The sequence below is a fragment of the Lissotriton vulgaris genome, chromosome 10, assembly GCF_964263255.1.
Source record: "Lissotriton vulgaris chromosome 10, aLisVul1.2, whole genome shotgun sequence".
In the NCBI taxonomy this organism is placed as follows: Eukaryota; Metazoa; Chordata; class Amphibia; order Caudata; family Salamandridae; genus Lissotriton; species Lissotriton vulgaris.
The window spans coordinates 11,587,532-11,731,710 of NC_141698.1; the positions used below are offsets into that span (position 1 = coordinate 11,587,532).

Here is a 144,179-nt window from a genome sequence, read left to right on the forward strand (position 1 = left end):
CAGCCCCCCCCTGGTCTCTTTATCTGGAAAATGTCCCTCCTGTGGACGGCCTCGCCCCCCCCCCCCATTAACCCTGGAACCAGACCCCTCGTTACCTCTTCCTTAGCTGCCTAAATTACTGCCCCCCGCCCCACCGCCTCCGTCTAAACCCTAATCAAGATTTATTTTATTTATTTATGCGATTTTATATAGCGCAGACTTTACCCGAAGGTGTCAGAGCGCTCCCCTATCCTGACCTCCCCTCGGATAAAATAGCGGATCTCCCCCCGTGTGCCCCCCCCCCCCCCACCCCACCCCCTGTGCGTCGCACCCTCCGCACTCCTGGCTCCAGCAACATACCCCGCCGGCTGCCCCGCGCATCTCCCCTAACTTCTCTCTCCTTTAAGCAAGGCACTGCAGCCCCCCCCTCCGAGCCCCCTCACCTCACACTCTGCAGCCCCGGCACCTCCTCTGGCCAGGTCTTGAGTTGTTTCCTGAAGGCGAGATGGTCCTGGGTCAGCCGGAGGTGGGTGGGGAGGGAGTTCCATGTCTTGGCTGCCAGATAGGAGAAGGATCTTCCTCCGGCGGCAGCTTTGAGAATTCGTGGGACGGTGGCGAGGGCGAGGCTGGCGGTGCGGAGCTGGCGGGTTGGTGTGTAGAATGCGAGGCGGTTGTTAAGGTACATGGGGCCCACGTCATGGAGAGCCTTGTGTGCATGGGTGAGGAGTCGGAATGTGATTCTCTTGCTGACGGGGAGCCAGTGCAGATCTTTCAGATGGACAGAGATGTGGCTGTGGATGTCCAGGATGAGTCTTGCCGAGGCGTTCTGTATGCGCTGTAGTCTTTTCTGGAGCTTGGCTATGGTTCCGGCATGGAGGGTGTTTCCGTAGTCCAGGCGGCTGGTGACAAGGGCCTGGGTGACCGTCTTCCTGGTTGCGGTGGGGATCGATCGGAAGATTTTCCGGAGCATGCCCAGGGTGTTGAAGCAGGATGACGAGACGGCGTTGACTTGCTTGGACATTGTGAGGGAGGAGTCCAGGATGAAGCCCAGGTTGCGTGCGTGGTCTGTGGGTTTGGGGGCGGTGCCCAGGGCAGGTGGCCACCAGGAGTCGTCCCAGGCAGAGGGGGATGGTCCCAGGATGAGGACTTCCGTCTTGTCTGAGTTCAGTTTCAGACGGCTGAGCTTCATCCATTCCGCAACGTCCTTCATTCCTTCCTGGAGGCTGGCTTTGGCGGTGTCCGGGTCGTTGGTGAGGGAGAGGATCAGCTGGGTGTAGTCGGCGTAGGAGATGATGTTGAGGCTGTGTTTGCGTGCGATGGCTGCGAGGGGGCTCATGTAGACGTTGAAGAGGGTGGGGCTGAGCGAGGATCCTTGTGGGACGCCGCAGATGACTTTGGTAGCTGCCGACCGGAACGGGGGGAGGCGGACTCTGTGTTCTTCCGGCGAGGAACGAGATGATCCACTCCAAGGCCGCGCCTTGGATTCCGGTGTCGCTGAGGCGTTGTATCAGGGTGTGGTGGCATACCGTGTCGAAGGCTGCTGAGAGATCCAGGAGGATGAGGGCGGTGGTTTCCCCGTTGTCGAGCATAGACCGGATGTCGTCGGTGGCTGCGATGAGGGCGGTCTCGGTGCTGTGGTTTGCTCGGAAACCAGACTGAGACTGGTCGAGGGATCCGTTTGTCTCGAGGAAGGCGGAGAGTTGTTTGTTTGACCGTCTTCTCGATGACTTTGGCAGGAAAAGGGAGGAGCGAGATGGGTCGAAAGTTCATGAGGTCCGTGGGGTCCGCGGTGGGTTTTTTCAGGAGGGCGCAGAGCTCAGTATGCTTCCAACTCTCCGGGAAGGTGGCGGATGCGAAGGAGCTGTGGATGACGTCCCAGAGTCGGCTTTGTTAAAGATGTGGTGTGGGCATGGGTCGGTAGGGGAGCCGGAGTGGATGGTGCTCATTGTTGCGGCGGTGTCTTCGGTGCTGCCCGGGTCCAGCTGCAGAAGGTGGCGGTTGGGTGCGCTGGTTCGGTGGTTGGGTGCGTGGTCTGTGCGCCGAAGCTGTCGTGTATGTCGGCGATCTTGCGGTGAAAGAACGAGGCGAGTGAGTCGCAGAGGTCTTGCGAGGGTGTAATGTTGTTTGTTCAGGCGCTGGGGTTGGAGAGCTCTTTAACGATGCTGAAGAGTTCCTTGCTGTTGTGGGTGTTGTTGTTTGTATGTAGTTCTCTTGGTGGTGCAGATCAGTCAGTGGTGCTTGCGGATGGTGTTCTTGAGGGCTGTCATGTTTTCTGTTGTCTGGTCCTGCCGCCAGGTTTCCTCCAGGGAGCGGCAGTTTTTCTTTGAGTTCGTGAGGTCGTCGGTGAACCACGAGTCTTTCTTGCTGTGGGGTCTGTTGGGTGGTTTCTTCAGTGGTGCGAGTTCATCGGCGCAGTTGGTGAGCCATTGTGCGAGGTTGCGGGCTGCTTCGTTGGGGTCCGTCGTGATGGTGGGAGGGTTCTGGCTGAGGGAGGTGGTGATCTGGTCGGTGGTGATCTTGCCCCAGCTTCTGTGGGGGGCCTGTTGCTGGTGGTGGTGCATCGTGGTTTTCCTGAAGGAGAAGTGGACGCAGCTGTGGTCTGTCCAGTTGAGTCCGGTGGAGTGGTTGAAGGAGATGTACTTGCTGGAGGAGAAGATTGGGTCAAGCGTGTGGCCAGCGTAATGGGTGGGGGTGTTCACTAGTTGCTTGAGTCCGAGGTTGGCGAGGTTGTCCAGCAGGGTGGTGGTGTTGCGGTCATTGTTGTTCTCCAGGTGGAAGATGAGGTCTCCTAGGAGGATGTAGTCTGGGGAGGTGAGGGCGTGCGGGCTTATGAAGTCTGCGATGGCTTCGCTGAATTAAGTGTGTGGTCCCGGGGGTCTGTAGATTAGGGTGCCTCTGAGGGTGGTCCTGGGGTCGGTGTGTATCTGGAAGTGCAGGTGTTCGGCGGCTGTGAGGGTGTCTTCCGAGTTGGTCGTGATGCGGATGGTGTTTCTGTGGACGATGGCGATGCCTCCTCCGGTTTGGTTGGTGCGGTCCCTCCGGGTGATCTTGTAGCCGTCCGGGATGGCTATGGCGATATTGGGGACTGAAGAGGCATTCATCCAGGTTTCTGTGAGGAAGGCGATGTCGGGTGCTGTTGTGTCTAGGAGGTTCCAGAGTTCGACTGCGTGTCTGTGGACGGAGCGGGTGTTGAGCAGGATGTACTTGAGTTGATTCTTGCTGGTGGTTCGCTTGGCGGGTGCCGGCCCGGGGCGGCTGCAGGTGAATTTGCACTCTTGGCAGGTGAAGGGTCCGTGGGTGAGTTTCGGGGTAGCCAGGTAGCATGCGGGGTTCCGGCCGGTGTTGAGTGCGCGGAGGGTGGCGTCGTCGTAGGTTCGTCGGGTGCGTTTGCATCGTCAAGATCCAGGGTTCCTGGCGCTGGGCGCGGTCCACGCGTGGACGGGCGTAGACGGGCTTGCCTTTGGCACGTACGCGCGGACTCCGCCATAAATGGCCGGAGGGTGGAGGGAGGAGCAGCTGGGAGGCGGGAGCGGGTGGCGAGAGGGAAGGGGAGAGGGGACGGAAGGAAGAAGGGGGCGGGGCCGCAGGGGAGCAGCGGCAGGGAGCGGGGTAAACTGCGGGAAAAGGCGGCAGGAAACAAAAAACGCTATTTCAGGGCCACAACACAGGGAAAGGCAATCCAAAAAAAGCTGGCACAGAGAAAGCAGAAGACAGGAAGAAAAGCAAGAACCTCGGCCACAGGGGCAGCGGCGAACGGGGGCGGAAGCGAGGGAAACCGGGTGCACTCAGGAGGAGCCACGTGGCGAATGGAGCGACCGGCTCTGACAAGGTCATGTCAGGTCACGGAGAGTATGAAGAGTGTCATGGTATCAAGGGGCACTGCTGACATGTATGAAGAGTGTCATGGTATCAAGGGGCACTGCTGACATGTATGAAGTGTGTCATGGTATCAAGGGGCACTGCTGACATGTATGAAGAGTGTCATGGTATCAAGGGGCACTGCTCACATGCACAAGGTGTCATGGTATCAAGGGGCACTACTCACATGTACGAAGAGTGTCATGGTATCAAGGGACACTGCTCATGTGCACATAGAGTGTTATGGTATCAAGGGGCACTGCTCATATGTACGAAGAGTGTCATGGTATGTACGAAGAGTGTCATGGTATCAAGGGGCACTGCTCATGTGCACATAGAGTGTTATGGTATCAAGGGGCACTGCTCACATGTACGAAGAGTGTCATGGTATGTACGAAGAGTGTCATGGTATCAAGGTGCACTGCTCACATGTACGAAGAGTGTCATGGTATGCACAAAGAGTGTTATGGTATCAAGGGGCACTGCTGACATGTATAAAGAGTGTCATGGTATCAAGGGGAACTGCTCACATGTATGATGAGTGTCATAGTATCAAGAGGGCGGCTCACAAGTACGAAGAGCCTTATGGTATCAAGGGGCACTGCTGACATGTATGAAGAATGTCATGGTATGTACGAAGAGTGTCATGGTATCAAGGGGCACTGCTCACATGCACGAGGTGTCATGGTATCAAGGGGCACTACTCACATGTACGAAGAGTGTCATGGTATCAAGGGGCACTGCTCACATGCACGAGGTGTCATGGTATCAAGGGGCACTACTCACATGTACGAAGAGTGTCATGGTATCAAGGGGCACTGCTCACATGCACGAGGTGTCATGGTATCAAGGGGCACTACTCACATGTACGAAGAGTGTCATGGTATCAAGGGGCACTGCTCATGTGCAGATAGAGTGTTATGGTATCAAGGGGCACTGCTCACATGTACGAAGAGTGTCATGGTATGTACGAAGAGTGTCATGGTATCAAGGTGCACTGCTCACATGTACGAAGAGTGTCATGGTATGTACGAAGAGTGTCATGGTATCAAGGTGCACTGCTCACATGTACGAAGAGTGTCATGGTATGCACAAAGAGTGTTATGGTATCAAGGGGCACTGCTGACATGTATAAAGAGTGTCATGGTATCAAGGGGAACTGCTCACATGTATGATGAGTGTCATAGTATCAAGAGGGCGGCTCACAAGTACGAAGAGCCTTATGGTATCAAGGGGCACTGCTGACATGTATGAAGAATGTCATGGTATGTACGAAGAGTGTCATGGTATCAAGGGGCACTGCTCACATGCACGAGGTGTCATGGTATCAAGGGGCACTACTCACATGTACGAAGAGTGTCATGGTATCAAGGGGCACTGCTCACATGCACGAGGTGTCATGGTATCAAGGGGCACTACTCACATGTACGAAGAGTGTCATGGTATGTACGAAGAGTGTCATGGTATCAAGGGGCACTGCTCATGTGCACATAGAGTGTTATGGTATCAAGGGGCACTGCTCACATGTACGAAGAGTGTCATGGTATCAAGGGGAACTCCTCACATGTATGATGAGTGTCATAGTGTCAAGAGGGCGGCTCACATGTACGAAGAGTGTCTTTGTATTGAAGGGCGCTGCTCACAAGTACGAAGAGCCTTATGGTATCAAAGGGCGCTGCTCATGTACGAAAAGTGTTGTGATATCAAGGGGCACTGCTGACATATGAAGAGTGGTATCAAGTGAACTGCTCACATGTACGAAGAGTGTCACGGTATCAAGGGAACTGCTCACATGTACGAAGAGTGTCACGGTATCAAGGGAACTGCTCACATGTACGAAGAGTGTCACGGTATCAAGGGAACTGCTCACATGTACGAAGAGTGTCATGGTATCAAGGGGCACTGCCCACATGTATGAAGTGTGTCATGGTACCCAGGAAGCTGCCCAAGTGTGAAGATTCTTACATCAGTGGAGGAGGTGAAATACTCCCAGGCAGTACTTCTGTGTGCCCTTTCACAAGTGCAAATGCCAGGGGTGCTGGTAAGTGGCAGTATTAATGCTGTGCCAGGAGTGCTGCACTCGTGTGCCAGGGGCCCTCTGCTTCCACCAAGGTGCCTCTCCCAGCATACATTGAGGCCTGTGGGCACTCAGAAGTCATGGTTAGGTGGCACAAAACCCTCAATGTAGCATCACATGAGGAACAGATATACCCACACCCTTCTCAGCCCCTGGCTCTGTTTACTGCAGCCTCTGCCCCCCTCTGGCACTTCACGCAGTGGCAGGCGGCGAGCCTTGGCACTCCTACCTGGTGCCACACCCAGATATCGGTGGCACATAAGGGGGCAGGTCACAGGCCCCGTGCGGACTCTGGCCAAGACTATCAGGACAGCAGCTGGAAGCATCTTTCATCACCAATGCCATCTCTATTCCAGAAACTGAAGCCTGGGGGGCGGACACCACCGCTGCCCCAAGCTAGGGGAGCTTCTCATCAGCTGCATTGCTGGCGTGCCACCGGCAGCCATTGAATTGCAGATGAGGTTCAAGTTGGCATCAGTTATATTTAATTAAACCGGGCAATCTCATTAGCAATGCAAAACGGGTCTCTTTAAAGGGATGACGCGTGTGCTGCTTATTAACAAATTATAGATGCACATTCCATTCATGTCAGTCTCCCCAGAGCAGTTTGTTTGAGGTCCCTGTCAACTCCAAGGCCATGTTTTAGGCACAGTATTCATTTCCGCGGACACAGCCCCCTGTGTGAAGGCATGGGTCGGTGCAGCTGAACCGGCCATACCATGTTACGCGCATTCTTGTTTGAGACGTGTGGACGTATTGTGTTATTTTCGCTGGTACCGCCCCTGCGTCAAGGCGTGGGTCGGTGCAGCTGAACCGGCCATACCAGGTGGGATGGAGGTTTCTCCTCCACGTCAAGACCGGAGGCGGGGATTATATGTAATGCAAACACGGAGCGTGGAACCGTGGACACTAAAGCTAAACCAGGAGAGCGGCTGAGAGCCCCTGTGTCTTCACTCTACTCGCTTTACCACAGTTCAGCCGGAGGTCTCTATCATTTTGCGTTTTGTTCCTTCTTTCTCCTTGCTTTCTAGAGCTACATCAAATGTACTCAATATTTTAATAAGGAACATGCGTCGCGACGCTATGAAATCTGATATAAGGTTTAGAAAAGAGTGCTAACAAAAGCAGACGGGCAAGATGCACAACAAGCATTGGCAAAGCCATTAGGTCGCACCTATGCAGCAACTTTTGGCATTGCCAATGTGTTTTAGGCATGTCGTACATCAGCGTTGCTGCTGCTCAACACGGCTAAAAGTTAGTGGCTTTGAGGAGAGTCGCGTGGAGTAGCACGGAGTATAGTGTCGTAGAGTGGAGTGCATACAGTGGAGTAGAGAAGAATGAAGATTGACGAGTGGAGCGGCATGTTGCGGAGTAGAGCGTCAGAGTGAATTAGAGTACCTTAGATTGAAGTAGAGTAAAGAGGAATAGAGTATTGTCTGAGTAGAGTGAAGCGGGGTGGAGCAGGATGCAGTAGAGTGGGGAGGATAGGAGTAGGATGGAGTGCAGTGGAGTGGATTTGAGTGTCGTGGAGAAGAGTGTTGCAGAGTGGAGTGGCGTAAGGTGGAGAGTTGTGGAGTTGAGGGGTATGAAGTAGAGTAGAGTGTCATAGGGTGGAGAGTGGCGTAGAGTGGAGTGCCGTGGAGTGTTGTAAAGTGGAGGGGCAGATATGTAGTGTGGCACAGAGGAGAGTGGGGTACGGTGATGCATGGCCTGGTAGCGCGCTGCCATTACAGACAACACATTTTCAATTGAAATGACCCTCGCCTTGGCCCAGACATTGAGTTTCAGGGATAAAGCTTTGCAGCTCCAACAATGTGTGGAAATGGCATCGCCGAGTGGATCGATTGATTTTGATCAGTTTTCACCACACTGCATACATTTGAAAAAAAAATGCTTAATTTGTGCTTTCCTAATACTGATATATTCTGAAACACTGTACTGTTCATGTGCTGGCATTAGGTTTTGTGGTGCATAAGAACAACAATATATCCCACAGCCTTTCCTTTCCCACCCAGAGCACCAAGCAATATTGACACTTAAACCCACTCAAGTTGCAGTCAGAGAAAGAAAAGTAAACAAAACCCCCATCAGAAGAAGAGCCTGACCCCTGACCCCTGACCCCTGTCTTTGAATGCACAGCACATGTAAGAAGATAAAAGCAACACGTGAAGGCTGTTTATTGCTCATTCCCTTCTGAACTCCAGGATGGTTCTTTTGGGGGTGTTCTGCAAACCTCCCCACCCCCTCTTCTTCCAGCACCTGCGGAACAGGCGTGAAACCGAGGAGAAGGATTGTTTAAGGTCTGCTACTAGCAAAGAGCACTGATGAGAATGAAGCAGCTCGCAGACAGGCACGAGACACTGAGGATCAAAGGGGCCAAGATCAGAAGACTCAGTCAAGCTGGAAGACAGGAGGTGGGACAACTCTCCCTAGAAATATAGCAGCTTACTGCTCCTGAGCGAGCCTATAGGTAACTCCAGGGGGTGGAGTACACAGGATGCTCACAGGGAAACCCTTTAAGGTCTCCTTGAAGCCAAAAGAACTCCTCATGAGGCGCTTGATCCATGAGCTTTAATCGTGTAGGTAAAGTTCACCTATTCTCCTGACGTACAAACACTGTACAATTTCATAGACTGGATTCTTTGAATTGTATGAAACATGCAGGGAGACCCCTCGCCCCAACCGGAAATCCTGCCCACAAGATTCTTCAGATGGTATTTTTGATTGAAGCCTATCACGCTTTTGGAGAACTCGTCTGTTTGTGACTTTCAATTGAAGTTTCTTTGAGTTAAATCGTGTATTTTCTTTTGAGCATTACTTTTCTTGGAGTGTCGAAGGCTGCATCATTGTTTTCTTGTCGAGTTTCTACAATGAACGCACTCAAGGTTTGTTTCCAAGAAGGTGGATATTGTTTGGGGAGTAGAGAAGTTCTTTGCAGAGATAAGAAGATGTCTTCAGAGTTGGGACTGAGGCTTTGTTTTGACTGATGTTCTTTGATTAAGAGCTACAGTTTTGGGATTACATTTTTGGGGAGTCTGTTACTTTTGGGCTAAATGTTCTCTGGAGCAGGTGTCTGGAAGTTATTGTGTCTATTTTTTGCTCCCATCTTCTAGGTGGAGGTGGATGGGTCGCTCGCAAATACAAATATTTTTTCAAACTGCAAAACTACATCTTGAGGAAAGACACTACTCATTTTGCAGCGTGAATCCTGTCTGGATTCAGATGCTGTGCATAGATTTTGCAGCGGGTTGGTCAGTTTTGCAGTGGATGGGTTGAATATGAAGGTAGATTTGTAAACAGATGTTTTAACACCTTTTGTCCCACTTGAGCTTCCTTGTTCATCTGAATGTCTTTGCAGTAATGTTTCGTGACCGCGAGTACTGATGGCCATGTGGCTGCCATACAGATTCCTGCAAAGGTGTATGTGCTAGGAATGCAATGGTTGTCCCTTTCTTGCTTGTTGAGTGGGCTTTAGGGGCAGAGATTAGTCTTATCCCCGCACTTGTGTGGCAAAGTTGAATGGTTTGCGAGATCTATCTGGTAATTGTGCCCTTACCGCCAGATTCATCAAGCCGAAATCGTCTCGCAAAGGGCCAGATTCTGATAATCTGGCCCTTTGCGAGCGCAATTTTTGCATTTGGGATTCATCATCCCAAATGCAAAAATCGCTATTATAGAATTTGCAAATTTGCGAGGAATTGCATTTAAGAAATCTCTATTTGAGATTCCTTAAATGCAATTCATGAAACATTTCAAAAATTGTGAATTCGCAATTTTGGGCCGCTATTTACCGCGAAGTCAAACCTCGTGGTAAATAGCGGAAACTTAGAAAAATGCACTTAAGTGCATTTTTCTAAGTTGTATGTTACACACACATGTCCTTGGGACATGTGTGTGTGTAACACCAGCATCCAATATAATTTCAGGGGTGCAACAGGGTATCCTTTGGATACCCCTGGCACCCTTGAAATCACAAACTCAAAATGCGAATCGCTAATAGCGATTTGCACATTGATATGTCTTCCCATTCATTCCTATGGGCCTTTAGGCCCATAGGAATGAATGGGGAGTTATTCCTTATTTGCGATTAGCAATTAGCTACTCGCAAATAAGGAAGCTGTAGGAATCGCAAGAAATATTGCGATTCCAACATGAATCCCGTTTTGTGAGTCTGTAATAGCGATTCCCTATTAATCGCTATTACAGACTCGCAAAACCCTCCGATGATGAATCTAGGGGTTTGTTACTGGTTTCCCCACATTGTTGTCTACTAAGGAAACAAACAGTTGCTTTGTTTTCCTGCTGGTCTCTCAATTCAGTACATTATTGCTCGCCTTGCGTCCAGCGTGTGCACCGCTCTCTCTGCTTGATTCGTCGGCCTTTGGAAAAAGCTAGGACTTAGTATTGTTTGATTTATGTGACTCGGGGTGTAACACAGACCGCCACATCCCCTCTCAGCACAGTACTCAGGCCTGAGTGCTCCGGATTAAATGTGGAGCGGGGGCCCCTCCGTGCCCATTGCAGGGGGGGCCCCTTAAACTTTTGTTACGCCAGTGATGTGAACGTTTGGAAGTACCTTTGGTAAGAACGGAGTCCATCCTCGCGACTTTTCTGTCCCTGAGAACCTGTTGATCTGGTTCCTGAGTTGCGAGTGCCCGTATTGCACTTGCCCTGCGGAGTGATGTTACAGCCACCAGAGATGCCGTCTCCAGAGCGAGCATCTTCGACGTGGCCTGGTGTAAAGGCTCCAAGGATGTCTCCACTGGTGGAGTCGGCCCTGCGGTTAGATTCTTTATGGATGCGGTTACTCTTCTCGGTGGTGCAATTCTCTTTGTTCCCTCTAAAAAAAATGCTTTATTACTAGTTGTGCAGAAACTTCTTCCTATTTGACCTTTGTGTAGGCCACAACTGCAGATGTGTGTACCCTTAAGGATGCACGCGTCAGCTTGCACTTAGTAGGTGTGTAAGATATTTTAGCACAGTTGCGTCTTTAGTGTTTTTCTGTATTAAACCCGTTTTATGGCACCATAAGGAGTATCTCTTCCATTTGGAAAGTGCAGCACGTTCTAGTCGTTGGCTTTCTTGCTTCTCTAAGAACAGACGTTATGTTCTCCGGGAGACCCAGATGACTGAATTCTAAATTTTCCGAAGCCAAGCAGCCAAGCTGAAAGATTCTGGTTCTGTGTGTAGAACCCTCCACTCTTTCCATTGATAACAGGTCTCGCGGTCTTGGTAATTTAAGAATGCTGCCCTGAGCCATTTCTCTTAGTTCTGAAAACCACGTCGGCCTCGCCCAGTGAGGCGCAATCAGTGTCGGGGTAATTTTGCTCCTCTTGAATTTTTGATCACACTGTGTAACAAAGGTACTGGAGGAAAAGCGTAAGCAAATATCCCTGGCCAGCCTCTCGACTAAGATTTCTACAGATATTGGTAGTGCGGCTGTTTGGATGCAAAATGTTGGTACTTTGGGGTTGCAAATAGGTCTACATTTGGAGTTTCCCAACTCCCAAAAATCTGTTTGAGTACCAGTTGATTGGGTTCTCATTCGTGGGAGCTTGATACTGGTCTGCTCAGTTTGTCCGCTTCTACATTGTCTTTCTCTGGTCGATGGACTGCTGTTATATCCATCTGTCTCTGCAGTGACCACTTCCAGATATCTTGGGCCAGCCTCGATAGGGTAAAGGATTGAGACCCCCCCGCTTGTTGATGTAGAACATTGTAGTAGCATTGTATTATCGGTTTGGATCAATATTGTTTTCTCAAATAGCTTTTTTTGAAAAGGTTTTAAGGCTTGGAACACTGTCTTTAGTTCCAAGAGATGATATGCTGGACGGCATCTTGTTCCTTCCAGACCCCTCTGATTTTGGGCGAGCCCATGTGAGCTCCCCAGCATATTTGAGAGGCATCTGTTGTAATGGTTACAGTAGGAGTTGGTTGTGCATATTTCCAACCTTCTTTTTTATGTGACCTGTTCCGCCGCTCCATTTCCTCCTGTAGTTTCTGAGTGACAACCACTAGATCTTCCCGACTCCTCCTGCTTGTGACCACTGGTTTTGAAGTCATTCCTGAATTGGTCTCGTATGGAATCTCACACATGGAATGAGAGGGACGCATGAGGCCATCTTCCCTAACATTTCCCCCAGTCCTCACTGAGAGCGATTATCCGTTCTCGTAGAGGCGAGTTTCCTGAAGTAGCGGCACTATTCTCTTCTCGCTGGGATGTACTTTGCCTAGTATCGAACTGTTTCTTGATCCTAGAAACAATTTTTCTTGCTCTTGTTTTAAGACAACCTTTCTATGTTTGTAGAGACGCTCAGTGTGAAGAGTGTCCTCGTCACCTGCTGTAGATACTCTTTGTATTTCTTGTGGGAGTTCGCTCTTACTCACCAGTTGTGCAGGTCGGGATAAACCGGTATCCCTCGGTCTTCACAAGAGTGCTGCCACTGCTGCTAGACACTTTGTAAATACTCTTGGAGCGGATTTTATTCCGAAAGCTAGCACTTTGAACTGGTAGGGAGTCTTGTTCACCACAAATCATGCGTCTTGAATTCATTGGGATGTGCAAGTATGCATTTTGTGGATCTATAGTTCCCATGTAAATCCCATTTTGCAATTGCGGTACGACTTCTTGTAAGGCTGCCATCTTGAACCTTAATGTCTTTATAAATTTGTTTAGGAATCTGAGGTCTAGAATAGAGCGTAGAGACCCGTCTACCTTTGGGATTAAGAAATATGTTGAGTGATTTCCTTTCTTGATCTCTTCCCCGGGTACCTTTCTATTGCTCCTTTTTCCAGCTATTCCTTGGCCTCTTTGAGGAGCTGTGATGCCTCCTCATTTGAATGAACCTTTTCTTTGGTTCCTTCGCTGGTAGAATCTTTGGCCAATTCTATACAATATCCAATTTTACGAAGTTTAGTATCCAGTTGTCTGACGCAATCTTCCTTAACTGCTGAAGGAAATTCTTTATTCTGCCTTTGCCTAGTGCTGTACGAGAGGCTGCCTGTGTAGGCCAAGTCACTTGTTTGATGGGGTTGTGCCTCCCTGTGAGGTGTCACCTCCCATGTGTTTGTCCCTGAAAGGACTGGCGCCCTTACTGCTGGAATTGGCAGTGCTACTGGGGTGCTGACGATTGCTGATACTTTGGAAGCCCTGATGAGTTGAGCTAAACTGGAAACTGCCTCTTCCTGCAGATGTGGGTGTTGACGCAGCACCTCTCCTTAGGTTCCCCAAAACTGCAACACTGCCATGGGTTTTGCTGTTCGTTGTCCTTTTTGAGCCGTTGCAGTGTTTCATCATCGTTGCCTTGAGTGCCGATGTTTACTTTTTTTTCGACATGGAAGAATCCTTGGACCATGTGTTGGTCATCGAGCACTCTCCCAAGATCTTTTTCATGTGTTGGTCATCGAGGTCATTTTGAGGTCTCGATTTCTAATGTCTTTGACGAATGAGTCTTTTCGGGATACTAGCCTCGAGTGCCTCGAGTGCCGATCTTGACTTTTGTTTCGACATCAAAGAATCCTTTGACCATGTGTTGGTCATCGAGCACTCTCCCAAGATCTTTTTCATGTGTTGGTCATCGAGCACTCTCCCGAGATCTTTCTTGTTTCGACATCTCAACTTCTAATGGCTTTGACGAATGGGTCTTTTTGAGAGACTAGCCTCCTGTGATATGCCTGTCGAGGGATCCGAGGGGTTCCTTGTCTCTGGGCTTGCTGTTGATCGGTGATTTTTTCGATGCTGATGCTTACTTAAGTCTCCTAGAGCTGGATTTTCAAGGCACTTCTTAGTTACCTGTGGTCTCTTGTCTCGAGTTGTTCCCCCTCGACGATTCTCAGCTCGGCATCTTTGGCAATGTTCTCTTCGTCGTCAGTCGACAGCCCCAGGTTTCTTAAGCATGGTGTAGGTCTCTGTCCCCGTCTGACATAGTGCGCATGTCTCTGCTTCTCTCTTGCCTTAAGAGTCTCCGACTTGAACCCGGTGCAGGCCTCTCAGTCGTCTCTTCGATGGTCAATTGACAGACAGAGTTTGCAGCCTGGATGTTGATGCTTCAGTGCAAACTTATGATTGCAATTGAGGCAGAATTGAAACAGGGTCTTTTCCATCACACGGAACAGGGAGCCCCATGTCTGGGAATTTTCTAACAGTCAAGAAAAAGTTTCCTTCACAATAGAAATCTTCCCGGGAACCTCCTATTTGATGATTTTCTTGTGAATTTCTTTGATAAACTTCTTCCAAGCTTTCCTTCTTTCATGACTTGGAAAGCCTTCAGCAAAGTATCTAGAGCCCATGCAACAGGAAGCTCCGAATGGGTGGTCAGTAGACGCCCAACAACAAAATAAACCAAATAGAACTACAAAATAAATTGGAGAATTCCATACCCAACTTCTAGATGGCAGAATAATGCACAGCATGTGAATCCAGAAAATATTCATGCTTCAAAATAGATTATAGTCTTCGTATATGCATCCATGGTTTATTGCAATGGTATCGCTTTTGTGCATTTGTTGTAACAAAATGTGTTTATTGACAACCAGCATGCAAGGAGTTAGACTAGTGTTGAGATCTCATGGGCATTAGCAGTGTTGTTTTGACTTTTTCACTTCAGTAATTATGTGTAAATGTAAGTTTGTTGGGATAGTTTCTCTAAAGAACATGTGTTATAGGGCCACATTTATTTTTACTGCATTATGTAAGTTTACACACACACACACACAAACAACACACACACACACACAATGGTTAAAGTGAAGTGGTGGTTCGCTTTGCTGATAACTCCTTTATCTGTTTAAAAAAAACTTCACAATCCATTTGCAAGAGCATGATTAAAGTACAGTTATGGTTACAAATTAAAACTGAACCCCCCCCTCCCCCCAAAAAAAAGTTATGGCTATCTCCGTAATTCTTATCTCGCACAACAAACATGCAAAACACAACTGGTACACAAAATGAAAGGCTCATGACCTCACCCTTGAAGAGCCAGATGCAGTTACAAGTGAGGTTACATGACACATTACCTTTACACTATGAAAGTGCTGCCTGTGAATGTAGTGTTACTTCCTGGTTTAAATATAGATATTTAATTACAATGTGCTTGCTGCTGTTGAAACATGTTGATCTAAATATGAGGTCATAAGCTCTGCATTTGGGGTGTGAGTTACTGTGAGAGCTAATACTTAGTCTGGGCTGATGCCGCAGGCGATGGCAGAATCATGCGAGTGGATTCTCCAACTGAGCCCCGTTGCAACCCCTCCTACCTCAGCTTCAAAAAAGACCCCAACCTGCACCTTCTCAACAAATACTGGGGTCCTTAATCATTGTCACATAATCACAGTTTCAAGACCCCCCCACGGTTATAGGTTCCTGCTACATTATACCCGACTCACTCAACCCCTCTTCCCATTCCTGCATTTACTTCTACCCTCCCTACTCTAGTTCTCTAATTACCGCCTACTCCCGCATGCTATCACCCTTCCCATCTCCCTCCTCAGTTCCCCCCTACTTTTTACCCCACTCCCCTCATCCCCTACCATCCACGCTAGTTTAACTATTCAATCCTGGCTAGGGTCTAAAGGTGTCCCTTATTTATAGTCCCATGTTACAACAGTACTGTGTAGGTTGCTCTAATTGCTTTGCTTGTTAAGTAGTACAAATGTTATATTGCAATTTTGTTTTCCTCACCTAACCATTGTAAAGCGCTCCGATACCCGTGGGTCTAGCTAGCGCTATTTAAAACCGTTTAAATCAAATAAATCAATAAATAAGTGCCCCACTTTACCTGAAGAAAATGACCAATGTAACATGATTTTGTATGGAGATAGGGACCCACATTTCTCCTATAAACCCCCACCCCCAGTTTGGTTCTGGAGCAACAGAAAGCACATTTCAGATCCTTAGTGGTGTGTATGTGGATATCTGGCGAGTCACCTGAATTAATAGATCTGAAGTGCGGAGTGCTGCATGAAGCTCTGCTTGTGCTGGGATAGAATGGTATTGAAGCTCATCTGTTCCTCGACCGTGCCACGAGCTTTCAGAAGATCTTTTGCTTGGACTCAAACTAACGGGGCGATGGACAACAGATTTATTGTGAACCCCACTGGTAAAGATCGCAAGGATCACTCAACGTGGCCAAGATGAGCGATACCCACCAGTATTGTTCGGGCTGCCCTGAGGATGATCAGATCCCGAAGGGTTATGTTTCACTTGTAGGGACTGACGGGGACTTATTCTGGCAAAGAATCTGGATCACAGACATTATGGGCAGCAGAACACTCAGCAGAAGAGGCGCGAGTTCACTACCTGGTCTTGGTTGAGTGCTGAGTTTTAACGGGGTAACCCACGTAAAACTACGAGACCTGGGTCAGTATTACAGTACAATAAAATGGCGGTCGTGGTAGCAACTTTTTATACAAATGAATAACGAAAAAGCATTCACCACTCTTGCTTTTCTGTGATGCTCAAATCAGATTTAATTCCAAAATTGAAAGGCATCAAATGCAATATAAAGTCAAAGCATTTCGTAGTGGCAACACAGTTGCTCCAATAGATAGCAGTGCGATAAATATTGACAGTGCTCTTGGCGTGAGGGGAGAAAAAGAAAGAGTAGGGTAGATGGTGGTGAGTCTGTGAGTGAAGAACAGGGCATCAATAGCAGTGTCATGGTGTCTACTGCTCCAGAAGTTAATGGGACCCCAAACTGCTGCATATTCAAACTTTGTCCACAGTGACGAACGGTCACGCAGGTTCCACCCAAACCTGCGAGCTGAAAACCCAGTGCAGTATTAACTTACTCTTGCAAGAAAACACACACACCACAACTATATGTCTCTCACTGAAGCACCACAAAGCTATCCATGTCTACTCATCGCCCTCCAAACAGTCTCAGGCGTGGATAAACTGGAAGCAGGGCCAACCCTGTGCCTGGGGACAGTGTTCATGTCCAGCATATGACAACTGACCAGGAGCCAGCCCAGCCTGCTGCCCTGACCACTGTCTATGTACAAGTCTAAATATGGGTCATCTGGGGGTTTTCTCAGTACCCCAGGGGTGCAGGGAGCACACAGAGGAAGCCAGGAGTTAGAGGAAGACACAGGAGGCAGATTCAGTGAACTGGGACAGGAGGTAGGGTTATGGAACCGACTTAGTGGTCAAAGGGGGCTGAATTCAGCAAAAGTGGTGGGTGGGGAGGAACATGGAGGTGGACTGGGGAAGGAGACAACAGAAAAGCAGGGAGCCAGTAATCGCTTCCCGGAAATGGGTAAGGCTAGCAAGTAATATGGCCACAACTAAAACAGACATTTTATCCAGAAAGGAGCACTTGTTCACCAACGGAAAAGCTATTGAATTTCACCGCTCACCCCTCCAAGAAGTGTCTTGTCATGTGAGGACTGTAGACAGTCACCTTATTTTAACAAATGACAGATGTGTACCTCAGGGTGGGATCCAGCAGACATCCCACTGCCAACAGCAAGCAGAGGACGTGACTTGTTTCTACCACCTGCCCTCTCAACAACTGAACCAGACAGAGGAAATGCAGACGGCCAGAGGGCCCCAGCACAGACGGTGAAAGGATCGACCTACAGAGCAGCATCACACTCCAACTCTATGAACCAGGGTCTCTTTCCTCACTCCAGACCAGAGCACCTCACGAGTGTATGCCATTCAGACTGCGGGCACCGAAAGCGGACCACCAACAAAGCCACAGACTCTGGCACAGACCCAAACTCCTAGCACCGCCTCCTTGGTCCAAAAGACTCTTCAGCCTTAGGGGGCGCCCAGTGAATGGTTCAAGGGGTCATCCAAAAGTCCTCTTTGCAAACAGGGATCAAATCCAGACCAAAGTTCGGACCCTGGTGCCAGAATACTTACAACCATGTTTTCATCAGGAGCAAGGCCACTGACTTATTTGTGTGAAGGTGGTCAAAAGAATTGCATTTTCTGGTCCTTGGGTAAGTTCAGCGCAGAGACATCAGGTGGAAGGTAACTTGGGTAGTCATTTAGGAGGGAGCGGTCGCCAGCTCAGGCAGGTGTCCGTGGTATGATGGAGAGGGCGAGGGGGCTGGCTAGTGAGGGTGGCTCCAGCCCATTCTCGCCACTCCCTCCTACATCAAGAGATTCAAAGTCCACGCCTTCAGCAGAATTAAGACGGGCATTCCTCCAACGCCTGAAATGTGGCATAGAATTGATCATATCTTTTTCGCAGTTGTTCCATTTTTGAGCCTAAAAAGGAAGAAACAGAAGAAAAGTGAGTAACTAAAGACAAACAACAGCTCCCTGGCTCTACTTTGGCAAGTGTGGAGGCCTAGTGAGGTTTCCTTGTGACAATTAGAAATAACCTTTACCTGTCAAAACGGCAGTGTTGTGAACTATGCATCTCTCCTCAAATCACCTCTCCACATGCGAGGTCTTGAACCACCTCCCCGTATACGAGGTCTCGAACCACCTCCCCGTATACGAGGTCTCGAACCACCTCTCCGTGCGCAAGGTCTCGAACAACCTCTTCGTACAGGAGGTCTCAAACCACCTCTCCGCATGCGAGGTCTCAAACCACCTCTCCGCATGCGAGGTCTCAAACCACCTCTCCACACGCGAGGTCTCAAACCACCTCTCCACACGCGAGGTCTCAAACCACCTCTCCACACGCGAGGTCTCAAACCACCTCTCCACACGCGAGGTCTCAAACCACCTCTCCACACGCGAGGTCTCAAACCACCTCTCCACACGCGAGGTCTCAAACCACCTCTCCACATGCGAGGTCTCAAACCACCTCTCCGCACGCGAGGTCTCAAACCACCTCTCCGCACGCGAGGTCTCACACCACCTCTCCGCACGAGAGGTCTCACACCATCTCTCCGCACGATAGGTCTCACACCACCTCTCCGCACGAGAGGTCTCACACCACCTCTCCGCACGAGAGGTCTCAAACCACCTCTCCGCACGAGAGGTCTCAAACCACCTCTCCGCACGAGAGGTCTCAAACCACCTCTCCGCACGAGAGGTCTCAAACCACCTCTCCGCACGAGAGGTCTCAAACCACCTCTCCGCACGAGAGGTCTCAAACCACCTCTCCGCACGAGAGGTCTCAAACCACCTCTCCACACGCGAGGTCTCAAACCACCTCTCCACACGCGAGGTCTCAAACCACCTCTCCATACGCGAGGTCTCAACCACCGCTCGACAAGTGAGCGTAAACCTTCTAGTTCTAGGGAACAATGGAGAGCTAAAATGAGTAACATGTACCATAAGTTTCAGAGAACCGGGTTAATAGCCAGGGTTAAAAATTATTCAAACTTTAACACAGGCGAAAATTAGCAAAAGAAACAAACTAAACAAACAGAAAAGCCTCTGCGCTCTGGCCGGAGTGGTCGCTCCCAGTGCTCCCTGGCGTGGACTGGTATCGTTAGTGCAGCGCTTCTGTGTATTTTGCCTCCTCTGTGCCTCGTATTGCTCTGCCTGGCTGCCGCTTTGAATATAACGCGCATTGGCTTTGAATTGCACTTTTCAGCTGTTTAGCGCGTTGTCCCCAAGCGCTCTGTTGTGCTCCCCCCTCCTCCATTTTGTTGGTTGTTGTTCTCTTGGTAAGCCCGCCCCGCCTCCCAGCTGAGTCGCCCTCCCACAGGATACAATCTGCGCCTTCCTACCTGGAAGCGCTGTGACTCGCTCTGCGCTCTGGCCGGAGTGGTCGCTCCCAGTGCTCCCTGGCGTGGACTGGTATCGTTAGTGCAGCGCTTCTGTGTATTTTGCCTCCTCTGTGCCTCGTATTGCTCTGCCTGGCTGCCGCTTTGAATATAACGCGCATTGGCTTTGAATTGCACTTTTCAGCTGTTTAGCGCGTTGTCCCCAAGCGCTCTGTTGTGCTCCCCCCTCCTCCATTTTGTTGGTTGTTGTTCTCTTGGTAAGCCCGCCCCGCCTCCCAGCTGAGTCGCCCTCCCACAGGATACAATCTGCGCCTTCCCACCTGGAAGCGCTGTGACTCGCTCTGCGCTCTGGCCGGAGTGGTCGCTCCCAGTGCTCCCTGGCGTGGACTGGTATCGTTAGTGCAGCGCTTCTGTGTATTTTGCCTCCTCTGTGCCTCGTATTGCTCTGCCTGGCTGCCGCTTTGAATATAACGCGCATTGGCTTTGAATTGCACTTTTCAGCTGTTTAGCGCGTTGTCCCCAAGCGCTCTGTTGTGCTCCCCCCTCCTCCATTTTGTTGGTTGTTGTTCTCTTGGTAAGCCCGCCCCGCCTCCCAGCTGAGTCGCCCTCCCACAGGATACAATCTGCGCCTTCCTACCTGGAAGCGCTGTGACTCGCTCTGCGCTCTGGCCGGAGTGGTCGCTCCCAGTGCTCCCTGGCGTGGACTGGTATCGTTAGTGCAGCGCTTCTGTGTATTTTGCCTCCTCTGTGCCTCGTATTGCTCTGCCTGGCTGCCGCTTTGAATATAACGCGCATTGGCTTTGAATTGCACTTTTCAGCTGTTTAGCGCGTTGTCCCCAAGCGCTCTGTTGTGCTCCCCCCTCCTCCATTTTGTTGGTTGTTGTTCTCTTGGTAAGCCCGCCCCGCCTCCCAGCTGAGTCGCCCTCCCACAGGATACAATCTGCGCCTTCCTACCTGGAAGCGCTGTGACTCGCTCTGGCCGGAGTGGTCGCTCCCAGTGCTCCCTGGCGTGGACTGGTATCGTTAGTGCAGCGCTTCTGTGTATTTTGCCTCCTCTGTGCCTCGTATTGCTCTGCCTGGCTGCCGCTTTGAATATAACGCGCATTGGCTTTGAATTGCACTTTTCAGCTGTTTAGCGCGTTGTCCCCAAGCGCTCTGTTGTGCTCCCCCCTCCTCCATTTTGTTGGTTGTTGTTCTCTTGGTAAGCCCGCCCCGCCTCCCAGCTGAGTCGCCCTCCCACAGGATACAATCTGCGCCTTCCTACCTGGAAGCGCTGTGACTCGCTCTGGCCGGAGTGGTCGCTCCCAGTGCTCCCTGGCGTGGACTGGTATCGTTAGTGCAGCGCTTCTGTGTATTTTGCCTCCTCTGTGCCTCGTATTGCTCTGCCTGGCTGCCGCTTTGAATATAACGCGCATTGGCTTTGAATTGCACTTTTCAGCTGTTTAGCGCGTTGTCCCCAAGCGCTCTGTTGTGCTCCCCCCTCCTCCATTTTGTTGGTTGTTGTTCTCTTGGTAAGCCCGCCCCGCCTCCCAGCTGAGTCGCCCTCCCACAGGATACAATCTGCGCCTTCCTACCTGGAAGCGCTGTGACTCGCTCTGCGCTCTGGCCAGAGTGGTCGCTCCCAGTGCTCCCTGGCGTGGACTGGTATCGTTAGTGCAGCGCTTCTGTGTATTTTGCCTCCTCTGTGCCTCGTATTGCTCTGCCTGGCTGCCGCTTTGAATATAACGCGCATTGGCTTTGAATTGCACTTTTCAGCTGTTTAGCGCGTTGTCCCCAAGCGCTCTGTTGTGCTCCCCCCTCCTCCATTTTGTTGGTTGTTGTTCTCTTGGTAAGCCCGCCCCGCCTCCCAGGTGAGTCGCCCTCCCACAGGATACAATCTGCGCCTTCCTACCTGGAAGCGCAGTGACTCGCTCTGCGCTCTGGCCAGAGTGGTCGCTCCCAGTGCTCCCTGGCGTGGACTGGTATAGTTAGTGCAGCGCTTCTGTGTATTTTGCCTCCTCTGTGCCTCGTATTGCTCTGCCTGGCTGCCGCTTTGAATATAACGCGCATTGGCTTTGAATTGCACTTTTCAGCTGTTTAGCGCGTTGTCCCCAAGCGCTCTGTTGTGCTCCCCCCTCCTCCATTTTGTTGGTTGTTGTTCTCTTGGTAAGCCCGCCCCGCCTCCCAGCTGAGTCGCCCTCCCACAGGATACAATCTGCGCCTTCCTACCTGGAAGCGCTGTGACTCGCTCTGCGCTCTGGCCGGAGTGGTCGCTCCCAGTGCTCCCTGGCGTGGACTGGTATCGTTAGTGCAGCGCTTCTGTGTATTTTGCCTCCTCTGTGCCTCGTATTGCTATGCCTGGCTGCCGCTTTGAATATAACACGCATTGGCTTTGAATTGCACTTTTCAGCTGTTTAGCGCGTTGTCCCCAAGCGCTCTGTTGTGCTCCCCCCTCCTCCATTTTGTTGGTTGTTGTTCTCTTGGTAAGCCCGCCCCGCCTCCCAGCTGAGTCGCCCTCCCACAGGATACAATCTGCGCCTTCCTACCTGGAAGCGCTGTGACTCGCTCTGCGCTCTGGCCGGAGTGGTCGCTCCCAGTGCTCCCTGGCGTGGACTGGTATCGTTAGTGCAGCGCTTCTGTGTATTTTGCCTCCTCTGTGCCTCGTATTGCTCTGCCTGGCTGCCGCTTTGAATATAACACGCATTGGCTTTGAATTGCACTTTTCAGCTGTTTAGCGCGTTGTCCCCAAGCGCTCTGTTGTGCTCCCCCCTCCTCCATTTTGTTGGTTGTTGTTCTCTTGGTAAGCCCGCCCCGCCTCCCAGCTGAGTCGCCCTCGCCCCTCCCCCTCCACCATCCATATATGACAGGAGTTCCCGCGCGCAGCGTTCACGCGCAGCGACCGCGCCGAAGGTGCGCCAAAGGTAAGCCCGTCTACGCCCGTCCGCGCCTGCACCGCGCCCAGCGCCAGACCCCCTGCCCCCCGCACTGCCCAGCCCTCCCGCATTACCTACGATGCCGACACCCTCCTAGCCCTTAACCCCGGTCGCGCTCCCAACTGCGTCCAAGCTGCCCCTGGACAAACCCATGGACCTTTCTCCTGCTTCTCCTGCAAATTCTGCGGCACCGACAACATCTCCACTACGACCACACCACAGATCCCCGACCCCAACCACCTACAATGCATCCTTCTCAACACCCGATCAGTCCACAGGCACGCCATTGACCTATGGAACCTACTAGACACCACTTCTCCGGACATCGCCTTCCTAACGGAAACATGGATGAATGCTTCCTCCGCACCAGACATCACCATTGCCATCCCTGAAGACTATAAGATCACCCGCAAAGACCGCACCAGCCACACAGGAGGAGGAATCGCCATCGTCCATAAGAAATCAATCCGCATCTCAACCAGCTCTGACGCCAACCTCGCTAACTCCGAACACCTTCACTTCCAGATCCACATCGACCCCAAGACCACACTCAGAGGCACCCTCCTCTACAGACCACCAGGCCCACGCGCAAAATTCAGTGAAGACATCAGGGACTTCATCACCCCACACGCGCTCCCCTCCAAAGACTACATCCTTCTGGGAGACCTCAACTTTCACCTCGAAAAGATCCACGATCGCAACACCGCCACCCTCGTGGACAACCTCGCCAACCTCGGACTCAAACAACTAGTCACTTCCCCCACCCACATCGCAGGTCACACACTCGACCCCATCTTCACATCCAGCAACCATGTCTCCTTCAGCCACACTATGGACCTCCTCTGGACTGACCACAGCTGCGTTCACTTCACCTACAACAAACCAAAACCCAGCTTCCACCTCCAACCTACCCTGCAAAGGAACTGGAACAAAATCACCACGGACCAAATCTCCGCATCGCTCCTTCAACACACCCCAGCCCCCTCTTCCAACGCTAACGAAGCCGCCACCAACCTCACCCTATGGTTATCCAACACCGCTGACAACTTAGCACCACTGAAAAAACGTCAAAACAAACCTGGCAGCAAGAAGGCCTCATGGTTCAACAATGATCTCAAGAAGTCCAAGAAACTCTGCCGCTCCCTTGAAAAGGCCTGGAAAAAAGACCCAACCACCAGCACCAAGGACGCCTTCAAAAACGCCACCCGCACTCACCACCAACTAATCCGAAAAGCCAAGAAAACAGCATTCAAGGATCGACTCGACAACAACGCTCACAACAGCAAGGAACTTTTCAACATCGTCAAGGAATTTTCCAATCCCTCGGCCAACTCCAACAACATCACCCCCTCTCAAACCCTCTGCGACTCCCTAGCCTCATTCTTCCACAACAAGATTGCAGACATCCACAACAGCTTTGACAACCAACCCGGAAACCAACCCACCCTACCATCTGCTGATCATCATCCCCCCGTGAACACCCTTAACGTCTGGAACCCAATCTCCACTGAGGACACCATCCGCCTGATGAATTCCATCCACTCAGGATCCCCCACAGACCCATGCCCTCACCACATCTTCAACAAAGCAGACTCCGTCATAGCACCGCACCTCCGAGACGTCATCAACTGCTCCTTCAACTCCGCTACCTTCCCAGAAGACTGGAAACACGCTGAACTCACCGCCCTTCTGAAAAAACCAACAGCGGACCCCACCGAACTCAAAAATTACCGCCCCATCTCGCTTCTTCCATTCCCGGCCAAAGTCATCGAGAAAGCCGTCAACAACCAGCTCGCCGCCTTCCTAGAAGCCAACAAATCCCTCGACCCCTCACAATCTGGCTTCCGAGCAAAACACAGCACTGAGACCGCCCTCATCGCAGCAACAGACGACATTCGAACTCTACTGGACAATGGAGACACAGTCGCCCTCATCCTCCTCGACCTCTCTGCAGCATTCGACACAGTCTGCCACAGCACCCTTCTACAACGCCTCAATAACATCGGAATCCAAGGAAAAGCACTTGAATGGATCACCTCGTTCCTCACCGGAAGAACCCAGAGAGTCCGCCTTCCTCCATTCAAGTCCGAGGCCTCTGAAGTCATCTGCGGCGTACCTCAAGGATCCTCACTCAGTCCCACCCTCTTCAACGTATACATGAGCCCCCTCGCGGCCATCGCCCGCCAACACAACCTCAACATCATCTCTTACGCGGATGACACTCAACTGATCCTTTCTCTCACCAAGGACCCCAGCACCGCCAAAACTAACCTACACGAAGGAATGAAAGAAGTCGCCGAATGGATGAAACAAAGCCGTCTGAAACTGAACTCAGACAAAACAGAAGTCCTCATCTTAGGTACATCCCCCTCTGCTTGGGACGACTCCTGGTGGCCGGAAGCCCTCGGAAAAGCACCCATCCCGACAGACCACGCACGGAACCTGAAACAAAGCCGTCTGAAACTGAACTCAGACAAAACAGAAGTCCTCATCTTAGGTACATCCCCCTCTGCTTGGGACGACTCCTGGTGGCCGGAAGCCCTCGGAAAAGCACCCATCCCGACAGACCACGCACGGAACCTTGGCGTCATCCTGGATTCTTCACTCTCAATGAACAGACAAGTCAGCGCCGTATCCTCTTCCTGCTTCAACATTCTTCGCATGCTCAGAAAAACATTTCGCTGGATCCCCTCCGAAACAAGGAAAACAGTCACCCACGCTCTGGTCACGAGCCGACTGGACTACGGAAACACCCTCTACGCAGGTACCACCGCTAAACTCCAGAAGAAACTCCAACGAATCCAAAACGCCTCAGCCAGGCTCATATTAGACATCCCACGCAACAAACACATCTCTGGTCACCTTAAAGACCTCCACTGGCTACCCGTCAATAAGAGGATCACTTTCCGACTGCTTACCCACGCACACAAATCACTCTACGACATCGGACCAGATTGCCTCAACTCTCGACTGTCCTTCTACACCCCCTCCCGCCAACTACGTTCTTCCAGCCAAGCCTTCGCCACTGTACCTCGCATCAACAAGACCACCATGGGAGGCAGATCCTTTTCATACCTGGCTGCTAAAACATGGAACTCACTCCCCGCTTACCTTCGCCTCACCCAGAACCACCTAGCATTCAGAAAGCAACTTAAAACGTGGATATTTGACAAATAATCCTCCTCCCCTTCCTAAGCGCCTTGAAACCCTCTGGGTATGTAGTGCGCTATACAAATTTTATGACTTGACTATGACTTGACTAACATCTTATTAACGCCCAACAAGAGCCTGCACTGAAATTTCTGCTAATTTGCTAGAAATAAAATGCAAAGTTCTTTTCACTGTGCAGAAAGTCTTCTAAGGGATGTGGTTCTGGCAGAACCAGGTTTGCTCCCCGCTCTATGCTAAGAAAGAACCCTTTGTCAGGCAACAATCCTAAAATATACAGTCCACGTTGAGAGCAGGATGGGGCGGGTCTGAAAGCCCAACGCACTGGATTGGTCTCCATAAGAACTGAACCAACGCAATCGGCTGCTTTTCTCATCCCCATTTTTAAGAAGATCCAAAGTTACCCGATGGAAGTCGACCGATCTCCTTCCCAGGCTCTTGCATCACCCATCTGACAACTTATTATAAAAAAAAAAAAAAAAGGACTTTGATCCTAGGCTGCCTTTAACAATTTTTATTTATGAATTTTGATTGTTTTTTATTGCGCAGACTTGACTGTTGCAGATATTAGAGCGCTTTATAACTTTACAGAGAGCAGCACAGGGATAAGAATAGTCATATATGAAGAAGGAAAATACATGATACATTTTGCACCCAGAGAAGGGAGGGTACGCTTTACAATATTCAAGAGCAGAAGGTATAACTCAATAAAAGCCAAAATATCAGTCAATACAACTGTAGGATCAGGCATAGTCAAGAAACGGGAGGGTAGAGTCAGGACTGCTACGTTTAAAACACTGAAGTCGCCTGTGAGAGTGGTAATGAGGTGTGATTGAGGGAAGATGGGTATCTTAGTATCTAGGGAAGACATTTGTTTATAGGAGTACTTAGACTTCTTTCTTGAAGTAAATAGTGGAGGGATTCCTTCTGACTTCTCTGGGCACTCCAGGGAAAGATCGGTTGTAAGTTTTCTTCTTGCAGAATCTCTGAGGTTTCAGAAGAAAGGTGTTAGAGCTTCTTGATGGTCTGGAGCCGCCAGAAATGTCGAACTTCTGAGCAAGATACTTAGGGGTTTTGAAGTGGAGGGCTTTATGGGTCATATCGGCAATGTTTAGCTGGATCCATGCTCTGTAAGGAGCCAATTGCGGGATTTCAGATCAGGGGTGATGTGGTCGTTTCTTTTTGATCCGGTGATAAGCCTTGCAGAAGAGTTGAGCGAGGCCCTTAGAGGAGCCAGTTTGGCTCTGGGCAGTCCAGAGAGGGTTGCACTTCCATGGTCCTAACTGGGAATCACTAGGGCTTGCACTGCACGCTTGAAGATGGGGGAGAGGAAGGGTTTATAGTTTTCTTAGAATGTTCATTTGGTGATTCGCCCCTTTGGGGGCAGCACGGATGTGCTTCTGCATGTTGAGGTTCTTGCCAAGAATGAATCCCAGTGATCATGCTAAGTAAGTGACGTGTTGAATGCAGTTGAGGGCTGTTAGATGTTTCAACCATTCTTCAATGACAGGTGACTGGTTGGGTTGTGCGATTAGGTGGAATTCCTATTTTTGAGCATTTCGTTTGAGGTGACTGGATGCTAGACGATCTGGAGATTTCTGTAGTGATGTGTTGAGGGAGCGGATGTCTTCTGGGGGGGCGAACTTTTAAGTAGAGTTGGGTATCGTCAGTGTACATGTGGTAGTGGATGTAAGATGAGCCCAGGATTTCCGTTAGAGGCTCCATGAACTGGTGGAAGAGAGTGGGAGACAGCGAGGAGCCCTGAGTGACCGGAGTGGTCTGCGATAGTGATTGATGAACCTTGATTCTTTGAGTCGTATTTTGGATATAATCTCTTACACTCTCATGCAGGTTTTAGAGAGGCAGGGAAGCATTTTATCAGGTATTTATTGTGCACTGTCTAAACTATAAGTAGGTGTCCATCAAGAGAGAGGCGCTCATTAGCCTAAGTGTGGCTACTCACAATGCACTAAAGGTCTATCTAGTGTGAAACAAGTATTTCAAGTTAGGCACTCCATCCACAAGCCTCCTTTATGAGCCAAGTTTGCACTCTCCTCTTTTTGATCCCTTCACTCTCCCAGCACTTAGAGACAAATTGAGTGGGACATACAAGACTAACTAGGCAACAACTCAAGCAGACCACCAACCGGACCATCAGGCGTTCAAAGGTGGCACTCAACATAGAAAAAGACTTCAAGCTGCAAAAGTGACCATTGAAGTGGGGAAAGATGCTATTCGGGTCATGGCAACGCAGCCAAAACTGTCTAATCTGATGGAATCATTTCCATTTCCTGGGGGCATGGTACGATTGCCAATGCTGTGTCCGGCACACCTTCAGTTGGCCTCGTCCCTTCTAAATGATCTGAATGTGTCAACGACAGTCCAGAAACTTGTCTGGTCACCCATCATTAACACAACTAGAAAGGTTTCTTTGTGGCAACCTGTGCAATCGTAAATGTCTTGTGGCCCAGTCTAAGCGCCATGTCCAGGTCTTGTACAAGTCAAAGCTAAGGCCATGGGTGATACAGGATATGCTGCAGAAGCCAAGGGCAGTCAGAGGACAGGCCCCTTTCTGCACAAGAAGGACACATTTTGAAAGGAACTGGAAGCTCCTCCATCGCATCGGTTATGGTTAAAGTTTCTTTTGAACGAGGCTGGACGCAGGTCCTTGAGCTGCGGGTTCCTCTTCCAGTGTACGGAGAGGCCTGCCAGACTATGTGGAGAGAGGCGAGTCTTGGCGCTAAGGTCCAACAAATGCCTTCATTTTTTAATCGGGATATGCCTGGCTTCCCTTTAATAGCTATGGCAGAGCATCACAGCAGCACTCACAGGAAACATGCAATGAATGAATAAAATAGTTTAAGAAGCAGAACAAATTATTACTCGGGAAAATAGGTCACTGAAGTGGAAAAACTGGGTTGGGATGGGAGTAACCAACAATGGGTTAAATAAAAAAACAACTTTGATGCACAGTAACCAGTTTGAAAACTGGGGGTAAACCTTTTTCATAAACACTAGTCTAATCAGAAGAAAACAAGAGTGCATTATTGTTTTTTAAAGCGTTAGACGGCCACATTGAGCCAAGAAGCTCCAGCTAGAAAGGCCACCCCTGGAGTGGTTATCGAGGTTGGTACAGCTCATCGGATTCACTTACAGACAGGCACTGTGCTTCTCTATGGTAAGATTGCTTCTTATGACTCGTTCTGCAGAGACCGGTCGAATAGAATGGAGTTACTGGAGAGGTTCACTTCTCTGGAACCAGTACACACAGAGGCTTCCGGTACGTCCGCTTCCTTGGTTGAGACTTTGTGGAAGTCCCTTGCATAAGAGCAGCATTTCACTGTATCAAAGAAAGTGGTTCGCTCTAGGTCTCTGCAAGGGAGCTAGCACGGAGCTTGTAAAATCCCACACCAGGCCTGTGTGCAACTGGCACTCAAAGAAATGGGAGAAAAAGCAAGGAATGTTTACTGATGAGAAAGTAAGGGACGTTCATAAGTCAGTGGGGCAAAGCATATCCTGAGAAACCAAATATAACGCTATGAGATACCTTAAACCTGAAAACTACAAGAAATCTCTCCAAATGCACAAATGTTGGAGTGGGTGTGGTCAGGAAGGGTCTTTTGTTTTAAACGTAAGAGAGGAGTCCACGAGCTACAAAGTGAAAGGTTCATGCTTTAGGATGTGCTGAAATTAAATAAAATGAAAATGAGATGTGTAAAGCACTCTCCTACCCATGGGTATCTAGGCGCTAATGCTTGAATTTGAATTTTAAATTTCTTATAGAGCGCTCGTATACCTGCGGTTTCTTGGCGCTATTACTGACAGGATCCTAGTTAAAAAGCTGGGGGAACCGGAGAGTTATTATTCGAAAGATTTCGTGAATAGGTAGGTCTTAAGTTGTTTACGGAATTGTGGGTAAAGAGAGATGGTGCGGAGTTCAAGGGGAAGGGAGTTCCAGAGGGTAGGGGCGAGGGTGGCAAATTTAGAGCCTCCCCACTTCTTTCTCCGGTAGCGTGGGATGGTGAGGAGGGACTGGGAGGACGAACGAAGTTCCCTGGTGGGGGACATAGGAGACAATCTCGGAGGAGATGAATTCAGGTGCGAGTCCGTGTCGGGCCCGGAAGGTGATGGAAGCAAGCTTGAATTCAATTCTGGCTCGCACAGGGAGCCAGTGAAGTGATTTCAGGAGCGGGGTAGAGCGGTGAAATTTGGGGAGTTTGAAAACCAGGCGGGCCGCCTGGTTTTGGATCTGTTGCAGGCGACGCAGACTGTAGGCGGGGATGCCGGCATACAGGGCGTTGCCATAGTCCAGGCGGGATACCACCATGGCCAAGACGATGAGCTTCAGAGCAGAGAAAGTGAAGAAACGGGACACCCTACGTATAGTGCGCAGTGAGAGAAAGGAAGAAGATACCACAGAGCTAACCTGGGAGTGAAGGGTGAGTTGGGAATTAAGTTTTATGCCAAGTGTTTTAACTGAGGAAGCGGGGGTAGGAGGAGGGCCAAGAGAAGGGGGCCAGAAAAGAGGGGACCAGGGGCTGGATGAACCACCCATCAACACCAACTCGGTTTTGTCGGGGTTGAGTTTAAGGTGGTTGTGGTTCATCCAGTCCCTGATGTGAAGCATAACAGATTGAAAGTTTAGAATAGAGGAAGGAGAAGACAGATTGAAGACAAGCTGGAGGTCGTCTGCATAATTAAATACGCCGACCTCCATCTGTTGAAGAGAGAAGATTAGGGGAGCAATGTACAGGTTAAACAAGAGGGGAGAAAGGGAGGAACCTTGGGGAACCCCGCACTGAACTTTCCGGACGTCCGCCGTGAAGTCACCCAGTCGAACAGCCTGGGTGCGGTCGCTCAGGAACAACCAGACCAGGGCGGTCCCCCCGATCCCCGCCGCTCCAATACGGGAGAGGAGGATGGTATGATCCACCGTATCGAAGGCGGCTGAGAGATCGAGGAGCACAAGGGCCTGGTGCTGATTGGTGTCCATGCCCTCCCTGAGGGTGTCCAGGACCGACAGGTAGAGTGTGCGGGGCGGAAACCGGCTTGACGGGGGGCAAGAGCACCATGATTCTCCACAAAGGAGCTCAGAGCGCAGGTGACGTGGCGTTCGAGCACCTTGGCCAGGAATGGTAGGAGGGAGATAGGACGGAAATTGGCGGGGACAGAGGGATCTGCCCCGGGTTTTTTTAGAATGGGCACAATTACCGCGGATTTCAAGGGTTTAGGGGCGATGCCTTGAGCGAGAGAGCTGTTAAGAAGATGAAGGGGAGGGTCAGGACAGGAAACAAAAATATGGCGGAGAATGTGAGCGGGACAAGGGTCAAGAGGAGAGCCGGATTTGACCAGGGGAACCAAGGTGATCAGGCTCTCCCGAGTGATAGGGGGAAGTGAGGAAAGCTCGCCCTTAGGGGGGGGGGGCATTGGGGGTCGACAAAAGAGGAGGAGGGAGGCGGGATGTTAGCCTTGATGGTGATGATTTTGTGAATGAAATAGTTGTTGAGGGAGGAGCAGAGTACTTCGGAGGGGGCCGGCTTAAGAGTAGTTCTGTCCGAGAACGCTAGGTTGTGGATGATGGTGAATATCTCCTTGGACTGGTTTTCCGCGGCTAAGATTTTGGAGGAGAAGTAAGATGTTTTTGCCTCCAAGATGTCTTTTTTATACTGGCTCAGGATATTAGTGTAGACCAGTTTCAGGGTGGGGCAGTAATTCCTTCTCCATGCCCGCTCCGCGCGGCGAACTGTTAATTTGGTGGTCTTAAGCTCTTCGGTGAACCACCGATTGGCGTCCTTGTCGCGTTTGGAGGTAATGCGCTTGAGCGGGGCAAAAGCGTCGCGTCCGTTGGAGAGCCACTGATCTATGGCGTCGGCCTGGGAAAGAGTGGGAAGACCCTGTAAGGGGGGGAGGGACAAGGTAAGGAGGGAAGAGAGATTCTCCAGGTTAACACGACCCCATGATCGGACCCAGGTGTTTTTAGGCCGGGGGGGCTTAGCTGGAGGGTGGATAGGAAGAAGGAATGAGATTAGGTGGTGGTCCGACCAGGAGCAAGGGGTAATAGAGAGTGAATCCACAGGGCAGTTCAGGGACCAGATCTGATCGAGTATATGACCTTTGATGTGAGTGGGGGAGGAGACGTGGGGGATGAAGTTGAGGGAGTGAAGGGTTTCGGAGAATTCCTTGGAGGATGGGCACTCCGCGGAATCGGAGGGCCAGAAATTAAAATCGCCAAGGAGCAGAATGGAGGAGTTGTTGATTGTGATGGTGGCCAAGACCTCCAAAAAATCGGGAAGAAACTGTGAGGGGGACTGAGGGGGACGGTAGGTGAGGAAGCAGGTCAGGGGGGGAGAGGTGGAAACTGTGCGGATCACCAGAAATTCAGTTGTCGCGATGTCGGGTAAAGATAACATTTGGAAGGGGAGATTGGTGCGTGCGATGACCGCCACGCCACCCCCGGCCCTGCCGGAAGGGCGATCCGCCCTGAGGGCATAGTAGGTGGCCGGTAGGGTGGATAGTAGGGCAGGGAGGGAGTCATCGCAGAACCATGTCTCAGTCAAAAAGAGAAGGTCGGGAGCATGGAGATCCAGTAAAACTGAGAGTTCATGTGCATGGGCAACGGCAGACCGGGTGTTGAGATAAAAGGCTGTGAAGGCTTTGGGGGTTGAAGGGGGAGCGGTGCTACAAGACCCGGAAGGGGTGTCAACTGTAGGGGAAGGACAGAGAAAGGGAGAAGCAGAAGAAAGACCAAGGGAGGAGATGCGAGAGCAGATAGAGTCCGAGATGGGCCAGGGGCCCTGGCAGCAGCGAAGTTGGTCGGGGGAATAGATGATACGCGGGGCAGAGTGACGAGCCCCTAGCCCCGGCCGGTCGCGGACGAGTGCAGACGAGCTTGCCTTAAGCGCGCCTTCGGCGCGCAATCGTCGCGCCCGCTGCGCTCGTCCGCTGCGCTTCCTGCCAAGACACATGATTTATGGAGAAGAATCAGGGAATCGGAGGAGGCGTGGCCAACCGAGGGGGCGTGTCTGGAGGCGCGCCTCGCCCTCGTGAATGGCGGCAAGAAGGAGGGGGTCGTTGCAGCGTGGAGCGCTGTTTAGAGGATGTCAGCAGAGGTAGGTAAAGAGCAAAGTTATAAAAACACAGTATAACATTCAAATATTAAAAAATGATAGTAGAATCTAGCTCCCGGCTTTCCGCCTCAGGAGTCCGTTGTCAGTGCAGCGCCCAGCGTTTGGCGCGCACTATTTATATCGTGGCGAGGGGGCGTGGCCAACCGAGGGGGCGTGTCTGGAGGCGCGCCTCGCCCTCGTGAATGGCGGCAAGAAGGAGGGGGTCGTTGCAGCGTGGAGCGCTGTTTAGAGGATGTCAGCAGAGGTAGGTAGAGAGCAAAGTTATAAAAACACAGTATAACATTCAAATATTAAAAAATGATAGCAGAATCTAGCTCCCGGCTTTCCGCCTCAGGAGTCCGTTGTCAATGCTTCTGGAGGAAACAGATCAGATGCAGTCAGCTGAATAGATTTCTAGATGTTGAGAAGCCATGTTTTTAAAGCTTTGCAAAAAAAGGGTTCTGGTTTACACTTTAAATCAGAGGGCATCGAATTCCAAAGCGTCGCAGTAACTGTGACCGACCCAGTTGGACTTTTTGACTCTGGGTACCTTCAAGTTATGAGCTACGGATGATCTAAGTGACCTGCTAGGGTTGTACCATAGGAATCTTTGTTGAAAGGATTTTTGTCTGATATCACATAGTGCCTTGAAGGCAATGCAGAGGGCCTTAAAATCAATTTGTTTTTTTAAAGGGAAGCAATTGAAGCTGGGCAAGCCCCTGAGCAACAGATTGATGATTGGGAATTTCCAGGAGCAGGTGCGTGGAGGCATTCTGAAGGACTGGAGGTTTATGGTAGTGACTTCTCTGGGAGTTGATGAATAAGACAACGCAATAATCCAGCGTATCCTTTTATAGGCGATGAGGGCACAACCACCCTGGGTGGCACTGGGGAGCAGTTTGATTTTTTTTTATTTGCCACGTCCCAAAATCCTATATTATTGACGCTTCCCTCTTCTAGGTCCCACCGCCCAGGACCAAATCTTCAAAACAATAACTACAATTGAAAAGGAGCATCAATGTCCCATCTGTAGAGTTCAATCAACTATTGAGCTCACTTAGCGAACAAAAGATTCGTAGGCAAGCATGCTCCAAATGAATATTCCATTTATTCTTTCAATACAACCATCAATCCAAGGCATAACATTGAAATTCGTCAGCCTACGCGTTTCGTCCTTGATCAGACGTCATCAGAGCTCCAGATTCTATCCTAAACATTTCCCTTTACAGTCCTTTTGCTCTTCATATCATCAGCCCATAAATGTGGAATAGTCTGTCCTCTTGTCAGAGCGTCTTCTACTCCGATCTCCTTGCCACGGCCTGGCCCGATAATTACCGCTGTCGCTAAATGAACCCAATAATTGATTGGACAATACAGATGGGACATTGACGTTCCTTTTTAACGCAATAATCCGGCTTAGATATGATAAATGTGGAAACAGCATCTTAGTGCAAGTCTGATGGAATAAAACAAATAATTTTCCAGAGCGTTTTTATCATCAAGAATGATGAAGTGATTGCATTAACAGGTCCATCAAAAGAAAGATTACAGTAAAAAGGAACACTTAAGTTCCTGGCCTTGGATACAGAGAGGGAGGTGTTCTGAGATCTTACGGCCACCAACTGGGCGACCAAAAGGATGAGTTACATCCAAAGAGTTACACTTCTGTCTTGTTTGAGTTGAACTTCAAGAAATGTTTGGGCATCCAGATCTTAACCTGGACCTGCAGGCAGGGAATCTAGATGCAGTTTCGTCCGGATTACTGGCCACTGGCGCCATGATTTGGGTGCAAAAGACACACAAAAGATGGATGAGATCAAACACTCGCCTCCAGTCACAGATTTCGGTTACATCCACCGTTTTTTTGCTCACCATGCCCTTCAGTTCAGACCCAAACATATGCCAATCAGTCTTGACCCTGTTCCTCATGGGAACAGTCTAGCCCACACTGCCAAGCCAGGTCCACACTGGATCGATAACAAGCATTCTGGGACAGGTTTTGGGGTACCAGCCCTCATCAGCGAGGCTAGCTTGAATCGAGACCCACTTCTGGGAATACCCTTCCCACTTAGGGTGACGAGAGCAAAAAGAACAAATGATGGTCGGAATGGTGAACAAATCAGACATCCACCCCCAGTCACAGATCGGAGTTCAATTAATTGTTTAAATAGTGACAACCTCGCATTTGGCCGTTTGCTGAGGGGATCTTGTGCCTTACGGGCAGTCTCAGTGCATCGAGCTGTCGTTAATGCAAGTCCTTCCAATCAGTGGGTCCAAGTCTTTCCTCCTTGGATCAGATAACTCCTCCTGGCACGTTTAGTCTACCTCCTCACTCTCCTTTCTTTCCACACCCAAAGCACCAGCCTGTTCCGCAGCCTTCTCACACTTCGTTCTGGCCCAGAAGGCGAGAGATCAGGTTCCTTTCATTCTCCACGGATGCTGGTGCACAGGGCCTCTGAGGGATACATCACATGCTGAATAAAGCACTGGCTGAGGATGGCGGTACTGATCATTCTCAGCATATCTGGATGGCCCACCAGTCTTGCTGGAGAATTCTTCACTCTCATGAATCCCAAACTTGAAGACCGTTCATGGCCTCGTCTGGGAACAATTTCACAAAAGAAGGTTGTTCACAGGCAGAAAATAGAGAGGAGTGGCTTTCTCTCTGGCAGGGACAATCCAGTCACTCAGGAAATGATGATTTCTTTCTGCTATTGAGTTACTCCGATGGTTTAGTGCACATATTTATAGAGCACACAGTTCACCATTCCTTTACTTCTTGAGGCCTTTTGGGGTTCCTCAGGCCCAGTGGAGAGTTTTCAGTGGGTCAAAAACTAGTGATAAAAGGACAGCTGCCTGCCCTATTGATGTACAGACCACCCAAACTTTAAACTTGAGGGTAATACCACAGAATAACCCTATTACCGCCTTTCACCATTAGCCCAGTATTTAACATCCAGGCCTATCCAAGCCTCAGAGACAGACATATTCGGTTCAAGAGAAGCCGAAATCCAGTAAAGGGACGGAAGAGCACTAACCTAATATGACCAGCTGCCTCACAGCCTCCATGGAAGATCTCATGGTGACATAGGGCTACATGTGCGCACAAGCACTCCCAGGAGAGGCACTATAACAACACTAATCATTTACAGACAACTCTAAAGGTTTTGCTTGGATCAGGCTGTGCGAGCTCCTTGAGGCTACAGGCCCTGCCCACTATCACCCACGTCAGCAGAGGGTCACACACCTGGTCACTGTGGGCACCAGGAGCTTTGAAATGATGCTGCAGATGCCTCTGCCACTGCTGCTGGTGGTGGCATCCTATCCTGCCCCTGGCTACAATGAATACCTGCGGATGATGCCATCTATCGGATGCTGCCCTCGAGGGGGCACAAGAGCATAGGGCGAGGTACTCACACAAGGTCATCATGTTGCTGCTGCCCCAGGACTCCTTCGTGACCTGCCTGCGCTCCACGGTTTCCACGATTCTTTCGGAGGTTTCGGTAAACTGGCCGAAGGCCTGCAGCTCCTGTGGGAGGAAAGTAGAGATGAGGTCAACAAAGAGGAAAATCAGGAGGTATTGCATCAGTATCCTACAGGGGAGCACAGTGCTGGAACCCCACAAAGGAAGGTCTGGGCCTGTGAGAGGAGGAATTAAGGTAGGATACCGTGAACCACACAGGGAGAGGAGCGCGGGAACCCCACAAGAACTAAGCAGAGCCTCAGAGCAGCAGAAATGAGACAGGACACTACAAATCACATCACATGGAGGAGCGCAGTGCTGGAAACCCACAAGCAGCAAACAGAGTCCGCAAAACGAAGAATTTCAGGGGTTACTGCAAACCACTTAATATATGAAGAGCAATGTTGAAACCTAGAAGGGGTGGAGAGAGGCTGTGAAATGTGGCACTCGAGGAAGGAGATCACACTCGTCATACAGGGGAGCACCGTGCTGGAACCCCACGAGGACCGTAGAGAGCAAAACAAGGCAATCACGAGCGATGCTGCAAACTGCATAACATACAGGAGGACCGTAGAGAGCGAAACAAGGCAATCATGAGCGATGCTGCAAACTGCATAACATCCAGGAGCACCGTGCTGGAACCCCACGAGGACCGTAGAGAGCGAAACACGGCAATCATGAGGGATGCTGCAAACTGCATAACATACAGGAGCACCGTGCTGGAACCCCACGAGGACCGTAGAGAGCGAAACAAGGCAATCATGAGGGATGCTGCAAACTGCATAACATACAGGAGGACCGTAGAGAGCGAAACAAGGCAATCATGAGGGATGCTGCAAACTGCATAACATACAGGAGCACAGTGCTGGAACCCCACGAGGACCGTAGAGAGCGAAACAAGGCAATCACGAGCGATGCTGCAAACTGCATTACATCCAGGAGCACCGTGCTGGAACCCCACGAGGACCGTAGAGAGCGAAACAAGGCAATCACGAGCGATGCTGCAAACTGCATTACATCCAGGAGCACCGTGCTGGAACCCCACGAGGACCGTAGAGAGCGAAACAAGGCAATCATGAGCGATGCTGAAAACTGCATAACATCCAGGAGCACCGTGCTGGAACCCCACGAGGACCGTAGAGAGCGAAACAAGGCAATCACGAGCGATGCTGCAAACTGCATAACATCCAGGAGCACCGTGCTGGAACCCCACGAGGACCGTAGAGAGCGAAACAAGACAATCATGAGCGATGCTGCAAACTGCATTACATCCAGGAGCACCGTGCTGGAACCCCACGAGGACCGTAGAGAGCGAAACAAGACAATCACGAGGGATGCTGCAAACTGCATTACATCCAGGAGCACCGTGCTGGAACCCCACGAGGACCGAAGAGAGGCAAACAAGACAATCATGAGCGATGCTGCAAACTGCATTACATCCAGGAGCACCGTGCTGGAACCCCACGAGGACCGTAGAGAGCGAAACAAGGCAATCACGAGCGATGCTGCAAACTGCATAACATCCAGGAGCACCGTGCTGGAACCCCACGAGGACCGTAGAGAGCGAAACAAGGCAATCATGAGCGATGCTGCAAACTGCATTACATCCAGGAGCACCGTGCTGGAACCCCACGAGGACCGTAGAGAGCGAAACAAGGCAATCACGAGCGATGCTGCAAACTGCATAACATCCAGGAGCACCGTGCTGGAACCCCACGAGGACCGTAGAGAGCGAAACAAGGCAATCATGAGGGATGCTGCAAACTGCATAACATCCAGGAGCACCGTGCTGGAACCCCACGCGGACCGTAGAGAGCGAAACAAGGCAATCACGAGCGATGCTGCAAACTGCATAACATCCAGGAGCACCGTGCTGGAACCCCACGAGGACCGTAGAGAGCGAAACAAGGCAATCATGAGCGATGCTGCAAACTGCATTACATCCAGGAGCACCGTGCTGGAACCCCACGAGGACCGTAGAGAGCGAAACAAGGCAATCATGAGCGATGCTGAAAACTGCATAACATCCAGGAGCACCGTGCTGGAACCCCACGAGGACCGTAGAGAGCGAAACAAGGCAATCACGAGCGATGCTGCAAACTGCATAACATCCAGGAGCACCGTGCTGGAACCCCACGAGGACCGTAGAGAGCGAAACAAGGCAATCATGAGCGATGCTGCAAACTGCATTACATCCAGGAGCACCGTGCTGGAACCCCACGAGGACCGTAGAGAGCGAAACAAGACAATCATGAGCGATGCTGCAAACTGCATAACATCCAGGAGCACCGTGCTGGAACCCCACGAGGACCGTAGAGAGCGAAACAAGGCAATCATGAGCGATGCTGCAAACTGCATAACATCCAGGAGCACCGTGCTGGAACCCCACGAGGACCGAAGAGAGGCAAACAAGACAATCATGAGCGATGCTGCAAACTGCATAACATCCAGGAGCACCGTGCTGGAACCCCACGAGGACCGAAGAGAGGCAAACAAGACAATCATGAGCGATGCTGCAAACTGCATTACATCCAGGAGCACCGTGCTGGAACCCCACGAGGACCGAAGAGAGGCAAACAAGACAATCATGAGCGATGCTGCAAACTGCATTACATCCAGGAGCACCGTGCTGGAACCCCACGAGGACCGTAGAGAGCGAAACAAGGCAATCACGAGCGATGCTGCAAACTGCATAACATCCAGGAGCACCGTGCTGGAACCCCAAGAGGACCGAAGAGAGGCAAACAAGACAATCATGAGCGATGCTGCAAACTGCATTACATCCAGGAGCACCGTGCTGGAACCCCACGAGGACCGTAGAGAGCGAAACACGGCAATCATGAGCGATGCTGCAAACTGCATAACATCCAGGAGCACCGTGCTGGAACCCCACGAGGACCGTAGAGAGCGAAACAAGGCAATCACGAGCGATGCTGCAAACTGCATAACATCCAGGAGCACCGTGCTGGAACCCCACGAGGACCGTAGAGAGCGAAACAAGACAATCATGAGCGATGCTGCAAACTGCATTACATCCAGGAGCACCGTGCTGGAACCCCACGAGGACCGTAGAGAGCGAAACAAGACAATCATGAGCGATGCTGCAAACTGCATTACATCCAGGAGCACCGTGCTGGAACCCCACGAGGACCGTAGAGAGGCAAACAAGACAATCATGAGCGATGCTGCAAACTGCATTACATCCAGGAGCACCGTGCTGGAACCCCACGAGGACCGTAGAGAGCGAAACACGGCAATCATGAGCGATGCTGCAAACTGCATTACATCCAGGAGCACCGTGCTGGAACCCCACGAGGACCGTAGAGAGCGAAACAAGGCAATCACGAGCGATGCTGCAAACTGCATAACATCCAGGAGCACCGTGCTGGAACCCCACGAGGACCGTAGAGAGGCAAACAAGACAATCATGAGCGATGCTGCAAACTGCATAACATCCAGGAGCACCGTGCTGGAACCCCACGAGGACCGTAGAGAGCGAAACAAGGCAATCATGAGCGATGCTGCAAACTGCATAACATCCAGGAGCACCGTGCTGGAACCCCACGAGGACCGTAGAGAGCGAAACAAGGCAATCACGAGCGATGCTGCAAACTGCATAACATCCAGGAGCACCGTGCTGGAACCCCACGAGGACCGTAGAGAGGCAAACAAGACAATCATGAGCGATGCTGCAAACTGCATAACATCCAGGAGCACCGTGCTGGAACCCCACGAGGACCGTAGAGAGCGAAACAAGGCAATCATGAGCGATGCTGCAAACTGCATAACATCCAGGAGCACCGTGCTGGAACCCCACGAGGACCGTAGAGAGGCAAACAAGACAATCATGAGCGATGCTGCAAACTGCATAACATCCAGGAGCACCGTGCTGGAACCCCACGAGGACCGTAGAGAGCGAAACAAGGCAATCATGAGCGATGCTGCAAACTGCATAACATCCAGGAGCACCGTGCTGGAACCCCACGAGGACCGTAGAGAGCGAAACAAGGCAATCATGAGCGATGCTGCAAACTGCATAACATCCAGGAGCACCGTGCTGGAACCCCACTAGGACCGTAGAGAGCGAAACACGGCAATCATGAGGGATGCTGCAAACTGCATAACATACAGGAGCACCGTGCTGGAACCCCTGAAGGGTTCAATGGAGCCTGTGAGATCAGGGATTCATGGCAGATAAAGCCACAGAGATGGGCAATCCAGGAAGGGACAATTCAGACCTCATAACACTGGGGACAGAGAGTTGGGCAGAGCGGAGACTCTTGGCAATCTAGGAGAGACACATGAACCACAACATAGAGGAAAGCACAGGTTTGGATTCCCACGAGTACTGTACCAAGCCTGTGAGAGGAGAAATTCATGAGGAACCTAGCAAGCAACATAATACATGTGAGCCTACTGTAGACACAATACAGAACACCCTGGGTCTTAAACAGAAGAGTGAGAAAAGGAGTGAGTCAACCAAATGAAGCAAAAACTAGGGTACCAGTGTTCCAAGTGGGAGCGAGATGTCCTTCTACCAAGACCCATCAATCACCCAATGTGATGTCTCATCATCTGGGTTTAGGTATCATCCCATCAAGGAAAACCGATCAGTGAATTCAATCTGGCTAGTAGAAATCTAGCCAGCATTGATTTTATACTTTTCTCTGGTTTAAAACTGTGTTAACTTGCCCTTGAATCAATAGCAGTTTACCAAATACAGAGAGTTTTATGGAATACTGAATGGGGCGACGTGGTAAAACATGTGCCATGATTATGTGTTTACTTGCCCTTAAATCAAAAGCAGGTGACCTGAGATTGAGAGGTTTATGGAATATTGAGAGGGGTGACATGGTTAAACATGCGCTAGTATGGAGGGAACACCACGTGACACCCCTCGATTGGTGGTGGCATAGATTGATGATGTGTACCCCTTGTGGACTGGATCTGATGCGCTGTACCGTCTATTGGCCCTAGCTAGGGGCAAGTGCAGTAAACATAAGACATTGGAGTCGTGATGTAGATACATCACTGACTTTACGTTTTTTGTCCTTATTTTAGAGCGGGGCCCCCTTCCCTGAGTAATGAGCCAGGTAGAGGTGAGGGCGACACCCAATCGTTATGGGTAAGTGATAAACCAGTTTTGAGTATCACCACATAATTTGAAATGCGTAAGCGTCCTTGGACGCAAATACAGAGTGAGTAAGAGTGAGTGCAATTTAGGGAGCATTGTTTGACACATCATTTTTATCTATTACAGGTTCCGGTTAATGTATCCTTAATCATTCAATTTGGACATTACCGGTGGAGTATATGTATATTTTTGCACTATTATACTTTTCACTTTTGTAGCAGCAGCTGTGTTTATAGCTTGGTCCTGAAGAATGCCCCGATACAGTTAGATCTTAGCGAGGGCAGAAACATGTTGACCTTTTTCACAGTTTGACGTCTTGAAACAACAAGCGTCAGCATTCTGCTTTTGAATAATGGCAAGGGGGCTTGATGAATAAAGTTGTTATAAGTACTCCTTAGTCATTTTTAGAACACAACTTTTTCTACTTTATTTTGCGCTGCACATTTCACATTCTCTACCTGTATCCTCCTGATCCTCTCACCTCCTTAAGTGAGTCTCTTGATATGAGCAAGCACTATATGGGGTGACCAGTCAACCCATAAGTCTTCCTCTTACTCAAGGTTTTTTCCGATCAATTCACTGATCGGTTTTCCTTGATGGGATGATACCTAAACCCAGATGATGAGACATCACATTGGGTGATTGATGGGTCTTGGTAGAAGGACATCTCGCTCCCACTTGGAACACTGGTACCCTAGTTTTTGCTTCATTTGGTTGACTCACTCCTTTTCTCACTCTTCTGTTTAAGACCCAGGGTGTTCTGTATTGAGTATACGTGTTAATAGGGGATGTCCACCCTGCTGGTCTATAAAATTATCCCTCAGACCCCCCAATAAGATATTTGTCGTGATTGAGGAGCCTACTGTAGACAGCCTGCGAGAGACCCAGTTTGGGAGTCACAACTGTGGTGGTCGGCGTCGTTTGCATCTAGTGTCCTCAGGCCTACCTACTACGGCTGTGCAAACTGGGCCAAGTACAACTCTTTCTGCATGTGACCCTTGTGGCAGCGAGGGTGAACAGTCACAAGCTGCTCCGGGGTGCCATGGGGGGTGGAGGGGAGGCAGAGTTTTGGAACTCAAACAGACAGAATTAATCACTGTCCAGTGGCTGTGCTGGTCTTTTAGTGAAAAGGAAGAGCCCAATGTACTAAAAACACATCACAAAAAACCTGGTTCCAATTTGAGATTAGTATGCTTGTGAGCAGTATAGAATTTTACGGACCAGCCTATGTACTAATCAGTCAGTTCATAACATTTTGATACAGAGTGGATCATAATCCGAGCAACCTCACGCATATTAATGAGCTAGGTCACAAATTGCGACTCACTCCTGTTGGCAGCCACGACAGGGAAGGTTGTCTGCCAAGGTTAGCCGACCGCCATGCCTGTTATTTATAAGGTACATAAAGTGAACCTCTATTATTAAAAAAAATGCAGCAAATTTCCCTTTTCATGTGTTCATTTTAGAAAGGCATTCCTCCTTGAAATTGGAAGTCTGCCATTTAAAAAAAACTTTGCAACCAAAGTTTGGTTGCAAAACATTGATTAATCACACACTAATTTGGTATTTGGAAGGGACGCCTACAACATGCCGTTCTGCACACCAAACCCATTTTGAGAGTTGGTAAAATGCATTTGGCACATAACAAAAAACATTTGTGGCTACAAATAGCGATGGCGACTCTTTGCAATACACGGGCATCACATCTGGCTTGAAGTACTTCAATATCAAAGCAAAACGGAACACTGCACATTCACATGGGGGTGCAACTAAAAAGATAATCTCCAGTGTATTGCCCTTCTTCCACATTTATGGGGACTTCCCAGCAATTCGACCTAAGGCAGGATTAGGTACAAGTTCACCAAGTCATCACCATATTGGCAGATTATAGGTCAGTTCAATCAGTTCTACAGGCAACAACGTTATACAGCAATATTATCTTTGCTTGCTTACTACACTGTCTTTTAGTCTTTTGAGGCCAGGACGCACATGACCCGCTCGCCGGAGATGGGGTACGGCTGGCGCTCGATGATGTGCTTGTCGTGCTTGCCCTGCTGGCGTCTTCTTTGATGTTGCTTGACCACAGCGGTGGCTTTAACCGCGCTTGGACCGTTGAGGGAGATCAGCATGGCAGGTCAGAGTCACAGGTGCTCGTCTTCTGCAATGTGGCCTCCGGGCTGAGGGCTGAGATCCCACTTCAGCAGCGAAAGATCCGCAGGGGAATGCGTCACATCCCAGCAATTTGCAGTACTAGTGCTTTGGGCAGTCCCAGTGACAGTCGCACTTGGCAGTTGGCTTCTTCTGGGTGCTTCACGTGCCAACACGGTTGGACTTCTCCTTTTGAACAGTCTCTCCGCCTGCAGGGAAGGCACTCTCGCACCTTCTCTGAGCAGGCAGGCTTCCACAAAGACTGCCTTGATCTAACAGCGCTCTGAGTTCTCTGGCCCACTCCCTTCCTTGGTCAAGAAGAACCTGGAAATGGAACAAAGTGTGGGTGGGGGCAGGTTCCCACTTTTATTGCCATGGTCCAGAGAGGGGGTGAGGATCCCAGTCTAAAGTTCTGGAACACGCCTGTGGTGGTTTCCATTCACATGTCAATTATCTGGCTGCAGTGCAGACAGAGCCTTGATAGAAGATGATGGCTGACAGCGGATGGTGATGAGGCTGGCTACAAGCAGGAGCATCCAGAGCAGGGCCCGATGAAGGGTGGAGTCTCGGCGCCTGGCTGTCATCAGCCTTCCTGAAGCAGCAGTCAGGGACAGACCAACGGACGGGCCCGCCCAGAAACTTCCTCCGGTTTAACAACAGAATACTGACTCATCTCTAAACCCCTCCCATCCACCAAATGGCAGTGCTCAGGAATCTCAATCAGGAATGCCTCGCTAAAAGGATCTCACAACAATGCCATGGGTTGCCAGGTCTCCATTCTGCAGAACTTCAATGTTTTTATCTTCCAGCCACAGGGACTCTGCGTTACACTTCCACTGTCTGCAGACGTTGTCACCGCCCTCCATCTTGTGCCACGCTAAACCAGGGGCAATCCAAAATGGATCCCATTCGTTCTAGCTAATAGCTCATATTGCACACAGAGTCTCCTTGTCATGTGTGGGTCATACATACATGATATACACATGTTTGACCGTGGAGAAGTGTGGCTCAATGATTAGAGCGGCAGACCCTGATGCAGGGGTCTAGCCCTGGACCAGGGTTCAATTCCCCGCCTCGGCGGGTCTTGGGCTCAAAATTCCACATATCTGATAATTCTCGCCTCGGTGCCTATTCCAATCATGGAACTCTGCAACTCTGGGCAATAGCTTGCTTAATCTCCACAACGGCCCCCACAACGCTAAGGATGCCTGGCCTCCACCTTGGGGGTGCCCAGGAGTGGACGCCTCACAGGGAAAGCCAGGATGGGTTCCACAGCGGTATTCGTACAAGCGCCTTGAGACCCTTGCGGGTGAGAAGTGCGCTATACAAGTATCACTTTACAATTTACATTTACATGTTTAAACATGCACACAGCTCAAGGGTATAGGTGCGACATTGAACTAGAGTGAAGTGGCAGGTTGCACTCCTTGCTGAGACAGAAAAGGGTATGTTCAGGACTTTCACTCCTTAAACGCAGGTCAGCTGCCACCACAGCTTCAACCCAGCAACCCCGGACATGACAGTAATCCCATGGCTCCGCTTGGTGTGCCCCTCCAGGTCACAAAACTAGTTATGGACCTTCGCCTTACCAGGGACAGGCCTAGGCCCAGCTCACACTCTGCTTTAGTGCGTTAGTTGGGCCAGTAACAAGTCACAATATCAGTTTCAAATGTAGATGTATGGCTCCGGGTAGGAGAGCACGCCACAATCATGCAGGGGACATTTGCGTTGCAACAGCCTGAGACACCGCAGAAGTGAGCAGATACCACAACCACATCATACCGAGGAGGAAAGGGCTGACGCGCCAGAAAGGCCCACAGACTCTGCGAGATGGGGGACAGGGGATTTCATGTCGTAGTACAAACCACATTACACAGGAGAAGGCTGTGCGGATACCCCTCAAGGGGCGGACAGTGTGGTAGATGGGAAGCCAAGAGGAAACTACACCATACATGGGAGCGTAAGGGGCAGGAGAGCACTGGCAACAGGAGAATCCAGGAGAGATGCAGAAATAAAACACCCCACTTTGGGGAGCACAATGCGGACACCCCACAGGGCAGAGAGAGCCTTGGAATGGAAACATTGAGGCTACTGCAAACCACACCAGGGAATGGCAGGGCTGAAACTTCACGCTGTTACACGCTTGGGCCCTGCTTGCTGCTATTACACATGACTGGGCCCTGCCCGCTGCTATTACACATGAATGGGCCCTGCCCACCCTGTTACATGCTTGGGCCTTGCCCACTGCTGTTACACATGACTGGGCCCTGCTCACCCCGTTACACGCTTGGGCCCTGCCCACTGCTGTTACACATGACTGGGCCCTGCTCACCCCGTTACACGCTTGGGCCCTGCCCACTGCTGTTACACATGACTGGGCCCTGCTCACCCCGTTACACGCTTGGGCCCTGCCCACTGCTGTTACACATGACTGGGCCCTGCTCACCCCGTTACACGCTTGGGCCCTGCCCACTGCTGTTACACATGACTGGGCCCTGCTCACCGCTGTTACACGCTTGGGCCCTGCCCACCGCTGTTACACGCTTGGGCCCTGCCCATCGCTGTTACACGCTTGGGCCCTGCCCACCGCTGTTACACGCTTGGGCCCTGCCCACCGCTGTTACACGCTTGGGCCCTGCTTGCTGCTATTACACATGACTGGGCCCTGCCCACCGCTGTTACATGCTTGGGCCCTGCCCACCCTGTTACACGCTTGGGCCCTGCCCACTGCTGTTACACGCTTGGGCCCTGCCCACTGCTGTTACACATGACTGGGCCCTGCTCACCGCTGTTACACGCTTGGGCCCTGCCCACCTCTGTTACGCGCTTGGGCCCTGCCCACCGCTGTTACACGCTTGGGCCCTGCCCACCGCTGTTACACGCTTGGGCCCTGCCCACTGCTGTTACACGCTTGGGCCCTGCCCACCGCTGTTACACGCCTGGGCCCTGCTTGCTGCTATTACACATGACTGGGCCCTGCCCACCGCTGTTACCTGCTTGGGCCCTGCCCACCGCTGTTACCTGCTTGGGCCCTGCCCACTGCTGTTACACGCTTGGGCCCTGCCCACTGCTGTTACACGCTTGGGCCCTGCCCACTGCTGTTACACGCTTGGGCCCTGCCCACTGCTGTTACACGCTTGGGCCCTGCCCACTGCTGTTACACGCTTGGGCCCTGCCCACTGCTGTTACACGCTTGGGCCCTGCCCACTGCTGTTACACGCTTGGGCCCTGCCCACCGCTGTTACACGCTTGGGCCCTGCCCACCGCTGTAACACGCTTGGGCCCTGCCCACCGCTGTAACACGCTTGGGCCCTGCCCACCGCTGTAACACGCTTGGGCACTGCCCACCGCTGTAACACGCTTGGGCCCTGCCCACCGCTGTAACACGCTTGGGCCCTGCCCACCGCTGTAACACGCTTGGGCCCTGCCCACCGCTGTAACACGCTTGGGCCCTGCCCACCGCTGTAACACGCTTGGGCCCTGCCCACCGCTGTAACACGCTTGGGCCCTGCCCACCGCTGTTACACGCTTTGGCCCTGCCCACCGCTGTAACACGCTTGGGCCCTGCCCACCGCTGTAACATGCTTGGGCCCTGCCCACCGCTGTAACACGCTTGGGCCCTGCCCACCGCTGTAACATGCTTGGGCCCTGCCCACCGCTGTAACATGCTTGGGCCCTGCCCACCGCTGTAACACGCTTGGGCCCTGCCCACCGCTGTTACACGCTTGGGCCCTGCCCACCGCTGTTACACGCTTGGGCCCTGCCCACCGCTGTAACATGCTTGGGCCCTGCCCACCGCTGTAACCTGCTTGGGCCCTGCCCACCGCTGTAACATGCTTGGGCCCTGCCCACCGCTGTAACATGCTTGGGCCCTGCCCACCGCTGTAACATGCTTGGGCCCTGCCCACCGCTGTTACACACTTTGGCACTGCTTCCCTGCACTGTTGCGAGAGAGCCGCGCTTGTGTGGAGCTCTAAAGACAAATGATACAAAGAAATTCAATCCTTCTCCATCGAGCCTGTGGGAGTTTGTCCTGCAATTATACTATGCAAGGTTTCAGCCATTACCTGATGGTACAATTCTTGTGCTAGACACTTGCCTTGCCCCATATTTCCCCCCCACACATTTGGATTCGATAGTTTCTCTTTCTGGGGAGGTACTTCCCGGACACCGGCTATAAGCTGAACGAGAGCGGGATCATCTTGCCGGGGATGGCAAGAAAGGGGTGGGCCTGCTGCTGAAAGGAGGAAAAGGGGTAAAATAAGGGGCAGCAAGCAAACCAGGGGAAGCGAAGCAGCAATGCCACCTGCAATGAATGGTGCGCCTGGCGGAGATACGCACAGATGAGCAGGGCTGACATTTACACAAAGCAGAGTCAGTGGGATCTTGTGAGCTGGCACTGGGCTAGAGCGCACCTGCTCAGCTGTAAGGTATTTCCCTGCTTCTTAACCTCACAAGAGAAGGAAATGGCTGAGTAGAACAAGTTACTTACCTTCGGTAACGCTTTTTCTGGTAGATACAGTATCTGCCTGTGGATTCCTCACCTTGTGAATATCCCCTTGCGTCAGCAACATTTGGAAATTCTTTTTGTAGCTTCGCGCCGACGTGGACGTCATAGAGGCACGGCATCGCACGCGACTCCGCTGACGTCAACGACACAATAGGTCCACGCTGGCGTGATGATATCAGTTCTGCCCTTTTTTCCTTGCCTTCGAGGCACACGGACGGACCAATGACAGTAGAAATATACACAGTATACAAATATCAAGGTAACACACAGTGTGAAACAAATGCAATAAAACATTTGAAATAATCTATTATTTGATAATAAAGTAAATACATTACAGTAACTCTGGTATAGAAGAGTGAACAACGGGGAGGCGGGTGGGTCAGTGAGGAATCCACAGGCAGATACTGTATCTACCAGAAAAAGCGTTACCGAAGGTAAGTAACTTGTTCTTCTGATAGATACATCTGCCAGTGGATTCCTCACCTTGTGAATAGAGTCCCACAGCAGTCCCCACTCCGGGAGGAGGGCGTCCACTCTCCTATACCAGAAAATCCTGGAGGACAAAGCGCGCAAAATGGCCGTCCCTCCTCACCTCAGTGTCCAGGCAATAATGCTTTGCGAAAGTGTGGAGGGAGGTCCATGTCGCGGCCCTACAAATATCCTCTACAGGTACACCCCTAGACATGCAGAAGTTGAGGACTTTGCTCTAGTAGAGTGAGCTCTTATACCCTCTGGAGGTTCCTTACCGGCCAAAGAGTAGCAGATCTTTATACAGAGGATGATCCACCTCGAGAGCGTGCGCTTGTGCACCGCCTTCCCCTTCTTGCAGCCAGCAAAACCCACGAAGAGCTGGTCGTCTACTCGATAGTCTCTAGTCCTATCAAGATAAAAGCTCACAGCCCTCTTGGGGTCCAGACGGTGAAGACGCTCCTCCTCCTTGGAAGGGTGAGGGGGAGGATAAAAGGTAGGAAGGGTAATAGATTGTCCTAGATGGAAGGGAGTTACCACCTTAGGGAGAAGAGCAGCCCTGGTCCTAAGAACCATTCGTTCAGTATGAATGGTCAAGAATGGGGGTTTGGAACTAAGAGCTTGAAGCTCACTCACCCTCCTTGCCAGGAAGACAGCCTTAAAAGACAAAATCCTCATGGGACACTTGTGCAAAGGTTCGAAGGGAGAACCCATCAAGAAGGTTAAAACAAGATTTAAATCCCATTGAGGCACAATAAAGGGAGTAGGAGGGAACTTATTTGTGAGGCACTTCAAAAACCTTAAAACCACAGGAGACTTGAAAAGAGACGGCTGATCCGGCAAACAGAGAAATGCCGACATTGCCGAAAGATAACACTTGACTGTGGCAACAGCAAAACCCTGCTGTGCTAAAGAAAGAGCAAACTGTAAAATATCAGACAAACGAGCCTTCAAAGGGTCAACAGACTTCTCCCCACACCAAGAGACAAATTTAGACCATCTGTATGAATAAATGGATTTAATGGAGTCACGCCTAGCCGAAAGAATGACATCCACCACATCGTGTGGGAGAGAAAAGGAATTCAGGTTGCCCCGTTCAATCTCCAGGCATGAAGGTGTAAGGTCTGGAGGTGGGGGGTGTAGAACCTGCAGTGAGCATTCTCGCGAGTGGCGAACAGGTCCACCTGAGGAGTTCCCCACGTCCGAAAGACGTGACGAACCACCTCCGGGTGAAACCTCCACTCGTGGTCGGCCGAGAATTGCCGACTGAGACGGTCTGCACGCACGTTCAGAACTCTGGTCAGATGATTCGCCATCAGACAAATCTGATGGTCCTGAACCCAGGACCAGAGACGCAGAGCCTCTCTGCAGAGACACTGCGACCCCACTCCTCCCTGCTTGTTGACATACCACATCGCGGTCGTATTGTCAGTCAGGACTTTAACTGACCGACCGCGAAGGTAGGAAGGCCTTGAGTGCCAAACGAATCGCCCGTAACTCTAGAAGGTTGATGTGAAGCAACCTTTCCTCTGGAGACCAAAGACCTTTGACCTCCAGATCCCCCAAATGAGCACCCCACCCTAGAGTGGATGCATCCGTAATCACTGTGGCCACCGGGGGAGGCAGATGAAAAGGCTTTCCCTGAGACAGATTGCCTTCCACGCTCCACCAAGACAGATCCGCCACAGTTTCTCTGGAGATCCTCACAGACTCCCTGAGCTCTCCGTTGTGTTGATACCACTGCCTGCGGAGGCACCACTGGAGAGCCCTCATGTGCCAGCGTGCATGGTTGACCAACAGAATGCAAGAAGCCATCAGACCGAGCAGGCGAAGGACCTTCAGGACTGGAACGACCACTCCATTGTAAAATAGAGGAATCATTTCCTGTATGTCACAAATCATTTGAGGAGGAGGGAATGCACGACATACAGTTGTGTCCAGTTCAGCACCTATGAACAGGTTGCGCTGGGAGGGCACCAGGTGAGACTTGGGTACATTTATTGAAAAACCCAACCGGTACAACAACTGAGTTGTCTCCTGCAGATGCCGGAGCACTTTCTCTGACGACTCTGCTTTGATCAGCCAGTCGTCCAAATAGAGGAATACTGGAATCCCCGACCTTCTAAGATGTGCAGCCACCACCGCTATCACCTTGGTGTAGACTCGAGGCGCAGTAGTAATTCCAAAAGGAAGGACCGCAAACTGATAATGTTGCGATCTTACCGTAAAACGTAGATAGTTCCTGTGCGACTTCAGGATTGGGATGTGAAAATACGCATCCTGCAAGTCGAGCGACACCATCCAGTCTTCTTCCAGCAGCGCCCGAAGAACCTGTACAAGGGTGAGCATCTTGAACTTCTCTTGTTTCAGATAAAGATTCAAGATCCTGAGATCCAGGATTGGACGAAGTCTGCCATCCTTCTTGGGAATCAGAAAATACCAGGAGTAGCATCCCTGACCCCTTTCCTGCTCTGGCACCACCTCTATCGCACCCTTTCTTAATAGTGTCTGCACTTCCTCCTGCAGAAGTAAAAGGTGTTCCTCTGTGCAAAAACCTTGACCAGGAGGGTAATTGGGAGGGAATTCCCGAAAGGGAAGGGCATACCCATTTTCTACGAGATTGAGAACCCAAAGACCTGATGTAACCGATTTCCAATCCTGTAGAAAGTGGGTAAGCCGACCCTCCACCGGACCCACATGATCCTGAATGGCGGATCTAGGGCTGCTTTTCTGAGGCTGGGGGGTTGGAGGAGGTGGAGGAGGAAGAGGCTTGACATCCGAGGACGAGCTCTTTGCTTACCCCTGTACGACTTGTACAAGGGATTCTGCTGCTGCTGCGGACCTTGCCGAAAGGAAGAGCGTCCGAATCCTCTGAACCTTCTGGTAGAAGAACCCCTGGTCTGAAGTCCTAAAGATTTGGCAGTAGCCTAACTGTCCTTAAATCTTTCTACGGCTGTATCAGCTTTTTTCCCCCCAAAGAGTCCAGCACCATCAAACGGCCGATCCAACAAAACATCTTGAACATCTGCCGAAAAATCTGAAGATTTCAGCCAAGCCGATCTTCTTGTGGCAACCGCAGTACCCATAATGCGTGCCACCGAATCTGCAGTGTCTAGCCCACTTTGTATCACCTGGCGAGCCGCTGCCTGTGCATCCGTCAACACCTCCTCAAAATCCTTCCTGCTGTCAACAGGGATCTTAGGTGCCAGAAGACGCAGTGTGTCCATGAGAGCATGTACATATCTCGCCATAAGGCAAGTGGCATTGGTTGACTTTAATGCCATACTCGCAGAAGAAAAGGTCTTTTTTGCAACCTGATCTTGTTTCTTGGCATCCTTATCCCCAGGCACTTGAGGAAATGCACCCAGTCTTTTTGGAACAGGCTGCCTGGATTATTAAACTTTCAGGTGAAGGATGAGAAGTTAGAAAAGCAGGGTACCTTCTTGCCACACCCTTGGAATCTGCTGGTGCGGTTAGAGGCTTTTTCCAAACTTCCATAATAGGCTCCGTTAAAGCTTCTTTAAATGGGAGCAACGGTTCCACCACAGAACGTGGTGAATGCAGAACCTCAGTCAGTAGATTGGACTTAAATTCTACAGTAGGTAGAGTCAAATTCAAAAGTTCCGCTGCCTTCCTCATAACCAAGTGATAAAGCTGAACGTCTTTTGAAGGGGCATCAGACACAGAAAGTAATTCCCACTGGGGAGAAAACTCCAGGCCAGTAGCCTCCGCCAGATCCTCGAAACAGTCCTCCTCAAGCTCACCTTCTTCCATCTCAGCTTGAGCCTCTGTATATCTCTGCTCCTCCATGAGGCGCTGAGCTTCCCTCCTGGACCTTTTCTTTACACGCCACGCCGTCAGATCCAACTCCGACGGAGCCGGAACCGACGTCGGTATCGAATCCGATGGTACAGAGGGTTGGTCTCGAAGTCGACTCGGAGCAGACGACGTCGGTATCGAAGTCCACTACTTCGGCGGAGCCGGGTATTGCCACTGCGGTGTCGGAGCCGGCATGTAGGGCATAAATGGAGCCGGAGCATAGGAGTGAGGAACTCCTAAATTAAATGCTAGTGGACCCATGGGACCTGAAGGTGCGCCAGAGGGGTACGAAGCCCTTGAAAAGACGCCATACATAGCGTTCAAAAACGCCGATTGGTCTTGTCCTGGGGCCGGAAAAGGTGGCCGAAGACCCTCAGGCTGACCTTGAGGAGGTTCCGAATTCGGCTCTTCCACAGGCGCAGAATCCTCACCAACAGAAACTTCTTCCTCATCCTCTCAGGCCGGGGGCGGCGTCGGAGATGGAGCTGGAGACGAAGCCGGTGACTGAACCTGCGACTCCGAATGTGAGGCCTCACCTTCAGGATCTCAGTCTTCCTCCGGAGGAATCACCTTTGAACGTACCTTCTTGGGTGGTTTCGACCTAGAGACCGAATCCCTATCAGAGTGACGTCGGGACTCATGTCTTCTTTTCTTATGTTTCTTCCTTGACTTCGAAGCGTGATCTGAAGAGGACTTCAAAGTCGACTCCACCCAAGACCTTGATCTCGACTTCGATCTCGACCTCGCCCTTCTCGAACGAGACCTCGAAGACTTTCTTTCTTTGTCACCTTTCAGCTTTGCTACCAGTAGCTTAGCTTCTCTCTCACGCAGAGCCTTCGGGTTCATCTTTCGACAGGAAGAACATCCATCTACATCATGGTCCGAACTTAGACACCAGATGCAATCTTCGTGTGGGTCCGTGATAGACCTCATTTACCCAAATTCTCTGCAAGGCTTAAAACCGGTCTTCTTTGTTGACATCGCGAAGGACACAAAGAAACAGGAAAGTGATGAAAATAGCAACAAAGTTACTAAAAGGCTACAGAGATTCCCCGAAACCGTTAGCGTCGACGACGCGGAAAAAATGGAACTGATGTCATCACGCCGGCGTGGGCCTATTGTAGTGTCGGTGACGTCAACGGAGTCGCTTGCGATGCCGTGCCTCTATGACGTCGTCGCAAAGCTACAAAAAGAATTTCCGAATGTTGCTGACGCAAGGGGATATTCACAAGGTGAGGAATCCACTGGCAGATGTATCTATCAGAAGCCAGTGGCTTAACAGAGCTTTGCTCTGGCCACTATCCTTACCTTGATGCAGACGTCCAGGGACAAGTGCACAGACTTAAACAGTGTCCCGCAGTCGCTGATCAGTGGGGTTGGTCGGCTGCAGTGTGTTTGAAATTCATCCTCATAGACCTGGGAGAAGGTGCTTGTTAACATCAGGAAGTCGGACACAGCGAGCTTCAGGGCCTGGACAATAGTGCTTGCGTCAGGCAGGGCATCAGGTCCAAGGAAGGAACACTAAGAGAGGATAAGGGATAAGGTACAGAGATCATTCAGTACACACAGACAATGCTTGAAACCATCAGCAAACAAATTTTCTAATTCCATCATCATATTTTCTTGGCTCTCAAATTCTTCAATCCATCACAGGTTCCATGCCCAGGCAGTAGAGAGCAGCGCCCCCGTACGACCAGGAACCTCCAGACGACAATACTCATCCAACCACAACGCGACTTACTATCACTGCTGTCTGAACACCGTACTGCAGACAAGCACCCGAATCCTACAAGAATAGAGAGGTTCAGAACCCTCATCCAACCACACCTTGAAGACTATCTCCTTTATCTAACCACAGTGTTGGACGCCACCACTCTAATCTGCCCAGAAGCCCGCACATGTGGACCCTCGGCACCACAACGCTGCAAACAATCATCCTGATCTGTCCACACTGCTGCACTCCAGCACCGCAATCGCACAAGAATACTGCAGAAAAAGACCATAATACAACCACAGTGCCACCCAAACTTACCATGATACAGCAAACAAGAGCTCTCATCCAAACAAGTTGGATACTAGCACCCTTACCCAATAACAATGGGGGCGATCAGGAGCCCCTGCCGACCAGAATATTGGGGGCACAAACTCTCATTCAATCCCAATGCTGCAGACTAGCACTTCTATGCTTATGTATCCACAATGCTGGAGACCAGCACCTGAATCCGACCAGACTGTCTCATATGAGAATCCTTATCGAACCACAATGCTGCGTACCATCGCCACTATCCAACCACAATGCTGCGTACCATCGCCACTATCCAACTACGATGCTGCGTACCATTGCCGCTATCCAACAACAATGCTGCGTACCATTGCCGCTATCCAACCACAATGCTGCGTACCATTGCCGCTATCCAACCACAATGCTGCGTACCATTGCCGCTATCCAACCACAATGCTGCATACCATTGCCGCTATCCAACCACAATGCTGCATACCATTGCCGCTATCCAACCACAATGCTGCAAACCATCGCCTCTATCCAACCACAATGCTGCATACCATCGCCGCTATCCAACCACAATGCTGCATACCATCGCCGCTATCCAACCACAATGCTGCATACCATTGACGCTATCCAACCACAATGCTGCATACCATTGACGCTATCCAACCACAATGCTGCATACCATCGCCACTATCCAACCATAATGCTGCTACCATCGCTGCTATTCAACCGCAATGCTGGAGACCAGCACCCCATCTGAAAAGAGTACACCAGGCGACAACCCTCATACAACTGCAACGCTGCTTACTGTCACTTGTCTGACCACAATTCTCAGGCAAGCACTCCAGACCTAGCAGGACACTGTGGACGAGAACTGTCATCCAACCACAACCATGGATACTATCACTCATATGCTGCAGACCTGCACCCTCATCCAACCAGACCACTACAAACGCGAACCCTCACCCAACCACAACGCTGTAGACCAGCAACTCAGCTCCTCGTATCTGTGTAGATCCACAGCTTTATACGACCAGAATGCTGCAACACCCTCACCCAGGACGAATCAAGCACACATCAACTTCAGGATATGGTCTTGTATTTCAGTATAAATTCCCGGACTACTAACAGCTTGCAATGATCCCAGTTTTACTTCCCTAGACAGACAGCACCGCAGTTTGACTTCTTAGTTAAAAGCTCACCTTTTATCCTATACTGGCCAGTCAGCCCCAGCAGTCCCTCTCTCAAGCCTATCACAAGCCATCCTCAGCTACTACCTTGCCTTCACCCTTCGCTGCGCCCTTGCCTCCACCCTCCGCTGCGCCCTTGCCTCCACCCTCCGCTGCGCCCTTGCCTCCACCCTCAGCTGCGCCCTTGCCTCCACCCTCAGCTGCGCCCTTGCCTCCACCCTCAGCTGCGCCCTTGCCTCCACCCTCAGCTGCGCCCTTGCCTCCACCCTCAGCTGCGCCCTTGCCTCCACCCTCAGCTGCGCCCTTGCCTCCACCCTCAGCTGCGCCCTTGCCTCCACCCTCAGCTGCGCCCTTGCCTCCACCCTCACCTGCGCCCTTGCCTCCACCCTCAGCTGCGCCCTTGCCTCCACCCTCAGCTGCGCCCTTGCCTCCACCCTCAGCTGCGCCCTTGCCTCAGCTGCTCCCTTGCCTCCACTCTCACCTGCACCCATGCCCACAGCCTCAGTTGCTCCTTCTGCTTCTTTCTTACCTCTACTCTCAGCTGCTCTCTTGCCATCACCCTCAGCAGCGTCCTTGCCTCCATCCTCAGCTACGCCCTTGCCTCCACCCTCAGTACAGCCTTTAGTTCCTCTACTCCAACCTCAGTTGTTTCTGAAGTCCTCGTATCCACCTTTAGTAAACTCCTGGTCAAGAGACCTTCACCCTCAGTGACCTTCTAAGCAAGAGGCCTTGTCACACAGTTCCTTCATGGATCCTCACCTTCCCATCTCCCCAGGTTCCTGAATTACTGATGATCCAGTCACTAACTTTCCTAGCCAGCCCTTCACATTTTCCATCTTCACATTCAGTGTCTAGGCTGATTACCATCTCGTTCAGCCTCCTTTCGAGCCCTCAAATCCCCATTAGCGCCTCCCCTTGCCCCTTAGATTCCTCTGTTTCTCATTCAGTCCCTCCTCTGTACCTCAGGTCTCATCCGTCCCTCCCCTGATCAGTCACTCGTCTGCATCTCCTTCAGTCCATCCCCAGAGCTTTCCTCACCTCCTCCTTCAACTCCTCCAAAGTCTCAGTTGTTTCCTTCAGCAGCTTCAGAGAGTCTTCCAAATCTTTTGATTTTGAAGGCAGCAGATTCCTGAGGAGGGGACAGAAAAAGAAGGAGTGATATTCACTGCTCAGAGTTTCAAGCACCTCTAGAGAGTGATAAAGCGCTCTTAAAAGACCAACATTCCTAGGTTTGGAGATGAGAGCTGGCTGCGGTCTGCAGGAAAAATGTTCTGTGGATTGCTCTGGGCTACACTTGATGACAACCTTGGGGGGGGAGGAGGGGGGGGGGGGGAGACCCCAAAAAACTGCTCTGATGAGGCACTACCTCAATGACACCCTGAGGGTATACCAAGGCCAGAAATGTTCCCACTAACATGCAGTTTTACTTATTGGGTTTCAGCAAAGTTATTTATCCTTTGCACATCACCAAGTAAAGTGTTCTGATTTGATTTCATCCTATTAAAATATTTTTCTCATCACACAGAATGGCAGAACAAGGGCTTTCATAACTAGTGAAATGTATTTGGACATTTTTGTACAGTTCACTTTATAGCTATTTAAATGTGTTAGAATAAAACATGACATCCTACAGCCTTTGGTCTCACACTTGCTTTACAAAATCTTTGAACTTTGCAGTTAGAGAAAGAAAAGTAATTGTAGATGTAAACTTACTTTACCTAGGTCTCCGAGCACAGAATAAATGTGACATGATAAAAACAAGCCTTAAGGGATCTTTGTTGCTCCTTCACTTTGTGAATGAACAGAACATCTGTTTGTCAACTTGCAGGAAGGGGCGAGTAGGCCTAAATATAGCTCGCCCTGATAAAATCTGACTCACCATAGCGAGTGAGCGAGTAGATCTGTGGAGACCTGAAGTCATTACTCTAATGATACCCTAGGGATATACCAAGACACTACCCTGATAAGCCACTATTGTGATGAAACCCTAAGGGTGTACCAAGACCCTACTCTGATGACACCTGGGGGTATACTTAGCATACCTGTAGGTGTCGTCAGAGTAGTTTCTCATCAGGGTAGTGTCTAAGACACCACCCTGATGGCACCCTAGTCATGGGAACTCACAAAAATGTTCTAAGGGGCCACAAAAGTTGGTACAGGGTGGTACAGGGTGTGACAGAGCCGCATTGAGGACAGCAAAGTGGAGGAGGGGGGTATAAGGTTGGTGTACTAACGAACATAGATACTCATAAGCAGGAAGTCACAAAGCTGATAATGTAGCGCGGCATGGTCTTTGAATTTTGCTACATCGGTACAATTCCATTTTTGGGGTATAGTAGGAGGTCCAGGAAAGTAAGGTATCCCTTCCTTTAATGGACCTCTTACTATACCCAAAAATGGATGAATCTGCTCTGAATTGTACAAGAAATCGATGGGAGGGAACGGTCTTCTTTGCTACAATAGTTTCCATCTGCGTGCACTGAGAGACAACTTACCAGTGGGTCAATTCTTAAGGATTAGGAGAAATTGTACCGAAGTAACAAAGTTCAAAGTACATGCAGCCACACTCAGCAAACATTTGTCTCAGAGGTCACATCTCAAAAACCTCATACAAAAGGCAGCAAAGAGAGATAGAAACAATAATAGAGAAGCCCTTTTGGAGACACATCCCAAACGACAAACAGTCGGGCTCCTCTGTGTGAGCACATATAGTCATCTGACCAAAAAAGTACAGAACAAAAATTGGTCAATCCTGAATACAGGGGAGAAGACACACTACCCAGGATGTTATTTGCCTTAAAACGCAGCAAGACTATTGGAGACATGGTGGTCCACACTAGACCTCCATTCAACCCTCGCGAGACAGATCAGAACACCTTCTGGTCTCTTCCACCCGTGAAAGGTCATTTACCATGTGGTCCGTGTTCAGTCTGCACATACACCCAATCTACATCCCAGGTTGACCTAGGACTCCACACTCACTGGGAACTTTTGAAACACACTAATGCAACACAGAGGGAGTGAAATAACTCCTCAGATGCCCATGCAATCTTAATTACATAGGGATGACTGCTCGGAGGGTGAGGACTAGAATAACTGAACATCGTAGCTACACGAGACGCAAAAAGGCAAATACTAAATGCACTCGGCATTACTTAGACCATGGCCCCGTGGACAATGACATAACATGGTTATTTATAGACGAACAACGCTTCAATAAACCGATAAATATATCAAATTAAAACAAATCATTTAATTAAAGAATAAACAAATAAACTATACCTAATAATCAATAAAAATAAGGATTATAAGATTAAAAATTAGAAAAAAATAAAAAGGTTCAATAACTTCCGACCCTATTCCCCTACAAACCCAACAACCTGCTATTAAATGAAAAATTACTAAGTAAAGCATAAAAAGGTAAAATAAAGATTACAAATTACATTGAAATAAATGACACAAATAATTAAACAATTAAAAAAAAATTCATTTCAACATTTATTTACAATAAAAAATTCAAATATAGAAGTTACATTAATTACAATTTAATTAACTTCAGACTATATTCCTTTACAAATCCAACACCCACAAATCAATTACTATTTAAATGAACAAATTAAACAAACTACCACAATTAATTCTTTTTTTATCAATGTACATAATTAATCAATATTTAATTACCAATGAAAAATAATTAACATTAAAATTAAATGCATTATGATTTAACTTCCCAACCAATTCCCTTACAATCGCAACAACCTGCTACTGTGTTATAAATTAGTAATTACATTTAAAAAAACAGTTTTATAATTAGAGACAATATTTTAAAATAATAAAATTATACTAATAGTAATAAATAAAATGAATATACTGATATATTAAATAAAACATATTTATTACAATTATATTTAAGTAAACAATATGAAATACAATATTCCTAAAAAGAGATATTTTATATTAGAAAAATCATAGTCTTACCTTAGATATTTTGTTACAGAATATTTTGTAAGTCACAACATTTTTGACATGATATTCATGTTACACAATATTTTTTATCCGATATTGCAGTAATTCACCCACATGACCTTTCTTCCCCAGATCGTGGCTCCAAAAAAAATTTCAATCACTTTGTTGTTTGTTCATCGCAGATGCCCGGTAAGAATCAGCACTGCGATCCAGGGCGAGCTCTTCACTTGTTTGGGTGGGCGGCTTAAGTTTGGGTCGGAGGAATATCCAGTGCCAAAGATTTCCTTCCGTGAAACAAGTGCAGTCTCCACCGATACTCTCCGAGCACCTCCCGTTCGGCTCCAGAGGCGCTTGGCGGAGCACAGTCATACAATCGTGCTCGAGTTAGCAGGGCTGAGGCCGAGTCCCACACTGATCTTGTCATACCAATTGTAAACATCCGGGTCAGCCCTCAGTGTTGGCTAACTATCTACCCCCCACCAGACCTCCTCCAGAAACGCTGTACAAAGATTGTGATCTTGGCGGTCTTTCAGCCATCCCACTGTGGACTGAGTACTCTGCCGAGCTGAATGCCTTCCCGCCCGCTGTATTTAGATGTTGCGGCTGGAGTACTCCGCAGCCATCAGGCTGACGGTATAAGGCCAAGCCGATTTCGATGTTCTAAATGGTCTGGCAGTCTCTTGGCGGCGGAGTCCTGATGTAGCGACATTGCGCTGCTGTAAAGATAGGTAAGTACTCCGTGCCAATATCAGAAAATGCATATATATGTTGTGTATGTTTTATAATGTATATGTAGGTTATGTGTACTGTCTGTTATGTTGCGTGTAAAATAACACGAGTAGAAAGTAACTGTTACCATACACCACATAGGAGAAGTGACGGAGAAGTCTACCTTCAAATCTGGCAGCAACGGGGTTGCTGAGCGTCACGGTCTGGAGGCAGCAGCACAGGAAGGACCTGGACAATCAGACAGAGATTCCGAAGTGGGAACCCGCAAAAAGGTGAGTTTGAACCTCCTTTCCTACTTCTCCGCCGCCGAGTCAGGCATGGTGGTGTCCCGGCCAGGAAAAGCTCAACGGAAAGGCGGATCGTAACCTAGATGGCGGGAAGCTTGGTGGGATTCCCTCCAAGACATGCCTGTGGCTCTCCCGCCATCATTGTGGGAACAGGAGTCTCAGCAGAGGTGGCAGGACAACGGTGGCTTTTAGCTGAGTTCCCGCCAAGATCTAAATCGGGTGATCGGGCCGCCAAGGCAGCGTGCTGGAAGACCACTGAAAAAGCTACGGCAGGACCCATTCTGCAAAGATCATAACCGGGCCGTTAGTTTGAAGTGCTTATTTCTGTCTCTATTAAAGTATTTTAACAAGTGAAAGCATTGACGGTACAATGATTTATTAAATGCCTTTATCTGTCTCACCAGGTTAAAGATGTGCCCACAGTGCTCAGATTTGGGGTCAAAAGTCGGGTAAAGTCCTAGGTCACCCTTGCTAGAAGGCTATCATTGTTACAACATGAACTCAGTACCACTTGATTGTCCTGGGACTCGCAAAAAAGTCCCCAGGTTTTTCACAAGTAGATCCATCATCTGAAGTTAGATTGGTAAGAATTTTAGACGTTTACACGAAAAACACAATAGGATTGCGTTATGTCCTTTCGGCATGCACGTCACACAGTCTGCACAAGCCACATAATTCTTTTACAAGAATATGAAGTTAAGAAATGCCAAATTCCGTATATTTTTAAGTAATTGTTGGACTTTGTGCCAGTTTCTTTTCATTTCAGACCTGGGATTCCATTTGCAGAAGCAGGTCCACACGAGGAGACATTTTATCTACACATCTACCCAATCTGTGGAGTAGCTGAAGTTATTGTGTTGTGCTGAATTGTGGGTGTGCTTATCTAGTGCTTCCCACCCCATGCGAGGCAGTGAGGCACATTAGAACATGGACATCACACTGCTTTCTTGGAAGAATACGAGTTATAGTGTGGACTATGCCACTGACCACAATGGTGCCCTCGTACTACGTCTCAGTCGCTGCACACGGCAGGTAGTGGAATGGAAAGGAGGTATAGAGTCTAGAACTTGGCGTCTGGTAAATCATCACATACATGGACAACACAAATCACTTCTTACTTACTCAAACATCGGGGGCAAAGTAGTGGGAGTTAGGAAATAAAGGAATCTAGACTATATTTCTGCTTGTTGGCAAAAGGGAGTTCTGGGGATGAGTATAGTGCAGGAGTGAATGCGTAATTTGTATCATCTGGAGATGGGAGTGAGTGGAGTGCGATGTAGAGTCTCAGTTGTTGGGTACTATTTCAATGAATGCAGTCTCCTCCCTTGGCAACCCCGGCCACATCCTCGTGTTGCATAAACAGAGTCTTGGCGCAGCTCTACAAGGCTTGCTTTCACAACCATGGGTGACACGAGTGAACTTAGTCCAATGCACGAGTGATGAATGTGAAAGACAGGTTATTATAATCCCGGAGAACCCCACCCAATACATTAATGAGGTGGTGTCAATATTTCTAATGAGGTGGTGCCAATATTTCTGGATTACTGGCAGGGAGCACTGGTAATCCAAACAATCGTTCGATCGTGATTTACACACTCAAGATCACAACAAACGGAATATGTATTATAACATGTTCATTTAAAATAGTTATTTAAAATGCCGGAAACTATTAGACATAATATTGTTGGCATCAAAGGAAAGGTTTAAAAATAAGCAGCTACGCTTTTCAATAACAGTAAAAACAGGGACAATATATAATTTCACCCAGAGGCGCAACTACAGCCAAATTTCGGGGGTGGGGGGGGGGTAGGGGGGGGGGTGTCTAAGAAAAAATTTCGGGGGGGGGGGCGAGGGGGGCTGAACCTTTAATCAGTAGGCAGAGTGGAGCTGCAGGGGCTCTTAGAAGGGGTGAAACAACAGCAAGGCCTCATTAACATTCAAATGGTCTTTAAGAGACCTGTGAAACGTTCGGGTGCGGCTCTGTGTGTGCCCGGGATCTGTCTCATCCCGGGCTGACACACACGACGGGGGGGGGGGGGGGGGGGGGGGGGGAGGGGGGCTGAACCTTTAATCAGTAGGCAGAGTGGAGCTGCAGGGGCTCTTAGAAGGGGTGAAACAACAGCAAGGCCTCATTAACATTCAAATGGTCTTTAAGAGACCTGTGAAACGTTCGGGCGCGGCTCTGTGTGTGCCCGGGATCTGTCTCATCCCGGACTGCCACACACGACGACGGGGGGGGGGAGGGTTTCTGAAGCTCGGGGAGTCCAATGGGTGTTGTGCGCCTGATTTCACCCCGAATGTGTTGTATTTAATATGACAATTTTCCTCTGTACTGTGAATTTCATTGATGCTTTGTTTCAATAAAAATAATTGGTAAATAAAAATAAAAGAATATATAATTTCAGTATTTTTAGCCCTGGCACCCTCACTGTACTATCTCCAAGTGCTACGCCAGTTCTAGCAGATGAATAAATAATAACCCTGAGAGTAGGAGGTGGTGCGCATACCAGGACAACAGGGTGTGTTATCTGTTTGGATTAGCTAGTCAGCTATTTCAAGCTCAAGAACACAATCCTAGAACCAGTTTGTGAAGGCAGAATGGAATGCTTTGCAGAGCGTCAGGGAGTCCTGCTGGAGGCTTCTTCGGTCGAGATGGAATCGGGTGCCGAGCTCATCTGGATCTGCGTCTGTGACGCGGGTGAAGTTCTCTCCTAAGTGGTTAAGTGGTAGTCCTTACATACTGCATCTTATCTAAAATGGAATTTGCAATGTCACCCTAAGAATGTTTTGACATAATCATGTACATCAGTGGATGTGCAACAATGGTAAAAAATGGTTCAATATCACTTGGGTTATGGTTGTTATGTGGCCTTGATAAAGGCACCTGTCCCAGACGGATGCACTGGGGGTTTCGCTGATGTCTAAATCTGAATGACTTGACACTTTCACCATTCTTGGAAAGATCGACGCAGATGACATTTGCGTCAAAGGCAGACATGTTGATGATTGTGTAGAGTTTGAGGAAAATGGCAACTCCCGTTCTCTAAACTTGAGAAGATGGCGACTTCCATTACCCAAGATGGACTGTGGGCCAAATGGAGTCAGACCGCAGGACTTTATGTCCTAATGACATGCAGTATCTGGGTCAAAGGTAAAGAAGTTGGCCAGGCTAACTAAAATGGAGCCTGCAGCTAAAATGGATGCTGTCCTGTATGTGTTTAAGAACCTAAAACTAAAAGAAAGGAGCCGAAAGCAACAGATTAAAATGGGTAAAAAAATAGAAATATGGAGGGAAACAGTCCTAAGAATCAGGATATTCGTGGAAGAATTTCTAAACTAAATAGTCACAAAATGATCAGTGAATGTGTATTTGATTGATCTTGCTTATCAGAGATATTCATTACACATTTACAGAATAAAAGCACACGCCAGAAACGTGCATTTAAGCAAGTCATCGCTCGTTACATGTTCAGTAACACGTCTACAAAAGGGTATGAAAAAGGGGTCTCTGCGCAGGAAGACATGATCCTTACAACACCAGTTTTAAGATACTGAGCTCGCACCTACCACATTGTTCTCTGAGCAGCACCTTAGGTTCAAGAGATACACACTCCGACACATCATGGGCCTGGCTGGGATTGCACAAACACTGAAAACAAGCAGGAAACCTTCCTGTAGACCCTTTATCCTGCCGCACACTTCTTACCTAGAAGCAACTCCCAGTAAGATTAGAATCAGACGTGGTCTGAACAAATGTACTCACCTGGCACTAAGTGGCCCATGGGAGAGCAATTGTTGGTCCAAAAGAAAGCAGCAGAGGTGACCGTTCAAGTCCATTTGTGTCTGCCTATCTTCTACCACACAAGTCCCAGAACACGTAGCCAGACTCAAGATAAGAGTAAAGAAGAAGAAGTAAGTATTAATTAAAATACCTGGGGAGGAGGGCGTGATGATAGGATGATCAGTGGCTGGCGGGAAGAACACATTGCTGAAGAGAAGAGGACGGTTCTTTACACCTCATCCTAAGGCAGCCCAGCAGTTTTCACGTAGCTGGTGCACAAGACTCGTTGCGTAGCTGAAGGTCAGATCTGTACCCAAGTGAGGAGACACCAGGATCATCCAGAGATGCTAAGGACCAATACACAGGGTATCAGACACCTTGCAGCAAGCCACGACAGGGATAGTCAAGATGGGACTCCTACGACTCCAAGACAAAGCAGCAGACGAGGGACCATAGCACCGCAGGGACCCACTTCCAGACTGGCCCAGCTGCCCTGATTTTGCACCCTCAACCGATAAAGACCGACAACCGCAAGGCTCTTGCGTGCACAGAGCCCAGCCGACATTTCTAGTCTACATTTGAGTGCCCCAGCCCAGGTATCGACAAACTGTCTCCAAGTCCCCTTCTGCATCCTGTTTCAAATGCGCCCCCTTCTTCTAACCAGAGAAGCGTGCACAGCTACCTACCCTACCAGCACCTCTGCACCGGACGCCCCAGGGCAGGTAACGAGTAACTGCTGGTGTTTCTGTGGACCTTTGCCCACTAGGACCCCAAGTCTGAAGGAGACCCCCAGAAACCGATTGCAAATAACTGTATGCAACAAATGCCTTTTCTCCCATTGGGAAGCACCGCTACGTACAGATGAATTTAACTATTTACTTACCTGTAAAAATTCATGCAAAAGAACGTACTTCATTACAAAATTCTTGGTATCAAAATATATATAAACATAGGATTTATTTTTCTAAATTGGTCTCGTAGTTATTCTTGTGTGTCTAATTTATTGCCATTGCGAGTACAACAAATGCTTAGCACTGACCTCTGATAAGCGTAACGGATTGCCCACACCACCACAAAAGAGCACATTTGGGTTAGCATTTGTGCCTCTGTAAACCAAGTGAGGTTTGCCTGGACTCTTGACACAGTGCAGATTGTTTTGGTCCATTATTTAAAGAGCCAGCTTCCTACACTCTTGCATAGGCAAGACCTAGACTTTGCCAATGCTTGTCTCCATTCTAGCCAACGTGTGTTTCGTCATTGACTTCATCAGGTCTTCTTAGTGAGAGTACAATTAAAAGCGAGACTTATTTTGTGTGCACAGCCGGTTATACGAAATCATGAAATATGTCCCCAAGATTCATGGCAGTGGTGCGGAGCATGTATAATAAGCGCCAGACACGCGTCTTCACGGACGCATTGGACGCTCCGGTATAAGATACTACGGGTGTAGTGTAATGTGTTGTCTGGAATGAGGAAAGGCTAGAGTGGAAAAAGACATGCCGATTCCTGAATACTTCCAGTACTGTGGTTTCTTTTGGGTGGCTGGATGCGAAGAGTGCTCGGGGACCTGCTGTGAATCTCTTGGGAGTTCTTCCTACTCAGGAGTGATTGGCAGCCACTCCTTCGTTCAAGCACCGAGGAAGTGGGGTGAGAGCTCAGGGCAGGGGTGATTTCAGGGTTGTGGGGCCAGTTTTAGGGTTCAGCAGTGGGAGGACCGCAACACCATCACCCTGATCGACAACCTCGCCAACCTCGGACTCAAGCAGCTGGTGTCCACCCCCACCCACCTCGCCGGACACACACTCGACGCCGTCTTCTCAGCCAGCAAAGACATCGCCTTCAGCCACGCCACTGGACTCCACTGGACGGACCACAGCTGCGTCCACTTCACCTTCAGAAAAACGACGATCCACCACCACCAGCAACAGGTTGCTTGAAGAAGCTGGAACAAGATCACAGCCGACCAGCTCGCCGCTTCCCTGAGCCAGCACCCTCCCGCCAGCTCAGCGAACCCCAGCCAGGCCACCGACAACCTCACGAAGTGGATCAGCAACTGCGCGGACGAACTCGCCCCACTGAGGACCCCGCCCAGCAGACCCGGCAGCAAGAAGGTCCCATGGTTCACCGACGAACTCAAGAGCTCCAAGAAGAATTGCCGAGCCCTCGAGAAAGCTTGGAGAAGTGAACAAACACCGGATAACATGACCGCCCTCAAGCTTGCCACCCGGAAGCACCACCAACTGATCCGCGCCACCGAGAAAACTGTATTCAAGGACCGACTGGACAACAACGCACACAATTGCAAGGAACTCTTCAACATCGTGAAAGAGCTCTCCAACCCCAACGCCGGAAACAACGACATCACCCCTTCGCAAGACCTCTGCAATTCCCTCGCCTCCTACTTCCACAACAAGATCGCGGACATACACAACAGCTTCAGCACTCAGCCGACGCACGCCACGACCGAACCACCGCCCCCCACCACCACCACCCTCCGCGCCTGGACCCCGATCAGCACTGAAGACACCATCCGCATGATGAACTCCATCCACTCCGGATCTCCGACCGACCCCTGCCCTCACCACGTCTTTAACAAGGCCGACGCGGTCATCGCACCCCACCTGCGGGACATCATCAACACCTCCTTCGACACCGCCACCTTCCCGGAGAGCTGGAAGCACGCCGAACTCAGCGCCCTACTAAAGAAACCTACAGCGGACCCCACCGAACTCAAGAATTACCGCCCCATCTCGCTCCTCCCGTTCCCAGCCAAAGTCATCGAGAAGACCGTCAACAAACAGCTGGCCGCCTTCCTCGAGACGAATGGATCCCTCGACCCCTCACAGTCTAGCTTCCGAGCCAACCACAGCACCGAGACCGCCCTCATCGCTGCCACCGATGACATCCGAGCCCTGATGGACAACGGAGAAACAGCGGCCCTCATCCTCCTAGACCTCTCCGCGGCATTCGACACTGTCAGCCACCGCACCCTAGTGCAGCGCCTCAGCTACGTCGGAATCCAGGAGAAGGCACTAGAATGGATCATCTCCTTCCTCGACGGAAGGACACAGAGAGTCCGTCTACCACCGTACAAGTCAGAGGCCACCGAAGTCATCCGCGGCGTCCCTCAAGGATCCTCGCTGAGCCCCACCCTCTTCAACGTCTACATGAGCCCCATCGCGGTCATCGCCCGCCAACACAACCTCAACATCATCTCCTACGCTGACGACACCCAGCTGATTCTCTCCCTGACCAACGACCCCGCCGCCGCCAGAGCCAACCTTCACGAAGGGATGAAAGACGTAGCCGAGTGGATGACGACCAGCCGCCTGAAACTGAACTCAGACAAGACGGAAGTCCTCGTCCTGGGCTCCTCGCCCTCCGCCTGGGACGACTCCTGGTGGCCCCCCGCCCTGGGCAGCGCACCCAAACCGACAGACCACGCACGCAACCTGGGCTTCATCTTGGACTCCTCCCTCACCATGACCAGACAAGTCAACGCCATCTCCTCGTCATGCTTCAACATCCTGCGCATGCTACGGAAGATCTTCCTGTGGATCCCCACTGAGATCAGGAAGACGGTCACCCAGGCCCTCGTCACCAGCCGACTGGACTACGGCAACGCCCTCTACGCCGGAACCACCGCCAAGCTCCAGAAGAGACTCCAGCGGATCCAGAACGCCTCAGCCAGACTCATCCTCGACATCCCACGACACAGCCACATCTCCGGACATCTGAGAGACCTGCATTGGCTCCCCGTCAACAAAAGAATCACCTTCCGCCTCCTAACCCACGCACACAAAGCCCTACACGATCAAGGCCCGAGCTACTTCAACAACCGCATTAACTTCTACGCTCCCAAACGTCATCTCCGATCAGCCAGCCACGCCCTCGCCGCCGTCCCCCGCATCCGAAGAATGACAACAGGAGGAAGGTCCTTCTCCTACCTGGCCGCCAAGACCTGGAACTCCCTCCCTCCCGACCTGCGCCTGACCCAAGACCACCTCTCTTTCAGGAAGAAGCTCAAGACCTGGCTATTCGAGCAGCAGCAGCACACCCCCACTCCCCCTCCCCCCCCCCCAAGCGCCTTGAGACCCTCTGGGTAAGTTGTGCGCTCTATAAATGTCCGTGATTGATTGATTGAGGCGGGGGCTTTCTGGGCTGGGGGCATGTTTTAGGGTTCAAGGCTGGGGGGCGGGTTTCGACTAGAGATGTAATAGGATGGTTGTAGCATTTTCTGGGCGTGCTGTTTAGTGGCCGAACAAGAGGCAGCGACGCTTACTGTTGGCTCAGCTGGACTGGTCATTAGCACTATGGTCAATGTGGGGTAGGCACATGGCTTATGCACACCCGCCTTGTCACTAATGTAATCGGCCCAGGAACAGTACACAAACACCTGTGTAGGGGTATGATGTCATCTGAGTCGTGCGCTCATCTGAACTTTATTTGTATCCCGACGCCGTGCTCAGCATCAGAATGCATGTTCAATCACGCTGGTGCCAGACGCCACACAACAACCGAAATTTGCACGCAAAAAATGGCGGCATATTGTTGGTGTGCAGCAGATGGGAACTCCCGGATCAATGTAATGTTGTACAGCAAATATGAGATGTCGAGGAGACCCACAAGGTGAATTTGAAAAGAAGGCGGCAGCTGCTGGCAGGAACCTTTCGGCGTATCCTAATTGTTAGGGGCAGTGAGTACCAGCCCACAAGGAGAAGAAGGGAGTGTGCTTTCGAAACGCAGCATGTCCAACTATGATCATGGGTGGGACAGAAGCCTATACAACCTGGCATCCTTTGGCAGGGGGTGCACATGGGCACTTAGGCTTTTGACATCTGTGCAATGTACCATCACATGTGCATGTACATCTTCAGAGACAGACACAGAGAGAGAGTCTCTCTCCCCCTCTCCCCTCCCCCCTACACCCACCCCCCGGATCCTACAGATTTCTGGGTTAAACAGTACATTAGAAGGTAGCATGCATACCATCAGAGGGAAATCACCCACGCCAACCCTGTGAGACTGCAAAGAGATGACCTCTGTACAGAGGAAAGGCACATTTCCCCAGCCTGAATGGGTGCACACACCTCTTTTTTGAGGGGTCCTCTCCGAGCAGCAGCGACTTCATGTCCGAAGGCCACGGATTACACTCAGGGTTCCGCACGGACTGGAAGTGAGAACTGGAAAACATCTCCTTCAGGAGGGCCTCGGTGCCTTGGACACCGCTCAGGATGGACTCCTCAACACTGGCGGGAGAAAAGCAGAAAAGAGAGTGATGGAGGACTTCAAAGGTTGTCAATGCCACACCCACCCAGGACAAGCAGGAGAAAAGACTACCTAGGAAAAGCAGACTGTAAAAGGTAAAGCAGCAAACGTGCAGAACATTGTGCCCATTTGATGCTCGACTCCAAACTTTTCTTACTGCATCAGTACATTCCTCTCTTGAAAACATCCAGTGAACAAGAGAATAACCTAGCACCATCCAGAGTCAAGGCCACGTGCCTGTGTCCACGTTCTTCGTACAAGCACGTATTAGCACTTTCCACATCGCTTTAACAGGCACTGAAACCCACTACTAGCAAATGGGCCCCAAATCAAGAATGGGGTTCAGAAACCTTAGCCTCCAAGTTCACAGCTCTGCAAAACAGAATCATTATCTTGCCCGAGCACAACCAGCCAACCATCAATGCCCCCCCGATTGCAATAGTCACATGAACAAGTGGTGCTGCTGAAATGGTCTACTGACCGTGACCGATGCAAACTCCTCGAACATCACAAATTCAATGACCGCCCTAAGCTGTTACCAATACAGGAAGGATCCGGGCCAAACAACCATTCGAATTGGACCACAATTCAGTGGGGCCTTCAACACTAGAAACTCCCTCCAGCAGAAACACAGGTACTGGCAGCCGAGGGCTCACCCACCTGTCAAACGGTTTCAGAAATGTATCAGAGGGAACACAAGGGTCAACTATGACCATTCTCCTTCCCCACCTCAGATATGGAGAGGGGACGGTGATCTACACCGCCCCCTGAATCTTATGATGTACAAATGGCAAGAAACAAACTCTCTGCAATCCCTTCCAAACTAGTCTTGGACTTCAGCATATCCCATGAAGTGAAAGCAGACACACATCGATTCCTGCCTTGAGGGGCTCTTTAAATCCTTCACCCCATCTCACCTAAAGATCAAACTATCAACGGGTGATTAACAAAGTCCATGAGCTCGGAAGGGAGCAATGAGACCAGGGCTTTCAAGGCAGAAACGTCCTGCAGGGCTGGGAAGAAGCGCTGTTTCTATTGGCTGGAAAGGAAGGAAGGAAAGTGCCAAAATGTGCCCCTGGGTTGAGAGTGGGGGCTTGCCCCTTTGGACTGGGGCGAAAGGAATGTCCACAACTTACATGGGAGTTGTTTTTCTGGGCTGGGCTAGAGGGAAGGTTCTTGTCCATAAAGGTGAGCTATGCTGGAAGAGAGGGCATGAATGTCACCTGAATAATAACAGAGTTTCACCAATTACAGAGGAAAGGAAAGGGGTGTCATTTATAGGCAAGCATGTCATGGGTTCCACCAGTAACCTTAGCTCCTGGCATACACCGATACCACTTACCTGTCAGAAAGGGATTCTCTGCTGGCACAATGAGGGCTGCTGATCACATCCAGCATCTTGGTCATGAACGACAACTGTCGTTGAGGACTGGCGAGGCCCTAGTGGAAGCAGGGAGGAAAAGAGATGAAAAATCCTTCATGTTTATGTCTGAGCTGAGCACTGTCACATGGTGAGATCTGTCCTAATAGAGACTCAAAGGATAAGAGCTGGGTGTAGACCCAAGAATACAATATATAGTCCGAAAGAGGGCGAGCACCAGCCTTGGACCTTGGTTGGCATGAGCCAGAGTCAGCAAGATCTGCAGTAAGCCCCCGCACTCTGGCTGGGTGGCATCCCGATGAAAATGCCATGTTTGGTCCCAGGACAGTAGCTCCAGAAAGTCCAAAGTCTGAACAACCAGTTGGCCAGAAACAATGCAATGGACACTGGAGAGAACAGGACTCGATGCTCTGCTGGAGGAGAACAAGATCCTGGGATGGGCGGCTCTGTGACACCATCCACTGCAGGTCAACACACAGTCCCGGGGCTTTAACATCACTGTACCAAGTATTCAGCCAACATCTTTGCACTAATGTGTGTGTGTGAGTTCAACTTGGTGCTGCCACAATCCAGCCATGTTTGCCTCTGGACGAGGCATGTAAAATAAACACCTATAGCTGGAGGGCACAAGCAAATACATTTCTCAATATGTTCTAGTTCATGAAGGATAAACTATTTGTCAGAGGCCGATGCTTCACCTCTGTTACATGGACTGTTATAAGTGTTTAAAAAATGATTTGTGTAACATACATCAGTCATATAATCGGTGTTAAAGGTGGAATGGTCATGAGTGGTAGAGGAAACATGTAGGGGTCACCAGCTTTTTTTGGCGACTCCTGTCCTCTCACAAGCGTACATTATGGCAGCATGTGCAAGGACCCAGCCCGCGTCCCAGCAGGAGTGGGATTGCGCACGGCTACATTGGCCATTGTCCTGCCGCAAGACATGAGCCTTCTATGGACCTAGATTCTGTACAATACACAATTTTTCCAGAGGTGCATAAAGAATTGCTAGAGCAGAAGAAAAATGGTTCTGGATGTAAAGTATCAGATTATCGAAAGAGCAACCCTTCCAAACTCCATCTAAAACCTATGAAGAACATTTTCGTTCATTTCTTGGAAGAGTAAATCCATCAAACGCAATCAAAAGCAGCAGTCGGTCTCTCGGGTTGCTGGTTCCGTGGCTCATGTGAAGTTTGTCGTTAATTGATTTTCGGTAAAAAGAAGCCAGCCATGGGCGATCTCTTCATTGACAACATGAAAGAGGAGTATTGCTGCTCCACAGTGAGTAAATGTCATGGTCAACAGATCGAATATTGGCAAATACCTCCTGTAGGAAGGTGGCTACCTGACTATGGTTACCCCAGATTTTTTGCCCTGTGTTTAGCTGGTTTTCGACTTAGTTGGCCTGGTTCCCTGCTAATCAGGGCCCCAGGCTATCTGCTCTCTCTGTAAAATGGATTCCATGTACCCTAGGTGCATAACTAGATTGGCTTGGGTCACCTTATCAGCCCCTGTACAGAGCACTATAGGTGCCCAGGGCATAGGTGCATCCAAGGCCTACCAGGGGCTGCAGCATATCTTTTGCCACCCCTGGCTGGCTATCTAAAATTGACACAACTGGCTGATCACTCAGCTGGGGCAAGGTGGTGTAATCACCCCTTGCTTAGATATAGTACTCCTATATCTAAACCTATCTGGACACATATAAACCTGTGAGCCACTCCTATGGCAGGCCTTAACAATCCTGAAGGCAGAGTGTGTGGTTTAATGTGAGATGGTGCTCTAGCATGAGCTGAGCCTGTCTGCAGCTGTCGGGACCAATTCCCTTAGCTGTTCTGGGATAATGCCAAACCATATACTATTAAGTGCATTATAATCCTCGCGGTTATATGTCAACTTTGGTTTGGCTTTATCAAAACATGTCGTGTAAGGTGTCATACGATTTGGAATACTACCCCCTCGCCAGTCCTGGCGACGGGGGTAGCATTCCACCCCTCTAGAGGGGACAACATGTTACTTTTGCTAAAATGTGGTTGATTTTTAAAAGAGCCTCAGATCCACAAAATGGATGCTTCTGCCACAGACACATGTCTGACCTCCTGCTGCTGACCGAAACTCAGCAGAGGAGGCCTGGACAAAGGATTTCCTGTCACAGGGAGGTGTGACACCACCCCAGACAGGAGATAGTGGATTGTAGCAGGGAGGTTTGAATGAAACCAGACAGTGCCTGGGGAGCACAAGGCTTCCCCTTGCATAATCCTGTCAAACCGGTTCTGGGGCAGCCCAGCCCCAGCTCCAGTGAGACCTGGACAAAGGAAAGGGGGTGTAACCACCCCCCTTCCTGGTCCCACCCATAGGGGAGGGACCTAGCAGGAGATCCACCCCTCAGATTGGAATAAGAGGGGGAGCAGTGCCAATGCAACTCAGATCATCCTGAAATCAATTTTAAACTAAGAAGACGACTGGACTTCGACATTCTGATGACAGAAGACTGAAGAGCATCTCCCTTGTGGCCTAGGAGGGGCCACCCTGTGAACACAGGCATCACCCAGCACCTCGACGTCTGCTTTGCCGCCGCCTCCCGCCGGAGCCCGAGTGCAGAGCCTGACAAGACCCAGCTTCCCAGACTTCTCTCAGCCCGATCCACAGTCCCTGCAAAGAAGGGACCCGTGGAGGCATCGAGAGACGTGGGAGCGGCCATCTTGAAAGACCCCCGAGACGCTGACTGCGCAGCACCCGAGGCACCCTCGACTCTGTGCTTTGGGGTTTGAGAAGCCCCATAACCGAGCAGCATTTGCACCAAAGATCAGCCCTCCAGCATCTCCACGATCTGCGTGGGGCCCTTTTGTTTTGTGCCACTCGACTCGCCATCCCGTCCGCTTGTCACGTGGTCAGCGGCCATCTTGGCGACGAAACCTACGATTTACACTGTGGGTCTGGTTGCTCCAGACCTGCCCACGCTCCTGTAGAAAGGAGTACCCGCTCTGACCTTGCTGGTCCGAGTAATAAGCCTTTTTCACTATCCCCGTGGCTTGCATTAGCCAAGGCTTGTTTGCTTCAATCGAGTTGCCGACACCGCCATCAGCTAGAGCCTTTGAGGGACAGCTCGTGATTGACTCCTGGACGTCCTTGATCTCTTCGTGTCCACGTGGCTGCAGAGAGAAGCAACCCCTGATCACCTGTTTGCACCCGACTTTGCCTGGTTCCAATCTGGTTCCACGGTGGTCACTGGTCAGTGACTTTGAACATTGTCCCCTCTGCTTTCAGGTCTTCACCACTTCAGATCCACCCTTGGATCGCACCGGACACTTCTGCTTCACATCGCCTGCAGCTGCAACAGCTTCAAGCACCAAGAACCTGCGTGTCAGAACCCGACGCCACTTCGACCCTGTGCACCCACGGCCTGTGAGTGAGGTAACATTGCAACGCCGGTGTTCCCACACTGGTACACACCTCTAGGGTCTGTGTCTAAAGTTTTGTGTTCCTAGGTTCAGCGGAAGTATCTTTTAATTCACTTTAACTAACTTTTACGCACCATTGACAGTGCATTGGTGCGCGCCGCACTTTCCGTGCTGCACCCGTCTCCTGTGGGCTACTCCCGACTTCATCATTGCTAGTCCTGACTGCTCCCAGCGAATCTCTAGGCCCTAGGCCTAACCATTGTTCGATAAGTGTTACTTATACCACTTTTTTAATATATGGTCTGAGTGGCCACCCGCCCTCATCCATAATTGTGCAACTTTATATGTGTAACAGTGCTTTTGATTTAACGCTTGTGCCCCTTTCCTCATAAAGAGTACTGGGGAGTAATTTAGAAATAAATACATATATTTTTATAATATATACTTGTGTGGTGTCCTTTCATTTGATTACAGGATTGTATGTGGTAAAACAGCTCGCTTAACACGACCTCTTAAGTTAAGCCTTTAAGGCTGCTTAGTCCATGCTACCACTAGGATAGCTTGTCTAACAAGGTTGACTTACAACCAGACATCTTTGGGGTTTGTTTGGACTGATACCCAGTGGTTCCAGAATTGGAAACACTACATATCAGGCCAACTTCTCACACCTCCGCCATAGAAGAGAAAATCCCATTGTACTTAAGGCTCACAGTACATGAATGCTTCATAGCCTGAAGACGAATCTCTACTGAACAGTACGCGAAGGTGCCTGGATTAATGCAGTGGATGCAAATTGCTGTTCCATGGAGACTGAAGTTTGTCTGTGTTGACAGGTCATGTTAAAGAAAAATGGATGCTCAACATTAGCTTCATGCATCAGATGTTGACAGGTGTCACAGTGGTGGGTCCGCTGCTAGACCATGAGGAACGTTGTCTGTCTTGAGCAACTACGAGCAGGTGAAGAAAGGCATCTTGACATTGTGCAAATCTCGACTGTCTAGCAAGGAGACACTGGATTATGAGGAAACTTGTATCCAACAGCCGCCATATCAAACAACGTGAGAGTTCAGCTGTTTCGTGAGAAATTTAGTTTACGTCATGGCACTGATGTCTACTCTGTCTGCCAAGGACAGAAAGCCATGTGCCATGCTGTGCAATTTCAGAACCGTTCATAGAATTAACCTTTTAAGACATGGAAAGACCTCTTTTAAATATTAATAAGTCACATCTATGTTGGCCTTGTAGCACACAAGGTAGGGTGCATGGTATTTAAAAGGGGAGATGTAGAAATTTAAAGTTACCATGTCCCTACAGTGATAAGGTCCCAAAAGCTATTTTCACCATGGAAGGCTCTGGCTTTCCAATAAGAAAAAACAAGAGTACAAGTTAAAACATTAATTCCGCTATCTCAAGTTTGGGATCAGCTAGAAAAAAGATTCAACCACTACTTGTAATATTTATTAAAAATCCTTTCTAATGGTAACATTGGGCTTTTAATAAATATTTAGAAAAGGTTACTCTTAGAAAGTTACCTTTTTCCTGCCTGGCGCTCTTGAAGATCAATTTGCTCTAGCTCTCTCGCAGCTGTCCAACCACTACTTCACCTTAATGACCGTCGCAGGTGGAAACAACATCCGCTTCAGCCACATCATGTAGGCCCTCTGGACTGACCACCACTGCGTACAATTCTTTTTCAACACCGCCACCGCTCTCAAACCCACCCCTCGCCCTCTGCAAAGGAACTGGAGCAAGGTCACATAGGAGCACCTCAACTGCGACCCCCCCCCCCCCCCCCACTTCGACCGACACAAACTCTTTAGCCAAGGAACTACACCACTAGATCACCAACTGCGCAGACAAACTTGCACCCCTTCACGTCACCTATAGACAAAGCCTCTTGAAGGCCACCTGGTTCACCTCCAACCTCCAAGAAGCCAGACGCTCCTGCAGAAGTCTCCAAAAACGATGGAGAAACAGCAAAGCCACGAAGGACCTACCACCTACAAGAACGCCATGACAGACTGCCACCAATGCCTAAGATCCACAAAGAAGACCTTCATCTGGAACAAAATCCTGACCAACTCTAGCAACTCATAGGAACTCTTCAACATCATCCAGCAATTCACCAAGCCCCACAGCAAAGCCACAGACGTCACTCCCTCCCAAGACCTTTGTAACAAGCTCGGCTCCTACAGCCACCTGAAAATCAAAAGCCCTCAACAACAACTTCAGCGAGCAGACTCCAGAAACCACACTTCCCTCCAGCGACGACAGCCGGCCCACCATCACCGCCCGGACCCCAGTCACCACCATGATCATGAAGAGCACCCACTCAGGAGCCCCCTCGGACCCCCGCCCTCCGCACATCTTTCACAGAGCTGCCACCGCCATAGCGCCCCAGCTTTGACGCACCATCAACGCCACCTTCGAATACGGAACTTTCCCAGACGACTAGAAAGGCGCAGAAGTCAAGCCCCTCCTCAAGAAACCCTCTGCAGACCCGACGAACCTGAAGAACTACCAACCCATCTCTCTCCTCTTCATAGCCAAAGTCACAGAGAAGATCGCCAACGCCCAGCTGACAAACTTCATCGAAGAGAACTCTATCCTCGACCCCTCCCAACCAGAATTCTCAGCAACCACAGCACCAAGACCGCCCTCCTCGCTGCCACAGACGACATCCGCATGCTCCTCGACCAAGGCCACACCGTAGCCCCATCCAACTTGACCTCTCCGCAGTCTTCAACACCGTCTCCCACCGCACCCAGACTCCACGAGGCCGGAATACAGGGAACCGCCCTCGACTGGCTCTGCTCCTTCCTCGCCAGAAGAACCCAAAGGATCAGACTCCCGCCTTTCCTCTCCGAACCCACAGAGACCAACTCCAGACTACCACAAGGATCATCACTTAGTCCCACGCTCTTCATCATCTACATGGCCCCAGTCTCCGCCATCGTCAGACAGCATGGACTCAGCATGGTAGCCTACGCCGACGACACCCAGCTCATCGTCTCCCTCACGAAGGACCCCGAAACCACCAGACTCCGCTTCCAAGAAGCTGAGTCTAGTGATGAAAGACGTCACAGCTTGGATGAGCAGCAGCTGTCTGAAATTCAACTCGGAGAAGACAGAAGTCCTAGTTCTCGGACCCTACCCCTCGGCGTGCAACTACTCCTGGTGGCCCTCGGCACCCACCCCACCCCCACGGACCACACCCGGCATCATACTCTACTCCTCCTTCACCATGACCCGACAGATCAACGCCGTCGCATCCACCTGCTTCAACATCCTCTGCATTCTCCACAAGGCCTTAAAGTGGATCTTCCCCGAAGCCAGAAAGACAGTCATCCACGCAATCATAACAAGCAGACTGGACTATGTAAACGCTCTTTAAGCTGGAATAAACAAATCCTTGCTCTGAAAACTCCAGACCATCCAGAACACCATTGCTAGACTGGTCCTTGGCATCCCATGACATGAACACATCACCCAATACCTGCAAGACCTCCACTGGATCCCCGCTGAGGAAAGAGTAAACTTCAAGCTACTCACCCACGCCTACAAATCCCTCCACAACATCAGACCCAAAAACCTCAACAAAGTCTCCTTCCACGTACCCAAGAGAAACCTCCGCTCCGCCGACAACCAGCGCATCCGCAGAACCAGAGTGGGCGGAGAGCCTTCTCCTACATCGCAACCAAAGCCTGGAACGAACTCCCTGTCAACATCAGACGCTCCCCCACGCTCCACACCTTCAGGAAGGGTTTGAAGACCTGCCTCTTCGACTGAAACTGAGCTGCACCCCCACCAGCGCCTTCAAACCCTCACGGGTGAGTAGCGCGCTCTAGACCCCGATTGATTGAATGAGGTATGAAAATTGCTTGTGGTTTAACCAAATGTAATCATTTGAATTGTAGGTAAAGATACAAATTCCAAGTGCTTTGGTCATAAGAGCAAAGGGGACATGTTCCACACACTCTGTGAAAACCCCATATGTTGCTGATGAAACATAAAAGCAGTGTCACAAGTTGATCTTAACAGCACTGCCCACTTATCACTGGTGCAGGTTAAAGACCCCGGAGCAAGTGGCCTCAAACTCCGTGGCGCTCACCGACTGTGAAAGGTTACTGAAGGCTTTTACATTCTGTTTCATAAATTAAAATGTACCTGTAATATGCACAGGGAGTTGAACTAGGAGACAAGGGTCCACCTTATTTACACTGGTACGATAATACATGTGCAGGGAGTGTGTGTATATATAGGCAGTTATACCAGCAGTCATGCTAAATGTTTATGTGAGAAAAGTTAATTTCAGGAAACATGCAAGTACAGACCCCGTCACCTGCAGCCACATGCCTGAGAAGCAGCTATTATACAGTGTGATTTCAAACAAGCATTTACAATGCAATGGTCTCGGCATCATTAAAGGTAGAGCTATTAGCATTGCTCATGACATTTCTTTTTTTTTTTAAATCATCAATGGCATTGTCATTTACATTGCCAATAGCTTAATCGTTATATAAATGGCATTGTCATTGACAATGTCAATAGCTACACCCTACACAGAGCCACCCTCCCACAGACACACTCAACAGCACTCTGCAGTCTGTACTCAACAGCACACTGCACTCAACAGCACTCTGCAGTCTGTACTCAACAGCACACTGCACTCAACAGCACTCTGCAGTCTGTACTCAACAGCACACTGCACTCAACAGCACTCTGCAGTCTGTACTCAACAGCACACTGCACTCAACAGCACTCTGCAGTCTGTACTCAACAGCACACTGCACTCAACAGCACTCTGCAGTCTGTACTCAACAGCACACTGCACTCAACAGCACTCTGCAGTCTGTACTCAACAGCACACTGCACTCCACAGCACTCTGCACTCCACAGCACTCCACAGCACTTCACAACACTCCACAACACTCCACTCTGTATTTACCTCTGTGCATTTTGGATAGCACAACAGAGGGCTTTTAGCCGCTTCGCATTACACAAAGTTACACCCATTTGTTTCTTAGCCATGGGAAGATTTCGTGAATAGCTGAGACACTCAAGATAAAGAGCTGATGGGGAAACTCCGACCCGGCTCCCCAGGTCTAATGTCAGCAGCTCTGGCTGTAAGGCCACATTCTGAATAGATTGAAGGTGGCAGTCAGAAGTCGCCTGAAAGCTCTTCTCATTATGGGATCAAGTCTTCAACAGGACCATGAGCTTGGGGTTGAGCAGAGCATTGTCGAGGCAGAAGTACATGGTATGGGGAGGCGCTGAGAAAGCGTGACGCGTTCATTCTGGAATTGATCTTCTCTGCCATGTCCGAGGGCAGCCCTGTGACACCAGAGGCGCGCGCCCGGCTGGGCTCAGCAGGAGCAGCAGAAGCGAGTCCCTGCTGCCAGGGGTCAGTTACCGCCACGGGGTCGGGTTCCTCTTTCGGACCCCTGCACTCCTCCTCCTTCCTCGCAGCAGGACGTGCCTCGAGCGCCCAGGGCCTCAGTTCCCATCAGCTAGGGGTGTTTCTCGTTAGTCTGTTTTTACTGCGACCTGACGGCACACGACTGTCCCCGTGCCGTGCTTTATATGTTGGCGTCAGCTAAACAGAGCGGCACACAGCAACTGGCACTGTAAACACTTGGTTCGCGGTGCCAGTGAGCAGGGAGCAATAAACCGGAAGTGGGAAGCGCCGCGTGCATTTAACCTTCCTGTCCGACGAGGCACTTAGCTCTCTTTTCTGCCCATGAGCTACATCTGGCATGCAGAACGCCCCCAGTGCGTGGTCACTGTAGCCTCACCCTTAAAGCACAGTTTTTTTTGCCCAGGCATACAACGCTATGCAAGCCAGCATAGGTACTTTATTCCTTTACACGAGGCACACTGCAAAAGCAATCGCCCTTCCACGCCTAAAAGCCCAAATAATTGCATCAATAAATAGTCTATGTGGACTCTCGATAGCCACTAGCTCCCAAACGCTCATTAAAAAAAAGTGCGGCCTGGAAAAAACCCAATTTGATATTTAATAGTTTAAAGAAGTCCTGATTCACAGTAGAGATACTCTTCACACCAGTAATAGAGTATTCGAACATCCGTTGGCTAAACAAACAGGCCTGGTCTTTTTGACCTACTGGCTTTGGTAATGTTTTACGCGCCACTGCCGGACACCATCAGCAAAAATATATATTTTAAAAAAGCAGATTTTTCTTAAAAACGCTGCTGTGCGCAAGTAAGCATGCATCATTCCGTTATAGTTAACTAGTTCGAACATGTACCAACATACATGCATGCACAAATGACATGACACTGCCTCCATTTTTATATCTACATATTTTTTTTAATTTCAGTTATAGTGCAAACAACATTTGAATTTGGAGTTGTAAATAAAACGAGCGCTGCACCAATCAGTGCGCAGCTCTCAGGCAAGCCCCGGTGACGTCATCGATGGTTCCCAGGACTAGAAATCAACTTGTATTATAATAGTATGTGTCCTAAATATTACAACATCTGATATTTTAGAAATACATGTCCTTAGAATATCTTGTATCATTTAGTAGAGGGACTGTATGTAGGGATTTCTATTTGCCAGTCTCACTTCTGGTTGTGGTTCCTTATATTCATGTCTTTGCTATGCTAAAAAGCATGACGTGAAATGCTGTGCTACAAAATACATCACACCTTCAACAGTTACTCACAGAAAAGTATGGGCATCCTCAACCTGTGCTCTGGATGGGGCTCTTCCAGTCTTCCCTTGCATTTGAACTTCCTGCATACCAAACTAAAAGGTAGCAAACCCCTTTTCGGGAGTGAGCATGCAACAGGGATGCAATGCAGTTGATGCACTGCATTTAAATGGCAGCCTTTTCAAAGATTGTATAACTATTACAGCCAGGTTTGCAGCAGATAGCCCTGTTCAGCGGAGTCAAGCACTTTAATTGGAGACACTCCCGATGGAAGCACCACTTCAAAGCCTTGGAATGCACCCAAGGTCAGCTTTAACTCGGTATCCGCGAGAAATCAGCTCCCAGCATGAAGGGATGCGGTGCATTTGCTTTAGGAAGTGGAGTTCGAAAAAGGAAACCTTCACGTACCTTGCCAGCAGTCCACCCAGAGTCAGGACATGCTATTGGATCGACTGTTTTGTAGCGAACCCATATGTGGTTAGGGCAAGCCTCTGAACAACCTAAGTGCTTCTTAAGCACTCTTAATTTTTCTTTACAAAAATTAATCATTTGTAAGTAGATATCTTAAAAAAAGGTCTATGAGACTTATTTATCAAATTAAACGTTGTTAATACATACGCAAATAGGGCAAACCTTTTAAGTAGTGTAATTCTGAATGAATTGTGTGCGGCATTTACTATGTAATCTTAATCAGGTTTCGACTTTTGACCACAAAATGAATGGGTGCTACGGAGGCGGGGCCTAGCAATGCAGACTGGATGAGTCCCTTTGTGGGGGGGTGGGGGGAGTTTACTTGCTATCGGCTGACGTCCTTTGGTAAATATACTGATACACTAAAACATGCTGATTTACACTCTAAATTCCAGATAATTCAACGTCATGGGACAGAACATTTATAGTTCCTTGCTTTCCTTCTCGAAGGTGTTCTTTTCAAGTGTATTCACTCACAATTCTAATTCGAACGGAATTAAGAATAAAACTCTTGGCTGCACTAATTTTGTTAAATGACCTTTCAGGACTGGGAACGAGGTGCTTCGAAGAGTTGTCCTAAACTCCCCAGCGTGACAAAGGTGTTTTACTGGCAGCTGGGATGGAGCTGTGTGACTCGGCTGCCATCGAAAACAAGACGAGGAAGAGGAAAAGAACGACGCTCGAGCTGCGGGCGGAGGGAGGGAGGGAGGGAGGGGGGACCGGGACGAAGAAGGGTACATCTGAGCGTGCTTTGCCTCTGGAGTCAGATACAGAGGTGGGCTAGTGAGAGGGTCTGTTGGATTTGCTGGGGGAGGGGGAGGGGGGAGCGGGACCGGAACGAAGGAGAGCTGCGGAGGGAGGGGGGACGAGCAAAGCAGCTCTGTAAATCACCCTGCACTGCAAGAATGCAGCGGCGCACGTGAGGGGAAGAGTCCATCAGATTTTTTATAAAGCGCCACTCCTCACCCGTACGGGGCTCATGGCGCTGGAGACCCTTACGGTTGGTTGCAAGAACAGTCTTCTCTCGGGCAGGATGGGTGTGGTGGAGGGTGACCCCTCTGAGGGCTACAGGGAGGGGGGAGCAACCGTATCAGAGCGGCAAGTGCCCACCTCCGAGATGGGGGCCAAGTCAAGGGCCGCTCGAGCAGACTGGAAACAAAGGCAGAGATGTAAAGCGCCTCTAAGTGTGCACTTTAGTGCGCAACAGTGTGCATGCTGGGAGTTGTAGTTTCACACTCTCCGAAAGAAGTAGAGGCGCTAGTATCCTCGGAACACGAGCTCTAGCCGCTTTGGAGTGGGAGCCGGGCCATCCCCCGATAGGCTGCCAGGGGTGGGTTTGTTGCTGGTTGGGGCGGGGGCCGATTTTTTGTACAGTCAGTATATTAGTCACTAGCACTTGCTCACTAGTGAGCTGTCCTGTTCCTTCTCACTGTCTCCTCGCTCCGTGCGTGGGGGGAATCAATGCTTGCTAAATAATGTAGAAGCAGGAGCATGCTCAGCCTCTCACTTTAGATGGGGGGGGGGGGGGCGGGCGAAGCCTCTCACCTTAGGGCGGTGGGGTGGGCGTGCGCGACCAGCTCAGCCTCTCACCTTAGGCCGGTGGGCGTGCGCGACCTGCTCAGCCTCTCACCTTAGGCCGGTGGGGGTGGGCGTGCACGACCTGCACAGGGCGGTGGGCGTTTACTTGCTATCGGCTGACGTCCTTTGGTAAATATACTGATACACTAAAACATGCTGATTTACACTCTAAATTCATGATAATTCAATGTCATGGGACAGAACATTTATAGTTCCTTGCTTTCCTTCTCGAAGGTGTTCTTTTCAAGTGTATTCACTCACAATTCTAATTCGAACGGAATTAAGAATAAAACTCTTGGCTGCACTAATTTTGTTAAATGACCTTTCAGGACTGGGAACGAGGTGCTTCGAAGAGTTGTCCTAAACTCCCCAGCGTGACAAAGGTGTTTTACTGGCAGCTGGGATGGAGCTGTGTGACTCGGCTGCCATCGAAAACAAGACGAGGAAGAGGAAAAGAACGACGCTCGAGCTGCGGGCGGAGGGAGGGAGGGAGGGGGGACCGGGACGAAGGAGAGCTGCGGGCGGAGGGAGGGGGTGGGAGAGGGACCGGGACGAAGAAGGGTACATCTGAGCGTGCTTTGCCTCTGGAGTCAGATACAGAGGTGGGCTAGTGAGAGGGTCTGTTGGATTTGAGGGGGGAGCGGGACGAGCAGCGCAGCTCTGTAAATCACCACCGTCTTTCTCCGAGGCAAAGCAGAAATGCCTCGGAGAAAGCATGGTCATTTTCGCATTTGGGGGCGTGTGTTTTGCTGTTCTGAGTGACGGGCGACGTCACTGTCTAAAGAACAGCAAAACTTACGCCCCCAAATCCGAAAAGGACGGGGCTACATCGGAGTGATGGATCTCTCCTCCAATGGCTGGCCTCCATTTAGGAAGCCAGCCAATGAAGGAGAGAGGACGAGGGAGGCTGGTTTAAGCTTCCACACTAAGAGACAATAATTCTCGGACATCCGGTCTGCGACCGGATATTACCGAGACCTAAAAAGGGGGGTGGCTATTAATAAGGGGGGGGTCGTTCTTCATGGGGGAGTTGGCTCTTCGGGGTGGGGGTTATGTCTCTCTCCGTAGGAGAAGAGGGTTGGCTGTCTTAGGGGGGGGGGGGGTGTTTGGCCTTCCATGGGGGTGGGGGGGGGGGGGATTGGCTCTCCATAGTGGGGGTTGGCTCTCCATGGAGCGAGTTGGCTCTTTATGGTGCGCATTATAAAGCAAACAAAGAACATGTTTATTGTTCGCACAAAAATAAACTGAGTGAATGAGCAAGAAAGATCACGTTTCGCGGTTGGGACTGATGCTAGAATCAAAAAGTTTTTTTTCTGTTAGGGGAGTTTCAAGATTGCTTTGCCAAAGGTGCATTTGGTTTAGGAATGCATGTATGAACCTTTCACTTATCCTCTTGTTGCCACATGCTTTCCACTATATCGTGACTTTTCGCTGCCGGGCCCTTGGGTTGTCGGCTGATGAGCTGTGTATTATTGTGCTACTGGTACTGCGTGTAACTGACCAGCCACCGTGGTTGTGGGTCTGTAACTGTACTTTCTTCTTACAAAATAAAGGTTTTAAAAAAAAAAAAAAATAAAGAATGCATGTATGGAGCCCTGGTTCATAAAGTAAATACTGCCCCCCACCTATAGATGGGTGACAATATATAATAGGTGTATCCGTTTATGACTCAAAGTACAGCTGAGCTACAACCCATAATTATTAAAAGAAAAAAAAACATGAAGGCGTTTAAAACATCAGGGCTAGTAATCACACCGAAATGTGCTTACTTCCGAGAAAGTATCAATGTTTTAAATGATTTATTGAGAGTTAATTCGAAATGACACCGCCCGTAGTCCAGCTATGAGAGGGTGACCAGCCTTCCCAGAAGCTCTTCGGAACTGGGCATGGACGAGCTGAAATGCAGTCAGCATAGAATTCTTTTTAGAAACAGGAGGCATGGACAAGGAGATTTTGCATTTTATTTGTTTAGCAGTCTTCTGGAATTACCTTTTAGTGCAATGACAAGAAGTGTGTAAGAGGCGTTCTACAGTAAAAGCAAACCTGCACTACGCACTTCGAAACTAAATATGATAAGTAACAATCACAAAAGTGGAAAGAGAAAGAGGAACATCCCTAGATAAATACAGAAAGATGCTCCTAAAATGTAAAAGAAATTACAGGTGGAAGGGATGCAAGCTCCTTGTCAGAGGTTCGATCAGGGATTACTTATTTTCATAGGACACTGCATTAAACTCCTTCCAAAAATTCAAAATATTCGACCAGGAGAATGTTGTGTGTTCAATTTTCCCACCTACAATTAAATCCCTTCTCCGTGTGATAACCCATATCGTACCTTGATCAAGTCCAAGTCGTCTGCCCGGCACATCATCAGTTGGAAGCCCAGATGGGCCATCTCTGGGAAAAGAAGAGGAGAAACAGCAGTCATTCAACCATTGGGAGAGATAGTACACAACTGTCTCGCAGCATCACTTCCTTCAAGCTGCTCTCTGTTTACACCTGGTAAGGACAGCAGGTAAGATATACCTGAAGGATGCAGCACTCAGGACACGCTGTCACGATCGGTCACTCAAGGACCACCTGCACCCCTCAGGGAACCCCTGCTCTGTGTGACACTCCACACACACCTGATCTTGACAGCTGTAAACACACAGCACTAGGGCTCAACTGTGGCACCTGCAGAATAAATGCATCATGGTGGCAACTGGACCTCCTGGTACAGCTGCACCATGCCATGCACTCTGGGCACACATTCTCCCACTTCTGCTCAAGGTACAAGGGTCCATTACCAGTTCCTAAAGCCTTCAGCAAACTCTTTACTCTGGACCTGGCTGAAATCAAAAGACCTGCCTTGAGGAGCCCCTGGTGCCAAGACTGCTATCAGAGAACAACATACAGTTCCTTTCAGAAGGATTATTACTTTGGTATTAAAGCATAACTAATTCTTAATATTACTCTGAACAGATCGGGCAGACTTTATGCTTAAATGGGTTTATTGAAGTTTTCAATGAAACAAAACACAACATACAGAGGTAGCATGAGAATAGACATTGTGAGAATCTGGGTAAGCTGCGGGTGTAATCACAGCTCACGAGGGCCCGTCGAGAGTAGAGTGCTTGTAAAACAATGCACCTTTGTACCCCCCCCCCCCCAATATGCGGACTTCATCCCAAAAAAGCATACTCTGTAGAAAACCAAAAACAGTGACTGCCACCCCCCACTACGTCCGGTCGTTGCTGCTCCTCCCCTAATAGATCTCTTTGTGTCAAGTGTCACTATATTATGATTAGAGTGTTGGAGAGGGCTGTGGAGGTCGCCACATGTCCAGGAGGTGTAACACCCGTAAGTATTTTGGCTGAGTGAACTTATTGGATTCAGACGAAAGGAGTTTCAGAAAGTGGGCCCAAACTGTCTGAAAGGAGGTAGTGGAATTAGTCAGCGTGCTAGAGATGCGCTCAATGCCGAGAATGAACTATATCCTGTGTAGCCACCCCGTGTAGTTGGGCAAAGTGGAGGAACCCCAATGCGTCAAGACATTTTGCATCCCTGCCCCCAGTGCCATCACTATTTGACGACCCTGAATACTCTTCAGTGGGTATGTTATGCGGTTCGGAAGCCCCAGGACAACATACCCCTGGAGCCTCTGGATCTGTGTATCGAAGAGCTTGTCCACAGTGTTTGTGATCGTGGCCCAGTAGGAGAAGAGAAGTGGGCAGTCCCATAAGATGTGTAGGAGTGTGTCTTTGCCGCCGCAGCCCCTCCAACAGGCGGAGCTGCTCTGGGGATTGCCCCTGTGAAGGCGCACCGGGGTAAAGTACCCATATGTAGCAATTTTCATGGCAGATTCTATGCTAGCTACATTTCGAGCCATATGTTTCGCCCTGTAGTAGATCCCGTCCCAGTCTTTTGGTGTGAGTGCACCTCCCAGCTCCACTGAGTGACAAGAGGTGTCTCGCCACGCCGTATATGTTTTGTCCGACCAGCCGGGAGTAAAATCACCGTTACTGAACAGAGGAGTCATAGGGGACAGGAACGTGGTGAGCTTTGGAGAGACCGCCACCCAGTCCCATACAGACATCACTGATTAGTGATGGGAGATCTCATTAGGCCTGAAGGCCGCTGGGAATTCCTTAACAAGCATTTACAATGCAATGGTTTTGCCTTTGTTAAAGTTAGAGCTATTGGCATTGCTCTTGACATTATTTTTATTTATGTTTTTTTTTAACAAATAAATGGCATTGTCATTTACAATGCCACTAGCTTTATCTCTCGCAAATGACACACACAAACACACACAGAGCCCCCACACACACACACCGAGCCCCCCACACACACACAGCCCCCCACACACACAGCCACAAAGAGCCCCCCACACACACACAGCCACACAAAGCCCCCCACACACACAGCCACACAAAGCCCCCCACACACCCACACAGAGCCTTCCACACACACCCACACAGCACAAGCAGGCAACAGGGGCACACGGAGGCACAAGCAGGCAACAGGGGCACACGGAGGCACAAGCAGGCAACAGGGGCACACGGAGGCACAAGCAGGCAACAGGGGCACACGGAGGCACAAGCAGGCAACAGGGGCACACGGAGGCACAAGCAGGCAACAGGGTCACGAAAACAAGCACAAGCAGGCAAAAGGGTCACAAGCAGGAATTGTAATTTAGACGGGGCTGAAGTGGAGAACGGTCAGTAGGGAAGTAGTGCGGCTGGTGCAGTGGTACCAGGCCGAAAGGTGAGAGGGGCTGTCTGCACCCCAGTTTGGACAGTTTCCACTACCTAACAGGGATTGGTGGGAGGGGGGCGTACTTCTTGCTTGCTTTAGGGCTGTTACTTCGGGGACGCAGTGCACGCTCTTGCCTGCTGCCTGCTGCCACCGGGACACGACAACAGGCAGGGAGAGGACAGAGAAGCCAGAGGAACATGTGTAGCCTCAAAAAACAATGCACCAGGCTTATAAGACGGCAGAGCAGCATGTGTGGCATCAAAAAACAATGCAGCAGTCTTACAAGACAGCAGAGCAGCCAGAGGAACACGAGTAGCCTCTAAAACAATGCACCAGACTTACAAGACAGCAGAGCAGTATGTGTGGCATCAAAAAACAATGCAGCAGTCTTACAAGACAGCAGAGCAGCCAGAAGAACACGAGTAGCCTCTAAAACAATGCACCAGACTTACAAGACAGCAGAGCAGCATGTGTGGCATCAAAAACAATGCAGCAGTCTTACAAGACAGCAGAGCAGCCAGAGGAACACGAGTAGCCTCTAAAACAATGCACCAGACTTACAAGACAGCAGAGCAGTATGTGTGGCATCAAAAAACAATGCAGCAGTCTTACAAGACAGCAGAGCAGCCAGAAGAACACGAGTAGCCTCTAAAACAATGCACCAGACTTACAAGACAGCAGAGCAGCATGTGTGGCATCAAAAACAATGCAGCAGTCTTACAAGACAGCAGAGCAGCCAGAGGAACACAAGTAGCCTCTAAAACAATGCACCAGAGCAGCCACAGGAACATGTGTGCCTCAAACACAAAGGGCTTATTGCCACTAATTACAAACATTTTAATGAAAGATTTTGGCAGTATGGATGCAACAAATAAATAAACAAAAACTTTGTTTTAGACAGACATCAGATCAAGCAGTGGGTCAAAGAATTTGCTTTACAAACTACTATTGTACAGTAGGATCCGCAGGTCTGCGCACATTCACTACAATTATCACGTAGTCCAAGTGCCCCTGACCCGGAGTCAACTGAATTTCTTGAAGTTAAAAAAATCTCAATACTTGAATCACCCACTATTGGAATGTACAAATAACTGTTTACTTTTGTGCAACAATATATTCAATGCAACTCAAAGATCACCATATTTGCAGCATCTATTGTATTTTTAACTCTTGACAATCACTTAAGCTAGCACATAATGTGTATTTGCAGCTCTTAAGCACTGGCAAAATCAATATGCCTCGGCTCTGTGACTGAGATCCATCAGCTTGGTCACTGGCTTTTTGTAATGCCGTACAGTGGGGTAATTTCCCCTCAATGCTGTGCAATATGGTTACAAAACAATAAGTGTGATGACACGACTGACATGTCATTCTGGTGATATGTGTATCACGACCCATGCAGGTACCTTGTCAAAGTATAGAGATTCGGCTTTAGGCAGACTCCTATTGTTGTGTTCTATGTCTGGAAGGAATAACAGAAAACGCACACAGGTACCTAAATACTGGTCAGGTCATGTCACATGATGGGTGAGGCCTACAATATTAGTTTACATGTTTTAAGCCACCCTTAATTACATAGGCCATGCCTCTTGGATAGGATTCCTTGCAGGTCACCCAAAGCACTGCTCCAAAGAGTGACCGAGGGCTTACCTGACCAGGCCTCCATGTTGCTGCATGTAGATGCTTTCCTTGCCTTCACCCGCACAGATCTCCGAAGCAGAGGTATCCACAGTGCAAAGAACCAGACGCAAGTCTGAGGAGGTTGATGGCACCGGATCCACACCATAAATGTACACACAACCTCTCCTGACGTCCTCCAGTAGCCATTCTCCGGCCGACCTAATCAGCGGGAGGAGGGCGGGAACAAACACGGACAGCGGGAGGGGGGCGGGAAAAAGACAGCGGGAAAGTATTTACCTACATTCCACATTAAAGCTCTGTCGGGCTGTTTGTATGATTAAGGTAGACGGCGAACAGCATAATGTACACCTCTGCCAGCAAAGGGAACGCGATGCCCTGCTCCTGAAAGTGGTTCTGTCCTAGCCTGAAAAAACCCTCAATCTTCATCCGTCAGCGAAAACGATCAACAACCTCCCTCACTCTACAGCCCGCTAATGCCCTCATTTCCGTGGGTACTGAAGGGGCCATGAAGCTGCCTTCTGTGCTTACCACCGCTTGGAAAGCGGGAGGGGGACGGCGGGAGGAGGGACACGGAGAACTTTGAAACTCGGGACTTCCGGCTTGCTTGCAGCCCGGCCGGACCAGATTCGGGGGCGTTCCCGGCTTTTGGCTGACGTCGCGTGACGTCGGCAAAAGCCAAAGAATCTCGGGAACGCCCCCGTGTCTGGTCCGGCATTGACGGACAGGCCCCTCGTCCAATGGCTAGCCTCCATTTATGGAGCTAGCCAATCGGAGGAGGGGGCGTATCCCGACCCACACACACAACTCAAGAGGTTTTTTTGGCACATGCGCAAAAGCGCATGGCCAGTCAAAACCTAAAAAGGATGCAATATTTCCTGCTGTGCAAGACTATCTTTCTCAAAACGGAAGACAAACTTTAATTAGTCCAAAACTGCCAGTCACAGAAAGGATTATTTACTTTTCATATAGTAAGACCAGTTCTTTACAAAGGTTGTTTCTTTATGTATAATAGGTTAGTAACAACTCTCCTTAACCAGAATAAGATTATTTTCAAGTATCCCTCTCAGATCGTCTTAGAACGACTATTTTACTTTCAGCAGATCATTCTGCTACATGACACGTAAAATGAGAGAGCATGTGCACTTGGCAGCACAACAGCTATGTATAAAAGAGGACAGCACTAGTACTTCTCAGCAGGGCTGTTGTAATTTCAATTGGACCATAAAGGTAGGAAAGCTGAAAAAAGTTCAGCGTAGAAGCATGGGCATCTCTTAATGGGGGCATATTTTTCTTCGGGTGTATTGGACTGCACAGAAAGCTCTCAGAAGGATCCAATGATGCAATTGGGTAGTAGGAATGCCATATTTTAATTGAGCAGTACTTGCATCCCTCAGTGTTTCTGCTTTACACGTAATGTGACAGCATAAGTACCTTTTGTCAAGGCTTTTATACTTTATTGGGGCAGTGACAGCATGTCTCACCGTGCCGGCTGTCCTTTTAATGTGTAATGTTTAAATTGACTTCTTCTCAGCAGGGTGGGTTTAATGAGCTAATACTTGCACCCCCCAGTAGGGCTTCTGTCATTTAAATGGGCAGTAAATGTAGTTCTTAGCAGCACTGCTAGTATTATCATTATTAATTGGGCAATAATGGGTGAAAGGGTCACTGCCAGCACTTCCTAAGAAGACTGCTTTGATTTCACTGGGAGAGTGTCAGCACTTGTCAGCAGGGGTCCTACACTTTAAGAGAACTAAGCCAGCCGCTCGTCTGTTCCGAAATCCCACAGTTTTAACTGGACAGCAGCAGCCCGTCTCGGAAGCGTGGCTCTGCTTTAAATGGGACACCGCCAGATCCAGCACTTCAATGATGGGCTGCCGACCGGACAGGCAGGTCTCCAATGAAATACAGCACTTCACTTCTCAGCAGCAGAGACAAACTACTTGTGGGAATCCCTGGAAAGGGTGCCTTGCGCGTAATGTGACTGTTGGGCGCGTCTCTGCAAGCACTTGTACATTTACTGGAGTGGTGTCATCACTCACTGGACAATTTCTGCCCTGCTGGGGAGGTAGTTCTTACTCAAATTACTCAAATCATAGTAGTACCTAGGTTTTTTATTCCAAGTACTGTCATTTTAACCAGGCCTGTGACTGAACACCTGATTACTATTTACTAGTCAATGGCTATATACTGCCACTGTCCTAACCTCATTCTCCGTATCCCATCCAGGCACTGCAGTGTACCACAGGCTGCACCTACCATGCACACGGTGAGGTAGAAATGGTGTCCATGTAGAGGATAGCAGAAACTTCTGCATTAAACTATACTCAATATTCAGTACACTAGATGGGTACATCAGACATTAAAGGAATACTTAGTTAGAATAATTTAAGAGGGCTCTGGAGGGATGCGTAAATCGTTGATACTGATAGAAAAACTTTTAAAAGTGCCCTCGGCGGATACAAGAGTGCTCGCTCCTCCGGCCCACACTTACTTCTCCTGGCCCTGGTCGCTGTAGCGCGAGACGAAGAGCCCGACCAGCGCCTGGCTCAGGTGGCCCCGGTAGTCCAGCTGCAGGCGGTAGCGCTGCCCGGGCCGCAGCGGCTCCTGCAGCTCCAGCACCAGGTAGTGGTGGGTGGCCGAGAGCCAGCGCCGCTCGATGCCCAGCTCCCGGCCGCGGCTCTCCCCCTGCAGCTCGAGCAGCGCAGCCCGCGTGATGTTCAGCTCCAGGCTGTGCAGCAGCAGCACGGAGCCCCGCTTCTCCGGGCCGCAGCGCAGCGTGATGTTCACCTGCCCCGAGAAGGGGAAGTTGCCCTCCGCGTCCGGCTCCAGCCGCGGCCACAGCTCCAGCTCGTAGTGCTCGGGTACCAGTGACAAAAGGGCGGGGGGGGGAGGAGACCACGGCAGGGAAAGTAAACAACGGCCGACCTAATCAGCGGGAGGAGGGCGGGAACAAACACGGACAGTGGGAGGGGGGCGGGAAAAAGACCACTGCAGGGAAAGAAAACAACGACCGACCTAATCCTATCCGGATGACGTGGCGGAGGCTCGGCCGGCTGGGCCAATCCCAGCGCGGCCCTGGCTGGAGACACACGGCTGCTTCATTGGGGCCGGATCTCGCATGGAGCTGGGGGGCCAGGGTCGAGTCTCGGCGGCAAACTGCACCAATCTAAATTACTGCCCATAAGGCCCCCTTGGATAGTCCTCAGCCAAGCCCCCTATTTACATTGCTGGAATCAAAGTGCGAGCGGGAGGGGCGACGGCGGGAGGAGGGACACGGAGAACTTTAAAACTCACCGACTGCTTAGGCTTTCATTACCAGGCTCCGGGAGGAAGACAAGACCACACGGAGAGCGGGAGGGGGACGGCGGGAGGAGGGACACGGAGAACTTTGAAACTCGGGACTTCCGGCTTGCTTGCAGCCCGGCCGGACCAGATTCGGGGGCGTTCCCGGCTTTTGGCTGACGTCGCGTGACGTCGGCAAAAGCCAAAGAATCTCGGGAACGCCCCCGTGTCTGGTCCGGCATTGACGGACAGGCCCCTCGTCCAATGGCTAGCCTCCATTTATGGAGCTAGCCAATCGGAGGAGGGGGCGTATCCCGACCCACACACACAACTCAAGAGGTTTTTTTGGCACATGCGCAAAGCGCATGGCCAGTCAAAACCTAAAAAGGAAACCTCCCAAAGAGGTACTCCAACCAGAGCGCGGTCCTGGAAGAGCCACCTCTTTTATGATTCTGGCCTAGACCATTCCACCAGATGTCGCAGCTGGGCTGCCTTATAATAACTTAGAGATATGGTATTCCCTGCCCCCCCTGCTCGGGCTGCCTATACCCCAGTGCTTTGCTCATTCCGGGTCTCGCCCCTGCCCAGACAAACTGGTTGATGTCATGTTGCAGCGAAGTAATCGCCCCCAGGGGAGGCAGAGCTGGGAGAGTCTGAAATAGAAGGGAATAGGGAGAGCTGGTGCTTGCTCCAGGCGCCAAGGTCCCGCTTTGCTTGCTGGGCCAGTCAGGAGTAGTTCAGACAGACCTTTTGGCTCACTGACGATGCTAAATCCAACCCTAGATAGGGTATCAAGTCCACTACTCGGATGCCGTGTGTGTAGCCTTCCTGTAGTTGGAGCGAGGACGACGCCGGGTTCAGATCTAAAATAAGTGATTTCCAAACATTGACTCGGAAGCCATACACACCTCCTAAAACCTCCAGCTCTTCCATGAATGCCCGGAGAGAGACCCTCTGTTCCACCAAACGCCGCTATAACGTCGTCCGCGTAGAGACTGATTGGGTGAGTCTCTTTCCCAAACGGTATGCCCCTGATGGCTCGGTTTGCTCAGACTTTCTGCGCTAGTGGTTCGATGTACAAGGCGAAAAGAAAAGGGGACAATGGGCACCCCTGCCGGGTTCTCCTCTGGATCGTGAAGGGCAGTAATGATAAGCCATTTACCCTGATGGCAGCTGTTGGGTCATTCTAACAGTAGCCCACCCATTCCCTGAATCTCTCCCCCATGCCGAAGCTAGTCAATGTATGACCCAGAAAGCGCCAGTCTACATGATCAAAGCTTTTTCGGCATCTATCGTCAGTAGAATCGCGTCCATTTGCGTCTGGTGGGCCTTATCAATGAGGTGCAGTATCCGCTTGGTGTTATCCCCGCATTGGTGAAACTGGATAAACCCAGCCTGATCCGGCTCGATCAGGCTGAGCATGCCCGGACCCAGCCGAGCAGCAAGTATGCAGGTAAAGATCTTCAAAATAGACGTTGAGGAGCGATATTGGGCGGTATGAGCCGCATTGCTGGCAATCCTTGCCCGGCTTTGGCAAGACCACTATGGCCGCTCCCAGCTTCGTGGCAGGGATCGGAGTTTCCTTTCCAAAGGAATTAAACAGTCTCACCAGGAGCGGGGCCAGGATGTGGCACATTTTTTATAGTAAATCGCTGTGACGACCTCCTCCAACCGGATGGCGGAGTCGAGTCTTGCCGCCTGGTCAGGAGTGAGAGTGGATAAGTCGACTGAGTTGAGGTATTCCAATGGCCTAATCCGAGGCAGCGTCGGGCGTGTATAACGTTTGATAAAAGTCCCGAAAAGCCCTGGCGATGTCTTGGTCCCCTGTTATCTCCTCCCACCCGTTGCGTTGTAGCAAAGGCACCTGGGTCCACGGTCTCTGGGCTCGGAGCCTGGCAGCCAGAAGGCGACCTGTACGATCTCTCCCGAAATAGTATGAGTGTTTCAATCTGACCGCCGCATACTCCGCCCTATCAAGGTCCAGCCCTGCCAGTTGTGCCTTGGCGGCCCTCAGTTGCCTCCACACTCGGGGCTCCCCAGTTCGGCTGTGGACCCGTTCAAGCTCCCCAACCTGAGCGGACCACGCCGCACGAACTTCCTTGCGTTCTTTGTTGTCAGCCGTCGCTATGGCGATCAACTCACCACAGACCACCGCTTTCAAAGCCTCTCAGAGAGTCGTGGGCGCTATATCTGGCGTTTCATTAAGGGCCAGATAGTCCTGTATGCACTTAGTATGGGGGCCCATTTCCAACAGCATGGTCCCGGTTACTGCCTGGTCCGATAACGCGGCCGGCTCAATGTTCACGGACCCCTCCACCATTCCGATCTCCCTCGTACCAAGAAGGTAGTCAAGCCGCGCATACGATTTATGTGCATGTGAGAACAAGCATTGGAAATGCAATAGGTCTCCCACCATTAGAGTTAGTGTTTTTAGAATGGTTTATGGTTTTTTTTTGTAAATGTTTAGCATTTTTGTTTCCTGTAGCCAATGCTAAAGAATTACAAATAAAAAAAGCCATAAACATTTCTAAAAGCTCTAACTGAAATGGTCTGAGACCTATTGCACTGTGTGAGGGTGAGTGAGGGTGAGGGTGAGGGTGGGTGAGTGAGGGTGAGGGGTTGAGGGTGAGTGAGAGTGAGGGTGAGTGAGGGTGAGTGAGGGTGGGTGAGGGTGAGTGAGGGTGAGTGGTTGAGGTTGAGGGTGAGGTGTTGAGGGTGAGTGAGGGTGAGGGTGAGTGAGGTGTTGAGGGTGAGTGAGGGTGAGGGTGAGTTAGGGTGAGGGGTTGAGGGTGAGTGAGGGTGAGTGAGGGTGAGGGGGAGTAGTTGAGGCTGAGTGAGGGTGAGTGAGAGTGAGGGTGAGTGAGGGGTTGAGGGTGAAGGTTTGAGGGTGAGGGTGAGGGGTTGAGGGTGGGTGAGGGGTTGAGGGTGAGTGAGGGTGAGGGGTTGAGGGTGAGTGAGGGAAGCTTGCACTTTGCCACCAATGCATTGCCGGTTCTTTGCGTGAGGGGATACTTATACCAGTATCGTCAGTGTGGTAAAACATATATGTGCGAGGGAAGCTTGCACTTTGCCACCAGTGCTGTATCTGTTCTTTGTGTGAGGGTATACTTGTGCCAGTGTGGGCACTGTGGAAACATATTTATGTGCGAGCGAAGCTTGCACTCCTGTCACCAGTGCTGTGTCTGTTCTTTGTATGAGGGTATATTTGTACCAGTATCGTCAGTGTGGTAAAACATATATGTGCGAGGGAAGCTTACACTTTGCCACCAGTGCTGTATCTGTTCTTTGTGTGAGGGTATACTTGTGCCAGTGTGGTCACTGTGGTAAAATATTTATGTGCGAGCGAAGCTTGCACTCCTCCCACCAGTAGTGTCTGTTCTTTGTATGAGGGTATGCTTGTACCAATGTGGTAAGCCATCTATGTGTGTGGAAAACTGGCGCTCCTGCCACCAGTGCTGTGTCTGTTCTTTGTGCGAAGGTACTTGAAACTACTGTCATTCTTGTTAATGTTCGCTGTGCTATGGAAGTCTGCACTCATTCCAGTTCTCTGTCTGTTTTGTGTGAGAGAATATGTGTGTCGCTGCTGTCAGCACTGTAACTGATTAGTGTGTGAAAAAAACGTGCACTTTTCATACCAGTGCTGTATCTGTTCCTTGCGTGATGGTACTTGCACAAGAGGGGACATGGTTGTAAACTGTCTCTGTGTGAGGAAAACGTGCACTCCTGCCACCAGTGCTGTTTCTGTTCGTTGTGTGAGGGTACTTGAAACACTGCTGTATTTCTTGTGAATGTTCACAGTGCAATAAAAGTGTGCACTCCTTCCATATCTGTTTTGTGTGAGAGGATATGTGTACCACGGTTGTCAGCACTGTAACTGAGTTGTGTGTGAAGGAAGCTTGCACTTTCCCTACCAGTGCTGTATCTGTTCTTTGAGTACGTCTCCTGCCACCAGAGGTGTCTGCTCTTCGTACTGAGGGTTTTGAGATGCTATCAGTATTGTAAATGATCCCTATGAGGTGCACGTTTTCCCTCAGTCGATAGTGCTGTCAGTATTGTAACTGATCTGTGAGGGATGTTTGTGATCGCTTTTGCACACGCTGCCTTAGCGAAGGTAAATAAAACAATTGTTCACTTTTCAAAAGCTAAAACTATTGGCTCTGTCTGCGTGTGCATTACATACAATAGCCTTTAAATTGCTTTAATGGCGTTGCTCAAATTGCCTGGGTGCGAAGTGCAGAAACCCAGGAATTCGAGAAGTGCGTCATACATGACATGGAGCCACTAGGGACATATGCAGATATAGGATATGGTTCTAACATTGGAAGCGGGTGCTGTTTTGTGCTTGTATAAATGTTGACCCGGTTCAGCTCTTCGCATCACGTTACAGAACTGGAACACAGAAAGAGCCGAGTCCGAGTTACTGAATATAAAAATAAAGAAACAGGCCGTGGCAATGTGTTTTTCAAGCCCTGGTGCCGGGACAAGCCCAGGCGTGTCCGTGGGTGCGAAGTCTTGTGACGTCTTCAGCGCGGGAATCCCCGAGCAGGGAAGAATGAATGACAGATAAGGAATGCCCGGGGAGATCCAAAACAAACAGGCCCCGTGTACCTTGCATAGCGGACAAAAAATAGCATTTTCGGGATTCTTTCTATTCAAGTTGCAGACAGACGGTCGGTGTTTATGCAGCCAACACCGGGGCAGGCTGGGGGCTGGGAGAGGCAGTAGCTATGGAGGCCCAAAAGAAAGCCGTGGAGTGGAGAGCGGGCGGGCAGAGAGAGTGAGGGGGCGGAGCGGGGGTGTGTGAGGAGTGCGGGAACAGACGGGAGGGGAGGAGAGTAGGAGGAGGAGTAGGGGGGTGTGGGAGGACCCGGTTCAGCTCTTCGCATCACGTTACAGAACTGGAACACAGAAAGAGCCGAGTCCGAGTTACTGAATATAAAAATAAAGAAACAGGCCGTGGCAATGTGTTTTTCAAGCCCTGGTGCCGGGACAAGCCCAGGCGTGTCCGTGGGGGCGAAGTCTTGTGACGTCTTCAGCGCGGGAATCCCCGAGCGGGGAAGAATGAATGACAGATAAGGAATGCCCGGGGAGATCCAAAACAAACAGGCCCCGTGTACCTTGCATAGCGGACAAAAAATAGCATTTTCGGGATTCTTTCTATTCAAGTTGCAGACAGACGGTCGGTGTTTATGCAGCCAACACCGGGGCAGGCTGGGGGCTGGGAGAGGCAGTAGCTATGGAGGCCCAAAAGAAAGCCGTGGAGTGGAGAGCGGGCGGGCAGAGAGAGTGAGGGGGCGGAGCGGGGGTGTGTGAGGAGTGCGGGAACAGACGGGAGGGGAGGAGAGTAGGAGGAGGAGTAGGGGGGTGTGGGAGGACCCGGTTCAGCTCTTCGCATCACGTTACAGAACTGGAACACAGAAAGAGCCGAGTCCGAGTTACTGAATATAAAAATAAAGAAACAGGCCGTGGCAATGTGTTTTTCAAGCCCTGGTGCCGGGACAAGCCCAGGCGTGTCCGTGGGGGCGAAGTCTTGTGACGTCTTCAGCGCGGGAATCCCCGAGCGGGGAAGAATGAATGACAGATAAGGAATGCCCGGGGAGATCCAAAACAAACAGGCCCCGTGTACCTTGCATAGCGGACAAAAAATAACATTTTCGGGATTCTTTCTATTCAAGTTGCAGACAGACGGTCGGTGTTTATGCAGCCAACACCGGGGCAGGCTGGGGGCTGGGAGAGGCAGTAGCTATGGAGGCCCAAAAGAAAGCCGTGGAGAGGAGAGCGGGCGGGCAGAGAGAGTGAGGGGGCGGAGCGGGGGTGTGGGAGGAGTGCGGGAACAGACGGGAGGGGAGGAGAGTAGGAGGAGGAGTAGGGGGGTGTGGGAGGAGTGCGGGAACAGACGGGAGGGGAGGAGAGTAGGAGGAGGAGTAGGGGAGGCACGGCCTAGCGGCCGTGCAATCAAGAAGTGAGGGGGCGGGAGAGTAGGCAAGGCAGGCGGCTGGGGCCATGTGCACGCGCTTTTAAGCTCAATGCGCATGCGCATTGAGCTTAAAAGTCACGGGCACTGCAAGGAATCGCCACGATTCCTTGCAAGTTGGATAAAGAGTCGATGAGCCCCCATAGTCTCGCTTGCTCGATGCGCATGCGCATCGACAGGCGAGACCTAAAAAGGTATATTGAGAGGAATTCTGGTGAGCCTCTCGCCAGAAATCCACGAGACCCATGTCCTCGAGCCAAAGCCGGGAGCTCCCCGCTCTGAGAGCATGTGGACTGTGCTCTATCTTTGCTTGAATCCATTACTAGATTCAGGCCCCCCCCCCCCCCCCCCCCCCCCCATCCCCCCCCCCCCCCCCTGATGAGGGTCATGCGATTCTGGGAAGTCAGTGCATCTGTTAAGGCCCTCTTAAGGAAGGCCTTCTGCCCAGAGTTGGGGGCATACAATGAGCCAAGCACCATAGTGTGGGGGCTGAAACGTATTGTGTAAACCAACAGTCTCCCCTTCTTCTCCCCCGAAGAGAAGTATTGATGTGGGAATCCTCAAGATCAGGGCGATGTTGGTCCCAGACTAAGAGAGGAGTCTCCTGCAGGAGGCACACGTCTGCCTCTGCATGCTCCAAGGACAGTATGGCCTTCTGTTTGACTGGGTTGTTGAGCCCTTTGACATCGAGCGTAATGTTCTTCACCTCCTTAGTGACCATGCCCAACAGGAGCCCCGCTTGCTAATGTGTCCCCAGAGATATGTGCCTCTCCCCAATGCGAAGGTGGTCCCAGTCTCGCATGAGGGAGATGAGCGTGCATGAGTAGGAGCCGAAAGCCATCAGAGGTATGTATAGCGGCCAGTCTGAGAGTCAGACCACGGGGATACCGGGCTCCCAGAGCCCCATCTGCAACGTTGACTACACAAACTACCGGACCACCAGCCCCCCCACCCAAACCCCAACCCAACCAGGACCCAACATCCCTGCCCACAAACTTACCCCATCCCGGAACCCAACCCAACCCACCCCATCCCTCCCTAACCCCAACCGCCAATACCCCAGGTTCAGTCAATGTCCCCTGCCCAACATCCAAAGACGAGGGCATGTGGAAAGCAGAAATCGAGGCGAGTATGTGGCCCAAGCAGCCCGGACCCCCCTCCACGAACCCCCATCCCCGGCCAATGCAATATCAATGCCACTTTATCCCCCCCCCACAGAGTCAGGAGGAAGCCATCGAAGTGGTGTCCTTCAGGACGGCATCAAGAGCCGCCTGCCTCTCTTGTGCCATAGTGTTTAAATCGGGCGTAGTTCCAGGCTGGGAGTGTGTCTGCGGCCTACCCATTGCCAACCATCTCCAGAGGGCCTCTGTGTGCGGCTCGGCGAGCCCTCCGTGCTCCGTGGCTCCAGGCGAGAACCTTGCAAGCCTCTTGGAGGAACAAAGTTGGCAGAGCTTGCCATTCCATTTAAATATGAGGCGGAAGGGATGGCCCCAGGACTATACCACTCCCTGTCCCCTCAGGTGTGCAGTCACGTCTTTGAAAGCTTTTCTCCGCTGGAGGGTGATGGAAGCTAAGTCCTGGTACAGGGCCTCTGGGCTGTTTCGTGCGGGCCTCCTGTAGGATACACTCCTTCAGGGGAAAATCTGGGAGGAAGGCTAGGATGTCCGGGGGAGGGGGTGGCCCGTGCCTCTGCAGGCCCACCTGGTGTGCCCTGTCGATGCGAATCTCAAAGTCTTGCGGTTCACCCAAAATGTCCCTGAAGAGACCCTGGAGATAGTGAGCCATGTCTGCCCATTCCGCCTTCGAAGGGACCCCTCGAACGCGAATGTTGTTCTGCTTGGAGAGGATATGCAAGTCCTCCGCATGCGCCTGCAGGTCAATCTGTTGGTCATGTAGACAAAGAACCTCTTGCTGGAGCTGTTCGATCTCCTCCCCTTTGGTCAGCTCCTTTTCCTCGATGGTCGCGACTCTCCCCCCCATTTTCGTCGACGTCCGTCGGATCTCTCGCACTTCGCCTGCCACCTCGCTTTTGAGCGTGTGGAAGTCCTCACGTAAGACATTGAACAGTGATTCAAGGAAGAAGCGAGCGATTAGGCATCTCTGTCTTCTGAGTCCTCACGGATTGTCGAAGCGGGGGGTGTTTTACCGCCTTTGTCCGCTGTCGGGGGTCCCTTGGTGAGCATCTCCTTCAAGGATCTCTCTCCCTTCTTCCGGACCGATGCCATCGAAGAGTCGCCCCCCTTGGAGTGGACGGTCACAGCACCTGTCGTGCTCCTGGAGCGCATGGGCTGCGCCAGAGGTTGCTAGTGTCAGTGGTGTTGTGGCCTTGCTGTGGTAGTCCGTGGTGAAAGGGTTTAACAGCCTCCCTCGTAGCTCTGCCAGTGGTTTGAGACTGGGCGCCTGGCTAAGCTCTAACTGGAAGAAAGTTGTACTCAAGGAGGTCCCCCTCGCCGCACGTTCGGTACAAGGGTCCTCATAGGCTGATTTTGTGACTCAGTCGGTCTGCAAGTCGCCCCACGGAACTCTCTGCCCACAGCCGCTCCAGTGTAGGTCAAGGCACTCGGCCCCCCTCCGTTGACTCATCTCTCGACCCCGGTGAGCGCGGGGGCAGCTGTCTCTCCACACTTCCTGTCCCGCCGTCTCCGAGAAGGGAGAAGGGGCCGCCCACAGTCCAACGGGTTGCCCCTGGTCACACTAGTGCCTGCCCGTGTGTTGCCTCAATCCCTTCTCATGGCGGCCCTGCCACATCCCTTCTAGGCATATGTATTCGCGCACCCTCCTGATGTCGTGTCCACTTGGGGCCTGTACCGCCGAGCGTGGACTCCCTGGTTGTATCGAAGAAGGCCTAGGTAGGCCTGCGCACTGCGCGCTCACGCCACCTGTGCACGCGAAGTCTGCTTTCAGCAATGATGGGGGCTCTCCCCCTCTTCAGCGCGCCCTCCTGCTGGTGAGGCCTCGAGTATTGGGGCTGAGAGTCGCCACTGCCTTGGAATCACCGGGGCTGGGTGCTGCTCCCCGGGCGCTGTCCCAGCAGGGGTCCCCATCGCTGCCGCTCCGCAGCTCTGAATTCGTGCAATGTAGGCCCTGAGGCCGCGTGCTCGATTTGGCTGCTATCCCGGCAGAGGCCTCTGTTGCGCCGCCCCGCTACTCCCCGCTGGGCCACGCTTCGAGTCGCTGCTGGGGGGGGGGGTCACATACCGTAGCTCTGGGTGCCTCTGCGATCCTCCACGCCCTTACCGCTGCCTTGGCGCCACACCCGACCCGCCCGTTCAGACGTTATGTCGGGACTCGGGTCTGGGCGCCATTTTCGCCGCGGCGGTCAAATCGCCTGCGGTTCCCGCTCAGTTAATGCAGCAGCTGCTGGCACCCTCCGCTGCTTTGCTATCTTGCCTTGAGGCTTGTCCCCAGCAGGGGCGCGTGTCTGGGGGATTTGCTGGGGATTTCGGACGGTGACAGGGTCCGGGAACGATGAGCCTCAGGGCTATGTGACCGTCTAGATCCCCATCTTGGCCACGCCCCGATCGAGCAGACTTTAAATGTTCATCAAAATCTTTCATGTATTTTGGACCTGGACAATAAACTCCCAGCTATGACCGGTAAGATCCACCAATCTCTTTGCAGACAAGGATAATCCCATCACTATCCACACTGCTTAAGGTAAGAGGACTGTAGGTTCCTCCACTGCCCCTGGACACTAATTAACGTTATCCCTTAGGAGTGAGGCGTGCTTGGCTCTGTTATCCAGAAGCCATTGCTTACGGTCAAGAGCGATCCCTTGTCTAGCTCATGATTTGACACAGATCACCATCACTATCTCTGCTAAGCTAAGCATGAGATGGGGACTCCATTACTATCAAGCATTGGCAAAGCCAATAGGTTTTGCCCATGCAAGATCTATTGGCTTAGTCATGGTTTTCTTTTTTTTCTTAAATGCTGCACAGCAATGTGAGCTTAAAGAAAAAAACAAAGCAATACGATCACATTATAGCATGGTATTTTCTTACCTTAAGCTATGCACACACAACAAGTTAAAATTGTTTTTTCCCAATACTTAATATGCAGTTTATATCAATGAACAAATGCTCATAGCGTTTACCAGAGTGTCAAAGTGTAGCTAGCCAGACACTGAGCTGAGCTGAGCTGATGACTTTGGAGCTGGGGAATCAGGCCTGAGTCTCGGCATTGGCGCAACATCCTGTGATTCTGGGCAAATCGCTTAATCTCCCAGAGCCTGTAAAATGAATATATCCTTCTTTCTGTAATGTAACTGGCACTCATACAAAGCACTCCAAGTCCTTCCAATGGACTTTGTGCTATGAAAAACTAGCAAGGATGGAGATAGGAGGGAGGCAACTAGCGACGGGGTGGGAAGGGGCATGCAGTGTCATAAGCGATGGGATGGGATGGACAGGCACGCAACGAATTTGGAAGGGGCCTGTGTCGAAGAGGCATGCAGCAATGGAAGTGAGGTGGTTCGGGTATGAACGGAACAGAATGCTGACACTGGAAAGTAAAAAAAAAAAAAAAAAAAGTATATATATATATATATATATATATATATATATATATATATATATATATATATATATATATATATATATATATTCCAACAACTTCTCCTTTTTTTTTTTTTTATATATATATATTTCTCTCGAACTTCCTGCACAGCACCGTGAAGGAATGACAAGCCGCACCAGCCGGGTAAGTTCCAAGGTATTCTTTATTTGGGCACAAAGAAGACGCGTTTCGAGCACACAGGCTCTTGGTCACATTATATATATATATAGTCACAGGTGAAAGCTTAAGTATGCAGTCTTCACGCCACATGAGGTTGCCACGCAGGCAAGCACAGCGCAGGTAAGTGCCATGCAAGCCCTTTTAATAATACTTTACCACGTGGTACTTTACCATGCAGGTTGGATTTTTTTTTTTTTTATACGTCATATTTATTATTTCAGTTAAAAACAAAAAAGGGTTACAGGATGGGTAAGAGTTGAGGGTGGTAAGGGAGGGGAGTGGTAAAGGGAGGTAAGGATTTTCTAGGGTTCATAGGCGGGCAAGGGGTTATTAAGGTTCAGCAGTGGGTATAGGTAAAGGGAGGTAAGAGTTTTTTTAGGGGTTATGGGTATATACACTTAGGAGATTTTTAGGGTTATGGGGTAGGAAGAGGCAATGTTTTTTTTTTTTTAAGAGTTCAGGGGTAGTTTGAGATAACAGAAGATAAGTGTTTTGAAGCATTCAGTGAGGGAAGGGATCAAGTCAAGTTAGGGGTTTGAAAACAAAATTGAGGTTTGAGGGGTTAAAAAGGAAAACAAAACATTTTTTAAAAGGGGGGGTTGGGAAGGTGAACCTTCAAAATATATATATAATCCCCAATAAAATGAAATTAATTTCTGACAATACCAATAGCATTCGTGGTAAAGCCTTGTGTGGTATTAAAAACGGGTTGTAAACGACAAAGCATTGTAATGCCTGCAGGGTAAAGGCCTGCGTGGTATTGAAATGTATTGTAAATGCCAAAGTACTGTGATGCCTGTAGGGTAAAGGAATGCGTGGTAAAGGCATGCGATGTAAAGATCTGTGTGGTAAATGCATGCGATGTAAAGACCTGTGTGGGAAAGGCATGCGATGTAAAGATCTGCGTGGGAAAGGCATGCGATGTAAAGATCTGCGTGGGAAAGGCATGTGAGGGAAAAGCATGTGTGGGAAAAGCATGTGTGGGAAAAGCATGTGTGGGAAAAGCATGTGTGGGAAAAGCATGTGTGGGAAAAGCATGTGTGGGAAAAGCATGTGTGGGAAAGACATGTGTGGGAAAAGCATGTGTGGGAAAGACATGTGTGGCCTCCACCTTCCGCTGTACCAAAGCATACAACAAGAACAACAAACTTTGGTGCAAATTCTCTTGAGCCAGTGGTTTTGTTCTTCCCAATATTTAAGAAACAGAAACTACTCTTGGGTGGATATTGACATATGGTTGCTGCTTCGCATTGTGGTGCTGTGTACGCTTTTAGAACTGCACACCCCTTCAGCGTACAGGAATGTAATAATAGTCATTTACTCTGAGGATCTTTAAAGCTGTGGGCATGAAATAACCTGGACCTGGGTTGTCAATGATCGAAGGAGAACGAAATGCAAGACAGTGAGGGGTCTGCGCTGCTGTTCTTATTCGCCCACTTCATTTCAGTTTCAGAAGGCGCTGCACCTCCATGATTAAGGAAGAAAACACCTGACTAATTAAGAAGCCCTGCCTATGGTGGTGCAACACGATGAATCACACCAGCCAGTCTTCTCTGCTCCAGTTCACAGAAGGACTTTGGAAAAGAGGAACTAACAAGGGGTCACATTCTTGATCTCCATCGTGCAACAACTTCATGTCTCACTAGATAGACCCAGGATTCCCGGAAGGTGACAGTGCGCTCTATAAGTGCTGAAATGAAATTAAATAGAACATTTTCAGAACTCCAGTCTGAAATGTATCTACTATTTTAGGATTGCTCTTAATATTCAACACCTTTTAAAATCCTTTAATATTTGCGGTTGTAGAAATTACCTCTCATGAGCGATTTACTACATACAGGTCTGCTTGGGATAATTTATAACCTTGAGGATGATTATTATAAACCAGAGCGTTCAAGGTGTGATCTCTCAAAACTGATTACAATAGAAGCTCGCTCGAAACTGAAGGGTCTCTGTAGACTCGATTAGATAAAGAGGCGGAAGGTCTAATAGTAGGCGGAGAAGAAGAAGGCAACATCAAGTCCCACAAGGAACTGGGACACACAGAGACACACACCCTGCTCAGTCAGGATATTCTGTAGCTCTGGTGAGAGGCACAGGAGCCACTCTTAACATCCATTGCCACAAACAACACCACTTATCAGATGTGTGCATAGTTACATTAATCAAGAAACAAAATGATGCCTTTCCTAACAAAACTTCCTTGTTTATGGTGAGCACAGGTGGGGAATGACTGTATGTCAGGAGAACATCACCCTTTGGAGTCAAGCATACCCACGTGCAAATTTAAGTTATGTCAGGGAAAACAAAAAAATTGCTTGCCCTAGTTGCTACCAACAATTTTCCAAATGCAACTGGATAACAGCACTTTGGCAATCGTTCATGGGTAACTTGTTCAAGAAGTCATTATCAATAATATAGAGCTGTACTGCCCGTTGTTCGGTCGTTCAAAACACAATATGGCCCTACTACTGAAGGGGATCTCGCTTGGCAGTTCAGGATGGACAATTCCCATGAGGAGCAGGGTCAGAACTGATTTGCATAATGTGGGCCTCTGTCTAGAGTGGTACAGTGGGCAAAACACGATGATTTGGAGTGCTACCATCCAGAGTGATTGAGTAGTTTAGAGTATTGACAAGCATTCTTTCCACCACATTTTGCTTGTTTGATGGAACACTCTAAGTGGCCAAGTGTACGCCCAAATGTGGGTCCTTTTCTCCCTGAGATAAAGTATCCAAGCTATAACTCAGAGACGAGACCCAAACTAGTCTTGGGTTGCTTGTGTTACCTTATGTAGAGGTGGGAGGAATTTGCAAAATTGCCCTTCGCAAACTTCAGCGAAACGGCAAAAAATCTCGGAATTGCGAGTGTTTGCAGAGATTTTAGGGGGCGGGGCTTCTTTGCGAGTTCATAGTGCTTTTCCTACACTACAGCTGCGTAAAGGGCCAGAAGAGTTGTCTCTCCAGTGTTCAGGTGTGTGTAACTTTGCCATCGCGCCGAAGGGCCCGGGGTGCCTCGAGTGAGCTGTCCATCATAGTGTGTAAAGGGCGGGAAGACGGTGCACACCGCTAGTGTGAGGGGCAGGGCCAAACGGGCGGGCTTCTATGAGAGTTCACATGCCTCTTGTGTTTGTAAAAGGTCAGAGCCCGATCAGAGCAGCAGATGAGGAGAAAGAAGCTCCTGGTCACAGGAACTGGATGGGGATTGCACTTGTGAAAGTCAAGGACGCAAAGGCCTCCATCAAGCATCGCAGCTAATTTTCGACGGTAGGTATGGGGAGAAAGCACACGTGCCCAGCCTCGACAAAGCTCACAATTTTTTTGGGTTGATTAATGAGTTACTGAATTTGAGCTTCAGCTCGGGCACCTGTAAGTGCTTCCTGTTGAAGTTTAATTTTTGTGACAGGAGCATCATGCCAGAATGAATCCTGCCCTCCATATTTATCCAAGAAGACACCACCGTTTTGTGCGATACCTGTACTCAACTGGAGTACTTCCTACTGGCTAATCAGTGCTACCTCGTTGGGTAAATGTATAGTGCTTTTCCTGCACTACAGCTGCGTAGGGCCAGAAGAGTTGTCTCCAGTGACCATGTGTGTGTAACTTTACCATTGTGCCGAAGGCCGCCAGGGTCCCTTGAGTGAGCTGTCCATCCTAGTGGGTAAAGGGCAGGAAGACTGTGCACACTCATAGTGTGTGGGGCGGGGCCAAACGGGCGGGCTTCTATGCGAGTTCACATGCCTCTTGTGTTTATAAAAGGTCAGAGACCGATCAGAGCAGCAGATGAGGAGAAAAAAGCTCCTGGTCACAGGAACTGCACGGGTATTGCGCTCGTGAAAGGCAAGGATGCAAAGGACTCTATCAAGCATCATAGCTAATTTTCGACTGTAGATACGGGGAGAAAGCACACCTGCCCAGCCTCGACAAAGCTCACGATTTTTTGGGGCAGATTAATGAGTTACTGAATTTGAGCTGCAACTCGGGCACCTGCTTCATTTATATCCGTAAGGGCTTCCCGTTTAGGTTTAATTTTTGTGACTGGAGCACTGTGCCAGAAAGAATCCTGCCCTGCATATTTATCCAAGAAGACGCCATCGTTGCAATACAATTTCCGTTCCGCCGCGGATCGCAGAAGTTTTGACATTTTTGCGTGGAACTCGTAAATGCCGAATTTGCGCAAATTCTGCGAGCAGAACGGAATTTTCCACCCACCCCTAACCTTATGGAGGGGGCCTTGCCTGGCAGATCATTATGGGCTGTTCCCTAAAGAAACAGAGCCTCTGTCTAGAGTGGCACAGTGGGTGAAACATGTGATTTTGACGGCTACCTAAAGCAGTCGGCAGAGATTCATACTATGTGCAAGCTTTCTTTCCAACACCTTTTTGTGTTTGCCATTTGCTTTTGCATAGCCCCCTGAGCTATCAGACAGGCGAGCTGCTGGTTGCATTCCCTGGCTTCCATAGTTTGCCTCTGCTCTTGGGGCAGGCTTCGTTCTAAACAGGAGCATGCAGCCTATCTGCAGCCCCCGCGTCTGGAATGTAGGGGCCTGCAAACCTGGAGCATCTGCTGGGAGTCCAGGGCTAGTGTAAGCTGCGGCATCTTCAGGAGATTGAACTAATTAACACGGCAGGGCACAACAAAACATCAATCACTAACACTTATAGTATGAACATGCTATGAACCACTGCACTGCTATTATATTCGGAGCGAGGGAGCTGCGAGGACCAGTGCATGAATCCTCAAATGTTGCGCATTGAGGTCACCAAGGTCTCTTGAAGGGAGTGAGAGAGAAGGTATACCTTTAATTTTCACATCGGCCTGGGACTCCTTCAGACAAGAAAACTGATCCTGGAGTGGTGGGCAAATCCTGCAACAAAGGAAAGGCATTGTTACGAGAAAGGCGGTACATCAAACTGAAGAGGAGAAGGAGCAGTGTTAGGAGAGAAACACACAAGTAGAATGCAGAGCGACCTATGTGAAAAGATAAAGAGCAAACAAGACGTGCAGCAGAAGGGGGAAGAGCAGGAAATGGTGGGAGAAGACACAATTACTAGACAGGGTCCCATGTTTCTCAGAGGAGAAAAAAATAAGCTTACAACAGTAGTATGAAAAGAGGGGCCTCTATACATGAACACTGTGGAGGGGGAAAGACGTGTGCTGCAAGAAAGAGACAACTTGCACTGTACTACAAGAGAGGTCTCTCATTCTGCTACGAGAACACACTCACTGTACAACGAAACTGGGCTTACACAAAGTAAAAAATTCAATCCTGCACTGTGCTACAAGTACAGACTCATATTGTACAGTTAGAGAGGACTTGCACTGGAGAAGCAACAGCAGAACTGCACTGTGGTAAGAGTTTGGACTTGCCAGCTCTACTAGACTTGACCCTGATCGAGAGCAGAGCTGCACTGCGCTTCGAGAGAGCTGCACTGCGCTTTGAGAGAGCTGCACTGCGCTTTGAGAGAGCTGCACTGCGCTACGAGAGAGAGACGCACTGCGCTATGAGAGAGAGGCGCACTGCACTACTAGAGAAACTGGCTCTACGAGAGAAAGCTGCACTGTGCTACTAGAGAAGGCTGCACCCCGGTACGAGAGCAGAGCCGCACTCCGCTACGAGAGCAGAGCCGCACCCCGCTACGAGAGCAGAGCCGCACCCCGCTACGAGAGCAGAGCCGCAGCCCGCTACGAGAGCAGAACCGCAGCCCGCTACGAGAGCAGAGCCACACTGCACTACCATAGCAGAGCCGCACTGTACTACAGTGACAACCGGATTCGGGTCCGAGGTAGCGACGGTAGCCTCACGCCCTGAGTTGTTACCAGGAGCGGTGGGTAGTCCTCCCGATTGCATACAGGTGTTTACCAAATATCCCTCTAGTGCCTACCAAAAGTATTACACAGGTATACGTTGGTTGTATCGTTCCAATTATATTGGCAATTTTTTGTGTTAGTTTTTACTCACTTATATTTTGCAGTAGTAGTAACAATCAGGTCCTGAGGAAGGCCAAGATCGATTCATGATCAAGATTGGCTCAAACATGCAGACCCTCTTATTGCTTTGACCAGCGCTCGCACACATTTTATTTGACCGCGTATACCCTGCTTTTAATTTTTGACACCAAGGGATACCTAATAAACGTATTCTCTCCAATTTTAATCACTCACTTTACACACTACATTACGCACTTTCACCACACTGTTCCATGCTCCAGCGATCTTCGGAGATCTAGCCACCGGATCATACTAAAACATCTGCAAACTTCTCCTAAACACGTGCTAGGAATCGTAGCTCCTTGGCTGCAGTAGGTTGCAGCCAAGAGGAGATCCCAAATGATGAAGCATGCCACCTCAGTGGGAGATGGGATTCCGTCCTCTTAAATAGGACTCCCCTAGCTTACATTTCCCTGTTGGATCGCCTGTCTGTCTGTTGCATTGCCCTGTCTGTACTCTTCTAAGAGACCCACGTATTCCACATGCACAGATCTACCCTGGACTCTTACCGTGTGCAGATCCACTCCAGGATGTCGAGGCGGTGCACAGATGGGGTGCAGAACAGCTCCAGCATGGTCTCCGGCTCGGTTAGGAACAGGCCCTCCACTGGGGGACAATCCAACTCCTGCAACATAAAGAGCAGCTTGTAAGTCAAGAAACCTCACACTTAAAATTGCATTGCCCACACTATTTTAAACACCCAGAGGATACAGCACACATAGGCATGCCTCAGCTCACTCTATCGATCACCTATAAAAAATAATCATATGCAACATCGACTCCCTGCGCTCCCATGGAGGTGGTGGTGGGAGGTGCTCTTCACTCACAGGCAAATATAATCTGGTGGCAAATTTAGATATCATACTCTGGTTACAGTCTGGTAGGGCAGATGAGTGTACTGGTAAGGTACTTGGAAGGTAAGGCAAGTTTGTTGAAAATGAGCTCTGCACCACCTCAGTACTCTGGCAAGACACGTGGGCACACGCTATATATTGCAGTTATATTGAGATAGCTCTTATTATCCCTCACAACGCATCAAAGCACTTTTTTGCAAGTAGCACACTACTCTGGAATCCAAAGAGGATGAGTGGTGGGTTGGTATAGAGAAATTTGAGTTTGTTTGAGCAGTGGACGTACGTGCATAATGTATTTATAAATATTACACCATGCAAAGATTCCTCCTATTATATTTGACATGGGGTCTGTGTAACCAATGAATGCCTAGTTCAGCAATGGAATTCTCTCATATGAGGACTGCTTTCCAGTCAAATGCCCGAGTAACAACAGAACTCTATCATAGGTGGACTCCTCCCCAATCAAATGCCCGAACAATAACAGAAGTACCTCATAGGTGGACTCCTCCCCAATCAAATCAAATGAGCGAAAAACAACAGAACTAGGACTGCTCCCGAATCAAATGCCTGAGCAACAACAAAGCTACCTCATAGGTGGACTCCTCCCCAATCAAATGACCGAACTACAACGGAACTACCTCAAAAGGTGGACTCCTCACCAATCAAATGACCGAACTACAACGGAACTACCTCAAAGGTAGACTCCTCCCCAATCAAATGCTCGAACAACAACGGAACTACCTCAAAGGTGGACTGACCACGCAATCAAATGCCTGAGCAACAACGGAACTACCTCATAGGTGGACTCCTCCCCAATCAATTGTCCGAACAACAAATCTACCTCATAGGTGGACTCCTCCCCAATCAAATGCCGAAACAACAACGGAACTACCTCATAGGCGGACTCCTCCCCAATCAATTGCCCGAACAACAACAACAAACCTACCTCATAGGTGGACTCCTCCCCAATCAAATGCCCGAACAACAACGGAACTACCTCATAGGTGGACTGACCACGCAATCAAATGCCTGAGCAACAACGGAACTACCTCATAGGTGGACTCCTCCCCAATCAAATGCCCGAACAACAACAGAACTACCTCATAGGCGGACTCCTCCCCAATCAATTGCCCGAACAACAACAAAACTCCCTCATAGGTGGACTCCTCCCCAATCAAATGCCCGAACAACAACAAAACTACCTCAAAGGTGGACTGACCACGCAATCAAATGCCTGAGCAACAACGGAACTACCTCATAGGTGGACTCCTCCCCAATCAATCGTCCGAACAACAAAACTACCTCATAGGTGGACTCCTCCCCAATCAAATGCCGAAACAACAACGGAACTACCTCATAGGCGGACTCCTCCCCAATCAATTGCCCGAACAACAACAACGAAACTACCTCATAGGTGGACTCCTCCCCAATCAAATACCCTAACAAAAACGGAACTACCTCATAGGTGGACTCCTCCCCAATCAAATGCCCGAACAACAACGGAACTACCTCATAGGTGGACTCCTCCCCAATCAAATCAAATGACCAAAAAAACGACAGAACTAGGACTGCTCCCGAATCAAATGCCTGAGCAACAACAAAACTACCTCATAGGTGGACTCCTCCCCAATCAAATGACCGAACTACAACGGAACTACCTCAAAGGTGGACTCCTCACCAATCAAATGACCGAACTAAAACGGAACTACCTCAAAGGTGGACTCCTCCCCAATCAAATGCCCGAACAACAACGGAACTACCTCATAGGTGGACTCCTCCCCAATCAATTGTCCGAACAACAAAACTACCTCATAGGTGGACTCCTCCCCAATCAAATGCCCAAACAACAACGGAACTACCTCATAGGTGGACTCCTCCCCAATCAATTGCCCGAACAACAACAACAAAACTACCTCATAGGTGGACTCCTCCCCAATCAAATGCCCGAACAACAACGGAACTACCTCATAGGTGGACTCCTCCCCAATCCATTGTCCGAACAACAAAACTACCTCATAGGTTGACTCCTCCCCAATCAAATGCCCGAACAACAACGGAACTACCTCATTGGTGGACTCCTCCCCAATCAAATGCCCGAACAACAACGGAACTACCTCAAAGGTCGACTGACCACGCAATCAAATGCCTGAGCAACAACGGAACTACCTCATAGGTGGACTCCTCCCCAATCAAATGCCCAAACAACAACGGTACTACCTCATAGGCGGACTCCTCCCCAATCAAATGCCCGAACAACAACAAAACTACCTCATAGGTGGACTCCTCCCCAATCAAATGCCCTAACAACAACGAAAATACCTCATAGGTGGACTCCTCCCCAATCAAATGCCCGAACAACAACGGAACTACCTCATAGGTGGACTCCTCCCCAATCAAATTAAATGACCAAAAAGCGACAGAACTAGGACTGCTCCCGAATCAAATGCCTGAGCAACAACAAAACTACCTCATAGGTGGACTCCTTCCCAATCAAATGACCGAACTACAACGGAACTACCTCAAAGGTGGACTCCTCCCCAATCAAATGCCGAAACAACAACGGAACTACCTCATAGGCGGACTCCTCCCCAATCAATTGCCCGAACAACAACAACAAACCTACCTCATAGGTGGACTCCTCCCCAATCAATTGTCCGAACAACAAAACTACCTCATAGGTGGACTCCTCCCCAATCAAATGCCGAAACAACAACGGAACTACCTCATAGGCGGACTCCTCCCCAATCAATTGCCCGAACAACAACAACAAACCTACCTCATAGGTGGACTCCTCCCCAATCAAATGCCCGAACAACAACGGAACTACCTCATAGGTGGACTGACCACGCAATCAAATGCCTGAGCAACAACGGAGCTACCTCATAGGTGGACTCCTCCCCAATCAAATGCCCGAACAACAACAGAACTACCTCATAGGCGGACTCCTCCCCAATCAATTGCCCGAACAACAACAAAACTCCCTCATAGGTGGACTCCTCCCCAATCAAATGCCCGAACAACAACAAAACTACCTCAAAGGTGGACTGACCACGCAATCAAATGCCTGAGCAACAACGGAACTACCTCATAGGTGGACTCCTCACCAATCAATCGTCCGAACAACAAAACTACCTCATAGGTGGACTCCTCCCCAATCAAATGCCGAAACAACAACGGAACTACCTCATAGGCGGACTCCTCCCCAATCAATTGCCCGAACAACAACAACGAAACTACCTCATAGGTGGACTCCTCCCCAATCAAATACCCTAACAAAAACGGAACTACCTCATAGGTGGACTCCTCCCCAATCAAATGCCCGAACAACAACGGAACTACCTCATAGGTGGACTCCTCCCCAATCAAATCAAATGACCAAAAAAACGACAGAACTAGGACTGCTCCCGAATCAAATGCCTGAGCAACAACAAAACTACCTCATAGGTGGACTCCTCCCCAATCAAATGACCGAACTACAACGGAACTACCTCAAAGGTGGACTCCTCACCAATCAAATGACCGAACTAAAACGGAACTACCTCAAAGGTGGACTCCTCCCCAATCAAATGCCCGAACAACAACGGAACTACCTCATAGGTGGACTCCTCCCCAATCAATTGTCCGAACAACAAAACTACCTCATAGGTGGACTCCTCCCCAATCAAATGCCCAAACAACAACGGAACTACCTCATAGGTGGACTCCTCCCCAATCAATTGCCCGAACAACAACAACAAAACTACCTCATAGGTGGACTCCTCCCCAATCAAATGCCCGAACAACAACGGAACTACCTCATAGGTGGACTCCTCCCCAATCCATTGTCCGAACAACAAAACTACCTCATAGGTTGACTCCTCCCCAATCAAATGCCCGAACAACAACGGAACTACCTCATTGGTGGACTCCTCCCCAATCAAATGCCCGAACAACAACGGAACTACCTCAAAGGTCGACTGACCACGCAATCAAATGCCTGAGCAACAACGGAACTACCTCATAGGTGGACTCCTCCCCAATCAAATGCCCAAACAACAACGGAACTACCTCATAGGTGGACTCCTCCCCAATCAAATGCCCGAACAACAACAAAAGTACCTCATAGGTGGACTCCTCCCCAATCAAATGCCCTAACAACAACGAAAATACCTCATAGGTGGACTCCTCCCCAATCAAATGCCCGAACAACAACGGAACTACCTCATAGGTGGACTCCTCCCCAATCAAATTAAATGACCAAAAAGCGACAGAACTAGGACTGCTCCCGAATCAAATGCCTGAGCAACAACAAAACTACCTCATAGGTGGACTCCTTCCCAATCAAATGACCGAACTACAACGGAACTACCTCAAAGGTGGACTCCTCCCCAATCCATTGTCCGAACAACAAAACTACCTCATAGGTGGACTCCTCCCCAATCAAATGCCCGAACAACAACGGAACTACCTCATTGGTGGACTCCTCCCCAATCAAATGCCCGAACAACAACGGAACCACCTCAAAGGTGGACTGACCACGCAATCAAATGCCTGAGCAACAACGGAACTACCTCATAGGTGGACTCCTCCCCAATCAAATGCCCAAACAACAACGGAACTACCTCATAGGTGGACTCCTCCCCAATCAATTGCCCGAACAACAACAACAAAACTACCTCATAGGTGGACTCCTCCCCAATCAAATGCCCGAACAACAACGGAACTACCTCATAGGTGGACTGACCACGCAATCAAATGCCCGAGCAACAACGAAGTGAATTAAATTCTCCAATTCTCTATACTGCTATTTTTGTATTACCCGCCTACTGGTAATGTTAACGCTCGCTCCATTTGTAACGGCATTTGTAAACCAGATTAAAAAAAGAAACAACATTGCAACTGGGCTCCGTAAAATAAAAAGCGACATGCATAAACTATGGAATGAGATGTGCTTCCTTTTTATACTTTAAAGCAAATCCGCTGGCTAATCAGAAGCGGGAAAGAGTCGCGATTTACCTTACAGCATTACCAGATGTTCGATTCACTAGGTCATTTCCTGCCAATTCAACAACTTTCTTGAATTATTCATGGTCTATCATAATTCAAAAGACAATTGTTTTGGTTTTTTCCACACTGACCAAAAGAGAACCCAAGAAACATCAGTCACCTCTTGCGCTACAGCGCCATACAAAACCGGTGACGAATCTGAAATTGGACACATCCAAATAGAACTAAATTGGCATTACACTCAATCTACGTAAAACAGCAGCGGCAAAACCAATAAATAGGCCTGGCATTTTTATTACATTTTTTTTTTAAGATCTGGCTACAGATATTTTTCACTGCCTGGAAGTCCCCATGTTCATTCTTCAACAAGCATTGGTAAAGCCAATAGGTCTCCCTTATAATACAAGTGAACTGTTGGCTTTGCCTGTGTTTGTATGTAAAATATTGTTTAAAAAAAACAAAAACATTTTAAAATACTGGAGGAAAAGTAAACATCTTATGGCATCTGAATACGACATTGAATTTAATGTTTTTATCTTTATAAATTGCATGGTTTCTATTTCAAGTACTTTTCACTCCGGATACGCTGATCAGAATTTATACAGAATAAGGCAGTGAAAGAACGTAAATGGGATTATTTCCACAGCAAATCATTTTACTTCCCTGAGCCAAAATTGTAAACATATGATGCAATTATAACATATAATGCAATATAAATATATAAAAACCCTATTTGATGTATACCATCTTTTTGAGCTGGATATGCGCCTTACGATTACCAGTACATTATACTACCAATGCTTATCCCTATGCCGACCTTTGCGATTTCTCAAAAATCTTTCTTCTAGCTGATGAAGCCTAACTAGGGATCTCAAGCTGTGTTTAACTTTAGTTTAGCAAGCAAATAGCTAAATGTCATCACCCTCAAAAGCAGCAAATATTCCACAATATTGCTCCATTTAAATAACAGATAATGCAAACCAAAAAACTTCCTTCATTGGGGTTTTCCAATTCTGAAATATCTGCACAATTCATTTACAGACATTTAAATGTGTGCTAGAAAAAAATGACAATGCACAGCCTTCCTCAAGCACTCGTCGGGAGCCAGCCTGATTGTCAAATAAATCCTCTCACATTGAAATCAGAGAGAGAAAAGTAAACACCAAGCTCCCTGGAAGACAGAGCCTGACATTTGACCACAGTCTTTGAATGCACAGCAAATGTGATAAGATAAGAACAAGATTTAAAGGCCTGTTTACAGAAATACAGTACTGGTTTAAGAGTACAGTATACAGGGTTGGGCAACGGGAGGGACAAACCTGCGCTGGACAGCATAAAAGAAAATACAGCCAGCAAATAGAAAGCAAGCAACTGTGAGTAACAAAACACAAAGACAGTGGTAAACAACAGGCAGAATACATTCCCAGGAAAGCTTTCCGAATGTCCCCAAGATGTTGTTAGCAAACCATGCAGCTGTGCTGTCTGGTAGGCCTCAACCTGAAAAGGTATAAGTTATAAAAAACCAAAATTTAAAAAAATATATATATTTTTGCTTCTGTAGTCGGTTATGCACCTGAACGCGGAAAAGCACAATCAGTGTACACAGGGCACATTATCCCCCAATTCATCCGTGGGACCCATTTATGGCTTATATCTCTTTATTATTTTTCAAAAAAAATTAAAAACTAATTCCCCACGTACAACCACATGGCCGGTGGGAAGACGTCAGACTTTAGAAAAGAGAGAAAGGATAGAGCTTATGAGTGTAGATGAAGAGAAATATAAGAGAGAATTATGAGAGTCAATCTGAGATGTTATCAAGCTGGACTAGTGGGCTCCAGCATCCATCCTGGTATTCTGCTGCAGTGTTGTGGGACCCATTTAAAGGAGGGCTGGGCACAGACCGGGTCACAGTGCCCGATTTGTAACACGGACCCTGGAGGGCCTGAGAGACTTCAAGGGTGTAAAGCTCTTGACATCCCAATAAAGCCCTTGATCGGGGCACCGCTTACCTCTCTGGTCAAGCTCAACAAGTAAATGTTAACTCTTTCTGGTATATATCAGACCTGGCTTACAGTCTCCCCAAAGGTCTTGACTGTGCCCCGTCACCTTTAACATATCCAAGTCACTAAGCTGGCTTGCCACCTTCTGTCAGCAGAATTTACTTTATTAAGCTCCATGTATGCAAGGTATTTAGGTTTATGTGTACTTTTAATTTATGCATGGAATGCAGGTCAAAGTGTGTAATTACACTGATAATAACAACCTACACAGCACACGATTTAATCAGAATTATTTTTGCTAAATAATAATAGGTGTTGATTACTACTCTACTTAATAGTAAGCAGTTTTTCAACCTTGTAAGAAATAAAAATTGAATCAAACCAGCAAAGGTATTAACATCAAACAGAGTGGCCCTGCAAAATACAGGCAGGTGTTTTCATTAAACACATATTACACCACCTATAATACCTAGATTGAAACTCGTGACCTGCAGAGTACACAGGAGTCCAAACAGCAACCCCATTAATCCACTGAGCTAACTTCTTGAAATTAAAACAAAACTGTAACCAGCAGGCTACACTCCGAGATTTAAAGCTGTAGGGCAGTGATCTGACTGGAACTAAAGAAGTGTTGCTACTCTGTACCAAGAAAAACCAAAGGTGATGATGGACGGAGCGTTGACAATACAAACACTCACCCCCAGTCAACTGATCTGGGTTTAATCCATCACCGTTCTTTAGCTCACTCCACCACCCCAGTTCAGACATGGCCATATGCAAATCAGTCTGACCCTGTGCCTCATGGGAACAGTCCAGCCCAAACTGCCAAGCCATGTCTTTCCTGGACCGGAATCAAGCTTCCCAGGACCGGTTTCTGGCATTACAGCCATCTTCAGCCGGGCTTGCTTGACTCCTTGGTCCCATGCTAGCGACAGCCTGTGTGTTCCCCTCCCCCATCATCTCTGCCAGCCCTGACGAAGGTGCCTCACACCGAAACGCGCGTTGGCGCTACCATCAAGAATGGCAACACTATTCCATCTAATTTGCCCTCCCTAAGTTGCACCCCCGTCCATGCAACCATAAGTCCAATCTTTTTGTTGCAGGCGAAACGAGATTTACCCGTGTGAAGTGGTTGAACATGTGTGAGTATGAATGACCCCCGTAAGATGTGAGTGTCTGTTGATCCCCCTGAAATACCCTGGAGATAGTGGAACACCCAATTCTTTGGAGAAAATCCTTTCCCCACATGAAATGATGAATCTCATTGATGTTTTTTATTATTTCTAGAATTTGCTAGCTTTTGACTGTTTCTTAAAAATGACTGATTGCATCACAACAAATAACAAAAAAATATATATTTTCTATAAAAAGATGAATTGACTGTTATCTATCTGTTGTCTTGGGTCTTGATATTCATTTGATATTGCTCCCCTCTAACCAGAATCGGATCCTGTATAGGACCCCTTTTTATCAACCTTGGCAGGGTGTTCTTTTCTAATTGCTCCTCCTGATTACGCACCTTTCTACTCAGTGAACTTTAATCCACCACCCGGTTTACTCGGTGGAGGACTGTTTGGGAAAAATACGTTTAGCATCTCCGTTTGCTCCAGATACTTTCCATCCGGGATCCAGCATAGGGGACCCAGTGCTGTGGAAGAGGCCAGGCACTGCCAGTGGCTGACTCAAAGGGCAGGTCTGCTGCAGATCACTGTGCACGCCTGCAGGTCATTATTTACTCTCAGCATGGCTGCCCCGGAGTATCTTTTATAATGTAAATAAAACGAGGTCCATGGAATTGTGTAATAATAATATATTTAAAGTCCAAGTGACTGTCCCTGGGGCTGGATGCTAGTGACACTGATGATCGTGCAAGAGCCTGTTGTCAGAAGCTTGTATGGTCACCATTACACCAATGTCCAGTCGAATTGCCACCCAGGTTTGGATGGCAGATCGCAAGACCCCACTCCACACAGACTCCATTTGAAGGGTAAGCCCTTTACGTATTCCACACCACACTTACTCATGGAGCTAGGGCAAGCCCCCATGCAACCCTCCACTGAGGCGTGCCCCACAGAACAACCTACAGCTGCAGACAAATTCAATACCAAAGCAGAGACAGCCCAGGTAATTGGCGAATGTGAACTATATACAGAATTTACAACGTTTCATAACAACATAACATTACAAGAGCTGGACCCAGGAGAAGTGCTTCCACCTTTGTAGGACAGGTCTCTCATCATTTCAGAAAATGGGCCTGGCTATCTAAGCAGGACTACTAGAAAGAGACAGCACACACTCAAGTGAGTGGGACTATCCTCTTTCCTTTCCTCAATGTCATTTACAATACCAATAGCTCAAACTTTTGCAAATGCGAGACCTATTCCATTGCAATTGCTTGTTATCCCTAATACCTTCATTGCATCCCAATAAATTTAAGGAAGCCAACAGGAAGTATTCCCGAGGTCTTGCTTACACCCCCCCCCCCCCCCCTTCCGCCCCCCGGGAAAAAATGGTTGGGAGCCACGGCCAGCTGCCAATTAGGTCAAGGGAGCCACGGGTTGAAAAAGTTTGGGAACCACTGGTCTACACACTTAACACAACAGTGAATCAGGAAGCTTTCCATCAATAGCAGGTAAAATGTACACAATTAGTGTATAGAAAGAGTTCATAATTGGCAATAGTTGAAAGTGTAATCTTTCCCATAGTGAAGCACTGTATTAAATTATAAAATGTATGCCAGCCACTCCTATGCACAACCAACCCCAGTTTAAGTCAAGGCAGCTCTGCTGACTTTCAGCACTCCATTGTAACCCCAGTCTCATCTGTACATGACGTCAGTCCTCTCTTTGTGTCTACACCTGCATGACGTCAGTCCTCTCCTTGTGTACACCTGCATTCTTGCCTGTAACGTCAGTCCTCTCTTTATGTCTACACCCTCATTCTTTCCAGTAGCGTCACCCTCGAGCAGGCTTTAGTCTAGTCCTTCCTCCATGTCTACCCGGTAGTCCTTTCTCTATGCCAACTCTTTCCCGTTGGTACGCCCACTCCCGTTCCTCCTAACGGACGCCTCCGGCTAGGCCCGCTCTACCTTAAGCCTGTGGAACACGCTACTCGCCAGGGCCGCCTCGGGGCCGGCCGCCGCCGCCTCGAAGCTGCCAGTGTCCGCCATCTCCCGCCACCGTCCGCTCAAACCTCGCCGCCCGCGGTAATTGGTCGAGCGGCGGCTATTAGCAGAGGCCACGCCTCTCCCGGCACGGACACGCCCAGCGGCCGCCATCTCTGCCCACGGTTTATGCCGTAGGACCCGCCCCTCTCGATGGGAGCCGCGCTCATTGGCTGCTTGCACTTGTCAATCAATTCCATGGGTCGATCCCATTGGCGCGCTGGGTCGGCGTCTCTTTGGAACCGCTTTTATTTATCTACTAGAGTACACTTGTCTTCCTAATCCCAGGTATTTTGATTGTTTTACCATCAGATCAGCAACCTCTGGGAATGTGCATGCACAAAAATACAACATTTCAACCCCGTGTTATAATATTTTTATTATTTAAAACTTCTTCATAGAAGCCAACAGACCAGATTCATGTGGGAGACATCTGAACTGGACTACCCACCCTTGGACCTTGGAGACTTTGGTGATCTGTGAATGCTAATTGTAGCATACCTGCAAATTTTCTCTGGTCTATGCGTGATGAGGGCTTGGCCTGTTTTATAATGGGATAAACAAGACTACAAGTCCCAGAATTGTAGCAGCTCATCAAGCATGGACCAGGGAAACTTAGGGCTGCTCTAGCCATAATACATGAAGCTAAAGAATACATTCCAACATTTTAGAGGGCAAGATGAGTGGGAGATACCACACATCCCCCTTCGCTACATAATGAAAGACATCAGACAAAAAGCATATCAAACAGCATAAAGTTACATAGTCACATATTGCTCCAAATGCCTGGGCGGTCTGACCACTCTCTGACTGGTTCTGCTAACAGGGTGTGGTGCTGTCCAACGTTCCCTGGGAGGGGGTTCCCTACCCACTAAGAGTTTGTTCTCCTTCCCTTCATCAACACTAGTATCTTCCTTGGGAGGGTGATACTTCTCTACTCTTCCCATGTTCCAGATCTTCCCCTCCTGGGTTTTGACATCATTCCTAAATAATTTGACAATCTTTGTGGGCCTGCTGTACTCCAACGAATTCGCCCTGCCTGTGGGTGTTCTGATTTTAATGTCATCTCCTAACTTGAATCCAGTCTCTTGTGTGGAGTGGAGTCTATCAAACCTTTCTTTCCTCTCTAACATGGCTTTGTTATGTCTCAGTAGCCCCTTCGATTCTTTGAAGTGGTCTGACCATCCTTTGTGCCACCCCATCTAGCCCGGTGATAGCTTATTGTTAGGTATTCTTGCTCTGAGCAATTCAAATGGGCTAACTCCTGTCATCTGGTGAGGCGTCAACCTGTAGGATTCCAACCGCTTCCATAATTCTTCCCTCCAGTTTAGGCCACTAGTCTTCGCCAACTGTATGCTTTCCTTGAGGGTCTTGTTGAACCGCTCGACCATCCCATTGGTCTCGGGGTGGTACAGAGCACATCGTTTGTGCACGATCCCCTGCTTCTCAAGGAAGTCCTTCATTTCCTTTGAGCACAGTTACACTCCATTGTCTGTAAGTAGACTGCTGGGTAGCCCCTCCCTGATGAATAGTTCTTGTAGGAACTCAATGACTGTCTTCGTGGTGATTTCATTTACTATCTTCACCTCCGGCCATCTTGAATATAGATCCATGAGCACTAAAATGTAAGGTGTGCGCAACTCTCCTGTGAGTGGGCCTATTATGGCCAATGCCACCTCCTCTCACGGCCCTGACGGGGGCGGCCTGCACACCATGGGCGGCGTTTGTTGTTTCAAAACCATGTCGCTAACACAACACGGGATACTGTCTCTTACTTTCCTTTCAATTGCAAGGTCCATGCGTGGCCAACAGTAGTCTTCCAGCATCCTTTGTTTGGGCTTAGTGATGCCCAGATGACCGTCATGGGCTATGTCTACCAGATGCTCCCTCACCGCTGTAGGCGGGACCAGCCATGTCCCTCTGAACAGACATTCGTCGACCACTGACAGATCTCCCCTGACCATCCAGAAGGGCCGTAGAGCTTCATCCTGTTTATCTTCCTGTCTCCACTTCCCTTTTACTCTCTAACACACTTTAGTAACAATCTCGTCTGTCCTAAGTGCTTCTTTCCAGGGTTCTTCACCAATAGCTCCCTGAGTTATCGTGCATTCATTCAATTTGGTAGTCTTTTTTCTCTTCACCATCCTTGTTGCTGGTTTCGTCTTCATCCTTTTCCATTACTAGCCGTGAAAGGCAGTCTGCTGATAAATTCTGGTAAATTCTGTGTTCCAGGGACATATTCAACACCAAACGTGTACTCCTGGAGGCTTACAACCCATCGTTTGATTCTGCTTGAGATCGCGTCAAGACCCTTTTTGTTAAACACCTCTACTAAAGGCTTGTGGTCCGTCCGAAGAATCAACCTTGTTCCCCAGATGAAGTCCCTGAATTTGCTCATGGCCCAGTATACCGCCAAAGCCTCTTTTTCGATCACGGAGTAGTTACTCTCTGACTTCTGCAGCGATCTCGATGCAAAGGCTATCATTTCCTCCCCACATGCTCCTACTTGAGTGAGGACCGCTCCGAGCCATTTGGCACTAGCGTCGGTTGTGACCACTGTCACCCGATTGGCTATGAAGGACTTGAGGCTGGGAGCTTCTGCGAGTGCTCTCTTCACATCCTCAAACTCTTTCTGGCACTCCTCATCCCAGCTGAACACTACGTCCTTTTTGAGCAACCTGCGTATTGCAAATGTCCTACCAGCAAAATTCCATACAAATTTGCTGTAAAATTCCAGCATTCCCATAAAGGACTTGATTTCGTCTTTATTCTTCGCAGGCGTCAAGTTCGTTATAGTGTCCTGGAGTTCTGTTTTGGGACGGATTCCACCTGCTGTCACCTTGTGTCCTAAAAAGTCTAGTTCTTTGCAGCCAATCTTGCACTTCTCCCTTTTCACCGTCAGTCCTTGGGACCTAAAACAGGCTAGCACTTGTCTCAACCTTTTGCTGTGTTCCTCATTTGTCTTTTGCGAATACAAGCACATCATCTTGGTAGCACAGGATCCCAGGGATCCCTCTCAAAATGCTGCCCATAAGTCTCTGGAACACAGCTGCGGCTGATACTAGCCCAAAGGGCATCCTCTTGAATTTGAACGCACCCATGGGCGTCACGAACGCTGTAAGTTCTTGCGACTTCTCATGTAGCTTGATTTGGAAGTAGGCCGAGGTAAGATCGAGTGTTGAAAACACCTTTGCGCCTTCTAGCATGCTCATCATTTGTGTGATGTTTGGCAGTGGGAATCTGTCAACCACAACCTCCTTGTTCAAGGACCTAAGGTCGATGCACAAACGAAACCAACCAATCCTTTTTCTTAGCTGCTACGATCGGCGCCAACCATTCTGTGGCCTCCATAGGTTCGATGACCCCTGCGCTGCATAGTTTCTCGAGTTCAATCTTCACCGCCTCCTGGATTGCTATGGGAAGTTTCCTCACTTTGGCTACGACAGGTATCGCGTTTTCTTTGAGCTTGATCTTGTGGGAGTAGTTCTTAAAACACCCAAGTTCATCACTGAATACCTCTTTGAACTCTGTTTCAATGTCCTCCCACGTTTCTTGCACTTCCTGTATCAGAATTTGTGGGATTTTGTTAGGATTAAGGTAGACCCCTAGCTCTTTCTGTGCCTGCCACTCCAGGATGTTGTCACCAACCGTTGACACATAGATTTTAGATACCGTTACTCTATTTTTATACTCCACTGTTCCCCAGAAATAGCCCTTCATGCTAATAGGGCGACCTCCACAGCCCCGGGCCTTACATCCATCCTATTCAATCTAATCTTCCCCTTGGACACCCGTGAAAATTCTTTGGTGTTAATGATCGTTATTTTTTAACACAAATCAAACATGGCTTCTACATCTGTGCCTTCAATTTTAATGGTGTCTTTGGGATTGTTGACTTGATCACCCCGTACTTGCTGGACTATTTCGTCACACACTCTGTTGGTACTGTCCTTTCCCTGCTTCTTAAACCCCTGACCACTCCTACAGTACTGCCTGAAATGACCTCTCTTGCCACACTTGTTGCACGTAAATTTAAGTGCAGGGCACTCCTTGTCACTAGCCATGTGCTCTTGCTTCCCGCCCCTACAGCAGGTGCCTTTGAACAACCATTCTGTTCTGCTCTCTTTCTGCTCTTTATGTACCATCTTCTGACCTTTGACTTCTAACACACCTTCGCAATCCGTCACAACTTCGCTTACTTTGGCCTTGTCCTCGTTGCTCTTCCCATCGCTGTCCTGTTTAATTTCGCTAACACACTGCATCATGTGTTCTACCTGCTTGGCAACTATTAGTACTTCCCTCAGAGGCGGGTCATCTTTCAACCACAACTCCTCACGTACACGTTCCGTCCTACACCCTAGCACAAACTGGTCCCTGATTCTCTCTTCGCATGCCCCCCCAAACTTGCATGTTGCTGCCAGTTTACGTAAATCAGACAAAATCCTCTACAGATTCCCCTTCCTTCTGTCCCCTTTTTCCAAAATGGTATCTTTCCATTATGGCGCTAGTCTTGGGAAGGAAATGTAAGTCTAGTTTCTTTAAGCTAATTTCCAACCCATTCAAACCTCTCGCTTCCTGTGCACCTAGGTCTGGGAGATGCTCCAACACCTCTTCCCCCTCTGCCCCTAAATAGTACGACAATAAGGCTACTTTTCTTTCTAGCCCTAGATTAGGACCGCATAGTTCAAAAACACCTTTTCCCAATTTTTCCACTGTATTGTAGGCTCTCCAGGGTTTGACATAAAGAAAGGTGGCGGCATCACGTTTTGCATCTTGTATGATTATACCTCTGCCCTGAGTCAGAGACACACCCACCCTGGATTTTTATGGGGATTAAACTGAGTTATCACCTTACAAAAAACGCTCACAAAATGCAGATTAACCTGCATACAATTACCCCAAAAATCGCTCTATACACATGAGGAATATTCTCTCTTTGTTTGGTAGTTGACAACAGTACATCCGTAGCACACTAGATGGCGATGTGTCGCCAGAGTCAGCTCTCATTCAGAGGAAATTCACTTGAAAGTACGTCGGTTCTTCCCCTGTCCACAGGACGTCCTTTGTTCTACATGAGGAAAGAAGCGCCTCCAGTCGTCACCTCAAGGAGGCTGTGCTGCGCTAACCAAAGTTTGTTCCCATCAGTCGACAAAGAGCCTCAGGCCGCGATGGGTGTCACAACTTTTCCTTTTTCTTGCTCGCTTGCGATAAGGTGAGAATCCCCCTCACGTCGCGCTCACCTTCCGCTCTTCTTTGCTCCCTAAGCCGCCAAGCCACAGTCTCGTAAACTTTATCTTGCTTGTCCTAACGCTCACGAAGCTCCCACAACGCTCTCTTTCGCCAATTCTTCTATGCGCTCTTTTCCCTGCCGCCACAGTTATTTCTTGCCAGGTCAGCATCCACCATCCGCCTGCAGCTCCTTCTCGCACCGCTTTTACAACTACAGCGCCAGCACAGTCTTCTGACGGTTTCACCGCACCTCGACTCACCAGTGGTTCTTATCTCTCCACAAGCCTTCGTTTTTCTCTGCGACCACACCGTCGATGTCTTTACCTTTCATTCTTTTTTCCTCCCGCTGTTCACTTTTTCAACACAACTCTGCATGTGTCTACTCTCCTCTTCTCACTTCAAGTTTTACTATTCTCTTCTTCTTGTGCTCGTTTCTCTTTGTTGGTTAGTCATTATCCTCCCGATAACTTTCCGTTTTCCTTGCGTGTTGAGGTCGTTGTCCTTAGTTGACCCTCGTCACCAGTGTAGTGGGTTCTCAAATGAGGAGAGAGGCGGAGGAAGGGGTGAAGAAGTGGTTTATTAAGATGATCAGATACGGAACATAACGACCTCAGCCACAGCTAAATCAGTGCCGCGGGTGACAGCCTCAACCCACAGCGGCGCTCGCCTTGGAACCTTGAGCGTGGTGACATTCGAAGTGATGTCACCACGGGGTGTTCCACTACGCGCAACGCTGTGGAGGGGGGAGGGCAAGATGAGTGGGAGATACCACAATACTTTTGTTCTTAGCTCCAATACTGAGTTGACATGGACTTTTCTTTAAGAGTTAAATACCACAGTGCTTTAGTTCTTCCCCTGTGTGCCCAACCCCAGTCTAGGTCACAAATCTGACTGAACACTTCTCACTATTAGGCCCTGTGTAGTATGCTGCTCAGCCAGGATGTGTGATGTGTAGAATGTGGAATGTTAGAATGTTGGTATGATTGGATCAGTTGCGGAATGGGCTGAGCGGAGCACAGACTGCTCCTGGTGGGGCTCTTTTCTGGATACTACTTAAATAAATACAACATTGAATTTACAAAGAATGGACTACCCTCATTTTATTGTCCATTACACCCTGCTACTTTGAAGCACGCAGATGCCAAGAGCCACCCGGCATCTCTTACGTCAACATGCAGCCATTTTAGTTTTGCATTTCACATCATCTTTGTGCAGTCTTCTTTATTCCATCTCCCTACGTCATTTCAACATCATCATTACAGCGATAGGCACGTTTTATTTTGGATTTGCCTATTTCACATCAGCATTTTCTACAGAGATAGGCACGCTTTCACTATTTTTCTAGCCAAGTATTCCACAGATCTCCGGCATGTCTTCTGTTTATACATCGATTTTTCTCAAGAGCATCGGAGCGTCTTATTAGATCTTCCACAGGTACTGAAATCGTTTTTCTTGGAAACTTTCCTCATGGCGTCGATCTGCTGTTTCTCCAAGTACTGTACTTTATGTGTTACAACACTGCCATCTAGCGGTTACTTTTCACCACCGCATCTCCTCAAGGAAAATAATAATACACCTGTTTAATGCAGATTTTCTAATTTTCCTTCTGTTATATTCAATTGAAGTTGATTTTTGAAGCTCAAGTCATATCTTATGGCATTTACCATTTTCATAACCTTGACATCATTGCTATTTACTTGCTTTAACTGGTGATTAACACTAACTGTTACTCCATATTACATTTTTATTGTGTAGTTTGTTAAAAAGTGGTGGATGGTCCTACAAGGGCAAAACAGAGACCATATCGCTAACAAGCGTGCCAACTTTACCAGTTAGGAATGACCCCGTAGAAGGCGCGAATATCACTGCACTCTACCTTAATGCTCGTTCTATACCCAAGCATGCCACGGAGGTATGGAGCCTACTCAAAACAGACAAACCGGAACTCTGCTTCCTTACAGAAACCTGGCTCCATAGTCTGGTGGCTCCCAACATAGTGGCTGCATTTCCCTCAGAATATTTTGTCACAAGGCTGGACAGGGTGAGGAAAAGAGGGGTGGCTTAGCAATAGCAGCCAGAACCCCCATTGAGATTAAGCTACTAGAATCTCTGTCCAGTCCCACACTCGAAATCATGATTGTGAACATACAGCTCTCCCGTGTGGATAGCTGGCGAGGTGCGCTAGTGTATAGGCCCCCGGGCGCCAAAACAGGTTTTGTTAATCAACTGTTAGAAATAATAGTCACCCATGCCTTGACCACTTTGAATTTGATCCTATTAGGAGATTTTAACTACCATGCAGAGCTTCCCCTAGATCCAGAGACATGCCTCCTAATAAGGACTATAGAAAGCTTGGGACTGTCTCAGCGAGTCAGAGACCCCACTCATTGTGCGGGCCACACCCTTGATTTAATCTTTACTAGTTCACCTAAACTAAGCACTGCTGACCCCCTCCCAATGATTTGGAAGGGTCATTTTCTTTTAAAGTTTAATCTCCCGAACAAGACCCCGGCTATTCCTGCGAGGGGCACAAGAGTGCGGATCCGCCCATGATGGAAACTCACCCCGGAAGCATTTCTGGCTCATTTTAAGCATGTAAAAAATCTGGCTCTTCCATTAGAGCAAAGGGTAGATAATTTGGAGTCCTCCATCTTACAAGCTTTAGATCATGTCATTCCGGAAACTACCGTCAAAGCCAAATCGGTGGCCTCTCCATGGTTTACCACCAATCTTAAGATAGACAAATTGGCTAGTAGAGCTGCAGAGCGTAACTGGCGGAAAACTAAAACGGAGGAGAATAGAGCCAAATATAAGTTACTTCATTCAGGCTACATGAAAAATATAAAATTGGCAAAGACAGAGTATCTAACTCAGCGCATAAAAACCTCAGCAAATTCAAGTAGGGAGCTATATAAAATATTGAAGGAATTTACGTCCCCTCGCGCTGAACAATCTTTGTTCAGCCCCTCCCAAAAATGGGTTGAGTCAATGGCAGAATTTTTTGAGAATAAAATCAAGTTAATATATTCTGCTTTTCCCACTTCAGACCCTGACCAACCGATCCCAGATAGTAGCCCGGTGTCAACGCCATCCGCGACGATCGGTAGCCAAGATCTCCACCTGACGAAATTCACGCCGATCACGGTCAAGGAGACTCTTGAAGGTCTTAGCAGAATAAAGTCAGGTTCCCCTATGGACCCTTTCCCGCCACGACATTGCATGAAAATCATGCCCCTGCTAGCCGAGTCCCTTACGGCCATCTTTAACGCCTCTCTGGAGCAAGCTGAGGTCCCTTCTAAGTGGAAGCATGCTCAAGTAAAGCCTATCCTGAAGAAGCCATCTGATGATCCTGCTCTGCCTTCCCACTATCGGCCAATATCATTGCTGCCTTTTTATGGTAAGGTGTTGGAATTTCTTGTGAACAACTGGCTGACGGCTTACATAGAAGCCAGTGGAGCGCTTGATCCCTCTCAGTCTGGCTTTGGGGCCGCGGCCACCACAGAGAAGGCTGTAGTGGAGATTGTGGATAACATCAGACTCGCGGTGGATAGGGGGACTCAGCTGTACTCATCCTCCTAGACCTCTCCGCAGCATTTGACACCATCTCCCATGGCATTTTGAAACACCGACTGTGGGAGATTGGTGTCCAAGGAGGGGCACTGGGTTGGGTTGAGGACTATCTTACTGGCCGCCTCACCACCGTTCGAGTTGACTCTCTGGTTGCCCGCAGCCGCCCGTTCACGGTGGGCGTGCCTCAAGGCTCGATTTTGAACCCGCTGCTCTTTAATCTGTACTTGACACCTCTGGCTAAAATAATTAAATCCTTTGGCTTTGGAACCGTGTCATATGCAGATGACATGCAGCTGCTGATCACATGCGGCGCAGATCCCGCCTACACTTGCATACGTTTAAAAAAATGTATGGTTGAGATCAGCAGCTGGATGCGGGTGAATAAACTCCAACTCAATGCGGGCAAGACTGAAATCATTTTGTTCGGAAAAGCAGAGAGATGCTGGCCGGCTGAATTGGGAGCCTGCCCGGCCCCCAAGTTGGTAGTCCGTAACTTGGGAATTATAATGGACAGTGCCCTGCCCATGAAAAATCATGTAGCCAAGGTGACGGGCACCTGCTACCGTATAATGCGCGGCCTAAGAAAGATCTTCAAATGGCTTCCGCTGGAAGCCAGGAAGCCGTTGGTTCAGGGCCTGATCATCAGCCATCTTGATTATGGTAATGCCATGTACCATGGCCTTAATGAGGATCTGTTGGCAAAACTGCAAAATTTGCAGAATACTGCGGCCAGATTAGTGCTGGATCTGCCGCCTAGAATGGCCTCCGCACCATGTCTGAAAAAACTACACTGGCTCCCCATACGGCAAAGAAGTCAATTCAAGATCTTATGCCTGACCCACAACTCATTGCACAACAAGGGGCCCGGTATCTTCAAAAAAACTCAACTGGTATGTCCCCAAGAGGTCCTTAAGATCTAGCCACAAGTCCTTGCTAATGCAACCCCGCGTGCGGAACTCTAGGTATGGGCAGCGCTCTTTTTCATATCTTGCACCGGCGCTTTGGAATAAGCTGCCTTCTCACCTTCTCTCTATTAATGAGCATCAGGAATTTTGTAAAGCCTTGAAAACTTGGTTTTTTCCTTAGCAGGGTGCCCCTGTCCTTTGCTTCGATGCTCGCTCTGTTTTTGTCCTTTCTTAGCCGGTTCTTATGCTGCAAGCGCCTAGAGACCTTGCGGTGACAAGCTGCGCTCTATAAAAACCTATGACATTGACATTGACATTGACATTGACAATTATGTTGTTCACATCTTATGTTTTCCACTATGTGGCAACTTAATTCTCACCACCTTCTTTAGCTTCGCATCACCAGTTATTGTGTGGTTTTTCTCCACACCTTCTTCTCCTCTGAATGCCAGTTTAATTTTCTATGTTTTACACGTGTTGTATGTTAAACTACACCCACTGACACAGTACATTGCATTATATGTTTATTGTATGTGCATATTTGTTCTTCATATAATTTTACGTGGTACATCCACTTCTATTGCCCATGTTGCATTTCACTTTTTTTTTTTTACTTTGTACCGTGTGGGCACCTTTCACACCTTCCACTCAACTTGAGGGAAATTTGTACTGCTTCATGTGATCATACTTCACATCCATTTTCAGTTTCAGGCAATACGTCTTTTTTGACGTGTGCCATTTTCGCACCTCACTACAGTGCTCATTTACTTTACACAACTTTATGTTGCGTTATCTCACAGTACCTTGCAGTACTTTCCTTACACAGTACCTGTGCATGGGATTTATTACAATATGTATTTCACCCTACATAGTATTTGTATGTGATTTTACATTTTAATATTGTCTAGTGGATTTATTTTAAAAATTCACCTAGGTGTACCTTACACACCTCCCTCACATATCTAGAGTGCTTTTCTTTTCCTCTCCTGCACTAACTGTTCTTTTTCTTTTCCGTTTCTGCTCGCTACCTCCACACCGGTCTGGCCAACCAGTGTGCCCTGGTGGTGATTAGTACGTCTTTTCTTAATTTTTCATGTTGCGCCACCATTGTTGCGCACATTTCATGTATTTTCTTGCTAGTCTGTACATCACTTTTTCTTTTTACCATGCTACTTTTGCATCTTTATCAATCTCTTCTCTCCGTATAAGGGGGAAGAAGGGTTGGATTATTTCTTAATTCATGCTGATTCACTCATTTACATGTTTAAAATGATCTTCTACTCGCTTACATGTTTTGATATTTATCATCATCTCATTACATGTTTAAAAATGTATTCATCTTTCCATCCCTTCAAGATATTTTCATTTTAAATTTTGCTTGTAACTTATTGTACCTCTTTAAGTTCTCCCTTCTCATTGCAAAGAAGGGAGAAGATGTAGTATGCTGCTCAGCCAGGATGTGTGATGTGTAGAATGTGGAATGTTAGAATGTTGGCATGATTGGATCCGTTGCTGATTGGGCTGAGCCGAGCACAGGCTGCTCCTAGCGGGGCTCTCTTCTGGATACTACTTAAATAAATACAACATTGAATTTACAAAGAATGGACTACCCTCTTTTATTGTCCATTACACCCTGCTATCTACAGCCCAAAGATAATAATACAAATTAAACACCACCTTCCCTTAACTTTAAAAGGAAAATGTAACCTTGTGCTTATTTAAAAATGAAATCAAGGCTGCAAGTTGCTCTGAAGGTGTCTGGGAGCTGCCAGTAGCTCACGATCGAATGGTTAGAGACACCTGGTGTACACATTCAGTTGGTCTAATTCAAAATGTTATTAACCAACACGTATTTTGTTTTGCTTGGATGCATTGAATACCATTTTACAAAAAGTGTCCTTTCTAATACAAATGTTTGTGCAAACCATAGTATGTTAGAGTCAGAAGAAAGCAAGCCTATGTGCAACAAATAGTGTTCTTTGTTATTCAGTCCCTCCAAGCTTTGTTTTAAAACTTGTTAGCAAACCATCCAACTGGAAACAGCCTTATATTTTAGTGCGTCAGTGCCATAATGATGGCTCCATTTCTATAGAATTGCAGTTAGCATAATTATACTTATTATTTCAGTATCTCTCTGGTGGTCACTATAATGTTCAAGATATGAGACCTTAAAATGGCGTTTCAAAAAGTAGGAATACATAACCTGAAGAGTTAAGATGATGATGAAATGGGGGGAACAGGGTGTGCAAGATGTACAGAAAGAAGAACAGGCTGTCTGTGACATGGCCACTGTTACGTTACAGACTGGGGTCCACAACTGCTTAGTACATTAAATAATATTTATAGAATAATAAAGTGTTTTTAAATAAAGAAGCAGAATGTAAAATTGAAAAAACTACAACCATAAATGTGAAGGAATTTGAAATTGGAGGCTAAAAATGTATCTTGTGTCGTCAGATTGATTTGTGGGAGCAGTGCAGTTGCCTCAAACAGAATACAGTACGGACAATGGGTGGCCTCAATTGAATTTAGAAAAGCCCCCACCTTCCCATTAAAATGTTGTTTTTTATAAATATGTTTGAATTATATAAAATATTTCATAATTTGTGATCTGTTTGCTGCCTGCTTGTTAACATGTTTTTATTGTTTTGCAGTTCAATGATCAAAGTTGCTTCCGCCAGGGTACCTGGAGTACAGTTATGACTCCGTGGAGTTCCCTGGATTCCAGTCATGATTAATTGGGGGTCCACAGAAGACAGAAGGTTAAGACTCACTGCATCAGAGGAACATCTCTTTTAGTTCACAACATGAGCTGCTAAAGTAACCACCTACTTGTTTGCCTTCCAGAAATCAGAGTGCTGAGATTAGTAAAAGAAAATGTATTGAAATACTTGAACGTCTCTTATAAATTGTCCTAGAGTAGTTTTCCGAAGTCCAGAGCAGCAGAGCTGGACATCGCCTCACCCATCCTGATTCAGCAGGGGTTAGAGGAACAACGTCACTTTCAAGGGGAAGGCTTGGGTTACTATGCAGCATCTCTCTTCATGTCAGTCACAGATAGCTTAAAAATAAATCCAACACACACGCACATGCACGCACATACACTAAATAGGAGCTTTTAACTTTAACAGGCTAATTCCTAAGGTCCTCGCTGCATTGTAAGCCTGGCAGCTGCCATGGTATTTTACACTGGTGCCTCAGGGCGCCTTAATGCATGTGATCACATTTCTTGTCGCTAATACAATCTGTGATGCTGGAGCCTTGGGGGGGAATGATACCTATGGTTCTGTAGGTTTTCCTACAGGCACGACTGTGTAGGAGGCTTCCTGCTTGAGCTCAAACCGTTAGTTATTCTCTGACATTCCTCTGCACAAAGCAGAAGAGAAAATAATGAAATCATTAACAAGAAACAATCTCCATGTTTTAATTCCATAGGGGAAGACTGCCAGGTCCTTTTCTTAGGACATTAGCGCAACTTTGCAAAAGGGATTTAGACATCAACAGTCCTTTGCCAATCCCTCTTCATATTTTAGGAATCAGTACAGGAGCATTTTACCAGCAACATTTTAAGACAGCGGAAACTGTGAAGGGTCTGGCTATTAAGTTGTGTCTGGTTCACAATGGGACACTTGGAAGCACCCAAAATTATGGGTGATTGATTCCTCCCTCTATAGGATTGATCTTGGTATCAATAAGCGTCTTCCAACAGCTTATTTAAATCGGGCTCCTGTTGAAATTCATTGTTAAAAAACGTGTGCTCGTGGGTATCTCCCCTTCTGTTTAACTTTACGACTTTTGGTATTCACAAAGTGCATTTTCTACACATACTGAAAGAAAAGTGCTAGTGCTGAATGTAATAGAGGTTTGGTAAAACACTTACCAATAACCAACTGCCTTCCTTAATATATCACAAATGAACTGCCTTGTCGGATAGTTTAGGAGAGATGGCCGTTGCTGCAGACACCTCTGTGTGTTCATGAAATCTTAGAGTATGGGGCTTTCAAGATTACTGAGTGGTGAACGCATGTGCTGGAGGTAGCTGCTTTTGTAATCCCTGGTTATTGGTTTAGCTCCAAGAGGTAATGTCATCAATTTACATTCTTTGTGAGATAGCGCAGTCAGTTAATTCATTCATATTTAAACCGCAGGTCACAAGTCACAGCCAGGCTAAAGTAGCTCCGCGAAGTATGCAGACTGCATGTAACTGTCAGGCAACTCAAGCGCTTGTTCGTCTTAGGTTTCTAACGTTTTTACTGGACATTAATAAACACTTCTTATTAAGTACTAAAACATTTCAATCTGTAGCCGTGTACAATGGTTGATCGAGTTCATCACTCACTGCTAATTCATGTGGTGATCACGGGTCACAGTTTGCGGCTGGTCGAAGCCAGACCTGCCCGGCTTCGACTCCTCAATGTTTGGCACTCTGCCCCACTCACATCTTTGCATTCACAGACACCGATTCTGTACACATTCACACATACACACATTGAAATCATGATCACACGAAACCCAGTATTCCTAACTCACACTGATACACACAGACATAACCCATATGTTCAGAAATGTATCCCTGACATAAGAACAGGCACATTCCTGAGACACAACCAGAGGCACTGTGAGAAGTTGGCCTGATATATAGTGCTCACTATTCTAGTGATCACTATGTGTCATACCAAACAACCCTTATTGATGATTGGTTGTAAGTCAACCTTATAGACCAGCTATCCTAGTAGCATGGACAAAAGCAGTCTTTAGGCTAAACTCTAGAGGGCGTGTTAAGCCAGCTGTTTTACCGTCACATATACCCCTTGAACACCAAGTGAAAGGACACCACACAAGTTGTTATGAAAAATAAAGTATATTTATTTATAACAAGTCTACCCTGAACTCTTTATGAGTCAGGGAGCTAAGCACATAACAAAACTCTTACGAAAATACTTCAAGTTGCACAATTTACACAAATGCCTGAGGGGCACGAAAAACCATATACTCTAAAAGTGGAATGCGAAATACTAGCAGTTAAGTAACAAGATCCAGAGGCTTCAGGATCGCTAGGACTACACTACTGGACCCTAAGGGTAGGAGCAGGAGGCCTAGGGAGATCGGGTGCAGAGTGTGCACTCTCACGCGAGATGCGGGACAAAGTCTATGGAGGCTAGTATTTCTAAAGTTACTGTTTTCGGACGAATCCGACTAGGTAGACTTAAAACGAAAAAGGATGTGGAAACTTGGATAGTGAACCTGCGTTGGAGCACCGAAATGCTCGGGTTACCTAGCCCAGGGGCTGCGGCTGAATAGAGTTCAAAAGACGTTGGGAATCCTCGTTGTAGTCTATGGAGCCTGAAAGAAGAAGTTGCTGGCAGGCGACCAGTGAAGAAGTTCGGTGTAATCCAAGCCTGGATCGGTGATGGAGATGACCTGAAAGCAGAGGGGACTCAGTTCTTAATCACTAGCCAGTGATTGTGTGGGCACCAGGATGGCACTGGATGAAGTCACCTCGACCAGGTGAGTGGGCGACGCTGGACTCTGCAGTCACACGGGCCAGGAGGCGTTGTCGGCGACCAGGCTGGAGGTGCGAGCTGTCCCACGATGGTCTCTGCTGTTGGCGATGCTGGAACCAGGATTGGAGCAACAAGCCTTGGCAAAGGCAAGCCCACGCGGTGGAGTCAAGATGGCGTCTGGAGTGGACCAGGAGGGTCCGGGGTACTCCTCTTTTGGAAGGGAGCAAGGGCCAGTCTGGAGCAACCAGACCAGCGGTGAAAACGTTGTGGTACGTCATCAGGAGGGCCACTAGCCAGCAGGCAAGTGACCGGACAATGCGGTGAGCAGCAAAGAGCAGAAGGGCCCCACGCAGATCTCGTGGATGCTGGGGGGCTGGACTTCGGTGCTGGAGCTGCTCAGGGTTAGGGCTTCTCAAACCCCAGTGCACTCACTCGAGGATCCCTCGGCGGTCGTGCTGGTTAAGTGTCGTGCAGGTTTTGAAGATGGCCGGTCCCTCAGGTCTCGTCACACCCACGAATCTCAGCTGGGCTGATGATGCAGGTAGAGGTCAGAGATGCCAGGGAATCCGGGTCTCGTCGAGCTGGTCAGTCTTGATCCGGAGGATGGACGTGCAGCAAACCGCGATGCTTAGGTGGTGCCTGAGGGTGCAGGGTGGCTACTCCTTAGCCACAAGGGAGAGTCTTCAGAAGAAGTCAAGAGTTCCTTTCGTGGAAAGTAGTTCAAGATTCAGAATTATCTAATTTGGGAAGGGGGCCTGCTCCTACCTTTATCCTAGGAAAAGGGGCTGGCACACGCCTAGGTCCTGCCCATGGGTGGGACCAGGAGGGGGGTGGTTACACCCCTCTCCCTTGTCCGGACTTTCCCCAGCTCAGGGGCTGGTGTGCCCCTGGAACTGGTTTGAGCCGGCATATGCACAGTGAGCACCGGGGTGCCACTTGCAGTCACCTGTGAGAAGTTGGCCTGATAGGTAGTGTTTCCAATTCTGGAACCACTGGTTATCAGTCCAAACAAACCCCAAAGATGTCAGGTTGTAAGTCAACCTTGTAGACAAGCTATCCTAGTGGTAGCATGGACTAAGCAGCCTTAAAGGCTTAACTTAAGAGGTCGTGTTAAGCGAGCTGTTTTACCACATACAATCCTGTAATCAAATGAAAGGACACCACACAAGTATATATTATAAAAATATATGTATTTATTTCTAAATTACTCCCCAGTACTCTTTATGAGGAAAGGGGCACAAGCGTTAAATCAAAAGCACTGTTACACATATAAAGTTGCACGTTTATGGATGAGGGCGGGTGGCCACTCAGACCATATATTAAAAAAGTGGTATAAGTAACACTTTACGAACAATGGTTAGGCCTAGGGCCTAGAGATTCGCTGGGAGCAGTCAGGACAAGCAATGAAGAAGTCGGGAGTAGCCCACAGGAGACGGGTGCAGCACGGAAAGTGCGGCGCGCACCAATGTACTGTCAATGGTGCGTAAAAGTCAATTAACGTGAATTAAAAGATACTTCCGCTGAACCTAGGAACACAAAACTTTAGACACAGACCCTAGAGGTGTGTACCAGTGTAAAGACACCGGCGTTGCAAAGTTACCTCACCCACAGGCCGTGGGTGCACAGGGTCGAAGTGGCGTCGGGTTCTGTCACGCAGGTTCTTGGTGCTTGGAGCTGTTGCAGCTGCAGGCGCTGTGAAGCAGAAGTGTCCGGTGCGATCCAAGGGTGGATCGAAGTAGAAAAGTACCTGAAAGCAGAGGGGACAGAGTCTGGGTCACTCAGCAGTGACCAGGGTGGAACCAGGACGGAACCAGGCAATGTCGGGCGCAATCAGGCGGTTGTCGATAGGCTTCTCTCCGCTGTCACGTGGGCTCTGGGGCATCTGCGACGTCCAGGAGCAGGTCACGATCTGTCCCACGTAGGCTCTCGCCGTCAGCACCGTCGGCTTGAAGATTGTAGCAAACAGCACTTGGCAAAAGCAATCCACGCGGAACCGGGAGATTGCTTATCACTCGAACCAGGAGGGTCAGAGTGGGTGCTCCTTTTCACAGGAGCTGGTGCAGATCTGGAGCAACCAGAAAAGCAAGTCGGATTTCAAAGTTCGTCGGCACAGGGGCCACAAGCCAGCTGGCAAGTGACCGAGCCAACGCGTCGAGCGCACACAAGCAGAAGGGCCCCACGCAGCACTCAGCGAGTGTGGAGGGGTGAGCTTTGGTGCAAGTGGAGCTCGGGGCTGGGGCTTCTCAAACCCCGGTGTACAGCTTCGAGGGTCACTCGTGGGCCGCACGGTCAGCGTCTCGTGGCCTTTTCAAGATGGCGTGCCCCACGCTTCCGGTCGCCTCCACGGGTCTCAGCTCTGCAGGGACTGTGGATCGGGCAGGTAGAAGGCAGGCAAGCTTGATCTCGTCGATCTCTGTCGCTCGAGTTCCGGCGGGAACTGCAACAAAGCAAGGGTCGAGGGCTGGATGGTGCCTGTTTGCACAGGGTGGTCACTCCTTGACCACAAGGGAGATTCTTCAGTCTTCTCACGTCGTGTAGAAAGTCGAAGGGTCCAGATTTCGTTTCTTATGTTTCTTCAGGATGATCTGAGGTCCGTTGGGACTGCTCCCCCTCTTATTCGAATCTCGGGGGTTGGACATCCTGCTAGGTCCCCTCCTATGGGTGGGACCCAGGAAGGGGGTGGTTACACCCCTCTCCTTTGATCCTGGCCGCGCTGGGACAGGGGCTGGGAGGCCCCAGAACCGGTTTGGCCGGATCCTGCAAGGGGCAGCCTTGTGCTCCCCAGGCAGTGTCTGGTTTCATTGAAACCTCCCTACTCCAATCCACTATCTCCTGTCTGGGGTGGTTTGACACCGCCCTGTGACAGGAAACTCTTTGTCCAGGCCTCCTCTGCCGGGTTTCGGTCAGCAGCAGGAGGTCAGACCCGTGTCTGTGGCAGGGGCATCCATTTTGTGGATCTGAGGCTCATTTTAAATCAACCGCATTTCAGTAAAGTAACATGTCTTCTCCCTCTAGAAGGGTGGAATGCTACCCCCGTCGCCAGAACTGGCGAGGGGGTAGTATTCCAATTCGTATGACACCTTACACGACATGTTTTGATAAAGCCAAACCAAAGTTGCTATATAACCGCGAGGATTATAAGGCGCTTAAGAGTATATGGTATGGCGTTATCCCGGATCAGCTTAGGGAGTTGTTCCCGACAGCTGCAGACAGGCTCAGCTCATGCCAGAGCACCATCTCACATAAAACCACGCACTCTGCCTCCAGGATTGATGAGGCCTTCCATAGGAGTGGCTTACAGGCTATATATGTGTCCAGATATAGGTTTAGATATAGGTATACTATATCTAAGCAAGGGGTGATTACACCCACTTGCCCCAGCTGAGTGATCAGCCAGTTGTGTCAATTTAAGAACCAGCCAGGGGTGGCAAAAGCTATGCTTCAGCCCCTGGTAGGCCTTGGTGGCACCTATGCCCTGGGCACCTATAGTGCATGGTACAGGGGCTGACAAGGAGTCCATTTCCAATTGTGGTATGTACCTATAGCACATGTATTATGAATTTAGAGAGAGAACAGCAGGCTGGGGGTCTGATTAGCAGGCCCACAGCCTCAGTAAGTCGAGAACCAGTGAAGCAAAAAGCAAAAATTGGGGTGACCATAGGATAGCAGACCCTACTCTCCTACATAACCCCCCCCCCAAACGCAGGGACCTTAAACTTAACCTTGACCAGATAAGTCTTCATGTTCTAAGTGGAAGTACCTGGAGAGACCATCTGCATTACCATGGTCAGTCCCTGGGCGGTGCTCCACTGTAAAGTCCATCCCCTGTAGGGAAATGGACCACCTGAGCAGTTTGGGATTTTCACCCTTCATCTGATTTAGCCACAAGAGGGGCTTATGGTCTGTCTGAATTAGGAAGTGAGTACCAAACAAGTATGGCCTCAACTTCTTCAGGGCCCAAACCACAGCAAAGGCCTCCCTCTCAATAGCTGACCAACGTTTCTCCCTGGGGGTCAGCCTTCTGCTAATAAAAGCAATGGGCTGGTCTTGACCATCTTGATTAAGTTGTGAAAGCACAGCTCCCACCCCCAACTCAGAAGCATCTGTCTGTACAATGAACTGTTTGGAGTAGTCAGGACTCTTCAGGATAGGTGCAGAGCACATGGCCTTCTTCAGGTCATCAAATGCCTTTTGACAGCTAACTGTCCACTGAACCTTTTTGGGCATCTTCTTGGATGTCAAGTCATTCAATGGTGTCACAATGGACCCATAGTTCTTTACAAATTTTCTGTAATACCCAGTCAGGCCCAAGAAGACTCTGACTTGTGTCTGGGTAGTTGGAGGAGCCCAGTCCTGTATGGTCTGGATCTTGCTCTCCAGTGGTTGAACTTGACCCCCACCTACTAGGTGGCCCAAGTACACAACCTTGCTCTGCCCTATCTGGCACTTAGTAGCCTTGATAGTCAGGCCTGCCTTTTGCAGGGCCTCCAGAACCTTCTTCAGGTGGATCAGGTGATCCTCCCAGGTGGAGCTAAAGACAGCAATATCATCTAGATATGCTGCACAAAAGTCATCCAGCCCAGCAAGGACTTGGTTCACCAACCTTTGGAAAGTGGCAGGTGCATTCTTCAAGCCAAAGGGCATTACCACAAACTGATAATGTCCACTAGGGGTAGAGAATGCTGTTTTGGCTTTTGACTCTTCAGCTAGTCTGATTTGCCAGTAGCCAGCTGTCAAATCAAATGTGCTCAGAAACTTGGCAGAAGCCAATTTATCAATGAGCTCATCTGCTCTTGGAATGGGATGAGCATCTGTCCTAGTGACAGCATTGAGACCTCTGTAGTCCACACAAAACCTCATTTCTCTCTTCCCATCTTTGGTATGAGGTTTTGGCACAAGGACCACTGGGCTAGCCCATGGGCTCTCTGATGGCTCAATCACTCCAAGCTCCAACATCTTTTGCACCTCAGCCTTTATACAATCCCTGACATGGTCAGGTTGCCTGTAGATCTTATTCTTCACAGGCAGATTGTCACCAGTATCCACCTCATGGGTGCACCAGTTAGTCTGACTGGGTGTGAGTGAAAACAAATGTCTGTGGGCCTGCAACACCTGTCTGCAGTCCACCTGTTGCTGCTCAGTGAGGCTGCCTGCCAAGGCTACTCCATCAACTGAACCATCATCAGGGTTCTGGGAAAGCAGGTCTGGGAGAGGGTCACTCTCTTCCTCCTGTTCCCCATCTGTGGCCATGAGGAGACTCATGTCCTCCCTGTCAACAAATGTTTTCAAACGATTGACATGGAGCACCCTGTGGGGGCTCCTAGGGGTGCCAAAGTCAACCACATAGGTGACTTCTCCCTTTTTCTCAATGATAGGGTAGGGTCCAGTCCATTTGTCCTGGAGAGCTGCTGGCCCCACTGGGTCCAACACCCACACCTTCTGCCCTGGCTGGTACTCAACCAGAACAGCCTTTTGGTCATGCCAGGCTTTCTGTAATTCCTGACTTGCCTCAAGGTTTTTGGATGCTCTCTCCATGTATTCAGCCATCCTGGAGCGGAGACCAAGTACATAGTCCACAATGTCTAGTTTAGGCTTTTTGAGAGGTAACTCCCATCCTTCCTTCACCAAACTCAATGGACCTCTTACAGGGTGGCCAAACAAAAGTTCAAAAGGGCTGTAGCCAACCCCCTTCTGTGGGACCTCTCTGTAAGCAAAGAGCAAGCAGGGTAAAAGGATGTCCCATTTCCGCCTAAGCTTCTCTGGTAAACCTTTTATCATTCCCTTTAGGGTCTTGTTGAACCTTTCCACAAGCCCATTGCACTGTGGATGGTAGGGTGTGGTAAACTTATAGTTTACTCCACACTCTTTCCACATTGCTTTTAAGTATCCAGACATAAAGTTGGCACCTCTGTCTGAAAGAACCTCCTTTGGAAAGCCCACTCTTGAGAAAACTGCAATGAGGGCTTTTGCCACCACAGGAGCTGTGGTGGTCCTCAGGGGAATTGCTTCTGGGTACCTGGTGGCATGATCCACTACCACCAGTATAAATCTGTGCCCAGATGCTGTTTGAGGATCCATGGGACCCACAATGTCTATTCCAACTCTTTCAAAGGGTACCCCCACCACAGGTAGTGGTATCAGGGGGGCCTTTGTTGTGCCACCTGACTTACCACTGGCTTGGCAAGTGACACAGGAGCGACAAAACTCCTTGACATTTTCTGACATGTGAGGCCAGTGAAAGTGTGGAACAAGCCTGTCCCAAGTCTTATTCTGGCCTAAGTGTCCTGCAAGGGGAATATCACGGGCCAAGGTAAGAAGGAAGCCCCTAAACTTCAAAGGTATAACCAACCTCCTGGTTGTGCCAGGCTTGGGGTCTCTAGCCTCTGAATAAAGGAGTCCTTCATCCCAATACACTTTATGGGTACCTTGAGCATTCCCTGCAGCCTCAGCAGCAGCTTGCTGTCTGAGGGGTTCAAGTGAAGGGCAATCTAATTGGGCCTGCCCCAGGTCTGCCCTTGAGGGTCCCCCTGTCCCCAGAAACTCAACCTGATCAGGTTCAAGCTCCTCTGAGACAGTCTCCTCTTGGACTGCAGAATCAGTTTCCTGTGAAACCTGATCCTCAACCTGGGGCAAGTGGGAAGGCACAGCCTTAACCCTCTTGCTCCTTCTCTTGGGTTGTGGTTGGTCTATGGTTTCAAGATCCACCACTGTTTAGGAAGGCACTTCTTAGCCTGAGACCTTGTCACTGCAAGGACATGAGCTGAAATCCCTAGCATTTCTGCATGAGTCCTGTACTCCACTTCTGACCAAACTGAGCTTTCAAGATCATTGCCTAATAGACAGTCTACTGGGAGGTCTGCACTCACAACAACTTTCTTTAGGCCATCTTATCCCCCCCCAGGAGAAGTTCACAACAGCCACACTATGGGAAGTAGTGGAGTTGCTTGCATTGGTCACTAGGTAACTTTCACCTAGTACAATTTGTCCAGGGTCCACAAAGCCAGGTGCCACCATTGTGACACTGGCACAAGTGTCCCTGTAGGCCTGAGCCAGTTTCTCATTAATTAAGGGAGTCTGCCTATATTTGCCCAGGTTACTGGGGCTTACTGCAGTGGGCAAAGATAAGTCCACATCATATAGGAGAACTGCCTGTGTGGGGATTCTGACTAGGCCAGATTCCACCTCAGTACCCAGGGTCAACCCTACTAAACCCTTTGGCTGTGTACCACCACTGCTGACTGTACTAGGGGGTGCAGTTGCTTTAGGAGCTGCAGTGGTGGGGACTGGATTTTTCTTAGTGCATTCACTGCCCCAGTGTGAAACTGATTTGCAGGTATTACACCAAGGTTTCTTTGGGCCATCATTCTTCTTTTTCTTGTTTCCATTTTGGGAACCCCCCTCCTTATTGCTAGTTTGGGGGCCTGAAGACTTCTGGTCCTTTTCTTTATCTTTCTGATTCCCACCCTTCTGGTCTGTTTTCTTCTGGTCACCTTGGTTCTGGTTTTTCTGCTTAATCCTTGTTCTGACCCATTTGTCTGCCTTCTTTCCCAATTCTTGGGGAGAGGTCAAATCAGAGTCAACAAGGTATTGATGCAACAGCTGGTTCTGACAGTTATTAAGGATCTGTTCTCTCATCATAAGATTGTACAATCCTGTATAGTCTGAAACTTTACTTCCCTGCAGCCAACCCTCCAGAGCCTTAGTGGCACAATCTACAAAATCAGTCCAGTCCTGAGTCTGTGCTTTTTGGGTGTCTCTGAACAACAACCTGTATTGCTCAGTGGTTAGGCCAAACCCTTCAATAAGAGCACTCTTCAGAACAGAGTAGTTTTTGGCATCCTCAGGTCTAACAGTGAGGAGCCTGTCCCTCCCTTTCTCAGAAAAGGAGTACCATAAAATTGCTGCCCACTGATCCTCAGGGACCTGCTGTACCATGCAGGCCCTCTCAAGAGCAGTCATCCATTTGTGGATATCATCCCCTTCCTTGTAGGGGGGCACAATTTTTGTCAGGTTTCTATTGTCATAGGCCCTGTCTTTTTCTTTAGGAACTTTGCTGCCACCAGTGGCATCTAAGCCACACAATTTTCTCTCTCTTGCTAAAGCAAGTTTAGCTTGAGCCAAGGCTACCTCTTCCCTTTCTATTTGGAGTTGGACAGCCCTCATCCTGGCCCTATGCTCTTTTCTCTGGGAGGAAGTCATTCCTCTTTGAGATTCTCTTGAGGCACTAGAAAGGTGAGAGTCCCTTGACAGAGATCTCTCCCTTCTATTACCTGGGAGAATTTGGTTATGAGATCTGGAGTGGTGCTGGCCCCCTCCATTCCCATGTAGGTCCAAGTTGGCCTGGTTAAGCCTGGCAACCTGTACCTGGTTTCCCCCCTGATCCTGATCTTCAGGCTCATCTACATCAGAGCCTTCTTCTTCTTCTTCCTCCTCTACTACATCATCTTGAAGATCCTCATTCTCAGGGGAGTTTATCCCTTCCTCTGTTTCTAAGGGAGTCTGACTCACCTTATCTAGGTCATCCTTTTCTAGGAGAGCTACTAGGGAAGGAATGGTAGGGCCTCTGCCCTTTTTTAGCCCCCTGG

At 49.3% G+C, this 144,179-nt stretch overlaps 1 protein-coding gene across 1 annotated transcript; it reads right to left on the minus strand.

The window, feature by feature from the left end:
• Positions 1-16,356: 16,356 nt before the first annotated feature.
• Positions 16,357-120,441, minus strand: HAUS7 (HAUS augmin like complex subunit 7). The gene is made up of 10 exons (XM_086940199.1): positions 120,312-120,441; positions 109,890-110,005; positions 108,189-108,256; positions 85,352-85,413; positions 70,849-70,946; positions 69,329-69,487; positions 56,514-56,604; positions 53,586-53,798; positions 36,153-36,264; positions 16,357-18,131 (listed from the first exon to the last, which is right to left on the minus strand). Exons 1-10 carry the CDS (start codon positions 120,390-120,392, stop codon positions 18,052-18,054), a joined length of 1,080 nt encoding a protein of 359 aa, XP_086796325.1. The 5' UTR covers positions 120,393-120,441; the 3' UTR covers positions 16,357-18,051.
• Between the last annotated feature and the right edge of the window lie 23,738 nt (positions 120,442-144,179).

What these genes read in the sequence shown, in the direction of transcription:
- HAUS7 (XM_086940199.1), bottom strand. Translation starts at nt 120,392, where the DNA reads ATGGCGGACACTGGCAGCTTCGAGGCGGCGGCGGCCGGCCCCGAGGCG. An exon ending in GCGTGTTCCACAGGCTTAAG is followed by an intron (nt 110,006 to 120,311) that starts GTAGAGCGGGCC and finishes TTTATGTTGCAG; the next exon opens with GAGTTGGATTGTCCCCCAGT. An exon ending in GGCCGATGTGAAAATTAAAG is followed by an intron (nt 85,414 to 108,188) that starts GTATACCTTCTC and finishes TTCTTTTCCCAG; the next exon opens with AGATGGCCCATCTGGGCTTC.